Here is a 144,179-nt window from a genome sequence, read left to right as displayed (position 1 = left end):
TCTATGTTGGTTTCTTCAAAGGCATATTTTCCTGGGATTGTGTTGCTACTATGGGAACCAGAAAAAGATGCAGTTTCTTTAAGGGAGGGACCAATAGATGCAGCATGCACAATCAAACCTCCTCAAAAGCACCTCTTTGGCTTTGATTGTAAAGTGCAGCAGATCCTTAGTTCATACATTGCCTTAAAACTAAATTATAAGTCATTGGTTTTGTATCATCACTATGGTTTGTAAATCATGGTTTATGGTATTGCATTAGATATGAACTTGCAGATTTCATTGATTCAGCAAAAATAGCTAAAACAAATCTTAGATTAATGTAGATTAATGTGACCCCAAATTATTATGGTTTAAATGCTTCATAAAGAATATTCAGTTTAAAAAGCTAGTTTTGTCAGCTTTTTGAACAATTACTAGAATTTCTTGTTTTCCCCAAGTGATACTTATCTTCACTTTCCTTTTAATAGTTTTACTTCATGCAAGCCTCATTATTTCATTAAAGAAGTATTAAACCTATTGAATAAAAGTTCCTTTGTTTCACTCTATTTAGAATGCAGGTAATCCTTGACTTACAACCATTTGTTTAGTGACCGTTTGAAGTTACAACGACTTTGAAAAAAGTGATTTATGACCGTTTTTCATACTTATGACCATTGCAGTATCTTGATAGTCAAATTCGGACTCTTCACAACATATTTATGATGATTGCTGTTTCCCAGAGTCACATGATCACCTTTTGTGACCTTCTGACAAGCAAAGTCAATGGGGAAGCCAGATTCACTTAACAACCGTGTTACTAAATAAACAACTGCAGGGATTAATTTAAGGAACTGTGGCAAGAAAAATTGTAAAATGGGGCAAAATTCACTTAACAACTGTCTTTCTTAGCAACAGAAATGTTGTGGTCGTAGGTCAAAGACTATCTGTGCTCACTTTTATATTTTATACCTGATTTCACGTAACTTAAGAGTTGACTTAAGTTGACTCAGTAGCATTGTAGGGAGAACATGATAAGATTAAGAACCGATACTGGGATTTTCATTTGTGGCAGAAGTCTCATTTCCCCCCCTCTTCTACACTACTATTCTACCATTGTGTTTTATTTAGCATTTTTGAGAAGCTTCGTTGGTTCATAAAAAAGATTTATGTAAATAAGCTTTTAAGGAGTGTTGCAATGAACTCTGTTCTAGAGACTTTAAAAGTAGAACAATAATTAGAATCACAAACCCATATGTCCTCAAATAAAGTATGAAAGTTAGTTTGTAGTGTTTAAATAGCAGGAAGAAGTCTTATAATAAATAAACACAAGAGTTTTGAACTGAAGAAAATGAAAGCTAACATAAATCACGAGGCTGGCCAAGAAGGATTTTAAGAAAGACAGGGAAAGAATGATTATAATGGTGTTTTTAAAACATACTAAAACAGAAAATTAGTTTTAAGGCAGCAGTTCTATTCATTAGTAAGATGCAGATGGAGTACTTGAAATTCTAGAAAGAAAAGATTTTAACTTCCTTTCTGTGAATTTGTGGAATAGAATAGAGTCCGCTGCAGCATTCAGTAAACAGCTCAATTCACCTGATTGTGCTGGGCATCTTTTTAAAGTGAGTGATGGACAAATCCAACCACTAAAACTGTGTTCTTCTCGTGTTCCTACACCGGTTTGCTGAGGTTTAGTTTTGAAGTGTTATGCCTGCCAATTGCTCTTCAGGCAAACCAGTGAAATTTAAACACTACTGATTATGATTGATTGGAAAATAGTCAATTCCCTGAATTGATTGGGTTATAAATTTAAATTACTTACAAGTATATAAATTGGATCTGTATATCAAACTGTCTTTTCCATTTTTCTTGGGTAAGGAATATGCAGGAGAAATTCTATTTGCTCAAGTTTAAAAAGAGTATGCTCTGTAAACTCTTAATTTTCTGACATTAGTGTCAATGTCTTGCAGTACTATAATCCCTCGGTATAACTCTCTTTCTAACAGCTCTATTTAGTTCTTGTGTAACTACTGAATATCGACTAATAAAACAAGTAAAGACAACCCTGACATCCGTATTTCTCTATTTCCTGGTAGAAACACCTAGTATTCGTGTACTGTACTGCCTTTGTTTTTCACAGTTGAGAGTTGTCTGTCCAAGAGTTCATTAAAGCAAAAAAGCAGGCAAAGAGTATTTGCAGTGGAATATTTTCAATGAGCCTGAGAAACAGCCTGTCAGAAGGCGGGTAGCCAAGAAAGATCAAAAGTCAGAGAAGATTTTGAAACGTTCTTAAACCCTGTATTCTGTTTGACTTTTCTTTTGTAACAAATACTGATTGCTAGTCAGGAAGCTGTTTAAAACTATTAAAATGTCAACTGTACATGGAGACCTCGTAATTTTACAACTTTTTCTGGGTGAGTAGCATTTTTCTGGAAGGACTTGAATATGCATAAAGAATTTACTTTCAGGGAAAGTGCATTCTTTCCTTTGGCAAGTTATTTTAGCTATTCTTATAGTACTACAATAATATTTTAGCTGCCTTTGAACTAAGTGACATAGCTGGAGTTTTATCTCTGTTCAAAAGAATGATTAAGCATACAGCGTTGCAGGTGTTTAGTTCTGGATTTTTTTGTTTTAAAATAGGATTTTCTCAGTCATCCAGGTCATGGTTGTTCCAAAGGTGCTTTTTCAAAAGGCAAATGGCCTTTCTTTGTTTTGCTTGAAGACGCTTCATTTCTCATCCAATGTGTGATGAACCATTATAATAATTTACTAAAGTTGTATGCTGCCTGTCAATGAATTTAGGTGGCTCATAATAATCAAAGAAAAATCAAGAAAACATGAAATATGATAAAAGACGGTAAGTGTGACAGATCAGACTGAGTGACACCCTGAAGCTAGGGTGACAATCTCCCTCACCAAAGGCTCAGGTGAAGAACATAGTTCTTCATAGTTCTTCTAAACAACAGCAGGATGTGATCCATTTGGATCTTGGGAGGAACCTTATCTGAGAGGGCAAGTGCTGCTATAGAAAATGTGCACTTCCAGGATCCCGATAGATTACATTATTTAATTGAAGGAACCCAAAATGTGCCAATCCGGCAGAATCATAAATGGCCAGGCAAATGCTATGGGAGGCAAGTGTCTCTCAAGTAGTCCCTCAAGTACCCTAGTCTAAGCCCTCAAGTAACCAGACCGTATTTATAGGTAACAACCAGCACCTTGAATTGCACTTGGAAGAAAACTAGCAACCAATACAGCTCAGAAAGCAGAGTTTTTACATGACTTGCGCCACTGCATTCAGGAACAGTTAAAGCTTCCAAGTGGTCTTCAAGGGCAGCTCCCTGTAGATCGCATTGCATGAAGTGGCTAAGGCATGAATGACTGTCTGAAGGGCCCTCAACCTAAGAAAGGGTACACCTGTTGGAGTTGCGTAAAGGCTTTTCTGGCAACAGCTGCCACCAGTTTTTCAAGCAAGAGCTGTGAGTCCAGGAAGACCCTCAGACTAGATACCAACATTGAAAGGGGAAGTACAACATCCAAGGTCAAAGATAGAACATTCCCAGATCTAGATGACCCAAATATCCATAGCTGCTAATTGAAATTAATTGGTTATGACTTCTTTAATGATCCCAACTTTCTAGATATTTTTTTAAAAAGTGGTAATAATAAGAACACAACCAGGTGACATAGCTGAGGCCAATAATGAAGTTTTAATGTGCTAGGCAATGATAGTTGTCATGTTGACAACTTTAGAAAACTGTTTATACTATGTGATTGATTGATTGATTGATTGATTGATTGATTGATTAATTGATTATGACATAAAATCAGTCTTGATTTTAGTGGTGATTTCTCTAGTGGTTGAACCGTACAGGATGATGTATACTTAGCTTGAGCCTTCAGAATATCTAATTGAGGACTGCTTTATTTATTTACACTAAAATTTTGAATGGTTGAATCTGGCTATCTATACAGGTCAATATAATATCTTTTTCTTCCCTTTCATTATCAGTATCTGGGACACGTAGAAGTGGATGAATCCAGAGGAATGCATATATGTGAAGATGCTGTGAAAAGACTAAAAGCTGTATGTATACTAATTTATTTTATATCTTTCCAGCTTCAGATTGACATGTCTTTTTTCCAAAAGCACATTATTTATTAAAGTAATAAAAGTATTGCATATTATTACTGAGGAATTGCAGTATAGCTTAGGAAGATTGTTGAAACAATGGCCCCTGGTTGTGGTAGCTATCTCACACCTTAAATAATACCAAGAAACTTTGATTATCAATGTTGTGTTTGAAGACTTTGAAGTATGATGTATCTATTGTCCTTGAGCTCATTATAGTAAAAGCATCTTAGCTATTTGGAATAATTCTGTATTCTAAGCATAGACCAAAATTACTATGACATATATCTGTTCAGAGGTTTTCAGGTAAACAGCTGACATTTGGTTCATAGAGCAGTTTTAATTCTCAACATCTGTTTTCACTTGTGTATGAAGAAATTGAGGGGGAAAGAATGGGATGAAGATTTGAAGTCCAGATTTCTCACTAATAAAAACAGCACATGCCATAATGGTCTTCCAACTGGTATTGTTAGCTTTTGCTGTTTACTATTACATTCTTCTGGAACAGCAGCCTAGACTCTAAAACTAAGTAGCACAGAAAATTTATTTATAGAAACTACATGCAGGACAATTTAAAATACAATAATTTTAGAAAGACACATTTGTTGGGTGACCTCTAATTCAGACTTCCTGAATAAAACCCAGTTGTAGAAGTTAATGTCATCTGAATTTTTCAGTGTTGTTTCTCTTGACTAAGTTACAAGATGCCATTACTACTCTTAACTTGTTTTATCTAATATTTCCAATATCTCAGAGCAGAAAGGTTTAAAAAAAAAAAAAACCGTTAAATATTTTCTAAGCACGTGACCAGAATTGTGCCCATGCAGCTTTTTAAAAATATTGATCCGTAATGCTAATTTTAATGATCTTTTCCCCTTGAAGTCCTTTTTTTCCAACCATAGTTAACTAATAATTGAAAGAAGCTTCTAATGTTACATGGACATCCAGTAGTATGTCACATAGATTAGTTTGTTAAAAACATATCTGAAATGCAGTTTCATAGAGTAAATTCCCATTTTAACCTGATGTATCTCCTTAGGCCAGTGTTTCTCAACCTTGGAAGCTTGAAGATGGGTGGACTTCAACTCCCAGAATCCCCCAGCCAGCACTGCTGCCTGGGGGATTCTGGGAGTTGAAGTCCACCCATCTTCAAGCTACCAAGGTTGAGAAACACTGCCTTAGGCATTCTAAAGTTCTGAAATGTTCCACGTTGGGGAAGGCAGCAGTAGAACATAATTTTCTCAAAACACTCCTTAAAGCCATTTAGAGGTGGTTGAGTCTAGATTTTCTTTTTAAATGTAGCCATGTTATGTTGACACAATACACCAGCCTGTGAATAGCTGCACCCTTTTTTCTGGACTGTTTTAGACATTTGAATGTCTGTTTCTTGCTTCAGTTGCTGTATTCACTGGATTTGGATAATTACTGTACAACAAAAGATTACACAAAACATTTCCCCAATTCCAAAAGATATATCCTGTTTCCTTTTCCTTTTCCTGGGAATACTCAATCCTCCTTTTCCTTTTACATAGGGGAAAAACATATCCAAGCTCAGTTAAACTACAGAGAATGGGAATCTTTTTGTTATTACCTATTCTGTTATGAGGCATTTCATTAATTCTATTTTCAGTTGTATTTTGAATTGCATGTATTGCTATTCAGAATTGTAAAGTTATAATTAAATGGAATGCTTGCTTGGAAATACAGTTAAATCAGTTTTAACACTGTATTGTGCTAACTGCTTAAACTTTGGTCTATATTGAATTCTGTTGGCACGAAAAACATGTCAGACGTTTTGTCAAAACAGTGAATAAATTTTGGAAGGACATGATGGCATGGTCTTGCAAATAATAACCATTGTTAATAGACAACCTAACGTATAGGAGAGAAACTGGAATGGTTGATTCTGACAGTAGGGGAGGGCTGTGATATTAGAGCTGTTTAGCCATTAAGTGGGAATCTTTTTCCGACTTGGCCTCTCCCAATCTGTTCGTGACTGCAGCTTCCAAAATTCCCAACACATCTTTATATTTCCTTCATACTTTTTAATTTAACTAAAGTTGTCTTTAGTTTTGATGTTCTAACATGTCAGGCTTTTGTTTGCAAGTATGATACATTTGTTAATATATGTTCTTGTTTTAGCAGGTACCAGAAACATAGTTTTATTGTATTTAAAATATTAGTGGTGTTTCTGAATATTAACATCCATAGCTATTCTAAATCCATTTTGCATGCTCTCCACCAATAATACTGTCTCTGGATCATCTCAATTTTTTTCATGTTAACATTTTCTAAAAATGAAACTAATTATAGTCTCCCAAACAAGATAGCTTCTGGTGTACCCTCTGAAAGATGATTATATTGATATTTAATGCTTAACTTGGCAGTGTGACAGTCATTTTTAAAAACTATGTGGCTTTATGTTCTTATTATTCTCAACAATTATTTGGGAATTCTGTAAGATTGTACTGCAATAATAAGCTACCTTGATCACTGAAGCATAGTATCTGTTATATATTTTTTCATTATATATTCTGTCTGTGTCAGCAAGAAAATAACTATGATGATTGAAAGAAATCCATTGTTGATTGTACAAGGGCCTAAACTATAAACATCAGAGAAATCCATAGGCATGTGACAGATATGGGAAAATTTAGAGAAAAAAAATGACAACTTGCAGATTTCTAAGAGGGGAAAAATACTCATTTGCAATTGCACATCATATTGATGGAGAGGTTTTCTCCCAACTATCATGAACCTATGAATTTGGAAGGCTATGATCATACGAATAAAAATATTTCATATGCCATACCAATGAGTATTACACAAGCAAGTTAAACTCTTGTTTCTTCCATACCTTATTAATAATTTTGAGAAAAATACATTGAGGCTTTTATTTGTGATTGAAACAGGTAAATAGCTCTAAAATAAGCTTCATGTAAAATGTATACTAATTCTACCAAATTTAATTGCATATCAAATTGTAACATCCATTTATTTAACTGGGCATGTTAAATATACATTGTATGTTACCTCTGCAAACTGGAATTTGGATAACATTGGATAATAAATATAGTAGAGACAGGAGATAAATTGTGCTGTGTAAATTGTGATGTTGGGTTCCAGCTTTCTAGCTAGTACTGGCAAAAAGTAATAAAGGTTATCATTCAGAACATCTGGAGCAGTGTTTTTCAATCTTTGCACTTTAAGCTACATGGACTTCAACTCCCAGCTGTTCTAGCTAGAGAATTCTGGGAGTTGAACTCCACACGACTTAAAGTTGCAAAAGTTGCTATTCCAGTTTTTAGTAGAATACTCATTTTTCTTGACAGTTTATGAAAGAAAATATACAGAAAGAATAATTTGTGTGATGTTAACAAGAATTTAGTATGAAGCCTTTTAGAGAAAAACATTTAGATTCTACTGAGCAAGCCTTGGCATAAAGGCTTACATTTATGCCAGATCAGCTTTAGAAATATGATTTGAGACTAACCAGATGAGTATATAGGCTTGAACATATAGGCTTGAACATTTTTTTAAAAGCAACCCCTCCCCCAATAGCAATATTCATGCTGTTTGATCTCTGTTAATATTTCCAGTTTTCAAAATGTCATACATTAATCTGTGTGTTCCAACTCATCATCATTTGGAACGAGTCCATGTCTGCTGCCAAGTTTGGCTTGTAACCCTACTAAAAGCTAAGGGAATAAACAAAATGAAGCAAACATTTTGCATGAAATTGGATCTGATTATTCTTTTTTTCTTCTTTCCACTGATTTCAGAGCTATAGCCTGTCCTAATAAAAGTCCATGTAAAGCCTTTTATATGCATTTTCATGGGACTTTTCACATCTGCCTGTCACATCCTCTATGGATAACTCTTTAAGCATTCCCTATTTTCCTTCAATCCCCATTTTTATATGTATATGTTGGTTTGAAACCTTGGGACACTTTAGCTACCTACAGTAATAGCATTCGACTTGTCCCCCCTGTTCCTCCAGGAAAGGAAGTTCTTCAAAGGCTTCTTTGGAAAAGTAAGTTTAATGATTCATTGTGTTTGTGCTGTAAGGAGTTACATCCATAGTATAGCATTGTGATATGTATGAGAGCCTACAAAATGGATGGCAACAAAATCTGTCTCGGGAGCTTGTAAAAGGTTCTCTGCTCACCCCTCCCTCAAAGGTCTCCCATTATCATAGATTCTGATCAAGCTAGAATCTTTTGGGCTATATAATTTAAGGTTATATTTATAATTTACATTCAGTAAAAAGTAATTTCAGAATTAATGAATGAACCACTTACCGTTCAAGAGTGCTGATGTTTCCAGCTCTTCTGAGTGTATGCATTTAAAATTTTCATCCTGTCTTTCATAAGGTGACCATCAAGGTAATTTAAGTGTAGATGTTCATTTGGAAAAAATAAGTATTGGAACAAAGCAAAAAAAAAAAAAAAAGGAATGACAGACACAGTGCAGCAAAATTAACAGTAACAAAGAATGGTGATATTAGTTCTATATTGCATTACATTTAGGGGTGCAATACCACAAATATAATGAGATATAGTCACAAAATTCTCAATTCAGTGCTAAACCATAGAGTGACAGATGTTAAAAGATGAACTCTGTGATGCTCAGTTCAGTAAAATTATTATTATTATTATTATTATTATTAGTAAGCAGATACATTCAGAAGACAGGGTTGAAACCAGTTCATTGGAATTACAAGGAAAAAGTATTGGGCCAAAGATTAAAAAGAATTTTGCATGAATGTGAGTTATTTTAACAAAAGACAAACCGTTTCGGAACTCTTAGCTTTTGAAATTAAGAAATCCAAGTTCAAAAAAGTTTGATTTTGCATACATAAATTCAAATAGATTCTCTGAAATAAAACTGAGTGATGCTCTTCTATGACTAAAAGTGTTTCCTTTATTTCATTGCACCTTATCTGTGGTTATGTAACTTTTCTTAGCATCTATGGTGACTACTATACTCTACTATAAAGTTGTAATCCCTTCTTGGAATAGAAAATTTTACTTTAGCAGTAGGACACTTTTAGATATTCACATAATTATTTTTTAATCCTTAATAACCCTGTCTATACGAAAGTCCAATTTTATCCTTATTTTGCAGATAGAAGCTATGATTGCTTGCTTAATGCTACTTTAATTAAATCATGACAGAGGTGAAGTTTGAAGGGAAGATAGCAGGATTCCTAGTTTAGTATTTTCATAACTGCAAAAAGCAAAGCCATCCAATATTTGAAGATTAAGCTTTGGCATGATTCATGATGAAGACACTTTACTACATAATTAGATGAAAAATCATAGTACAATTATGGCCAGAAAAGCAGAACTTAAATGGAAAAATTAAATATTTTTGATAAATCTGTATGTTATAATGCGTATAACAATCTTTTACCATACATGTTTAGTCTTAGGCTAAATTTTAAAGCTGTAAATAGGTTCACAGTAAGCTCTAAAGATGTACAGTAGGTGAAAAAGCAAACTAAACAACTATTGAATATTCTTTTTTACTGCAGTAAAAAAATACCAAATTAACAATATTTTAGTCACTGATCTGCCAAGTTATATAAGCTGAGAATTTAGCAAAGCGTACCATATAAAAACACGGCTGAAATAACCTTAGCTGTATGTAACGTATTGTTACGTAAGCAAATTAGGTTATACAATACAGGACAGAAGGTGAAAACTGTTACAATCACTAAGCATATTATCTGTGAGAAATATATTTCTCTACAAAGAAGGGTGAATGCAGATAATCAAACTGCTCTTTTCTTTTGGAGCTGTGCTTCCCATTATCATTTCTGGTACGTTCCTTATTATAATTTGTGTTTGTGCTGATTTCTAAAAGGCCAGTTTGGATGATGGATTTATGTATTTATTTCAATTTCTGTAGCTGTCCACCTCACATACATGATTTTGGACAGTTTACAACAACTAAAACAATAGATGACAGCATAAAAACAATTCACCGATGTGTTACATCACTCACAGGAAGCTTCCAGTCAGTAACTCACAGAGTTACTGTGAGAATGCGATGGATTGACTTTAAGGAAAGGCAGGATAAAAATGTACTAATCTGGAAAGACCATTGGTATTTCTGGAAAGATGGTTTAGATGTTTTAAGTAAGTTCATAAAAGGTGGGGTGGGAAAGGTAGGATTTTAGTTTCCATATTTATAGAAATATCTATATATCTGCAAGGATTACCTTCTATTACCAGTTATCTTAAAATAAAAGTTAGGCAGTAGAAGTGCTTATACCTAACATGAGCTCTTGGGGAAGGAGTAGGCTAAATTATGAAAATGTTAAACTTAATGGCAGTGTTATGCATAATTCCTTTGAGAGGAACTTGGGTGGAATGTTGAGATAAAGGAAAAACGAGAACGTTGACTGCTAAAAGTTGGAAGGGGGAAAGCTACTTGTGATGTAACTCCTTAAGCATCAGAGTTAACTGATGGTTTATTTGGTTTTAAATAGGTAAAGAATTTGAGTTTGAATTCTTTGCCTTTATATGAATTTTTTTAACCCACTTGACTCATCCTGTTCTTTCCCCTTCCTTTTGCACTGTGTTTTTAAAAACTGGCTTCAGCTTGGTTCTCTGGAGCTCTTTCTGTTTGATCTGAATATCTGGCTTTGGGCATTCCTGCTGGAGTTGGATATCGTCTCTATGACTTTTGTGCTTCTTGGAAAAAGGAAATCAGAATTCAGTTTGTTTAACAGCCTAGCAATAATCCTTTTTTTCTCTTTTTCCTTCCCCGCAAGAGTGGAAAGAAGGCAGTTAAAGCAGTCCTGTGGGTTTCAGCAGATGGACTCAGAGTTGTGGATGAGAAAACAAAGGTTAGCTGCTGTTTGGATTTGAGTCTGCATTGATTAAACAAAATGTTGTCTGATCCTTTCATATAAGTCAATACAAAATTTTATTTTGTCTTTTAAGGTCTTCAGTGAATAAGTGTATGCCTGAACTCATAAAAGCAATAGGGTAAAAAATCCTGATATTAAAGAAATATTGAACTGTTAAACACTTGGTTTACTGGATCTATGTTTACTGGATATGATAGGAAAAAAAACATACAAAATCCCACAATTGGCTGAATTAACAATCTGCTAATACATAAATCATGATGCAGAAACTACAGTCCTTGTGCTAAGATCTTGAGGTACCTCACTTAATTCTTCACCCTAGTTCTGAAGGACTTGCTGTTAGTACACTTTGTATAGAATATTCAGACTAAATATATATCCACTTAGCCATCCAGCCCCCACTTCGTTAGCTTGTTAAGCAGAACGTCATGAGACATTCTGCTAAAACCAAGGTATTTTATAGCTGTAGTATTCTCTTAAAATACCCAGCCAAAAATTGGAAGCTTAGATTGGCAAGACTTATTCTTGGCAAATCTATGTTGACTGTGAGTGCAGGTAGTCCTCGACTTACAACAGTTCATTTAGTGACTTTTCAAAGTTACAATGGCTCTGAAAAAAATGACTTACAACCGTTTTTCACGCTTACTACCGTTGCAGCATCCCTATGGTCACATGATCAAAATTCAGATGCTTGGCACCTAGTTCATATTTATGATGGCTGCAATATCTTGGGGTCATGTGATCCGCCTTTGCGACCTTCTGACAAGCAAAGTCTATGGGGAATCCAGATTCACTTAAAAAACCATGTTACTGATTTAACAAATGCAGTGATTCACTTAACAATTGTTAAGTGAAAGTCGTAAAATGCAGTAAACTCACTTAACAAATGTTTCACTTAGCAACATAAATTTGGGTCTCAATTGTGGTCGTAACTCAAGGACTACCTGTAGTTCTTATATTGTTTTCAGGCTGCTTACAGATTGATATACCTATAATCTCTAGAATATTCCTGAGTGTGGTTGTTAAAATAACCAATCTATAATTTCCTAGATTTTCATTTTTTTTCTTTTGAAAAAAAGGAGATTTTCCCCCTGCAATCATCTAGCCCTTCTCTTTTTTTCCATAATTTTTCAAATATAATAGAGAAAGGTTTGACCAGACCATGAACACATTACTTCAATTCATTTGGATGTAATAGAGATTTAAACATTCAAAATAAATAGGTATTCTCTGACCATTTTGTATTGGTCCCAAAATTAAATGATTCTTTTCATAATTGTCTTGTAGAACACATACTTTCCTGTTAGCGAAGAATGAGTCAGAATAGGATTCGAGTAGCTCAGCCTTTTCTTTGTTACCTTATTCCCATTTTGCTGCCTTCAGTGAGCAGATGGCATGCTGATCTCTTTTTCTTTTTAATATCCGAAGAAGCTCTTTTTGTTTTTCTTGGCATCACCAATCTCAGCTGATAACTGTGTCCCCCATTGCTACTATTATATGTCTCTTTGAAAGAACTTCCGTTTGCATTTGGAGAGTATCGGCTACATTTTCTCCTTGGCTGGGAGGCAGTAGGAGACATTAACTTTATTTGTTCCTCTGTTTATTTTAAATTTAATTAAATTCATGTTTACGGTGTTGCTAGCTTTGCTCATATAGATTTCTTAGCAAGCTTCTAACACACAGTGAAACTCCGCATCCTTTTCTAATAATGCTTCTGTTCATTTTGAACCAATTATATCCTTAAATTATTGTACTCCCATTGTATAAATCATCCATCCAGGTCCCCATTATTTCTATGAAAACCTATTTGTATTAGAAGTTAAGTTTGATCTTACGTATTTCTTCTATGCTGAGCATTAGTGCAGAGATGTTGAGGTTGTAAGCCAATGTTTTTTTTTTATTGTTGCTTAATAGGTTACTTTCTAGCAACATTGTCAGCTTCTTCTAAAATACATTTGTAGATCTGTAGATTTACAACACATCTGAAGATCTTACTATCTACAATTCCCACAGAACTCATTTTAAAGCCCTTCTGATCAAGCTTGCCAAACTTCAGCTAAATAATATGTTACCGGTCCTTGAGAGATGCAACATATCCTATACCAGAAATCTGTATTGATAAAAACATTTACCTGTATTGGGAAAACATTTTTGTTTTGAAAGACAAGTTGAAAAACATATTGCTGTGGTATTCCAAATTCCTGGAATGAGTTGAAATATATCGTCCTTTTTTTTAAAGGATCTTATAGTTGACCAGACAATAGAGAAGGTCTCCTTCTGTGCTCCAGATAGGAATTTTGACCGAGCGTTTTCTTACATATGTCGAGATGGTACTACAAGACGTTGGATATGTCATTGCTTTATGGCTGTAAAAGACACGGTAGGTTTCCTTTTTACATGATAAAGCGTAGTATGTCATGTACAAATCAATACTGGGTGGGGAATGTTTCCTGGATTTTAATTCAACTTTAGTATATAAATTATACAAAATTAAAAATGCATGATTTTTATTTGCTGGAAGCTTGTATTATGGTCTTGTGTGGTATATCAATTGTGTGTTCACCACCCAGTATCCTAATTTATTGTGGCAGTTTATAAATTCAGTAAATAAAGAAAGCCCATTCATAAATCTTATGGATTTGAATCTAAATATATTAAATTCCTACAGATTGTAACAGTCCAGTGTGTAAGTTGATACGATTGATGGACTTGCTATGTACAAATTATTTAAAATGTGTAAACTTAACACATTTTAACATGATTTTTGTAACAGTATTTTAGTAGGTATTTGGTCAACATATTTTAATATCACAAATAAATAAAAGTATTCAGTCTCCTTTTCTCCAAATGGTTAAAAATCATGTGATTTAAAACTGGTTTCATTTGTTATTCTGAACCTTTTAGGTTGGATTTTACACAAAAAGGTTGATTATATGGAGTGCCAACTATCATTTGGAAGTAGTTGGGTGGTTTCTGGTTTCATTTCTAATTAATGTGAGATCTTTTTCAGGGCGAGAGGTTGAGTCATGCAGTTGGCTGTGCATTTGCAGCGTGTTTGGAGCGAAAGCAAAAGAGAGAGAAAGAATGTGGGGTGACAGCCACCTTTGATGCCAGTAGAACCACTTTCACAAGGGAGGGGTCTTTCAGGGTTACTACGGCAACTGAACAAGCAGAAAGAGAGGAAGTCATGAGACAAATACAAGACATCAAAGGTAATAGAATACAAATCTGGCCATTTGAAGTATAGGTTGGATTCTTTCAAATGTTATAGATATTTGCAGGCCATATGAAGTATCAATGAGATGTTCAACTATAGTGGCAGGTGTAACAGTCATAATGTATTTAACAAGCATTTCTTCGTGTTCTGGAAGACGTAGCAAATTTCATTGTTTTTGTATGTTTTCATTGTGTTTATATGGTTGATGTTTTCTTCATTTCTGCTCTTCATCTTTCTGGAAATTCCTGTGTCTCACCCAGATATGGAGAAATATCTCTATCTTGGTAAAATGGGGGTGTAATGTTTGCCAAAATGGAAGTCAGCTATTACTGTTTTACTGAAAAATGTTGAATATAATCTGATACCTACTGTATCTAACAGTGTGTAATTCAGTCAGTCTTTAATCTCCATATGAAAATAGGACCCAGGATAGATTTTGGATCTCATGTCTTCATAAAGCATTTTTTATCATACCAGTCTGAAAAAGGATTATGTAGAACTCAAAAGTATGTCCATTGTTATGCATTGATTTTGCTAAAAATAGCATCCTATGAGGATTTTAATTGTTTTCCACAAACTAACACTACTTTCTTTTTTGGCTAGTTTTGAGAAAATGAATCATAGTCAAAAGATCAATAGGTTAATGATAATTATTAAATTGGCCTCAAGAATAAAACATAAACATGTTTTATATATTTTGTAAATAAATAGGAGTTTGCTATTTGTCACAAAGAAATAGAATAATTAGAGTTTGCCTTTTGAATATACATTAGAGAGGGAAAAATGTTTTTGACTTTTTTTTTACATCGTTCTGAACATAGTTCTGTGTACCTAATCCCATGTTGTCAAATAATGAAGGAGAATCACCTGTTTTAATGGTTTCCAGTATTTGTGACCTGATGATCTTGACCAATCTGTTTTGCATGACCAAAAATAATCATGACCAATCTGTTTTGTAAAGACCAGAATATTTATTTAAAAAGTTACAAGCAGAGTGGTGGGTTGCTACCATTTTGCCCCGGATCAGGTGAAACGGTAGCGGCGGCGGGAGGCTCCGCCCACCCACCCGGATGCTTCTGCACAGAAGCGTCGCAAGCACGGGCGTGCAAGTGTCCATGAGCAAACTGGTAGCGACGGGTTTTGAAACTCGCCACTGGTTACAAGCCAAGTAAAATTTGAGTGGCTCTCATCGTTCTCACTACAAAATAGTGAGCGTGCAATCTAGTTAGCTGATTCCTCTTTCATCGTGTGTGATATTTCCAGTGCATGCCCAGACAGGAAAGGCAGAGTTAGAGTTGGCATTGGAGCTTGGTATTTTCCAATCCTTATTTAACCTTCTGATATCAACCTCTAAGTGTAAGCTTTATAAATTAAGTAGAAAAACAAGACAGGTTACAGTCGTTATATACCTTTTGATGATCTCCATATACTATGGAACGTATATCATACATTGTTATTTTAAAATAATTAATATGTATGATTACAAAGCGGTATGAAAAATGTAGCTTCATTGAGAGGAAAAAAAGCCTAGACATTGTTGTCCCATGAAAATACAGTATATAAAGCTGAGGGCAACATTTTAATATTTTCCTATTCATGTGCAAAAAATTCAATGGCTCTGTGATATGATGCAGGTCTGACCTCTGGTTTCTAGAACTGTTACATACCCAAATCTGATTTTTATCTCATTTTTACAAATGAAGGACTAAGAGCACATACTCAGCCATATATACTCCTTTCAGATTGGGGCTGCAAACGTAAATACTTAGTAACACATGCCAATTCTTCAATAAAATAAATCCTATGTATGCTTTTTTGCCCCTTGAGATAAGAAAGTTTAATTGATAGTTGAAATGTTAATTAGGTAATATCGTAAATTAAATCATTGAACTGTATTTGCCTTATGTTAAAGATGTAAAGACTAAATAAGCCAGAAGCTATATTTTGCATCAAGAATGTACTTTTTCATGAACTAAAAGAAAAAAATTAAAAAAGATTAGTTTCAAGTATTCATGCTCTTCATTTTTAAAATATTTCATTACAGTTGAAACAGATGTGAAAACAACTACTTCAAGTGTTGTACCTGGCAATACGGCTCCATCTCCAAGTTCGCCCACTTCTCCTACTGCTGAAGTTGCAACTTCTGCTGAAAAAGAATCCAGCAATCCTCATGCCATCCCTCGGCGACATGCTCCTATTGAACAGCTTGCCAGGCAGGGGTCTTTCCGAGGTTTCCCTGCTCTTAGCCAGAAGATGTCTCCGTTTAAACGCCAACTTTCTCTACGAATCAATGAGTTGCCCTCCACAGTGCAAAGAAAGACTGACTTCCCTATAAAAAACTCAGGTAGGATAAAAAATTTCCCAATTCCTGTTTTGAGTATTTGAGAGAGAACGAATGCTGGTTTAATTCTCTTCAGAACTTCCCTTGTTTCTCGTTTGATATGTCACTACAAGGTGCAATTATGTTGCTGGTTTTATGACCTCCGAGTTGTAATATTAGATTAGAAACTAATAGGTTTCTTCTAAATATAATCAGAATTTCTAGATAACATCACATATTGCCAAATATGGGTTTGATATCTGTATTCAAAGTTTATTGACTGCGGTTAATTACCTTTCAACTATAAGGAGTCCACTTAGTCAAAAACATGACTGGCTTCTGTCAGCATATCTTGAGTAATATATATTTGCAATGATTAATGAGTTAAAGGCTTAGCTTTTGCAAGTGAAAGTTGTGCAGCATTGATAATTATTCTGATATTTAATATGGATGTAAGTACTCTGAGAAACTGACATAAAATCAGAATAATTGTAACCTTCATGCTCATTCCCCAAATTTTTCTTTGTTCTTAACTTTTCCTCTTAGGGTTTTCAGAGGACAGATGTAGTTTTTCCTAGTCATGGGGGGGGGGGGGAGAAAGATCAAAGAATGACATTGTGAAAAAGCAGGAAGGTGCCTTTGTATTATGCCGGGCCATATCTGTGCAAACTTTTTTTTTCTGCTTTCAGTTCCTGAGTCTGAAGGAGAAGTCGATAGCATTAGTTCATTATGCTCCCAGATTACAAACGCCTTCAGCATACCATCTGAAGATCCTTTCTCCTCTGCCCCAATGACAAAACCAGTAACAGTGGTTGCGCCACAGTCGCCAGCTTTTCAAGGTGTGTGGCCTCCAAACTTGGATGCATGTGATACTTTTTATACATGCAAATGCTGTTTTCCTTTTGTGTGCTGGCAAAGTAATGTTTTAAACCATCTTGCAGCTTTTTTGTTTGCATCTGGAATCATTCTGTTTTAACTAAGTTATTTGCTTGTAAGCTACTTGTATGTGAAATTCCTAGAAAGTCAAGGACATACTGAGAACAGTCAGTTACATGTTAATAATAGGAAAAAAATTAAAAGGGAAGGCCACATCTTTCAGATTTTACAGATAAAATATTACTATGTAAGAAATTATATGCAATTACCCATTTTCCAGTCTCCTGGATCTTAAAAAACAGATAGATGAATGTAAAATAAATATAAAACCAGTAAATTTGCTACCTGTTGCTTATTTTAAAGAACACAAAGGCTCTAAAGCAGGGGTGAAATCCAGCAGGTTCTGACAGGTTCTAGAGAACCGGTAGCGGAAATTTTGAGCAGTTCGGAGAACTGGCAAATGCCACATCTGGCTGGCCCCAGAATGGGGTGGGAATGGAGATTTTGCAATATCCTTCCCCAGGAGTAGAGAGGGAATGGGAATTTTGCAGTATCCTTCCCCTACCATGCCCACCAAGCCACATCACACCATGCCCACAGAACCGATAGTAAAAAAAATTGGATTTCACCACTGCTCTAAAGTTGAAGAGATGTTCTCAGCTTTGATGTTAGGTAACAATCTTTATGTCTTGCTTTTATATCTTATAAATGAGATGCAACTTGCAGTCAAATCTTTGAGACAGTAACTATCTCACTGCTGGTTTTAAATAATGAAAGGCAGCTGCTGATATTCGAAATAATTTTCTTTCACCAGAATACCGATAAAGCAGGATGTTTCAACCCATTACTTTGTCCTTCTAAACTTACTCTGAGAGCAAGGAATAAAGTCAGAACTTCTAAGTCCACAAAACATCCTTTAAAATATTAGTAAATATCCTAATTATCTTCCAAATGAATTAACAATAAGAGCCTGATAGTACAGTGGACTAAAGCACTGTTATTAACATCTACTGCTTGCAATTACTACAAGTTCAAATCTCACCAGGCTCAAGGTTGACTCAGCCTTCCATCCTTTCAAAGGTAGGTAAAATGAGGACCCAGATTGTGGGGGCAATAAGCTGACTTTGTATAAATGTACAAAAGTATGAAGGCTATTGCTTAACGCATTGTAAGCTGCCCTGAGTCTCTGGAGAAGGGCGGCATATAAATTAAAGCAAAAAAAAAAAATTGTGTCAAATAAAAAAAAAATGCTTGTAGAATATTAGTGGACAAGCATGACTAAGTGCTTGATGTATGTTGCATGCTGGCAAAACCATGTGTTATTTTCAACATTCCAGTCATGTGCATGCCTTGCATGAATTAACAGCATTGATGTTGTCTGCTCCAATTTTAGTCAATGGCATTGCCTCTGCCTTCCATGTGTTTGCTGATAAACCAGCTCAAACTACTATAGCATCTACAGCAATACCACTTCGTGAATCCAATCCCTGGGCTCAGTCCCCTGCTGCTCCAGCTGTTGCTAAAACTGGAGCTGTAGCTTCTCCTTCTGGTAAGACTGGGCACTGATCTTGGCGTGTTGCTTTTAGAAGCTTAACATTTGTGATGCTGGATTTGAAAGACTTTGATCTGATTTAACAAAATGGTTCTTAAGGATTTTTTTAGATATATCCAGAAGTACAGTTAAGGGAAAGTAGAAGAACTGGACATTTAGATGTATGTGGAAATTAAATTAGTAGGTGTATAGGTAGATAATATAATTAAATACATAAACAACATATTAAAGCTTACTAGAAGAAAAGGCTGTTTCAGTAACCAGTAACTTTAATGTAAAAAAATGGCTCTTCACAAAATCAGTGATTTAGTGTTATGAATTAGCACTTGGAGTAATTAACATTCTAATACAAATATACAAGATTCCTAGTAATTTAGAAAACTATTTGAGGATCCAACTGTAAGCCATATTAGATTTTTTTTTTTTAAATCAAAGAGATATATGTTTCTAAAGCCATACAGTTTTCTGCCATGGAAGATTAGTATTTTTCATGTATTTTTATTTATTTAAGCAAAAGGTGCAAGGACTATTTCACATGATTCTATCAGATTCCCACAGAATTTAATTAGCAATCCAGTCCCTGCATATTGGTCTCATATCTCCATTATAATTTCATGTCTTTTTACTTGAGGCCTTGTATCCAAACTGGATTATGCACATTTCTGTCCAAGGGATGAAGGGTATAATTTACCTGTTATTGTAGATCAGTTGACTTGGCTAACAGTCCTCCTTTAAGACATTAGAAAGAGAAGTTGGACATTGAAATTGAAAAGATGGGAGCAAGCCCATAACTTGTTTAATTAAATGCCCAGTTCTAGTTTCAGTTTTAAAATCTTTGTCAACGTAACTTCATACATACACTAGTTAAAGTATGTTAATCATTGTTATGGATTCTTTACTACTGACCGGCAATAGGAAATCAGCTTTCTATACCTGATGGTGGTTAAAAGCTACTTCAATTCCTCATCAAATTGTTCTGAAGAAAGGGAAGAGAGTATCTTGCTGAGGTTACATCCTGTTCTTAATTTCTTTTCACAGGTGCTGACTGGAGTGCCGACTCGGGGGAGGCCTCACCAAATCTGTTTCAGGCAAGCCACAGACGCACTCCCTCGGAGGCAGACCGTTGGTTGGAAGAAGTATCTAAAACTGTCCGGTCACAGCAGCCTCAGGTGCAGTCCCAGCCTCCAGCTCCCCAGCCGCTCCTCCAGCCTCCTGCGGTGGTTTCTCAGGCAGCACCAGCTTTTCCAGGCGGCACTTTCATTGCACCTCCACCAGTGCCTGTTGGGGTGGTGCAGCCCATGCAGCCTACGTTTATCCAGGCTCAGCCCTATGCGGTCGCAAATGGAATGCCCTATTCAGCTCCCAGTGTAACCATGATTGGGATCACCCCGTCCCAGATGGTAGCCAATGTCTTTGGCACTGCAGGTCACAGTCAAGTGTCCCATGCTCATCAGTCACCTAGTCTTATAAAGCAGCAGACATTTCCTCAATATGAAACTAATAGCGCTACTGCCAGCCCTTTCTTTAAACCCCCTGCCCAGCAGCTCAATGGCTCTGCTGCTTTCAATGGTGCGGACCCTGCCAAGTGGCCCACAGAGGACAAACACGCTCTTCCTCCCGGAGCTGGCCAGCAGGTGGATCCATTTGAAGCACAATGGGCAGCACTGGAAAGTAAATCGAAACAACGTACTAATCCATCTCCGACTAACCCTTTCTCCAGCGAATTACAGAAGACATTTGAGATAGAACTTTAAGCGGTCCTGTGGCTTGTACTTCATCTCTGTGTATGTGTGTCTTGGCATTGGATGTAAGAGTATACCGGGGGCAGCATTTTTTAATCGCTCATGTCCCTCTCTTTGGAATTAGGTTGGGGATAAAGAGAGGGGACACTCATGGAAAGAGGCTCCTAAACCCAGCCTTTTGGGGTATAATCCAGGAAACATACCCCTTGCCACCTGTTTGGGAATTTGAATGGCAAAAGGAATCTGAAAAGGGCTGAAGAAGGGAGTTGAACCTGAAGCCTTTTTTCCGCAGAAACTTCAGGAAACCTCACAAGCTGAAAAGCAAATGACTCACCACTATCTTAAGAATGTGTCTACCTTCCTGTGAATGGCCCGTTCCCTTGGGGCGAAAACAGAGGTTAGGGAATCGTGGCACAGTAATGAATGGGCTGGTGGAGAAAACCTGCAAGCTGCTCAGAATATGCTATCAGTGGGAAAAGGATGAGCTTCCATTTCAAGTAATTATATATAGAATAAAGCCAAAATCTTTATTTTTATGCATTTTAGATTATTTTAAATAGTTCTAGTTATTAAAAGTTGAATGAGTTGTAAGTAATCTTGCCAAAGTTATAAAAGGGGGTTGGATGTAAAATTGTACATAAGATTGATTTATCACTGATTCTTACAGTCAGTAATATGGGAATAGGGTAGGGAGCGGAGTTCCTAGCTTGTCCCTCTCTGTATCATTGTAAGTAGCATATTGCAACTACAATCATGAATCATGACCAATTTTTTTTAAAAAAAATCATTGTAGAGTAGTGTAAGAACAGTATTGTCTTGGTTTGAAAACAATTGGTAAATTTTATCTTTTTTTTAAGCAATCAAACTAGATATTAGAGTTCATATAGGTTCTTTCATGTTCTGCTGCAGTTTATTTGTCTTACATCTCTTTTAACACTACTGTGACAACTGTAATTATATTTACAATCAGGTCTACTTATGAACCCATTTTAGGTGCATTAAATAGAGTTTAGATTTTTTTTTAAAAAATGCTTTTCCCATTGTTATATGTGAAAGCTTATAGCTAGACTGCAGCTATTCCATGTTCTTTCCTCTGGCAAATCATGAAGTCCATCTCATTTTTAATTTTACTCTTAAAACTTGGCCTTACAAGCAAATGTAAGTTATATATTTGTACTGATGATTTATAATCTGCTTTAACAGAAATAAATGTTGGTAGTAGATTATGTGTCTTTCTCAACAGGTTTCCTTGTTGTTTTCCTGCAACCGGTTTGATCTCCATTTTATTTGGTGTATAGATCACCAAATTTTAAATGTTTGATCTACTAATAACAGGGCAAGATATATACTCCCATTTGTATCTATTGCTTAAAGCAGGAATTGCAACTTCTGGAATTTTAGCTTGCTTTTATTTTGAAATTTGTATTATATTTCTTATGTCCCCAGAAGAATGTGGTTCCTACAAATTGCCACATTTCCCATTAAGGGATTATCACCGTGTTATTCAGAAATAGCCCTGAAGAACTTTGTATTTGTTCTAGAGCATTGTTCATTATCTAGAGACATAAACTGGTTTTGCTCAGTTTTAGTGTGTCTTAGTACATAATGGAACTTAATGGTATTTGCTGTTTAAAGTTACAGTACTTAAGTGGTTTGTTTCAGTACAAAGCATGCTTACTCTAAAACAAAGCTACCTCAAATGTAAGTGCATGTATGGTGGATGTATGAATTTGGACTATGCCATACTGCACTTGAGTAAAAATCCCTTTCACTCTTTTTGTCCTTGGTCTATTCATACTTTTTGCAAATGTAAATGCATGGAATTCTCATAAAGCTGCCACATAGACAATAATTGAATATTGTCAATGAAACATTTGTGTCGAGCCTAAATAAATTCCTGTTGGGATCAGAGGCAAAAATTTCCATAACCCAGTAATTTTTGTACAGTGAATGGACAGTTACTAACTTACTACATACTGGTCCAAATACTTTTAAGGCCTTACTTCTGTTGTAGAAAAACTTTTATAGAACCAGGGTTTATTTTGGGTCTAGGGAAAATGGCTTCTTGGAATATGCATTCCTTGTGGGTTGTTGTGTGGAATGAATGAACAAATACTGATCAATGGTTGATCATTTGTTATTAAAGACGGCATAATTCTATCTATTCAATTTTATCAACAGACATCAAAAGTGTTCCTCTCATATTCAACATTAATCAACATTAATCTAGCAGCAATAACAAATACAGCAAAAGCTGCTTTGTTATTTTCCATTTCTCTTTAATATTATTAAATAATAATATTTCCCAGTCATGGGGAAAGATACCAATATGACCCAGATTTTGAAAAAGGGGTTGGGAAGTGATGAACTATAGTAGATATAAAAAATCCTGTTAAAATGTCCATTTTTTGAGATATAAAATAATCAGAGTAAGATAAATCACTTCAGAATTTTTTCCACCTTTAATATAATTTATAACCTGCACAAATCAATTGAAAAACAAGTTGAAATCTTTTAGGGGGAAAAATAACAATAAAAATACAATAACGTGGTTGCATAAATGGGCGAACCCTTTAATACTTTGTTGAAGCACCTTTTGATTTTATGACAGCATTCAGTGTTTTGGGACAGGAGCCCATTGGCATAGCATATCTTGCCTTGGCAATCTTTGGCCACTCTTCCTTGCAAATTGTTCCCAGTCTGTCAGATTGTGAGGGCATCTCCTGTACACAGCCCTCTTTAGGCCACCCCACAAATTTTCAAGTGGATTCAGGTCCGGACTATGGCTGGGCTATTCCAAAACTTTGATTGTCTTCTGATTAAGCTATTTTTATGTTGATATGGAGGTATGCTTTGGGTTATTTCCATGCTGAAAGGTGAAATTCCTCTTCAGCATTTTAGCAGAGGCCTGCAGGTTTTGTGCCAAAATTGACTGATACTTGGAATTGATCATAATTCCCTCCACCTTGACTAAAGTCTCAGTTCCTGTGAAGAAAAGCAACCCCAAAGCATAATACTGCCATCACCATGCTTCACTGTACGGTGTACGTTTGTTGATGCACATTGCTGTTTTTGCACCAAACATACTTTTTTTGGATTGTGGCCAAAAATTTCAGTCTTGGTCTCATCAGACCATAACACAATTTCCAACATGCCTTTGTCACATTTGATGTAGGTTTTTGTAAAATGTAGCCGGGCTTGGATGCTTTTCTTTCTAAAAAAAAGGCATCCATTTTGCCACCTTACCCCACACCCCAGACATGAAGAATACAGGAAATTGTTGTTATATGTAATACACAACCAGTATTAGTCAGAAATTCCTGCAGTTTCTTTACTGTTGCTGTAGGCTGTTGCTTAGCAGCCTCTCAGACTAGTTTTTTTCATGAGTTTTAGAGGGACAACCAGTTCTTGGTAATATCATTGTTGTGCCATATTTTCTCCAGTTGTTGATGACTGTCTTCACTGTGTTCCATGGTATATCCAACACCTTGGAAATTTTTTGGTACCCGTCTCCTGATACCTTTCAACAATGAGATCCCTTTGATGCTTTGTAAGCTCTTTGCAATCCATGGCTTTTGCTGTAAGAGGCAACTGAGAAAAATCCTACTAGAACAGCTGAACTTTATATGGGCTTGATCAGAGGCACTTTAATTGATGGCAGGTGTTTATTGACTACCAATTACCATTAATTTGAATGTGATTGGTTAATTCTGAAAACAGGCACAGCCCTACTTATTAAAGCAGAGGTCTTCAAACTTGGCTGCTTTAAGACTTGTGGACTTCTCCACAAGTTGAAGCCAACTCCATAGCTGGCTGGAGAATTCTGGGAGTTGAAGTCCACAAGTCTTAAAGCTGCCAAGCTTGAAGACCTCTGTATTAGAGGGTGTGCATATTTGTGCAACCATGTTATTGTATGTTTTTATTATTATTTTTCACCCTAAAAGATTTCAGTTTGTTTTTCCATTGAATTGTATGGCTTATATGTTATATTAAAGGTGGAAAAAATTCTGAATTTGGTTTATCTTGGTCTGACTTCTTTTACATATCAAAAATCTGGCATTTTAACGGGTGTGTGTAGACTTTTTATAGGCACTGCACCTGATCTTTAATTTCCTTTAACTTCTGCTCCAAGAAAAATAATTGAAAATACCATTTAAATGCATAGAGGAATGGAGCCTTGCTGTAAACTAATCAGCATGGCCTCTGCAAAAGCAATCTTGCCTCACCAAAAATTTTGATGAGATTGTCCACTCAGCTGCCATGGAGATTTTTAGTTGGATTTGCAACAGGGGAAAGATTGAAGGAAAAATAAACTGGCAATTTTCACATTGCTGAGAGGTATATAATGGGATCCTTAGGAATCATCTTGTGACCGATTCTCTTTAACTGATTTGGAGTGTTAAGTACATGTACTTGTTGTGAAATAAGAGCATTGTGTACTGTTCTGGTCACTATACTAGAAGCTTGATATTGTATAATTTAAAAACATACAGAAATGGAGCAGTAATAATGTATAATTTATAATGTAATTCATGGTGTGGATAATGTAGAGAAATGTTTTCCTTTGCTTCAGATCATTCCATTTATATAAAATATAGGGAGATTCAGAACTTTTTCACACAGCACATACACTGTGCACAATTATTAGGCAAGTGAGTATTTTGACCATATCATTTTTATGCATATTTTCCACCTCCAAGCTGTATAAACTTGAATGCATAGTGAATATAAGCATTGATGATAAGATGATGTGTATTTGTGTAATGAGGGAACGTGTGGCCTAAGGAGATCAACACCCTATGTCAAGGTGTGCATAATTACTAGGCAGCTGCTTTTTTCAGGCAAAATGGGCCAAAAAAGAGATTTAACTGTCTCTGAAAAGACAAAAATTGTAAAAAGTCTTTCAGAGGGGTGCAGCACTCTTGAAATTGCCAAGATATTGGGGTGAGATTACAGAACCATCAAAAGTTTTGTTTAAAATAGTCAACAGGTTCGCAAGAAACGTGTTGAGAAAAAAGACGCACCTTAACTGTCAAAGAGTTGAGAAGAATCAAGCATGAAGCTACCAGGAACCCATTATCCTCCAGTGCTGTCATATTCCAGAACTAAAACCTACCTGGAGTGCCCAGAAGTACAAGGTGTTCAGTGCTCAGAGACATGGCCATGGTAAAGAAGGCTGAAACCTGACCACCACTGAACAAGACACATAAGTTGTAAAGGCAAGAATGGGCCAAGAAATATCTCAAGACAGATTTTTCAAAAGTTTTATGGACTGATGAGATGAGAGTGACTAGATGGATGGATCAGTCACAGGCACAGAACTCCACTTGGACTCAGATGCCAGCAAAGTGGAGGTGGGATACTGGAATAGGCTGGTATTATTAAAGATGACCTAGTTGGATCTTTTTGGGTTGAAAAATGGACTCAAAATCAACTCCCAAACCTACTGCCAGTTTCTAGAAGACACTTTTTTCAAGCAGTGGTACAAGAAAATGTCTTCATATTTCAAGAAGACCATGATTTTTATGCTCCAATGCATGCATCTAAGTACTCTACTGCGTGGCTAGCTAGTAAAGGCCTTAAAGATGACAGAATAATAACATGGCCCCCTTCCTCATCTAATTTAAACCCTATTGAGAACCTGTGGGCCCTTCTTAAATGGGAGATATACAGTGAAGGAAAACAGTGCACCTCTCTGAACAGTGTCTGGGAGGCTGTGGTTGCTGCTGCACAAAAAGTTGACTGTCAACAGACCAAGAAACTGACAGACTCCCTGAATGGAAGGCTTATGACTTATTGAAAAGGGTGGCTATATTGGTCACTAATTTTTTGTTTTGAAATGTCAGAAATATTTATTTGTACATTTTGAGTTGTTTTTTTTTTATTATTCTCACTTTAACAGATGCAAATAAACAAAATGGGCAAATTTTCATTTTTAGTTTAGTTGCATAATAATTCTGCACACTAATCATTGCCCAATAACTGTGCACACATAGTCTCCCAAGAAAGCCAAAACCTCACTTTTACTTTCTTAAATATTCAGGTTTGAGGTTTATTAACATTTTGGATCGACTGAGAACACTGTAGTAGTTCCAATAATAAAATTAATCCTCCGAATACAACTTGGCCTAATAATTGTGCACACTGTGTAGTTAAACTGGATTTTATTGTCAGCAGCTGGGCTAAAAGTCACCAGTTAGAATGGTTTAAAAGGGGGTTGACCAGTTCGTGGAAGGTAAGATTTTTAGTTATTGATATCATCTGTTGATGACCTCGATCATAAATACGTAGTATGCTTTAAAGCCTAATCTCTTAGAAGCAACAGGGAAATAAGACATGAGAAAAAGTCCCTGGCCCAATTTATCTAGTGAATTTCCATGGCTAAGGGTGAACATGGACCTGTATTTCCTGGTTCTAATCAAACATCCTAATCACACCATCATACCGAGTTTCACCATTTAAGCTTCTAAGATACCAACATTAAAAGCACCAAAACATATTTGCTTTGATTCTCAAATTTTCTATTCTGAAAAGCTAGCCCTCAAGATGGTCAAGTGCCCTTTTTAACAGAATAACAGAATTGGAAGAGAGCTTGGAGGTCTCCTAGTCCAGGCAGGAAACCCTATGCCATTTCAGACAAATGGTTGTCCAACCTCTTCTTAAAAACTTCCAGTGTTGGAGCATTCATAACATCTGGAAGCAAGTGGTTCCACTGATCAATTGTTCTGTCAGGAAATTTCTCCTTTTTCTATGTTGCTTCTCTCCTTGATTAGTTGGTTTTAAGTTGGTTGCCTGTTGCAAGGTTACCTTCTCAATTCATTAATGGGGAGATAGAGTCAGTGGATTAATGTTTTTGATGAATTCACTCCCTGAGGAAATTGCTTATGTTTATAAATGACAGTTGGAATGATTTATGGTTGGGGGAATGCCGCATGCTTTTTCTCTGGTTTTTATAAGATGATATTTGTACCTTCCATGAAAAATCAATTCTGAATGCAAGAAAATACAAACATGTTTTGTTCTCTCAGTTTGTCTATATGTCTGGATGCTACAGTTAAATTATATTAACACTGAATTAATTTGCATCTTTATTGAAGAAACTGAAAAACTTATTACCTAGTTCATATGGTACTCCGCAGTAGGTAATATGCAGAAGATCGCCTTGTTCCCGTTACTAAACATTCTGCATAATGTGCCGTAAATACTGGTTTGTTCATTTTTTACAGGAGCAATTGATAGGTTTCTCATTTTCAGTGAAGATAGTCCCATTTTACAGTCAGATAATTAATTAAAAAATAGATTTGTTTGGGGGGATTTGTTTTTTATTATCTGGTTATAGCTATTCATTTATCTGAAATCTAAAATGGAGTAGCCCAACTATAAAATCATATTTGCCCTCAGATATTGGAACATTCATGTATTCTGATCGGCGTATCTTAATATAAACCTCATAGATATGGCAGATTCTCATATTTGTTTTTCCAGCAAGCAAATTAAAAAAGTAGTATTATATTACAGATATACTTTGTTTCTAAAAGAAATGAGATCTTGAGCTACCTAAAATCTGGGAAGGTTTCAGATTAATTGAGTCCTTAGTAGTGGACCGAAAGCTATAGCAGGAATCGTGAAGAAAAAACTGCAGATGTGCCAGCAATGTTGGTTGTTCCTCTCTTTTGCATATAAAGGAAATTATAATAGTTTACAGTATTCACACTGTAAGATTGTGAATAAATGACAACCTTATAGTTAACACATACAGGTTTGGGATATGTTTCTAGTCTTGCTCCATAGAATGTGATTATAGTCAGCGATTGAAAATGCATAGATACTGCAGTTAGAACTTCTATAGTGCCAATGGCCATCCTTGTATTAAATAATCTGGCACATGGGATGGGATAATGAAAGAGGTAAGGCATACCTTTCCACAATTCTGAGGCATCGGCAACCAATTAATTCTGTTGTGATGCTGTGTACACTAGTGGGGTGGGCTGCACAGTGCTTTGGAACATATAGGAGTGCAAATTCAGTACTTGTCTATGACTCATTAATGCAGTGGTATCTCTTTGGGGATTGCGTGACTGCAGTCGTGAGATTCTAGAAACAAACACCACTTCTCAAATTGCACAGTCTCTGGTATTCGTTTATGCAGAAGCAATACAACAGACTTTGTTTCCTTTTTCAAAGGCCTTAATACAATTGTATACATGTTTAATTAGAAGAGAGGATCACTGTTTAATGAACTTACTTCAAGAAATACAGCCTTGCTGTTTTAAGAATATTTGAAATACAAAACCCTGCCACGTTGCCATGCATTTTCCTCTTCAGATGCTTCCGAGTTCTACGTATTTCCAACAAATATTAAGTGATATTTGCTGCTGGTAGTTAACTCAGCAATGTTTCCTGTATCTGCTGAAAAAAACAACCATTGTCTGCTTATAACTCTTTAAATTTGAACTGCAGGGACATTTAAAATAACTGCAGGAAACAAATTTCTAGGTCAGTATACTAGATTTCCACAAAAAATATGGTCAGCAGATTTTCTTTGTGGGTTCTGGCACTAATTTAGCTTTTATGTTTGATTTAAAATGTGTCGGCTATCCTTGATTTCTCTTGAAGTAACTTTCCTACTTACTTTTGACTCTTGTCTGTATTATTAAGCTTTGCTAGTGGAACAATTCTCCGTTTCCTTAAATGAAAAGGTCAGCCAGCTGTTAGAGGATTTGATGTTTCTCTTGCAAAACAAAATACAGCTTAGGAAGGTGGAGATAACCATTTCTGCCAACTGTTCTCTCTGTTCTCACATTAGCTGTATTGACTACCCGTGTGTATGCTTGATAAACAGGTTGGAGATGAGTGCTTTTCTTCCGGAGCAGGATTGCAAGAGTGGTAGCAAGCCTGTGATTCAGCCATAGCGGCGAGAACAGCTGGCACAGCAGAAGCTAGAATAATACTCATTGTTGCAGAGCTGAGCCTGTAGAATCAGATCACAGTTAGCAAGGTGTGGCTGATCAACACATTCCCTGCTTGTGTCCACAGGGAGAGATGCTGGCACTAGAAGAGTTAAGGAAGGAAGGAAAGAAAGTCAGATAGAACCAAACAAGGTGTCAATTGAAAGTTCACTTTTTGTTATTTACATTACAGCTATTTAACTGCATGCAGTGGAAAATATTCTCTATCTGCTGCAGCTCGAGCAAAAATACTGTGAATGGAATCTACATCTTGGCAAACATTCAAAGTAGCAAATGGCAACATCAGCATTAATGCATTTTGAGAGAAAATTGATTGGTTTCTGCTGAGAGATTCTTTAAATGGCAAACAGCTGTTTCAGGCTGAAAATAAATGCTCTGCACTATAACAGCAGTTACAGTTTAGTAATTCCTGAAGTCGAACTGGCATAGTTTAAAAGCCTTTGACCTTAAAATTGTCTTCCAAGTAATCTGAATGTAATAGAATTTCTTTGTAAATAACAAGGACTGGATTGTCTCATTAATGATTTCATGTTTCTGATTATATGAAAAAATACCGCTTTGGAGGAAAGCATGCAGAGGCAAGCTGCTGGATTTCAACTCCCTTACCAGCAGTAGCAATTGAAGTGTCAGATTTTAGGCACCAATTAATAATAATTTATTATATTTATATACTGCCCAACACCCAGTAACTCTCAATTCCAGACTCTCATAGCATCTCTAGCCTTGGCTGGGTTTGCCATATGTAACTCAAACCCCACTTTGATGAATAATTTAACTGATTTCATATAGATAACCACAGGAAAGAGGACCAAACCCTGCAATTTGGAGTAATTACAGGTTCAACTGCTTTCCCCTAACAATTACTAGTTGGTACTAATGGCTCAAGTGGAAATGGGGCCACTGCACAACTGCGTCTCCAACCATTGCATGCAATAAATAAAGATGCCATGGTTGATGGTATTGATGCCCATCAAGAAATTAATAGCATCTGGAAGCATCCAAGACACCCATCACAGCTTTTTTCCCTTCATATGACCAGGCATGGATAGTGACTGAAAGATATCTAGAAAATCTGCTTCTTTGGCTTTGTAGCTCAGGCATGTCAAAGTCGATTTCATTGAGAGCCGCATCAGGGTTGTGTTTGACTTTGGTGGGCCCGGGGAGGGGGGGACCTGGCTAGGAGGTGTGTGGCCAGCTCGACGTCACTCCTGTTGGGGGTGCCTGTGGCGGCCTGAGCAATCTGCCAGTATAAACGGGCTCCCGAGCTCTGTTTTCGGCTGCTATGGCCTCCTGCAACCCTCTGCCAGTGAAAACAGAGCTCAGGAATCTGTTTTCGCTGGCAGAAGCACTGTGGGCCGGTCCTTTGCTGTTTCCAGGGTGGCCCCGTGGGCCAGATCTAACTACCCGTGGGCTGGATCCAGCCCCCGGGCCTTGAATTTGACACCCCTGCTGTAGCTGATCCCCCATCACCTTCTCAAGCATATTCCCTAAAAAGCGAAGGTTGGGGACGGCAGAAGTTGCCCAACTTGGATAAATTGAAATATGACCTCTTCAAGAGAGCATACACTACTGCTTCTTTGAAGGCAGGTGTCATCTCGTCTTCAGAGACATTAACCACATCCAGATGCAAATACTTCTCTCTCAACTCTGCCTTCTATACACACATGCTTTCATTAAAGAGTATCAGATATAATATGAGCTTCTAAAATAAAAAAGAATCTCAGAAGTATGCTTCATGTACAGAATCAACCAGGTGTGTTTCTACAGAGGATCTACAACAGAAAACATTTCCAGTCCTGGAAGGAAAAGCACATGCCACACATTTAAGGTTGCAGCTGCTGTGAAATCCAATGCTGGAAATTAGAAGAAATTTAAAAACAACTGCACACCCACCTTCTGGCTGCCTTTTGATGACTTTCACATCTGTACTGGCACTGACCGAATTATTGCCATTATAGGCATTGCACGTATAAGAGCCCTCATCACCAAGCTGAACATTGTTTAGAAGTAAGCTTCCATCTTGAGACACGTGGATACGATGACCATCTGATCTTACTGGAACCCCATTTCTAAGCAGAAGTAAATAATTAGCGGTCTTGCAGTTGCTGTACACTGTCCCCAAACTCCCAGTTACAAGGAAATAAAGGGAGGGTTAGTATTCAGAGTCTTCCAAGGAACACAGAAATAAACTGGGTTATTTCAAATGAGTTTGAAAAACTAAATCCAAATTCATCTTCCAAGTAGATGGTCGTTGCTTGATAATTTCTTGCATGTTTCAGTAGTACTAAAGGGATAAGTAAATACAGCTGATTTTTTTTCTTACCTTGACCATCTTATGTTTACATTGTTGCCTGTCACAACACAATGAAGATGAGCATTCTCCCCTTCAGACACTGAAAGCCTGGGCAGCAGGTCAATAATTCTCAAGGCCCCTAAGCAGGAAAAGAGTGTCATCAATTCCAGGAAGAGTTTGCCCGAGGTCATCAAATTATATTCTGAAAATGCAGCTCTGATTGAATAGCCCTGCTGGTCATGTGAACTTGGTCTTTCTAGCTGAAAGACCATCTACGTGGGAGAAAAATCTCAACATGATGTGCACAATAGAATTCAACACAGAAACATTGTGTAACCAATCAGCTACAGTTAAGTACTTCTCGATGGTTGTCCTACACTGATAAAAGTTTGAACTATTTTCATAGCAGTAACTATACCTCCCTCCTACATTTATTCTCTCTCGGACACACAAAAGTCACTGCAACAGCGTTTTCCAGAGGTCCCCTTTCTTGTTTCTAGAGCAATATTTCCACTAGGAGCCTAAACCAATTTGAATTATCTTAACCATAGCCACCAAACTTTTTTTTTTAAAAAAAAATGTATTGAATAATTTTCTATACTTCTTGAACCTGGCACAATTTATGTGAAACCCTAAATATCTAAATATCGGATTATTTGATGGTACCATTGATGAAAGTAAACTGATCTCATACCTAAAGGGAGTTGTGAAGCCACTGTGTAGAGCAGTGGTATCAAACTCAAGGCCCAGGAATCAGATCCAGCCTACGGGTTACTTAGATCTGACTTGCAGGACCTCCCTGGAAACAGCAAAGGACTGGCCCGTGGTGCCTCTGCCAGTGAAAACGGAGCTTGTGAAGGCTGTGTGCGCCCCTCCCAAGCTCGGTTTTCACTGGCAGAGGGTTGCAGGAGGCTGTTGCAGCCGAAAAAGGAGCTCGTGAGGGCAGCGGGCAGCACTCCCAAGCACTGTTTATGCTGGCAGAAGGTTGCAGGAAGCCATTGCAGCTGAAAATGGAGCTTGGGAGCCTGTTTTCGCTGGCAGAGTGCTCGGGCCACCCCACATGAGTGACATCAAGCTGACCATGCCTGCCTTGGCCATGCCCGCCCCCCTGGCCCCCCGAGGTCAAACACAATGCTAATGCAGCCCTCAATGAAATCGAGTTTGATACCCCTGGTGTAGAGATAGTTCTGTAATCTTAAGCACAACTTTTACTAAATTCCTTCTTGACACCAGGTTTCAATTGCTGGAAATATGCTGAGATAGTTCACACTCTCCAGACTGGATATATTAATCAGCAACTAAAGCTTAATTTAACAACAGTAGCAAAAAAAAAAAGGATCACATTTTTCACCAGCAGCAAATTCATTTCTTATATTTGAGTAACATTGAAGTAAAACTCCCTCGCCACCCCCCACCTCCAAAACAACCACTACCTCTAGGTCTAATTTGAACTTTTTTCTGATCTTGGTCCCGGCCATTAGAAGCAATGCATGTAAAGAAGCCAGCATCTTCAGCTGTCAGATGACTGATTAGCAGGGCACCATCAGGTTGCTGCCTATGCCTGGAAATTAAAATCGCCATGAATTTTAGAAGAGGAAACACATTTAGTCACAGAGTACAGACTCCTTTTTGTGAGAAGCTAATGGCTCAAAACGTACAGTACTCTGAATATAAGTTATGAGCTCCTAAGGTTCAAATATGTTAATCACTCTGGGATCAAGTGTCATTAGTCCTGCTTAATCGCTGCAAACCAATTAAAAGTAGCTGGGTTATATTGCACTAAGCCATGGTTTGCTGAGTAAACCACAGTTGGCTGGGTTCTTAAGGAAATGCAAGCGGTAACGGTATTTGGTTTTAACTTTGCATCTGTGTAAATCAGTCCACTCTTAAAATTAATCTTTTTGAGCAGCTGGTGATAAGTTGGCTGTTTTACTTAAAATATGTAGGAGTCAAAAATACAAAATGCATTGAGCTGGGTATAATTACAATGCAAGGTACCCATCCAGGCAAGACTACTTGCAAGCAGTTTAAGAACAACCAATATCCAGGTTGTCAAATGACAGTCTTTGCCAGATCACTTCAGGCCACAAATATTGAGTCATTAAAATGAATGAGTTTCTACGTGGATGGATGAAGCAGGAATGTATTATAGAGAGATAGCCTTTGGGAGAATTAGGACATCCCTTTGATAGCCTGTCTTCCGGTTCTTCTAACTGATGTACATGGGAGGGGGGTCTCCCTATTTTATCCACACAGTAAGAATTTAATGAGAGAGGATGAACTAAGGATTAGTGGCTGGCCCAAAGTCAATTCAGAATGCCATGATTGAGAGAAGATTTGAAACTGCCTAGTCCTAGATACTGATCATCACATTATGCTGTGTTCCATCCACCCTAATCATGTTTGGGAAAGCTCACTGAAAATAAAGGAGGGACAAGCTGTCTGTTCGGGTTTTCCCAGATTTATTTTGTAAACATGGTGCATTTCAGGCCATCTTACTCAGCCTTCTTTAGCTGGAGCTACTTCATCTGTGTGGATATGTAAAACCTAGGGCAGTACAGGGGGAAAATAAACGGTATGAAAAAGGGGTGGTTGACTGGGTTATAACGGCTTGTTCGGCAATCGTTCAAAGATACTGTATGATAATGCTGAACAAGAGGGAGTTTCGCCTACCACAGCATCCCCATGGTCATGCGATCATGTTGGAGCTCGGTGGTGCCCAATTTGCAATTACAATGTCACAGCGACCTGTGGTCACAATTTCCAACATTCTCTGCCCGCTTTCCATAAGTAAAGCAATAGGGAAGCAGGCAGGAAGTTGGAAATTAATTTTGCTGCTTTTTTTGCCTACTTGTGATGCTTAGCACCTGCCTGTGGCATTCTGCTGTGGCACCCACACATCTACCTATGCTTGATAGAAGTTATCTATGGCATTACTGCCTCCTATGGCACTGACACACAGCACCCACCCTGACCCTCCTATGGCACCCTGCCCCACTTTCCACATGCATCAGGCATGCCCCCCAAACTCATGGCAGAAACCACCAGCTTGATTGTGTAGGACTTCTGCATCTTCTCACTTCCCACTTAATTATCCCCATTGTCCTAAGGTTGTGATGGGCACTGGGGCTACTGGGATTGCTGTCGCTAAGCAATGTGTTCACATGACATGGCACTTTATGTCCACATTGCTTAGCTACAGAAATTCTGGTTCCAAATGCTGTTGTAACTCAGGGGCTACGTGTAACAAAATGGACTCTTATTTGCTCAACTCATTCAGTAACACAAACAAGCCAAGGCTAAGGTAAACTATGCGAATACAGTCAGACTGATTTTGTTAAGCACGTTATATGAACTCAGCTGCTCTACATTAAACAGTTACACAGACTTCTAGCTCAAGAAAAAAAAAATATAGCAGGTTACCACAAAAGGTTATACAGAAATTTATGCGGAAATGATTACTAGAAAAATGTAAGGAAGTAGGAGAAAGAAATGCAGGAAAAGGTGAATAGGAAATGTTAAAAAAAAGGCCTACTGAAATATGAAAGCATAGCTGTAGAATAATACAGAGAAGAAAGTGTCCTAAGCGAAAAACAGAAAGGGAAAATTTACAGACACTTATCCCAAAGGTGCTTTTTAGGAGGCAACTGGAATTTTTTTGTTTTTTCATTGAAGAAAGAAAAAACTTTCACTTCTCATCCAAGAAGCTTTTTCAGCTCGGACTGGATGGTGGGGAATGGAAGGATTTATATTCCTTGCAGACAGCTGGTCATTTGCATTCTTTTAGAGGGTCGTTGAACCACTTGGAGGTTTATCTGTGTCTTCAGGGTCACCTGAGTAGTGTTCCTGGTTCCTGTAGTCTGCAATTTTTTTTCCCTCTGGAAATCCACTCCTATTCCCACACCATTCAAAGGGTGTTCTTCCCAAATTGTATAGCTAAAGAGAGTCTCAGTCATCCAGGTCATGGTTGACCCAAAGGTTCTTTTTCAGGAGGCAACTGGGTTTTCTTATTTTTTTTTCTTTGAAGACATTTTGCTTTTTATCCAAGAAGCTTTTTCAGTTCTGACAGGATAGTAGTCTTTAAAGAAAAAAAAAAACCCAAAGTCCAGTTGCCTCCTGAAAAAGCACCTTTGGGACAACTATGACCTGCATGATTGAGAATCTCTACAGACGTACAGACACTTAATTTGCCTATTTCATTGGAGTCATTGGACTTTTGCACACTTAGTACAAAGACAACAAAATGAGAGAGTAATATTGTCAAAGACACAACTTACCTGGCAGATGAAATAGGATGGCCATCTTTCTGCCATTCAATGGTTAAGGAGGGGGAAGCCTCTACACGACAAGGCAGTCTGACTTGTTCGCCAATGCTACCATCAACTACCGAAGGCTCATTCTTATACATTTTTAATCTGCAAAGTAGATGCATTAAATGTTTTAAAGAAGGATCAGAATTCCTTCTTTCATTTTAATCACTCTTTTCAGCAAGTGCTGAAAAGTTCCTTGTCAATGGCAAGGTTTGCCATTGGCAAAAGATGATATCTTAGGCCCAAGGCAAAATAATTTCAGAGCAGTTTCTCTCTGTCTCTGAGTGGCTTCCTGGTTTTTGAGAAAATAGCTGGAGCATAAAGTGGTAGAAGTAAGGCCTGGAACACAAGTGGAGAACAACAAAGGATCTGCTGAGTATATGTCCAAGGATTTGTGATTCCTACTACCTCAGCAGTTGGCAACCTTGGCTAGATAAGCCTTTGCCCATCTTGGGCTGTGGCACTAGTTACAAACTTATCTGAGACATGAGGACTTTAAGATAAAATAATCTTTATTGTCATTTTTACTGTGATTACACTGCCACGCAATAAAAATGAAATTCTGTTGCCTGCTCTCTAAATAAAGTATATATCTATACACATATATACTGGGATCCTAGTCAAGCGTCGCTTACATGCTATGTCCTGGTAGAAGTAAGTGAACTACCAACAATCTTTTCTGCCATCCTCACCACTCTCTGCATCGCCTTCCTGTCCGAAGCAGTAATGCTTCCAAACCAGACCGTAATGCCATGTGACAGGATGCTCTCGATTGTCCCTCTATAGAAAGTGGTAAGGACAGGGGGAGGAAGATGTACTTTCCTCATGTGACACAGAAAATGCAGGCGCTGCCGTGCCCGCTTCACCAGTGACTCTCTGTTGAGTGACCAAGCTAGCTTTACTGAGGTGAGTCATGCCCCGTCATCATACATCTAGAGTACTGTATCAGGCTCTATATGGATATTTATAAGCTATCCAGAATTTTCAATTGCGTAAAATGCCAGAATGCTCATTAGCAGTTGTAGATGGGAATATATTACATCTTATTCCTGGCTGTACATTGGCTTCACATTAACCTTTAACTGCAATTTAAAGTACTGATTTTAACCTAGAGAGTCATTTATGATTTGGCTCCAAGTTTCTTGTAGATCTGCATTCTCCACTGGAGTCGCCCAGACCAATTCAATTATGAAGAGAAGGAACTGGTTGTTTCCCATTTTCAGGAAGCTTGGGGGAGAGAGATGGCAAAGCTGGAAGTATTGCTTTTCCTTCTATTGGAGGAAACCTGATTAACCCTGACATTATCTCCTTACAGAAGGAGCTGAAAAGGGTGTATAAATTCGATAAATTAAATGCATCTGTATTACATAATTGAACTTTAGCCCTTCTCTCCTTTCATCATGATTTGAACATAAATGGACCATTACAGGGATTCTCCTTCAACAAGTGTGCGGCTCTCTCTTAACACTTTACAAAATGTAGGTTTGTATAAATACATCCCTCTTAACTGTTCCCTTGGCTAAAGGCCCAGATAATGCTGCTAGCCACAAGAATCCCATGTAACAGAATGTTCTCCTTATAATTTATCTGGCCATGTGTGATGCTTTCGGCAAGAATTTCAACAAAATCATGCAGCTGTCTGGGGACCTATGCCAGCCTGTTAATCCAGACACAGTAGGTTAGGAGGTTTGCTGCAAGAAAGAATAAGGAATAAAGTAACTGAATACGTATGGCACATGATTGTAAAACAAATAACTCCCACTCTCTTTGATAATGTTCCATGCATGCACTTTAGTTTTTGAGAGGAGGATTATTTCCAATTATTGAAGCTAGTGACAGTTGCTACAGATGGATGCCTCAGAGATCAATGACTAGAACTGGGAATGGCAGATTACCTATTCCATTTTTACACTTTCTTCTGGGTAGCTTTCGTGACAGAAGGTGGCCTGATAGTTACCCTCGTCACTGAAATGATGTACTCAACCCCACTGCCATACTGAGCCATTTTTTTTAAAAAAAAAGACAAGTTGCTAAAGATAAACCCTTAAATTTCGTCATCTCTCTCACTGCAGCATTTCTTAGTTCTTTTTAGTGTAGCGACATTCTAGAATGTGACTCATGGTACTTAATGAGAGGATACCCACCTACGCAAAAGAAGCAATTTTGAGCTGCTGATGCTTCTGAGCCTGGGATACAAGCAGGCCACCGAGTTTTATTACAAAACTGCCCAGTGATCAGTGAAAATAAACTATTTAAATAATTGCTTGTCTGTATAAGAGACCTTGTTTTGCTAGAATCTCTTTCCTGCAGATATAGTTTTATTTCTACAATGAATATTTATTAAACACAGTAATTAATTTCTTAATGATTGTTTCCTTCTAACAGTAGGTTCCTCAAGGAGCCAAGCAAAATACAGAAAACTGCCTGCCCTAAGGCATAAAATGATTTCATTAAAACACTTTGATATCAATGGTTGCTTAAATTAAGTCCCTTAGGTTCTTTCAGTTGCCTGATCATCAGGTCCAACCAGTAAGAAAGAAAGAAAGAAAAAAAACTTCTTAAAAAAGAACTAGGTTAGAGTTGCTCCTGTGTTGTAGCCATAAAGAAAATGCAGGGCTGATTTCTAAGCATTAAGATTAGATACAATAGCACTATGATTAAATAGCCTGCTCTTGTTTGATCAGCTTCCAAATGCATCTCTAAAGAGCACACAGCACAATATGTGGAACATGAGCTGCTTTGGGAAGTTGAAAGATATACCTGTATGTTATTTGAGGATGCAGAGAAGAAACATGTGACCATCTGTCATTAGTTCCTGTGCCAAAGACTCTGGGCTGGTGATTCTGATCATAAGTAAGTTGATGCCTTCTTCCCTGGGTGAGGGTAGATTGAGGGATTTCTATACAAAGAAACAGAACAAAGAAGCCATCAAGATTTGACTTTCAGAAACCTTTGGGGGCTGACAAAGAGATGGTTCTTTCCAGGGTTTGTTTGGCTAGGACATTTTCCTTATACTAAGTTTCCCATAAGGTGGAGGAGAGCTTTCCAAGCATTGGAACCGCAGAGCAAGAAAGTGGTTCCCTGGATAAAGAGAGCATGGGTTTTATACTCTGATGCAATTTGGAAAGGATATCATTTTCCATTGATGAAAAAAGAATTGTAGAATGACCTGCTGGCTATATCAGGACAAGCAGTTTCTTGCTTTATGGCTGTTTTGAATAACGAAGAATGAAATAACCTTTGATCAGCAACTCGATCTGTCTGCGTTCCACCCTCCCATTTGAAATTATGCACGTGTAGATGCCAGCATCCTCAGTCCTGAGATGGCTAACCACCAGAGAGTTGTCAGACTGGTAGGTATGCCTACGGGGGAAGAAGATTAAAGGATTGTCAAATATGGTAGACTGGAGATCGCAGCAATTCAGTGACAGTCACTGACAGAATCAATTGACATAGAATGACATATTCAGTTGACTGTCAAATGCATATTAATAGTAATTACTTTGGTTGGTTATGGAAATAAGAGCAAGAGAGTGATGCTAAAGATGAATCGCTGGCAGGTTTTTTACTGGTTATGTGACGACAGTGAAATACAGTTAGTCCTCAACTTATGATCACAGTTAAGCCCAAAATTTCTGTTGATAAAGCAAGACATTTATTTAGTGAGTTTTGCCCCATTTTGGGATCTTTCTTGCCACTGTTCTTAAGTCAGTCACTGCAGTTGTTAAGTTAGTGACATGATTGTTAAATGAATCTGACTCCCCATTGACTTTGCTTGTCAGGAGGTCGCAAAAGGGGATCACATGACTCTGGGACACTACAACCAGTTGCCAAGCGTCTAAAGTTTGTGACCATGGAGGTGCTGCAATGGTCGTAAGTGTGAAAAATGGTCATAAGTCACTTTTTTCAGTGCTATTGTAATGTCAAACAGTTACTAAACAAACTGTTGTAAGTTAAGGATTATCTGCAATGCAGCAATGGAAGCATGCATGTAAACCTCACTGAAGTTTATAACATGATCCCAGGTTGTAGGTTTAGATACTGACGAATTTCAAATGTGAAACCTATGATCTTAAAGTTCCATTCAAAGGGTATAAGGGGGTGGATCCAGGGGTCAGACCTACCTATCATAGGAGATTGGCTGTCCGTCTTTCTGCCATTCAACTCTAGAGAAGTGGGAATTGTCCGTCTTACAGAGAAGACGAATGCTTTGTCCTAGGCCTGCCTCCACTGCAGAAGATTCTGGTCCATCCAAGAAGATCCTGAAAGATATGCAGCAGTTTCCCCCAAAATGGATATGCATAGAGGATTAGATGGGAACTTGTATGAAGCATGATTCTAAAAAATTAGCAAGACATCATCAATATTTCTGTGCTAATGCAAATATGTACCTGTTCAGAGAATATTGAAAAGTGGACTCTGGTGGGGTTTGATACCCAAATCTTCTCCATGTTAACCCATCTGCACCTGATTCCCTCCTCCACTCTTCACGCTCACGTTGAGTGGTCTGGCCATTCACAGTCAGCTGCTTCTCTGAGTGTCTGGAAATCACAGTCTCACTCAAACCATGCAAATGATCTACTGTGTCCCTTTTTATTTCATCAAGAGTTTTTGAGTGATGAGAACTTTCTGGCTGGTTTTCTAGCAAGCTAGTTCCTTGCTCAGATTCAGGTAAGGCATCTTGACTGGAGGAAGTCCTATCACTATGACCTCCATTTCCTGTTCTATGAGTTACAGTTCTTCCAAATTGTTGTGGCTTTACTTCTGTGTTCCCTTCTTGCAGTTGAGAACTAGAGTGGATGTTAGGACTTGCAATATGATGGTGAAGACTCACATGGCTTCTTCCCATTGATCCATGGCAGGCTTTCATGCATTCTTCTTCAGTAGCAAAGTTGTTCTTATTCCCATGGCAACTTCCATACCAAAAACGATTGCATTTTCTAACATCGCTTACAAAATACCAACGTATGGTCCAATCTGTGCAGGAACCATGGGCACTGGGTAACAGACACTGGACAGGATAAGCTAGCAACAAAAGCCAGAAGAGAAATGATATTTGTATGTTTTTTATTTATCATGTTATCAAGTTCTTTGGTTTCTTATATTGTACTTTTTCCCATGCCTGCATGAATTTGCTTCCCCTAAAGCAGTAATTCCTAATTTGGCAATCCCAAGATTTGTGGACTTCAGATCCCAGAATTCCACAGCTAGCATCACCATTGATGAGAATTCTAGGAGTTGAAGTTCTCACACCGGGAAGTTTCCAAAGTTGGAAAACACTACACAAAAGGGAATTGTGTGATATGTATGAATACAAGTGATTTCATCCGGGAGCCTGAACAAGTTTTACTTCAAAACAGAAATGTATTGGTGAGTCTTTCTTATGAAGAGCATAGAATGTACAAATTCTTCAAAACCTTATTACAAAAGCACAAAATGTTTTTCTATGCAAGAAATATAAACAATAGAATTTAGATATAAATATATTTATATATTTCAGGTTGAACTCTGACAGGTCTTTTTAAATCAGATTTTTGATTTTATAGTACATAAGTAGTCCACATTCAGTGACCACTTTTTTATCAAACTATTGATGAACTATGAGGGGACTTACAACTGTTCCTTATAGTTGTGGCTGTTGCAGTGCTTATGTGACTGACATTCTCTGCCATCTTCTGGCAAGCAAATTCAACAGGGAAGTTAGCAGGAAGTTGCACATGGTGATCACATGACTAGAGTATGCTGTGACTACACAAGATTCGCATGACAATGGCAACTGGAACTACAGCAACTGCCATCACAAGTCAACAGAATCATGTGATGTGCTTTATGACTGTGTTGTTTAATGACAGAACTGGAGACCACAATTACCATCATTAAGCAAGATTACCTGTACATATAAAATACCACTAAAACGATTCCATTGGTTGCTGCCATTTTGCTAGAAAGTACTAAATGTGAAACTACATTTCAAAAACCAAATGTCACTTACATTGGCTGAGTCTTGTGGGACATCCTTCCCCTTGAGGCCCTAAAGCAGAGGCAATGTTGTCATAGCAACAACCATACATAGAACCTCGGCATTCCTCTGTCGGCAGCTGCTGGGCAAGAACTTGGCTTGTCTTAGAGAAAACCAGGTGTTACTCAGATTATACCATTCAACAGTGTTTATGAAGTAGCACATTCAACTGACTCAATCCCAGAAACAATTCATAATTCAGTTACATTTTTCTTATAGAATAAAATATCAAAAAGCTACACTGCTAACTTTAATGTGATGAATGGAAATAGCCATTATACCCTGTGAAAGACAACAAAGCACTTTATAATATTTTACTCTATCTTAGCGAGAACTTGGAGGAATTGTCTGTAGAAATAGAAAAATCGTAGAATTGTGGAGTTGGAAGGAACCTTCTCTAGCTTTTCATCTGGAGGATCAGAAGAGCTGGTGAACTTTTGAACCTAATTCAGTTTGCAGGTGTCTATGGAAAAATCAGATTAATCAAGAGGACACCGGGAAACAGCACTGATTTTGGATAAACGCAGCCGTTGTATAGGGCATAGCTAAGGGGAAATAACTATATTCCAACATGTCTTCTAGAACGCGTAGAAGTTTGCCTCACTTACTGTTGGAGTGGGAGTAACAGGATTTCTGCTTATGTAAACATCACTGTAGTATTGTGTGCACCCTTCTTGGTTAGGTCCCTGGGAACGTGATATTCCATCGGGGCAGCACCCATATCTGGGGGGGGGGGGAAACAGTAACGTTGAAAGCAACCCAATATATCAGTTTTACCTGCAAATTGCTCATTCAGTGAGCTAGTCCTACCTGCTCAGATGGCAAGAATCAAGTGGGCAACCTTGGCCAAAGGGACCTGCTGCAGCAGTGCGACCATCTGAACAACAGCCATGAGGAGTATGGTTGCAGTCTTGATCATTACCACCACCATTTGGATAAGAATGGGACCGACGGGACACAGAAGAGTCTGAGTCAGTATCCCATCCAAGAGGTAAGAAATTGGAGCGAGGACTCTCATTTAGCTGGACCTGGTGATGAGTAGAGCCAGTTTGGATTATTCTTTCATGTCTAGAAACTGAAAAATATAGGAGATAAAGTGTACCCATCAAGAAAACATAATATACAATGTTATATAGCTTATAATCATATTTCATTGGGGCAAACTCTTATTAGGTGGTGAACAGGGGTGGGTTCTAAAGTTCTTTATTGCCGGTTCTGTGGGCACGGCTTATTTTGTGGGCGTGGCTTGATGGTCATGTGACAATTCTTTAGGATTAAGCAGAGGTACTGGTCTACCAGGCTTTTAACTGTTTGCAAAGCCATACCAGTCTACCCATTTGTTTTTGAAGCACACCGATCTACCTATTTGTTTTTGGAGCGCACTAGTCTACCACCACACTGCCTTTTACCACTGATCAGCTGTAGGACAGACCTTTGAAGTGCCGCAGCAAGAGTTTAAACAGTTTTTTTCCTTCTAGCCAATCAGCTGGGACTCGGGAGGCAGCGAATAGATTGGGGGCGGGGCCAGGCAGAGGTAGTATTTATCGGTTCTCCGAACTACTCAAAATTTCCGCTACCAGTTCGCAAGAACAGGGGAGAACTGGTAGCAACCCACCACTGGTGGTGAGATACTAAAGGTGGTGAGGTAGAGGTAGTGGTGAGATCTACACACAGGTTTCTCTATTTTCTTTTACCCAAATATCTCTGCACCTTCCCTCAACCCACCGCATTCTTGCTCACCTGACATAGATCACCTGTACAAATACAAGGCTTATCACTTGGTGTAGCACTCAGTCATAATGCAGAAAGTCTGAACATTCCCATGTTAGAGTAATGACCTCTACTATCAATTGTTAGAAATGAGGAGGAGTCTGGTACCACTTTATTAGGCTAACAAATGTTATTATAAGGCATACATTTTGGTGGTCACTCCATACCTCTAATAAAGTGAGTTAGTCTTTCTCAATTTGTTATTCTGATAAGGTGCTACTAGACTTCTCCTGATTTTGGCTACCAAAGACCAACATGGCTCTCCTAGAATATCAATTGCAAGACTGAGTCTATTAATTTGACAACAAAATAAAACTACCCTACTTAAAATAGTGATTTTTGTTTGTTTGTTTGTTTGTTTGTTTACAATGTCATTAGGATCATAGCTGAGGCTCCGTAATTGTATATGCATATAACCTAGAAAAATCCTCAGGGAAATAGAAATGGTCCAAAGACTTAGCTAGCAGCTACCCAGGCAAGTTGATTAATATTGAGCAAACTCCTTGCTTCATTCACAGAACCAGGGAGAGGACAAAAGATAATACCTTCCAGTTCTTATGATCTTCCTCTTATGTTTTTCTCATGATTTTTCCCTTTCACACAGATCAAATCTTTGGGGAGCAAAAATGGGAATAAACACTCAAAGGATTTGTTGGATGGACAGGTTGCCTGGAAGTAAACAGTTTCTCTAGATTTACTTTCTAGGAGCCCAGGAAGATTATTTTGCAGCTGTAGCTATAGTTATCAGACAGAAAGGTAATAATAAAGGGGGAGCAGGAGGAGTTAGGAGCTTGATGGGAAGATTAGGATCAAGAGAATAAAGAAGTGTGCTATTAATTTTTTATACTTACATACTCTCCTGCCTATAATATGGATGGAAAACTTAACAGGCATGGGGAAATGATAGAGAGGTTTAGGAGCTCGACTTTATATTACTACATAGTAAGGTCTGGCATACAGATTTGAAACCTGAACACATTGTGGGAGGAGCAAGAAAAGTTTTCTTCTTCTTTTTTTTCACCTGAAACTTATCCTTCTTCTTTTTCCAGAAATCAGAAAGAGTATTGCAACTCTTGAAAAGTAGTACTGGACTCTTTTTTTTTTTTTAATTGAAAAAGTTTTCAAATACAAATTTTTCCCCCTTTTTTCCTTCCCCCCCTCCTCCCTAACCCCCCCTCGCCACCCATACCCCCCCTGTGACTTCTTCACACCAAAAACCTAATTCATAACAGATTACATAATATTTTACCATCTCCTTACTCCCTCCTCTATATACTGACCCTTTCTTACTAAAAATATTATTGATATTGTTACTTTCCCCTTTTACCATACATTTAAAAAAAAAAGCAGTCTACTATAACATTGTATAACTTCTAATTTAGCATAATATTATTATAACTCCCAATTTAGCAATAATCTGCCCTTTTTCTCCTCCCCAAAACTTATATCTATATATTATTACAACATTTCAAAGCAACCTTCCACTTTAAGACTATATAATAAATCCTACTTTAACATTTATTCTTTGTGTATATTAATATAACATTTCAAAGCAGCCTTCCCCATAAATCCTAATTTAACATTTATTCAACTCTATCCATTTCCTCCACTGCCCTAAATATATCACTTAAACATCCCTTTTCTTAAACTAATCAATCAGTAAACTAACATATTTCCACCCACTTTCCTACAAAATTACCATGCACAACAATTCTTAATATCTTTAATCCACTACCCACTCTGCTAATATATATATATATATATATATATATATATATATATATATATATATATATATATATATATATATATATATATGTATGTATGTATGTATGTATACCGTTATTTAAAAAAAAAGACAATAACTTTAAATTTATAATCCATATAATATCTTCTTTGATGTCTTTCCACTGGATTGTTGAGTCCCTCATCCATAATTGGGTAACGTAGCATCCTGGTGCAACAGTTTGTTCAAAGTCTTCAGTCATCATCTGCCCCCATCAGTAATGAATATCCTCATATATATATAAAAGTAAAAACAACCACCCGAGTGACATTATGATTATATTCCATATAGTTGTAATTGTGGCTTTCATCAGGATTATTAATTCCCATCATCCTAATGGGTAACAACCAGATCTTCTGCATGCCCCAACGTAGCTCTCTTGCCTTGTAGCTCAGAATAGTTATAATATATTTATCAATACAAGAAAGAAATCCAAAATAGATAATTCAAATCCAACAGTTTAAGGCTCTTTTCACATCCCAAAATTACGGCATTGCAGAGGTCTGTCACTGTCCTCAGGATGATATTAACCAATACTTCGCCTCCACTATCTTTTCACATATTCATTCATTTTTTTAAAATCACTGGCTTCACCGTTGCTTAATTTAGAAATTTCTGTTTTTGTGAGACCTATTTCTTTTTTTCTTTTCTTTTTGTGGGTTTAATTTCCATCCTGTTTTCCTTTCTACAAGTTGTATATCAACTGATCGGTTTTCATTCTGCTTTATAAGTTGATCTTGTTGGTTTTGTTTTTGTATCTCATATTTCTTTTTTGCCAATTGTATGTCAGCTAATTGATTTCCATACTTGTCTTTGACTTGGTGAATCATCACGTTGAAATCAGATGCCGCTTCTCTCATATTTGTAGATAATCCAGCTGGGGTATCGAGAGAATCCAAAGGCAATTTGTCTACCGCAACCTCTGTAATTTGATGTTTTCCCTTTATTTCCAACTCCTTCTGCTTATCCTGTATTGTGCCTATAGATGTTAAGTTCATTTTCAAAATTTTTTGATAAAATTCTTCCGCTTTTTCAACAGTATCTAATTGGTATCTTTCTCCTTGATATCTCAATATTATGCCAACTGGGGCATCCCACCTAAATGAAATATTTCTGTTTTTTAACTCAGTCACCAGAAAACCAAATTTCTTCCTTTCCGTTAACATCTTGGGGGGGAGCTCTTTGTAGATCCATATCTTTCTTCCATACAATTGCAAAGTAGAATTGAAGGAATTTTGCACAATATTATTCCTAATTTCTTTATCTGTAAAATAAATCACCACATCTCTAGGCAATTGCCTTTGCTTTGCAATCCAGGAGTTTATTCTGTAAACTCTGTCAATCCTACAAAACACTTCCTCAGGTTGAACCTTTAAAATCCCAGCCAGAATTTGAGAAGATATTTTCCTTAAATCATCTCTGTTATTTTCCTGCAAACCTCTCAGTCTGATCGCATATTCTGTAAAATTGTAATGCACCATTAGAACCTCTCTTTCAATCCGTTGTTGTAAATTTTCTGCATTACAAAACTTTTGTTCAACCTCCATTTTAGGTTTTTCTTCTGAGCTATTGTCTTGAATGTTTGTCAAATCATTTTCAATTTTTTGTATTTTATTGTCCAAATTGTCCTCAATTTCTTCCACTTTAGACTCTAATAAGTTAGTATTTTCATCCAACTTAATCATAAATTCTGCAAAGCCATTAGCCATTTTTATAATCTTTCGATCCAGAATATCAAACTTTAATTGCACTAATTCTTTAATTTCCTGCTTAAATTTTTCAAAGTTCTGATTCACAATCTCATCCCTTCTTACAATCTCCTCCAAAAGAAATTCAATTATATTAAAATCAGTTTTCTGAGACTGGAGCTTTAAAACTTGATCACGTAATTTGTTAATGGGGGAATCCCCCCCATTGCTTGTTTGTCCGGCTTTAATGCCATATTTCAACACAGACAAACTATTTTAAAAAAAAAAAGAAAAGAGAGGCAGCAGAGAAAAAAAACTTCTTTCCAACCAAGATCAATATCAGATCTCCAGGAAGAGAAAAAACACAAAAGTAGAGCTTTATTTTCAAGTGTAGCCAAAAGTATTTATTCAGCTACTTTGTATCTCAATAGGAAACGGAAGGACTCTCCCTTTCAGCCCCTTCTCAAGCCTCGGCAATCACCCTTTTTAAAGATACTTTTTTCCTTTTCCTTTTCCTTCTTCAATAATTGTTATAAAATAAGTGAGATACTTGCGATTCAGGGTCACAGGTCCAGCTCATATCCCTTCAAATGTAGCCAGGAGCATTTATTCTGCTACTTTGTGGCTTAATAAGAAACGGAAGGACTTTCTCTTTTCAGCTTCCCTGCTCCAGTTTCGGCAATCGCCATTTTAAAAGGTCTTTTTTACTTTGTTGAATATCCTTTGCGAAATAAGTATTAATACTTGCAATTTAGGGTCACAGGTCCAGATCCAAATCTCATCATCTTTAGTTAATCTGTTAAATATCTTAAAAAGCTTGTCTTCGTAGCCTTGCTCTGCAAAAAGGCAGAGGTCTCCCAATGCCCGGAGCGGGCGGCGAGTGCTATAGGGAGCTTCCTCCGCCCGCCCCCAAGAGTAAAAAAAAAAACCCTGGGGGCTACGGAGAGCTCTACCTACACTCACCTGCTCTATCCCACATTTCCTCCTGGAAATGGGGTTTTTCGAGCCGCCTTTGCGCTGTACAGGCAGCTCTTTACAGGCGAAGGGGCTGGCGGTCCCGAGGGACCGTCTGGTGGCTACGAAGAGCAAACCGGAAGCCCCCCTGGACTCTTGAAAAGGCCATTTATACTAGAATGGCACAACTCACTGCAGCCAATTCACCATAAGACAATTTGCTGTGGGACAATTCAACAATTCAACTTAATTATTTAAAATAGTTAAAAAATTATTTTAATTTTTGACATTCACATTTCATTTTGCCCCTCCTTTGGCATCCTTTCTTTAACGATTCTATACCACTATTTCTTTGCTATTAGTGTAACTCCTGTCCTGCGGCGAGTTGCTGTGTGGTGAATTGTCCCATGACGAGTTGCGTATGGTGAGTTGGCTATGACAAATTGGCTGTGGTGAGTTGTCGTAGACCCCACTGGGGCTAAATGGCATATTGGACAACATATTGTGGAGAGTCTTCATTTGAATGCAGTATGCACAGGATATAGAATGAATACCATTTCATTTCATATTTTATACTCATTTAAGATTCAAGAGCACTGAGCATGATCAGATTTCAGAATTCTGTATTCCCTTTGCCTCTTATTTATAGTTTCTTATTGACTATCCCTATGAGGAAACATGAAGCATGGAACTGAAGCAAAAAGTATAAGCTTGGGTGAAAGTCAAGGAAAAAGCACCTTGGTCATCTTGGCTGATCCCTCTCTCCTCAAAGCTAAACAGGGATTGCACTTAGTTAATATAGCCAACCACCAAGAAATCCAGAAATGTGGTAGTCCAAGAAATACTAATACTATCCCAGAAGAAGATAATTCACTTACAAGAAAGCCATTTAGTCAAGAAGCGGTAAGTGTCTACTGCCTTAGGAGTCAAGGCTAGCTCAATATAATCTTTAGGTAAAATGGACACATTCAATCAAAGGACAGCATGATTTCCCACTTTTCAGGAAACTTGTAAAGTACCAGAAGACACATGATTTAAGAATTGCCTGAGAAAATTCTGGTATCTTTAAGTTAGAAATTAGAAATACTGTCAGGCAAGGGTTGCCCTATGCCTTCTGCATAGCCATAAATTATTCTTAGGATCTACTCCGGAAACACTAGTTGTGTCATTCAAATTCATTGAAGACTTGAGACAAGGCATAAGGTGGATCTGCAGTGAGGTATTAGAACTGGGACTCCCAGTGTGTTATCGATAAGCAGCAACCTCTAGCATATTCTAGGCTCTAGGTGATTTGTTGCATGTATGTGATTGGCAGGTCATCATGGCCACTATTTTGTGTATAGGGAGCTCCTTTCTCTCACATAGCTATAACATGCTCTACAACTTCCAAATGTGTACACTGGTTCCCACTACATTAGTGACTAGGGGTGGAAGCAGATATCAATTTATCTCCCCATCTTCATAGTCATGTCACCTTTGCCAGTATCACCATCACTAAGAAAAGCTGGAAAATGAAGGCAGGACTAAGGGAGCCCAAAGCTTTTTCCTTAAAAAACTATAGCCTCTAAAACTTCCATTTCCTTAAAAATGGGAAAGGGGAAAATGTCAAAAAGCTACTCAGAGAAAAGCGAAATAACACTAGTTGAAGGAAGGCCAACTTGGCATTTCCGAACCTTCAGTGCCTTGGTCAGGACGGTAGCGGGTCAGTAATGTCCGACGACTGATATTGTACCCTGTGATGTCTTGCATACTGGGAACCTCTGCAGGAATACAAATAAATATACTGTATTATTCTGTGTAAAAAAACAAAAACAAATAACTCTACTCCCACAACCATCAATTAAAGGGAACCTACACAATACTTTGCTGTGTAGTGTTAAAATGGCACCATAAAATAGAAGGAAATAAAGCTCCATTAGAAAACAGACTTTAATACCCAGACAGAGTATACAGTGGAAAACATGAATATTCCTTAAGAAAGAGGCAAAATTTCAAGAAAAGGAGAGTAAGTTAAAATGTAATACAAAAGTGCAATGAATTCCCATTTGGCTCTCCAGTACCCTAATAATATCCCCTCCAAAACTCCCAAAGTGTGTGGAGCAGGGGTGGGTTCTACTTACCCTTACTACCGGTTCGCAACGGGGCCGTGCACACACGCTCTTCTGCGCAAGCGAAGAAGCGTTTTCATGACATCAGAGTCAATGGGTGGAGCCTCCCACTGGTTTTACTACCAGTTCTATAGAACCAGTGCAAACCGGGGGGCAACCCATCACTGGTGTGGAGCCAAAAACTTGGGATCCTTTGTTTTCCCTGTTCTTTTTATTGTTTTAGGGAAAATTTAAAGGATGAAATGAGTTCCTTAGTTTTTCTAGACTTTCCTGGTCTTACTTGACTTCAATGGCTTTTGATACTATTGATTGTGGTATTTTGGGGGAACATTTCAAAGGGTTGGGAGTAGGAGGCAGTAGTACTGATGCTCTTTTCCCTTGAGTAGACTCCAGATAGCATTGGTGGGGTGGAGAATTCAGCCTAAGATTGTTGACCAGGAATACTGGCAAAACAAGATGTCTGATTTGTATAGTTCCCCAGGGTTTGACACTTTGTGCTCTTCTTTAATATCTACATGAACTAGCTGGGTGAAATTATCTAATGGTATGGGGTCAGATATCACTAATATGTGGATGTTACTCAGTTGAGTATCTCTACTCTGGCCAATCAAATGATATTGCTGAGGTTCTTCTCTGGTTATTAGGATCTGGATGGGGAAGTACAAATTTAAGCACAACTTTAGAAAGATCCGGTAGCTATGGATTCAAGGACCCTATGTTTTCAGGGATTTTCCACTTCTAATTCTTGATGAGAGAATTATTTAATTTGTTGTAGTGGTTAAGACATCTGTCAGGTTTCGATATCGTCTTCAAATTTTACTCTAGTGCTGACAACATCAGGCTATAAACTGGGAGACCATGAATACTAATTCTATCTTAGGCACAAAGCCAGCTTGATGATATTGAGCCAGTCCCTCTTTCTCAGCCCTAGGAAGACGACAATGGCCCGTGACCTCTGTTTTCTATTTTGATTGCAATGCTTTTTATTTATAGCAGTAGTGAGCTTTTATGCTGATACTATTATTACTTATTTTCTTTTTTCTATTCTTGTTTTTCAAGGTATTCTCCTAGAGTTGACACAATAATTGAGGGATTTATAAATCAAATATATGTACATTAAAGTGGATAACCATAATATCTTCCAAACTGGGCTGATTTTTATTGGAGTGGTTTTAAAGCATCAAATGGGTGCCTTAAATTTTAGTAAGTCTCCAAGCATTTCTTTTAGCCTTAAATTTTCCCCAAACTTAAGGGGAAAAAACTGAGTAGAGAAACCTAGCTCCACCAACTCCAATAATATCACAGGGTCATGGTGCTTGGTCATGTCAAGCCCCTTTCAGCTCCCACCCAACCAGGGCACCAACAGAAAGCGTGGATCACAGGACAAAGTAAGTTGTCAGAGGTTCCTTTAGAAATCAGCAGCACTGACTTTTTAAAAAAAAATTGATTCTGACTGGCTTGATAGTCACCAATTCAATTTGATACTAGTTTCTGTGGAATAATAATATTGGGAAGCGAGAAGACAATGAACTTTCTCCCCCAAAACCACCTTTAATAGTAACACAACAACAAACCAATTATTTTTTTCAGTGCTTTCTAGATTTTCTAGAAATCACAGATTTCTGATGTGACCTAAGAAAATCATAATTCGGTACTAGAGAACAAATGTTTGGATATTAAAAAGTCTAAGGTTTAAGCTTAGCATTTTTATTTGGAAGAACAAAATATAAATCAAGTCACATGTGATCTGAATGAGCCTCCTGCGTTTAATCCCCACAAAACACAAATCATAAAAATATTTTTTCTCTTACTGCACTCCTGAAATTAATTCACTGACTTCAATGTTTGACTGGTAAGGTCCAACTTACTAAGGCAGGAGTTCACTCGTTTTTTGCTAACCTCATTTATTCCAACATGTATCACATCACCCCATTTTTTAAAATAAGTCAGCAATCAAACATAGGACATGAAGAATACTGAGTCATCAGCTCAACATTTCTGTAAAGGATGTTTCATAAGAGGTATAATTTAACATGTATAAAATGGAAAGGCCTAGCAGTTAAACTGTATGACGGTGGCATTCCTATCTATTCTAACATCCCTGCTGTCTTGGAAGTAGATGCTGAGATACCAGCACTTTGTACTTACGCTGGGGCAGGTGACAAGGTTGTGTATTGCAGCTCCCAAGCATGGTTGGTATCTGTGGCTGTATCTCTTGGCAAATCTCATGACTATAGAATTTGGAATCACCATCAGCACAGATGACTTGGCGGGTTCGGATACCAGAACTGCAGCTTTTTGAGCACTTAATCAAAAAATGGTAAGAATTAAAACAATGGACAACCAGATGAGAAGCAAAGAATCATCAGATGAGGAGCAAAGAATCACCAAGGGGCCAGAGACCTTGTGGGTGAAATGTCAAGGAACAAGTCTGCAAATACTACTTGGAGGTTTTCCAATCTGGAACCCTCCAGTCTTCCTCCAGCCATTCTAACTTGGAATTCTGAAAATTACCATCCCAAAACATTAAAATCATGGCACATCAGGGAAAGAAACTGATAAAGAAGAAAGACCTGGTAGGATTAGTTATTTCCAGATCAGTTACCATAGTAGGACTAATAAATAAGGCCCAGGAATAGCCTAAAGCAGGGGTCTGCAACCTTAAACACTCAAAGAGCCATTTGGACCTATTTCCCACAGAAAAGAAAACACCGGGAGCCACAAAACCCTTCCCGTGCCTGACTATTTCTTGAACGGCCATAAAACTAGCATAAGTAGTTGAATTAAACGTTCTGTTTTGTTCTGAAACTTTTCTTGTATTTATCCATGGTTGGCCTACCGGGGTTGAAAAGCTCAATAAATCATGTGCCAGTGGGTGTCGCACATTGGCGGTTGTGATGCATATTTTGAGTGACAGGGAGCCACAGCAGAGGGGTGAAAGAACCACATGCGGCTCCAGAGCTGCAGGTTGCTGACCCCTGGCCCAAAGGTTCTGCAGGCAATTGTTCTTACAGGCAATTACAACTAAGACACTTTATAGTTTCATTTCCAGAAGATAAGATCATGTGAATATCACCATCCTGCCCCAAAAAGCCATTGATTAAATATCTATGCTGTGACCATGCTCTAACTTTGTCCTACAGGCTATTCAGGTTGGTGACATCCTTCTTGTGGTTATTTTCATTATCCCAGGAGATCAACAAATATTGTATGGATGCAGATGGGTCTTTGCAACAATGTGAAAAAGGGAGCAGCGAAGGGACAAAAATTGGACTATTCCTCTAGGGAAATATGTGTCATACTCACCAATCCCCAGTCTCCGATATGCCAGCCAATCTCCTGTATACAATTCTCCCCGATACAGGGCTGGGTATGCTGAGGTTTTGGTTCTCTCAAGCAAGCAATATCTAGAATCTGAGAGCCCTGTTCAACCTGGCAGCTTACAGTCCTGGTTTGAATACCTTCACCACAGCTTACTGAACACTGTATAATAATAATAATAATAATAATAATAATAATAATAATAATAATAATAATAATAATAATAATAATAAGTTGATACCTAGGACGCTGGCTGCAACCCGTATCAACCATTAGCACCAGTCAATGGTATTTGTGATGCATTTTTGAATGTTCAGTTGACTGAGTTTCATGTTTAATGAATAAAGTAAATAATAATAATCTGCATTTCATGACACACTTTTCTATTTCTGATGTTAATTTGTTCTGCATAGTCTACAAGTCTGAATAAAGATCTCTTTTTCAGTATTCAGGTTTTCAACATTTCATTGAAATGCTATGGCATCAGAAGAACATTCAGGCATATTCAGAACATTCAAGAACATATGGGCAGTTCGAGAGATTTTGTCATGGAGTTTGATTTCTTTTGGTGGAGAAGTACAATTGTGGCTTGTTATTTATAAGTGAAGAACCAATGATTAAGGAAGTAAATAAAGGAGGCCTTTTAAAGACAAGTAAAACAAAAGCAGAATATAAGAAAGAAGTAATTGAGCAGCGAGCTGAAAATTGGAAACACAAAGCTCTGCATGGCCAATACTTGAAAAGTATTGAAGGCAAAGCTGACCAGAAACTAACTTGGAACTGGTTAAGATCAGGAGTACTGAAAAAAGAAACAGAAAGCTTTATTTTGGCAGCTCAAGAACAAGCCCTAGCCACAAACTGTATGAAGGCAAAAATTCAACATGTTACCACCAACAGCAAATGCCGCCTCTGCAATGAAAAAGATGAGACAGTCGACCACCTGATCAGTGGGTGCAGCAAAATTTCACAAACTGACTACCTACAATGCCATGACCGTGTTGCTAAAATCATTCACTGGAAATTGTGCCAGAAGTTTGGATTTGAGTACAGCAAAAACCACTGGGAACATCAGGTTGAGAAAGTTTTAGAGAATGAGAAACTCAAGATCTTGTGGGACTTTAGGATTCAGACTGACAGGCACTTGATCCACAACACACCTGACATAACAATAGTTGAAAAGAAAAAAGTATGGTTCATTGACATTGCAATACCTGGTGATGCACGAATTGAAGATAAGCAGCAAGAAAAAATCACAAAATACCGGGACTTACAAATTGAAGTTGAGCGACTGTGGAAAAAGAAATCGTGTGTTGTCCCGATTGTAATTGGAGCCCTCGGAGCAACACCCAAAGGGCTACCCCGCTATTTAGAAATTCTAAATTTGCCAGACTTGAACATTTTGACTCTACAAAAAACCACCTTACTCGGAACAGCTTACATCCTCCGACAATACCTTAACAGTTCCTAGGTCCTTGGTTAGGACTCGAGCTGCTGAGCTATTAACCAGCCTCAAAGGCTGTGAATCTCACTAAAGATTAACCAATAAATAATAATAATAATAATAATAATAATAATAATAATAATAATAATAATAATAATAATAAGTTGATACCTAGGACGCTGGCTGCAACCCGTATCAACCATTAGCACCAGTCAATGGTATTTGTGATGCATTTTTGAATGTTCAGTTGACTGAGTTTCATGTTTAATGAATAAAGTAAATAATAATAATCTGCATTTCATGACACACTTTTCTATTTCTGATGTTAATTTGTTCTGCATAGTCTACAAGTCTGAATAAAGATCTCTTTTTCAGTATTCAGGTTTTCAACATTTCATTGAAATGCTATGGCATCAGAAGAACATTCAGGCATATTCAGAACATTCAAGAACATATGGGGAGTTCGAGAGATTTTGTCATGGAGTTTGATTTCTTTTGGTGGAGAAGTACAATTGTGGCTTGTTATTTTACTTTATAAACTTTAAGATACATCTTTTTTTTTTTAGAATTGGTTTGGGCTTTTTCTCTTCTGTTTTTTCTGACTTTCATCTTTTTAAAATAATTGTTCTATTTTTGTGTGTATATTTTGTAATTTTTCTAATTTTAAATACATGTTTTAAAGTTACAACCAGTTAAATGATATTTGAGCATTTATGTATTTTATTTATACATTTTTATTTATTTGTTAGATTTATATCCTATTTTTCCTCTAAGATGCTTCCTTTGCTTTCCCACAAAAACAATCTTGCAAGGTAAATTATATAGTAATTTATAAGATGAGATGGGGGAACATATACATTTAATCAATCAGTCAGTCAAATTGGGCTGAGAGGAAATGGCCCGCCTAAGATTACACTGAGCTTCCATATCTATGGTAGATTCCAATTTATCCCCCTCCCCCATGGTCCTAGATGAACTTCCACTCTACATCAGGGGTGGTATTCACTTACCTTCGCTACTGGTTTGCAAATGGGAGCGCATGTGCAGAGCGTCAAAAACAGGATGTGATGATGTCTGGGTGGGTGGGCGGAGCCTCCTGAAGCTGCCGCTACCATTTCGCCCAAATCGGATAGAACCGGCTGAATAGCACCACTGCTGTACATCTTGTATTTAATCTCACTCTGTACTTGTAGCACAGGCGCACACAGAATTATAATAAGCCCCAATATTACAGAATTCTATTGTGTTACAGGTAGTCCTTGTTTAGCAACTGCTTAGTTACAAAAGCAATGAAAAAATAACTTGATGGCCAATCCTTGCTTTTATACCTTTTGCAAGTCTATAAAGCAAAGGAAATTGAAGTAAGATCTTTAGCACAGTTGCAGTTTCACTCTGTGACCTCTTCATTTAATGTCTGAGCTGCCGATCCCAAATGTGGTCACTAAATGAGGACTACCTGTACTTCCAACGCTTTAAGGTAAAGGTAAAGGTTCCCCTGCACATGCGTGCTAATCGTTTCTGGCTCTAGGGGGCGGTGCTCTTCCCCGTTTCTAAGCCGAAGAGCCAGAGCTGTCCGAAGACATCTCCGTGGTCATGTGGCATGACTAAACGCCAAAGGCACATGGAACGCTGTTACCTTCCAACCAATGGTGGTCCCTACTTGCATTTTTTACGTGCTTTTGAACTGCTAGGTTGGCAGAAGCTGGGACAAGTAACGGGAGCTCATCCCGTTACGCGGCACTAGGGATTCGAACTGCTGAACTGTCGACCTTCTGATCGACAAACTCGGAGTACTAGGCAAATCAGGGTGCCTCAAGGGTGCCCTGGGGCTAGATTATCTTCTTCTCCCCAAAGTGCAGAAGAAGCTGGACCAATCCTGTCTCAGTACAGATATTGCACATAGAAGAAAAAACTCACCTCAGACCAAGGACTTGAGACCCATGTTGCACAGCGCTGCAGGTTGCAAGGCTGTGTGCTGCGTGGCTTCTCTGTTAAGGAAGCACATTCAGTATCATCCACAGCATCCTGAAAATGATGTCCATTGTACGAGGCACAGTAAACTGAACGGCTTTGAATGCCTCCTCCGCAGGTGGCAGAGCACTGGCTCCAGCCCCCAGTTTTCCAGCTAAAAACAAATGTTTAAAAAATAACTCTCAAGGAACCGAGGAGTCACTGGTGTCACAAGAGAGCTTCCCAGAACAAAAATTTCTCGTGATTAGTTCTTGGGATGAGCTTTCTGGATCACAGGCTTTATCCAGCTAGTAAGCAAGGGTTAGGAAAAAGACGCCTGAAATACAGGAATTTACACGGTCCTATTCAAAGCCAGAAATTCCAATCAGGGGCACAATGGAAATTCCTAGTAGCATTAAAAATAACGGGGGTGCCAAATCATGGAAAGGAAGTGAATGAAAGGAATCAAAAAGACCATTTGAGATGAAGTATTAATAAAGGCCTCAGGAAAGATTTAGAAAGGGAGGGGATCTTTCTCTGGGAGAGAGTAGTAGAATGCCACTACTTTTAAGGGGTTGCAACACCAAGAGCTATATTAACACAAACCCCAGATTCTGCATGAGGAATATGATTATTGTACGATCTACCTATATTATGCAGATGCTATGCATGTTTAAAATAAATATACTGCTCAAAAAAATAAAGGGAACACAAGCAGAAGACATCCGAGATCTGAATGAATGAAATAGCCTTATTAAATACTTTGTTCCTTACATACAGTAGTTTTAGTTGTTTGAGCAGTGTATAAACTACTGTATGTAAAGAACAAAGTATTTAATAAGGCTATTTCATTCATTCAGATCTCGGATGTCTTCTGCTTGTGTTCCCTTTATTTTTTTGAGCAGTGTATATTAGATGGGTTTTGTACCTGCAGGGTCCCAATATCTTTCCCACTATATCTAAAAGTAGCTGGAGAATTTTTTTATTTTCAGGTAAAAATGTGCCTGTGAAATTTTTTTTTTTGCACATTTATACCTAGCACTACTCGCTATCAATGTGGTCCAGGGCATTTGGGATGGAGGGCTGATCTTTGGGAGATCTCCAGGGTCTAGCCTGGGGCTACACTTTGAATAAAATATGAATTAATCAGATTTCGATACTCTTGATACTCTTGAAACATGCTTCTCTCTGTATATGCATTGACATAAAACTCTTCTTTTAACTTGACTTTTCTAAATTTGGGAGAAACCCAATGCTGCAAATAGGAGTAGCAAGGACCACAGTTGGAAGGCTGGGCTTTAATCAAAATTCCAGGCAGTCAAACAGCCAACTCAAGCTGTCGTTTCCAACAGAAACTGCACAAATAACCTCAACTATCTTGGCACAGCCTACAGACCAATAGGAGGCTCAGTGAAGAGTGACTGTAGGATTGGAGCATGGCATCTCAGAGGAAGTCCTATTCTAAAAATAACTTAGCTGGCAGGAGGCGAATCTACACAGCTCCTTCAATAGGAATAGAGAAGGAAACAGACTGTGAATAAGGATCAGTGCCTAAAAAATAATTTCAGCCTTATATTCCAAGAGGAATTTTACCACTTACTTCCTTTATAGTTAAATATTACTTTAGGTTGCCATGGAACTATATTCAGTAATAAAATAAACTTGCAAGAAATGTTTCAAACGGCAATGGGATCTCTATCCTATAGACTTGCAGTGCTAGCTGAGTTCATATAATGGCTAAATCAAAATGCAGCCGGTTAGATTGTGGTTTAATATGTTGTTTTAGTCCAGCTCATCAATCATGGTTAAGATGTAATGTATTATGTGAACCCACACAATTATGATTTAATCAATGCACCATGGTTAAACACATCCTGATTTAGCATGTCATGGGAACAGTTACAGCAGCGATAACCAATCTTTCTAGCTTGGTAGCTCAGTCTGGCTGGGGGGCATATGAGTGGCAGGTGCACGCGTGTGCACATAGCATCATTGGAGCTTTGCACATGAGCAGAGGGTGCTTGCACTCGTGCTAGCATATGAAGCTCCATTCACACTAATGGAGTTTTGCGTGCAAGTGCAAACAGCCTCTGCTCATGCAAGTGGAAATGCGCATGCTTGCCCATCTCTCCCATGGCCCAGTTTCGAACAGACAGCAAAGTGGTAATGGGCCATGGCCGTGAGTTGGGGACCCCTGAGTTACAGTTAAAGAACATAGCAAAAGATTTTTGTTTCAGGAGTGACCACTGCAAGCTATATAGCACTGTAGCTACCTTTACTTCTCTGCTAATTTAGCCGCATATTCCATATTCTATCATGGGGGGACATAGGGGGGATATATGACCCTACATGGGAGATTCTTTTTTGTTGTTGTCTGATTTGAATTATAAAGCATAATAAAGATTTGGGAACTGTATAACAATTGTGCAGATATTCAACTTGAAAGCTCAAAACCCTTTTTGGTATCTTCTTCTGTAGGACCAGTGGTGGGATTCAGCCAGTTTGCACCACTTCGGGAGAACCGGTTGTTAACTTTCTGAGCAGTTTAGCAAACTGGTTGTTGGGAAAAATTATTAGGGCAGAGAACCGGTTTTTAAATTACTTGAATCCCATCACTGTGTAGGACCTAGGAGCTCCACTGGATCAGACTGGGTATCCCATTAGGTTAAGACATAACTAAGTCATATCTTCACTTCCCCAAACAGTATTTGTAATTATTCTAATTCCCCATACCCCAACCCTCTGAGGGGTCCTTCAGTTTGGTTTAGCTTGATGTATGAGCCGTCTATTGTGGTTTATGGTTTAAAGTTAGGCCTGATTATGTCATGTTTAGCAAACCACAATGAAAACAAGCCATGGTTCACAATGTTATAGGAATCCAACTCAAAAATCCTTCACTATAGCATTCTGCTTATTAATCAATTAGTTGCCACCAAGAAATCAACAAGCTAAACTTGAAAGATGGACTCTTCCATTCGCTTATATGAAAGGGCTACCATGCCTAAAGCCACGTATCCAGCACAGTAAATAACCATTGAAAGACTATTTTGTTTTTATATATCCAGCCCCTTGTTGAAGTTATCAAAGCAAATGGCATCATCATGCTTGTAGTAGTGAATTTCATTATGTGAAATATGACTTTTAATATAGTTGTACTACTGGTTGGTAATTCATCATTATGGAGGGACCTCTGATCTTGAGGACATATAACTGAATATGTATAATTATCATCCAGACTAATGGGTATGGGAAAAATATAGAAAAATAGAAAAGAAAGGTTAGATAAAATAATGCAGCAATCTCCAGCAATATTCATTTTTAATTTACTAAACTTCTCAGCAGAAGCTACTGGGGATATGGTATCTAAACTCTTGGGCTACAAAGAAAAATAAGAAACTATCTTCTCTCACCCTTCTTCACATAGGATACGAAGGCCAAAAGCACTGACTGCCCAACACCATTATTTAGGGAGAAAAGCCAAAGCTTTAAGAACAAAGTCCATCACCTAGAAGAAAAGCCTTCAAAGGTTCATGGAACCAGAGATGTTCAACTTTTGGAAGATTTAGAGCCTCACCAGCCTTTGAGTAGTGTGCTAGGAGCCACACTCCAACCAGGATGTAGAGCCAAGATAAAAGTATATTTTTATCTAAATTAAATTTAACCTTAATTGAATGTAAATGAAAATGTTTGAACATACTCAGTATGATTGCTTGCTACGAATTTAATAATCCCTTCTGTCACACTGCAAATTACAACTTTTCAGCAGCAATTTGGAGAGAGGCTATGTAGTCACACTGCTTGGATGAACAGGACGAACTACTAAGTTTTAAACTACTATATTAGTATAGATAGTCCTTGACTTATAACAGTGACCTTTCACAGTTACAGTAGCATGGAAAAAGGTGATTTATGACCGTTTTTCACAATTACAACCATTGCAGCATCTCCATGGTCACGCGATCAAAATTTGGATGCTTGGCAACTAACTCATATTTATGACGGTTGCAGTGTCCTGGGGTCAGGTGATCACTTTTAGTGACCTTCTGACAAGCAAAGTTAATAGGGAAGCCAGATTCACTTAACAACTATGTTACTAACTTAATAACTGCAAATGCACTTAACAAATGCATCAAGAAAGGTTGTAAAATGGGGCAAAATTCACTTAACAAATGTTTCATTTATCAACAGAAATTTTGGGCTCAGTTGTGGTCGTAAGTCAAGGACTACCTGTATAAGTCTCACCAGGCATGGAGGCTCTCCGAAGTCTCTTCCAACCTTTCTATTTTGTATGATTTTATGAATCTAGGTCTGTGGCTTTCAACAAGCGTTTCTCAGGAATTTGTGGTTTGTTTTTTTAGCAAATTCCTGCTTAATGAGCAGCTAACAATGCAAGGGGAGGGGGAATACAAGCTGTTTACTAAGGTTAGGAAGCTTGAAAACCACTATTGGAGGTGAGGCGAAGGAAGAAAAGAGCTGAACCACTTTCTCCTAGTTACCTCTTTGTTTGCAAGTTCCATGCTCTGTTGCGGCTCCATGCTCCCGGCAGATAGAGGTAAGATACCCTTTGTATATAGAACAAAGATTTTAAAGCCCATAATAAATATATAGACATCTGGATCTGTCTTTTACAGTATGATTTCTATCCTTTTAGAGCCAAATTAAAAGGGATTTTGATGACGGATCGAAAACCTCCGCTGCCATTTTTTAAAGCTTTAGCACAGTGTTTCTCAACTTTGGCAATTTGAAGACGTTTGGATTTCAATTCTGAGGATTGCCCAGCCAGCATGGCCCTTCCTCAGCTAGCATGGCTGACTTGGAATTCTGGGAATTGAAGTCCACACATCTTCAAGTTGCCAAGGTCGAAAAACACTGCCAAAGGATGTTGGGATAGGGTCCAATTTGGATCAGGGTCATGGGCAGGCAATAGCCTTCCCCCCTGTTTGCAGCTATGCCAATTTCCTGCACCAAAATAGACCACCCACCATAGCTACTATTATGCAGAAAACATACAGGCATTTTATTACCCACAAGAAGAAGAGCCAATTCAAATCAAGGCCAAATATGTGGGTGGTGGGGAGAATTCAGTTTCCCCTGCCCTTCATCATGTCTTCAAATCACTCCCTCCAAGAGTTGCATATAACAAAAAAAAAAAATGCTTTCATGGTTTGATCTCTTCATTTGAGTTGCCCCGATTTTTTAAATTCATTGTAGCCACAAGAACCCACTAAGTACTTGGAAATTAGCAAGAGGTCATAGTGAACAAGGGAAGGGCGGGGGGGGGGGGAATTGTGGTCTAACTCTGTGAAAGTTCAAATTGTGACACATCTTTTGGAGATCTGAACGTGGATGCTAGCTTTGTATTCTGTTCATATTACAAGCAGAAACCTAATTATGCTCAGAAAAATCCTAGTGCTAAAACAGAGGAAACAACTTCATATTTCTAAAACTTTCTAAATAATAGTGTGAAGGGATTCTCAGTCATCCAGATCATGGTTGTCCCAAAAGTGCTTTTTTTCAGGAGGCAACTGGACTTTCTTGTGGGTTTTTTTTTCTTTTGAAGACGTTTTGCTTCTCATCCAAGAAGCTTCTTCAGCTCTGACAGGATAGTGGGGAATGGAAGGATTTATATTCCTTGCAGACAGTTGGTAATTAGCATCCTTTCTAAATAATAATAAAGTCTTCTGATAAAATGAAAAGGAATTCCTGGCACTCACCACTTGCATTTCACGCAAGGAGGGTCTCTCCAATACAGTTTCCCACTAATCAGGAAATATGCTATGATCTTCCAACAGAAAGCTTTTATTTGCCCTTCCTAGTTCATTTAGCAATATTGACCCCTTCTCCTAAGAGAGGAATCAGATGCTTTTAATTTAATTAACTGGGTTGATGGGAAAGCAAAGCACCAGCTTCTAGCATCATTTTCATTTCCAAAAGTTTTCCTGGACCTCACACAGATTGCATTGACTTGCTTAGAAAACAAAAACAGTAGATTTTGTAGCTACTTTTTTCTTTGTTCATCGTGTCTAGAAAGATGGTGCACATCTTGGAGAGTAACAATTTGCCAATTAAAAAAATGAAAGAAAGATAATAACATACATTTGATTAATAAATCAATAAAAATTACGTGTTGTGTGATTAGCTACACCCAACCTGGAAAACATTTTGTGAATAGGTAAAGTCCCAAAGAAAAGAGATCGTCTATTCCCACCCAATTATCTTACCAATTGTAACATTTTTTTCCTCAGATAACATTTTATTCTAGCTTGTATGGTAGGTGGGCCTCGACTTACAACCACAACTGAGCCCAAAATTTCTGTTGCTAAGTTAGGCAACTGTTAAGTGAGTTTACCCTGTTTAATGACCTTTTTTGCCATAATTACTAAGCAAATCCCTGCAGTTATTAAATGAATTGCATGGTCATTAAGTAAATCTGGCTTCCCTCATTGACTTTGCTTGTTGGAAGCTGGCTGGGAAGGTTACAAATGGCAATCACATGACCCCAGAAAAGCGCATCTGTCATAAATAGATGCTAGTTGTCAATCTCCCAAATTTAGATCACATGACCATGGGGAAGCTGCAACGGTCGTAAGTGTGAAAACCAACCATAAGTCAGTTTCTTCAATGCCACTGTAACTTCGAACAGTCACTAAACAAATGGTTGTAAGTTGAGGGCTACCTGTGCTTTTGGAGGGCTCAGGTTTCTCTGCACTCATTTCATATGAGAGTAGCAAGGGCCCCGAACAGAGACCACCAAGTTATTTCTGACTTTGACTGATACTTGGATTTCAAGGTATCTCACAGAAGAAACAAACCGAATCAAAGCTCACCGTTTTGTCTGGGGACAGGGCTGGAGGCCGCAGCTACGGTTATTTCCTGGCCATGGTTTATCTCTGCACATATAATCCGGATAGGCTTCATTATCAATGGTGCAAAAGACCAGACGAGACTGATAACCTGCGGAGCAGAGAAAAACAACAGGAGCCAAAGATGGCACACGGTAATGGATAATTGCCAAGGAGATTGGTTGCATAATATCCCTAAAGCAACCAAGTATTATCTAAGAGATAAGCATTAGGCAGAGGCCAGCTTCCAATGAATTGTCTTTTCATATTCCCACACAAATGATGTGATTGAAATCAAGGTAACAGGGCCAGCACTTATCTGAAGGTGGGAGTGGGGGTGGGGAATCAATTAAGTTACATAATTAATTGAATGTAATAATGGGTTCGATGTGCACATCCTTGGAAAAGAAGGCTGAAAATCCCTCAGTTTCATCAACTTTTAGGGGTGGGAGGTAATATTTTCCTACCACGGCCCTGGACTTTTGTCCAGCTTTCCCTCAGAGGTCAGACTTGCTCTGACATTGATTGCTTGCAGAAGCTGGTTGAGATGGAGACACACACCCCCGGCCCCCCCATGTTAGCTTAGCTAAATGTGAATAGATTGTTATATGTTTCTTCAGGTTCTTTTGAGTAATGAAAGAAAGAAAGAATGTTGCTGATTGAATCTTTACTACAGATTCATTATTTATTTATTTATTTATTTATTTATTTATTTATTTATTTATTTATTTATTTATTTATTAAATTTTTATACCGCCCCCTCTCCCGAAGGACTCGGGGCGGTGAACAGCCAAAATTAAAAACACACAATACAAATATTAAAATACATTAAAACGAAATTAAATTATCTTTGGCTTCTCCAATTTAAAACCCCTTGCCCATAAAATTCCCCAATTAAAAGATTTTTAACTCAGCCCGGCTTGCTGAAATAAAAAAGTCTTCAGGGCCCGGCAGAAGGTCCGGAGGTCCGGGGTCAGTCGTATCCCTGGGGGTAGCTCATTCCAGAGGACGGGTTATTTATTCCACTGAGGATGTTTTATGTTTGTAGATTATGCTATATAGTACAGATAGTCCTCGATTTACGACCACAAAATTTCTGTTAGTGAGACATTTGTTAAGTGAGTTTTGCCCCATTTTACAATCTTTCTTGCCACAGTTGTTAAGTGAATAATTGAAATTGTTAAAGAAGAATAAGCAGATGGACAGGCTTTAACGCTGAATGAATCAAAATATGTCTGCCACTCATTACAAAATTGTATCTCCTAGAATGGCTAATAGCAGATCTCTTTATAATCCCATAAACAAAGATTACAAGATGATTTCTGCACAAACCACTGCAAGCTTTTTTAAATATATATATATATATGTCAAATTTTCAAAACAAGCTTTATCAAAAAAAACATTATTTTGTTCATGATATAATAATCCTGCTGCAACTCAATCAGAGTTTACTTCCAATCTATGCCTTTTCTCACAGCCTTCCAGGCAATACTAGAATATGCCCTTATTTTCTCTATGTAAGAACAGGAAGGCTGAGTATTTAGGTTAGTATATTTTATAAGATTCCTTCTGGCTCCAGGATTCAGTGATAACCTGATGAGGGTCTAAGAGGAAAAATTTCAAGAATAATGGTCAGCTATTGTGTCCCACTGACCCACCCAAAAGCCAAAAATAAAAACTTGGCTATAGCAATAGCAGTTAGATTTATATAGTTTATAGCCCTCTCTAAGCAGTTTACAGAGTCAACATATTGCCCCCAACAATCTGGGTCCTAATTTTACCAATCTCAGAAAGATGGAAGGTTTAGTCAAAGTTGAGCCAGTGAGAATTGAACTACCAAATTGCTGGCAGTCGGCAGAATTAGCCTGCAATACTGCATTCTAACCACTGTGCCAGCATGCCTCTTTTATCTATTATAATCTAATGTATCTAATCACTTGTCTCTCTGTCTCTCTGTTCAAACCTGGTTTTCCCATTACATTAAAATAACACACTAGAAAAATGGCAACAAGAACAGAAAGTCACTTTGGGAAAGCAGCAGCTACAATCATTATGATATCAGCTCTAAAAATTAGTAAGGTGCCCATGGGGGGGCATAAGGAATTGCAGAAGTAATATTGCTACACTTCTCATGCTTAACAGATGTTCAGAGCCTGAGACACACGTAGCTTCCTAAAACTCACAGATGTTCACCGGATGCAAGTGCCTTTGTGCAAATGACCAAAGCAGCATCATGCTGTGGTGATACAAGGCCTTCTCCTTTGTATAGGTGTGTGAGATCATAACAAAAGGGATGGGGCTTGCATCATGATGGCCCAACATTGTTTTGTCATTTGCTCCCCTTGATCTTCCCCACACAGGTCAATGCTTCTGCAAGCATCCCTTTTGCAGCTCCCAGAGTGATCACGGCCAAATTTTCAGGGCATTTTTATGTATTTTGTGTGGGAGAATCGAAGGGGAATATTACTCCTAGGTCTTAAACAAAAATGGGTGGTTTAAAACCCAGCAATTCTCTCCTGAATTAGGGCAATTTTTATTTATTTTGGCAAGCCCTGAAAAGCAAGATCATACTTAATACTTTTCTGGCTTAAATCATTTGTTTCATTCCTTATAATACTTTACTCAAAGCAAGCCAAATGCCTCGGACCTGTCCACATTATTATCCATCCTATCTTTTGCAATCCTTAGGCAGGGCACAACATTGAAGACTAAGTCTCTGGTCAGGGTGACCAACTCAGATAGGATCCTGCAAAGCTGAAATGGTATCTGAGGCAGAAGAAGATTGCTTTCACCCATTCTATGCTGTGATACTCCCAAGCTAGCAGATTTCTGCTTAGGATCATCTTGATAATGCATTTATTTTATTTAAAAATGGCTTTAAATGCTTTAAGAGGTGAAAGGTATAAAATAGAGGTCATTACACAATCTGCTACCATAGTTCAGTATAGCAATTAATTTAATGATTGAAATCTAGCATGTCTACCAATTCTCATATATAACTAATATTCTTGTCTAAAAGTTTCTGAGATTTTGAGTGAGTTTGCCAACATTTTGTGTGATTTGCTAATTATCTGAGATTTTGACCAATTAAATAAACAGTCAATCTTGGAGACTAATACTCACACATCACCCATTCAGCTTTCCGCTTCCCCATCTGCTACAGGTCTGTGTTTGTAGCATATACACCAAGACCACAAACTATCCAAAATATCCTCAGAGATCAATATGTGATCTGTACACATACATTGGGAAGCATTACTTAGGCAAATCAATAATATTAAATGTGAGGTGCTGGCATATACCTCCACCGCATTCAGCGCTGCAGTCATTCCAGGAGCCATAGCCCCAGCTGTAGCTTGATGTTTGCCTTTGGAATGGCAAATAGTATTCATAATGTACTCCTTGGTTTCGTTCCTGGCTGATAAGCTGAAAAAGAAAGAAGATAAGCAGGTGTCAGGAAATGCACTGTTTTTGCTACTCTTGTAGCAAGGTATTATCTAGTTCATGTAGTGGCCAATCCTGGACTTTTGCACATAAATGTTTAGATGACAGGAATATCCCTCTTTCAAACAAACAAACCAAAAATCTGCTCTACCTGTTGAAAACTAAGATCAGCTTAGTTTCTTTTCCCTGATACGTTAATTACTTAATTAATTAAAAATCGAATAAATCGAATAAAAATCGAATGTTTGTGTCAGTCCAAGTTCCAAACTCCCTCTGTGAGGGAGATGGGTGGTTTTGAAATTTCATAAATAAATAAACAAACTTTGTCTGCTATTTGTGAAAACTGTGTATCACTCAGAGCCAATTTGGTTAAGTCGTAAGGCTAGAAACTAGGAGATTGTGAGTTCTAGTCTTTGCTTGGGCACAAGCCATCTGGGTCACCTTAGGCCAGGGGTGTCTAACTCAAGGTCCACGGGCCAGATCCGGCCTGTGGGGTGCTTAGATCTGGCCCATGGGGCCACCTTGGAAACAATGAAGGACTGGCCCGCGGTGCCTCTGCCAGAGAAAATGGAGGTCAGGAGGGATGCGTGTGGCCCTCCCAGGCTCCATTTTTGGCTGTGACAGCCTCCTGCAGCCCTCTGCCAGCGAAAACGGAGCTCAGGGAGGCCGCACATGGCCCACCTGGGCTCCGTTTTTGCTGGCAGAGGGCTGCAGGAGACTGTCACAGCCAAAAACAGACTCGATAAGTGATGTTGAGCTGGCCACGCCCACCCGGCTGCCTGAGGTCAAACACAACCCTGATGCAGCCCTCAATCAAATCGAGTTTGGCACCTCTGCCTTAGGCCAATCACTCTGTCTCATCCCTAGAAAGCAGTCAAAGGCAGACCATTTTTCAAAAACCTTGCCAAGCAAATGCAGGGACTTGTTCAGACAGTTGCTCGGAGTCAAAAACAGACTCAAAGTCTTACACACACACAAACATCCATCACTCAGATCCTTGCCAAAGTTATTCCTTTCCTGCCTGCTATTCATCTCCTGCTGTATGTCTTTCCTGACTCTGATAGATCAACATTTGAATATTTTGCCTACAATACAAAGGATAAAGTGGGTTCTTGCTAGAATGAAGAAAGATTATATTTCCTCTTTATTCATCAAGAAACAATTGTTAAACTACTGTAGTCTTCGTAACCTTATACCCTCCAGATGTGACAAAACTCATTTCATCTAAGCACACTGTTGGGCTTAAGGAATGAGGAACTAAGGTGATCTTAATGCCATGACAAATAAATTAGCCATTTACTGTTTGACCTCTGCATGAAATAGAGGTAGCCTCAAGGCCAGTTCTCCTCTACTCTTTTTCTAATAGTTGTTAGTCAAAAAGATGGAAGTTCCCCCATCAATCTATTTTATTTATTTATGAACCTGTGGAATCCCTCTGTTTGGATTATTCTGGAGAATTATCCAGAACACCTATGCACACTCAGGGATTAAACCTCCAAGAAAACAGGAAAGCAATTGCAGCTACTTGCCTCAATTATCAAAGGCTCGGTAATGGGACCCCGGGCATGTAGAAGCTCTGGAGCCAGATCCCCCTCTGAACCTCTGTCATAATGCACCACTGTGCTAGCAATAGGCAAAGCCCGGCTGTACTCAATCGTCCACTGCCCATTCAGATAGTATGTTCCTTGTACGTTCTTGATGGCTGAGAAGAGGGTGAAAAAAGAGGAATGGGAAAAAAATGTAAAGACAGTGATGTAGAATTCTGAGACTCTGATGTTACAAAAGATTGCCCAGATAGGAAGTAGTTATTATGTACTAAACAAAATGACATATCAATATAATCTTTCTGGGGGAGTGGGGAGTAGAGGTATGATGTTTTGCTGAAAATCTACAAGTGGTAATTGTATTTAGCCAACCATGACTGATTCCTCCCACAAAACCCCCCAGAGATTTAGTAAATACAGGTACAGTAGTTCTTGATTTACAACATTTTATTTAGTGACTGTTCAAAGTTATAATGGCACTGAAAAAAAGTGACATGACCATTTTTCACCCTTAGGATTGTTGCAGCATCCCCATGGTCATGTGATCAAAATTTGGATGCTTGGCAACTGGCTCATATTTATGAGGGTTGCAGTGTCTCGGGTTCTTGAGATCACCTTTTGCAACCGTCTGACAAGCAAAATCCATGGGGTTAAAAACCATGTGGCTAAGTGAACAACTGCAGTGATTTACTTAACAACAGTGGGCAAGAAAAGTCATAAAATGGGGCAAAATTCACTTAACAACTGTCCTGCCTAGCAAGAAATTTTGGGCTCAATTGTAGTCATAAATGGAGGACTACCTATATTCATATGGCAGATTATAAGGAAATCCCTAAACTGGGGGCTGCCCTGGGAAACTGACAAAAATATAATGGAAGAAGGCATGTCCATTTCCATGTTACTGCCACAAAAACCACTCAGATGTGTAAACAGTTACTAGGATGCTAGTTTGACATGAAAGAACACTTGGTCATTTTTATACAGAGCAGTGAGTAACATTCAACCCATATTGTTAAATCAAAGCATTATAAGGAAGCTTGAGATGATTTATTAATCATCTCATCCTGCGATGATTTATGTTGATTGCGCTCATGCTGAGGTATAAAAATGCCTCATTCTTTTATGTTTTTGCTGATAAGGGGATAGTTCCTTTCGCCTTGCCCTTTATGGACCCTGTGCAGTTTCATCATTTGTTCCAGAGGATTCCTCCAAACCAGGAGACCGGGAGTTCTAGTCTCGCCTTAGGCATGAAAGCCGGCTGGTTGACCTTGGGCCTGGCACTCTCTCTCAGTCCAACTCACCTCACAGGGTGGTTGTTATGGGAAAAATAGGAGGAAAGAGTATTAAGTATGTTCATTGCCTTGAGTGATTTATAAAAATAATAAAGGTGGGATTAAAAATATAATAAAATAAATAAATAAACAAAGGTGGATGGATGGCATACATGGGACTTTGATGGAGAAGTCATGAAGACTCTTGCTTCATGTAAAATGCACATACAATATTATTGCAGGCATATTGTTGCAAACAGAACCTTGTTTCATAGCATACACCAATTGCATTCTATTAAGTAAGCAGTTCTCCCATCTCTGTTATTAATGATACAATACCCAGATAATGGTACCATGTAATATTTCTGAATATGCAGATCCATATTGTCTTGTATTAAGTTATAACTAAATGAGGTGGTGGAAGTCATATACCAAGAGCAGTAACAACTTCTTACCCAGGAAGTTCCTGGTAGGGATTGCTTCCTTGATCCGGATACTTGTGGCTCCCATTGGAATGACAAAGATTTGATTGTAGCCTATAGGAGCAGAATAAATCAGCCAGAATAAATTCATTTTCTGAGACAGAATATAATAGAGAAGGAAGCCAGGGTAAAGTCACTCTTTCGTGCAGAGAAGCTACATGGGAAAAGATATAAATTTTGCTGTAACTACTTCACTGATTTCGAACTGTCTCCATCCGTATTCATATTAGCCATAAAGTTACCCTTGCATGTAATTGATGTAATATGGCACAAGGCAGTGACATCAATGCATCACACTGCAGACATGCTACAGTAAAAACCTTCCTGAGTTACAGTTATTGACTTTAGCTTTAAAGATATAAAGAGATTAATAAGAACAATCAATCACATCTCTACCCCAGCCCCAGTCTAAAGTCTCCTACACCGGTAGTCTTCGACTTACATCAGTTCATTTAATGACTGTTCAAAGTTACACTGGCACTGCAAAAAGTGACTTATGATCGTTTTTCACAGTTACGCCTTTTGAAGCCTCCCCACGATCATGCGATCAAAATTCAGATGCTTGGCAACTGATTCATACTTATGACCGTTGCTGTGTCCCCTTTTGCGACTTTCTGACCAGCAAAGTCACTGGGGAAGCCAGATTCATTTAACAACCATGTTACTAACTGACCAACTGCAGTGATTCACTTAACAACTGTGGCAAGGAAGGTCGTAAAATGGGGCAAAACTCACTTAACAAATGTCTCACTTAACAACAGAAATTTTGGACTCAATTGTGGTCGTAAGTCGAGGACTACCTGTATTAATCTATGGTACCAAAAAAGCGCTGCGGTACCTTTAGGGAGGTTGGGCACATCAAAAAGTCCCTTGACTTCAAAACAAGCTCTTCCATTCCCACCGCATTGCAAGCACTTGTCTTCCTTTTGAGAAGAATCCAGCATTTTATCACAGCCAACAGCCTGTAAAATAACAAAGTTCAAACAATCCACAGGTAAGATGGAGAAGTCCAGCTATCAGAAAATAGGAAGACAAGACACTTCACAATAAGGTTGACGACATATTTTTGAAGCAGTGGTTCTCAAAGTTGGCAACCTTACGATGTGTAGATTTCAACTCCCAGAATGCCTGGGGTTGAAGTCCACACAACTCAGTGTTTCCAAGTTTGAGAATCACTGCTTTAAAGCAGGGGTCTCCAACCTTGGCAACCTTGGCAACTTTAAGCCTGGCGGACTTCAACTCCCAGAATTCCCCAGCCAGCAAAGCTTAAAGTTGCCAAGGTTGGAGACCTCTGCTTTAAAGGCTTCTAAAAAATGGGGGAAAGTATTGCTTGCAATTGTGAGCATCCATTTTTTTCTTTAAATTACTATTATTTGGATCAGATGGAACAGATTTTTAAAAGAAATAATAATAATAAACTGTTATGAAACTGATTTAAACTAACAGATGAGCACATATATAAATAGTGATTCTTCTTTCAAATCCTCTTAAAAAAAAAAAAGAAGAATACTGATTTTCCCACTCAGAACATCTCTGGGGATATCAAGGCCAGGGCAACAGCAGCCATATATTTCATAACTTTTCTCAGAATATCTTTCAAAAACAGCCTTGGTACCTACCAGCCCCATGGGAGTTCAACATCAATACTTTCCAGACATTCGGCAGTGAATGTGTGTACTTAGACTTTTAAGCAAGTTTGCCCAAAGTCCACACAAATCCCAGAGTTATTTCCAGCACTGATATTTCAAAGGAGGTTGCTTTCAAATACACTGTGATATAATAATTGTAGGAAAGTCAACCCCATGGGGATATAACATGAGAGATTTAACTCAGCTAATGTTTGTGCAACCACTATTGACTCGCTAATAAAAATTAAAACATTGGGTTTTTTTTAAGCTAACTATTGATGTGGTTGCTTTAATGAAACTGCCGATTAGTCTCTGTAATTTGGTACTTCCAGAGCCCTCCTCCCACACCAGCTGCCCAAGCAAATAGCTTCTTCCTACATAAACATGTTCTTAGCAGAGAATCCAACAGATGCCTGGTGGGCAGAAAAGAGGGAGGGGAATTCAGAGGGACCAGTGCAAGTAATCCTTGGCTTATGACCATTTATTTAACAACAATTCAAAATTACGATGGCCTAAAAAAAAGGAGAGATTTGCAACCCATCCGCAAAGTTATGACCATTGCACCAACCCCATGGTCACATGATCACAATCTGGGCATTTAGTTACTGGCTCATATTTACAACTGTTACAGTATGTCTATGCAAGAGAGTGTAAGAGCAGATTTCCACATTTTGGAGAGAAAAGGAATGTAAAGCATCACAAAATATAGTTTTTAAACTGGAAAACAAGTCACTTCAATCCCTCTAGTTAAAGAGGGGCTGCTGGCAGGATTTCCACATAGGAACCAAACTATTGTTTTTTCTTAGTTTTGACATAGTAGTGAATCCAGCCATTATGGTTTTAACTAATGCATCATATTTGTTCCCAGTCTTTGTGGCTACTCAACAGCTTTATCTCCACTTGTACCTAACCACAGCAGAAAAATGGCTGGCAGCATCCTTTTTCATTGTGTCCCCAAGATGTTGTCTTTTTCTCAACTCCTCCAGCCCATGAACGTGACAGGGTTAAGTCATCCTTCTCTGTGCTATCATTAAAGCACTCTTTCCTTCCTCAAATCTGCAAAGTGCGCAATACAAGGTCCGTGAAAGACATTATGTTTGGTCAGTCATTAGGCTAGAGGGGAAGTTTGAAGACTAAGAATTGTTTGATTATTGAATGCTGCCTAGAGTTGTGTTTGACGAGACGGGCGGCTATACAGATTTGATCAATAAATGAAAAATAATAAAATAGATGAGAACAGAGAAATATTTATTTAAGTGGATATGGGCTTGCCCCTTCCTCTTCCAACTCAGTCTTGTCTGCTATTGCCTTCCTAAAGAGTATTCCAGGTGTCCAAACTTTATGGGCACGAGCTTGATGCGTTCTTCCATCCTTCCAAGGCTGGTAAAATGAGGACCCAGATTGTTGGGGGCGATATGCTGACTCTGTAAACCGCTTAGAGAGGGCTGTAAAGCACTGTGGACTAGTATACTGTATAAAGTAAGTCTCAGTGCTATTGCTAAAGAGTTAGATAGGAACAGTGCTGGGCTAGAAGGTTTTGGTCTCTCTCCCTCTCTCTCTCTCCCTCTCTTTCCCTCCCCCCTCTCCTCCCCCTTTGTATAATCATTTTGTTTATCGAAGAAGACAGGAATGCAGTAGAGTTGTACATTTTAAGCACTGGTTTCTTTTTGCATTTCTCCAGCAATCCTCTTTCTAGGTACCTGAAGTGTTTCCTGCCACAACCAGTGCCCACCTCCACAACGTGAGGATGCTACCATTTTCCTTGCTTTATGGGAGAGTGTAAAAAATGGTGGCTGGTTAACTGAAATGATTTATTTATTTATTTATTTATTTATTTATTTATTTATTTATTTATCAAATTTCTATACCGCCCTACTCCCGAAGGACTCAGGGCGGTGAACAGCCAAGATAAAATACAGATAATACAAACATTAAAGATCCATTAAAATTATTAAATTTTTTGGCCAAAACAAATTTAAAACACCCAATTTATAAACAAATTAAACGATTTAAAAATTTAAAAGGGAGAGTTAGGCCAGGCCAGCCTACTGAAATAAAAATGTTTTGAGAGCACGACGAAACGTGCGCAGATCCGGGATCCTCCGTATCTCCGGGGGGAGCTTGTTCCAGATGGTAGGTGCCCCCATCCTGATGATCGTTCAGGATGGTGCAACAGTGTCAAAGCTCTCTCACAGTGCTATAAATGCTACTCTGTTGTGTTTTTCACTCGCTTTGTGCAAGGCTGAAATAACATTTCAGGGGGCCAGGAGGATCTGCTCTTTGTCATTGCTTCCCAAACAAAATACAGAGGACTGCGTAAGTTGGCATTTGTGACCCATAAAAAGGAAGAGAGAGATATCCTGAAAAGGCACCCTTTGTGACATCAATTTATTGTTGTTGTTGTTTTTTAAAAAAACTTCATTCAGTGCTTGTTACAACCACATGGAGTGGAGAGGAAGAAGCTGAGCAATAGTGGGATCCTGTGTTACACCCTTCCTGCCACAGTGCTTTGATTAGGAAATGTTTTTCCTTCTGGTTGGTTTCAGGCTTAAATGGGAAGGAAGAAGAACCCAAAAGCTGTACCAATAGCTTTGCCGTCAAGCCTGTGCACAAATAATTGAGACACTGTTTTGCAAAGGCAGGGGAAGCAAGAGAAGGGCCAGCAAAGGGGATAGCAAAATTCATGTTGGTTAAAATATGGGCTAACTCATGGATGGTGATTTCCCCCAGCAGTCAGGTCTGTTGATTATTTTCTGGTCCTTGAAAACCCTCTGGTGGCCAAGGGTGGAAGTTCAGGAGCTAAAAGTTTAAAATCAAGGCGCATCTGAGCTTTCTCCCAGGGGAAAAGAATGTATTCTTCATTTCTCCTTTGGCTTTGTTGTTATAAGATGGAGATCCACTGACACGAACTGTTTCCAGAAAGGCCTCTTAACATGCAAAGGGTCCAGACATCCTTTTCTTGCTGGCTGGGAGTTGAAATCCACACATATTAAAGCTGACAAATTTGAAAAACACTGTCCTACAGCATCTGGTACCACTTTGGTGGCAAGTAACAGCGCTCCATGACGTCATGCTGCCCACATGACCACAGAAATGTCTTCGGACAGTGCTGGCTCAATGGTCTTGTAGCAGAGATGAGCACCATCCCTTAAAGTTAGCAATGTCTAGGAGAATAAAATCCTCAGGGACTCCTTTACCTTACAACATCTGAACTATAACACCTCCCTTCCCCTCTCTGTTATCTCCCAGTCCCATTATGAGGATTTTAGATGCATACAACTCAATGAACACAAATACACTGTAATCCTTGCTCCTTGGGTCCTGTGAAATAATCTGTTAGGTCTGAATTTCCCTCAGAAGGCTACTTCTTTTTAATTTTATCCTGGTTTCTGACCATCCCTTGATTATTCTGGGAACTTCCAAGAGGCCAGGCCCTCAACCTGAATTATACAATGACTGAAAAAAAACCCCACTCTGGATAGTCTAATGGTGTACCTGATCATAATCAACAAAGTGCTGGAAGAGATGGGCAGGGGAATGAGGAAAGACTGAATTGGGGAAAGAAATATGGACTTCCTGTCATTTATAGTCATCTGTTGAACAGATATAAAGGGCATCTTTGCAATAAAACCCAGAATAGAATTGAATTCTGTGAACAATATGCTGATATTCAGTAAACCACCAAAAAACAAAACAAAACCCCAACAGAAGACTCACTATTAGCTTTAGCTCTAGGGAGGGCAAATGTTGAAGCTTGCCGAATCTTGCAACCCCTCCTTTAACATGTGATGCCCCACCTGCTTAAAAGCAGCCTACACCATCCCCCAACTTAAAGGCAGTTCTTGGCCAACAAAGCTCTCCTCACTCCTGATTTTGTCTGGCTTGAGATATTATGTGGACTCAGACTGCATGATTTATAGAATGTGTTTTAACGCTGAGCAGGTGGAGCGAATGCCATCAATTATGGCTTGGTCAACACAACTATTGTTCAAACAAAACAGAAAGCTAGTCATGGTATGTGAATTTGGGGATCTCAGCTTAGTTTACCGAACAAATCTGTGGTAGGATAAAATGAGATAATTCCATATATGGTCTGAGGAAGTTCAGAGTTCATCTATGAGGCAAAAAAGGCAGGAAACATGGCATTCTTTCTGAAAGCGAGTGAAGACAAATACATACGTGGCAGGTCCCTTGCACACAAACATCGTTCGTCCCTGGTTCACAAGGAGTTCCATCAATGACGGCTTCTTTCTGCCTATAGTAGAAATTTTCTCCTTTTGGGATGCAGTTTAATTCACATTTATTGGGAGCTGTGAGCAAAATTAAAAAGCCACACTGTTATTTTGCTGTTTGAGTTTTATGTGTTGGTTTACTTTGATTCTTCTACAAATGGAGAAAAGCAAAACTTTATTAAGGTTCTTATACAGGTCAGGGTTTAAGAATGCTAATCCTGGAATAAGAGGTTAATTCAGGCTTGAATCAGACCTACCTTTAATTTGGACATGGACTGGAACAAGAATTGTTCGAAACATTAGCAGGTTTCATTGTATTCACACTCTAAGCCAGGGGTGAAATGCTACCGGTTTAGTCCGGTTTGCCTGAACCAGTAATAAAAAAGGCTACTGGTTCGCTGAACTGGTAGTAAAAAATGTAAAAAAAAAAAAGTTCTGATGATCAGCTAAGTGACGCACGATCATTGGAACTTCTTTTTCTTACTTTTTAAGCAATTTTTTACTACTGGTTCTCTAGAACCGGTAGTTAAAAATGCTTTAAAAAAGTAAAAAAAAAGGCTCTGACAATCCCACGCCACAGATGATCACCCCCCTGCACGCTGTTCTACTTATCTTCCCAAGCCTCCTTTTAGTGTGTACTGCATGCGCGTGTGCCCGCACTTTGCATTTGGTGCGTGGTGCGCAGCGCACATGCTCAGCCAGCGAACCGGTAGTAAACCGGTTCAGATTTCACCACTGCTCTAAGCCATAATTCTTTTGGTTTGATTTTGGTATCGTGTATTGTGCAAATGCAGCCAATTGTGTTTTGTTCAATAAACAGGATTCAGTAAATAGTGACAAGATGGACATAGTTCATTTAACTTATGGTTAATCAAATCACAAACTTACCTGTCATATTGTTATCTTTTGGACTAAGCAATTTTAAGCAAAGCTGAGAAAGTAAGGTAAAAAAAGTAAGCAAGATATAGCAATTGAAGAAATAAGATGAGGTAAGAAAAAGAAAAGTAAATGCAGCTAAATTAGGATAAAGTACATCAACCCCATTTCTCTAAACTTATCTTTGAGAACCACTCTTACAGAACCAGGCCAGTGGTGAAATCCAAATTTTTTTATTACCGGTTCTATGGGCGTGGCTTGGTGGGTGTGGCGTGGTGTGGCGTGGCGTGGCATGGCTTGGTGGGCATGGCAGGGGAAGGATACTGCAAAACCACCATTTCCCCCCCCCCACTCTGGGGCCAGCCAGAGGTGGTATTTGCCAGTTCTCTGAACTGCTCAAAATTTCCGCTACCAGTTCTCCAGAACCTGTCAGAACCTGCTGGATTTCACCCCTGAACCAGGTCTATAGATCAATTTACATACTGCCTTTTGTTTTTTTAAAACTCATCTCTCCTTTTGGGGGGATCTCATTTCAGCCACAACTTTTTCAGTGCCCTGCTTTCCTCCTGATACATTCATTCTTCATTCATACATTTTTCAGTTCATTCAGTCTCTCTAAATATTGACTGGCTTGCCTTATTTACTCTTATGATTCTCCTAAACTCCACTTAGCATCAATTTTAATGCTTTGCATAAACAAACTCAACATGGTTCTGTAGCATCATTCATACATCATTTATTTCACTCTATTCCAAGCACTTTCACTATCTCCTTTTCTTATGGTCACTTTTATCAATTCTATTGGGAGATTAATCTGTCTTCATATTTTTTTTTAATATAGGATTTGAACTTTCTCTTCATGCAGCCATTCTTCCATTCTACTTCTTTCATTTCTTTCCTTTCCTCTGTGCCTATTTACCCGTTATCCATTCTTGACACTATCAATGTGCCATATTCAGAATCTGTCATCATTGTATCCTTCACTGTTCTCTCATTCCTCATCGTAAGTGGAAGGGCCATTGCAATCAGATTGCACAAAGGCACTATGATGGGGTGGGGAATGGCACCAAATTAAGTTTTCAAAATCTATCCTCCATTCCAACTGCATCAGCTAACTCACATCAGATTTAACTTCCTCCAAAACAAATGCTATATATCGTTTCAGAAAAACTATAGGTATTGCACAATCTGAAACTATGAGTGCCCCTAACATCTTTCAATATGCATATTGTCACAGTTCTGGGAAGCTCAGCCTAACAAATATGAGCTGTGGCAAGTCTTGCAGCAACAAAACAACACCCTTCCACCATCAAAGTTTATTCCAAACTTCCTGTCTAGTCTTAACCGCTATCCTTAACCGTTTCTCAAAAATAGCAAGTAAAATGATTATGCGGAAGGGGTGGCAAAATACATTTTGTGCAAAGGTGCCTTACAGATCGGTGGTGGTCCTGATAAATGAACCTATCAGTCATCCTTTGGAATGCATAGAATTCTGTTCCATGAATAGACATATCATTAAAGTGCACACTGAAACAGACTTTTTTCTAAGCAGAAATTAACCAATCAATCATCATTCCCGTTCATTCTTGAGTCTTTGAAAAGCCCAATCACTTTTTCTGTACTCACATGTCTTATCCCACCCAGCCATTTATGTCAGCTAGCAGAACAAATCTTTCTCTTGGATTGCATTCATTCCAAGCGTGGCACATTTCCCACCCCCCACCCCCAACGCATCTCTGGTTTTTTCATTATCACCATTCACTAGAGCATAACATGCAATTATCAGCAAAGTATCTCCTTTTTGTGTAGACATCCACAAGAATCAAAATGAGACCAATTCATATTTTCTGACATACATTTAGCCCTTTCATTCATAATTAAAACTCCCCGTTCATTTCCCTGCATGTATTAATGAACTCTACTCCACAAGATCACACCATTTCTACTTAAATATTTTATATCCTTTCCCTTTCTCTTATTTCACAAGCATACAAAAAAACCCCCCTATTATTATATCTCCCAATTTAACGATTTCCGCTCATGATCTATCCTTTTACTACCCCCCATACGATATAACATTTCAGAACATACTTCCACTATAAGACTATACAATAAATCCTAATTTAACATTTATTCAGTTCAGCTACCCATTTCCTCCCCCCCCTCATTATGTCTCTTAGCTCAAATCTTTTACATATATTCACATCTAAACATAATATTATTATGTTAAATTAGGAGTTATTAGACAATGTTATAATAGAATGTCACTTTGAAATGTATATTATAGTATAGTATAAGGGGGATATGATAATTTTATTAGAAAGAAAGGGTCAGCATATGGAGATGGAGTAAGTGGATGGTAAAGTATGATATAATCTGTTATGAATTTGGGTTTTACTATGAAGAAGTCAAAGGGGAAGGGGAGGGGGAGGGGGGTTAGGGAGGAGGGGGGGAAAAACGGGGGGAAAATTTGTATTTGAAAAACTTTTTCAATAAAAAAAACAACAACCCTATTTTCCTTTCTTTCCATTTGTTGATACCTGTTCTTTATCATTTATTCTTCTTCCATTCCATGTTGTAAACTTCCATTTCATTTCATTCCATTCCATTTCATTTATTATTATAGTTATCAATATAATGGGCCCATGCATACTGATCCCTGCCACTCATCATGGCTTTGGTTAGTTGAGGCTTCAATGTAGCATTTTTTATGTAAGACTACTGGTGTGTGCCAACCTTCCTCATTTATCAGCCAGAAGACTCAAAGCCAGGAAACCCCTACTGGCACCTACACAACATCTACCCAACAACTTTAAGCATCCAATGGAAAGCCAAATGGGTCACTGAACGCCCAAACATAGGAAGACATCAATGACCCCACAAAAAAGGCTTTGAACTACCATGTCAGCAATGGACAATCCTGAATAGGATTCACATCTCACAAAGCATCTAGTGGGACACTCTGTATAAATGGGGCATAGTATCCTTCCCTCATTTTGACTGCAGGTCCCACGTCAAACTGTAGATCACACCATGACTGGCTGCAAGCTGACGGCATATACTGATCCAGTATCTGATGCTTTTTTTTTTTTTTTAATATAAATGATGCTGTGCTTCAATGGTTAAATGGCCTAGACATTGATATTTGAACATAGATCTTTTCAACATTTATATTTTATTGTATTTTACTAGTCTAGGTGAAATATGAATATATATTACTCATCCATGTAGGATATGCCATATACTGAATGAATGAATGAATGAATGAATGAATGAATAAATGAATGAATATGTAGGACTTTTCATATTGTTTTATTTGAGTATAACATCACGATGAATGATTCTTAAGGTTGCCAACCTGATCTTAAGGTGGACCAGGTTGGCAGTCTATGCAAATTGCAGGATGCCTTAGCAATAGTGAGGACAGAAGCAGTCAGTTTTGAGACATTGTGGTCTGTATGGTTGCAAGTCCAGTCCCGTCTCTAACAGGCTTGTGATATTCTGTGCATGATAGGATCTCAATTATAGAAACTCCCTTGCAAGTTTAGTAGTTTGGAATGTGCAGGGGGATATAAAATCAATGGAATGGCATATATAGTGGAAAGTAGTATATAGTGCTTAGTGGCAGATAAGGATGACCATGAAGATTTTCTAGCCAACCCACAACTTTAACCCATTTTTCTGCAACATGAGAAAGGAATATTGAAGGACCATGTGCTGTATTTGTCTTTGATTGGCATGGGAGAAAAGCAATGTATTAAAAAAATTACATTCAGCATTTCTCCCCTAATGATCATGTTCTATTACATTGGCCATGAAGAGAACTTTTTCTTCCAACTCATAATTAGTCTGCTGTCCCTCTTGATCACAGAGCTAAATATTTTTATCTACTATGAACTTTGTCAGAGGAGAACAGACTTTATTTGCAAAGGGAACCAGCCAAACAATTCACAATCAGATGCAAACAAACCCTTAGAATTCAGATTATTGTCAGGTTACCATATTAAAAATTTCTAAAGTATGATGAAATTTAGAGGAAAAACTGCTATGGAAAGTTCAGTGTCTTCATTGGCTTTTGTTGTCTGAGTCAGTGAATATACAGCTAGGTTGTGATTAAAGTGGGTTTGAGTAATGCAATATCAGAATTAGTGCAATCGTAAAGTGATACCTAATATTGAGCCAGCATTTAGTTATGCAAAGTACAGTTGTGGTTACTGGATTTTAGATACTGCTACTTGTTTATCTCTGGTGCTCAAAATGGACAAAATAAAGATTCCTTTCAATGAAAACACTCCAAGCTCAAAAAAGTGGCTCATTATTACGTTACATCAAAAACTGGGTGCGACTCAGGAGTGAAATGCTCCTGGTTCGGACCGGATCGCCTGATCCGGTAGTGATGGCGGCAGGTGGTTCAGAGAACCGGTAGCAAAAATCCCTGTCCCCCCCCCATGCCCAGCTGAGTCGCACGATCATCAGAGGTTTTTTCTTTTTTTTACTTTTAAAAGCATTTTTTCTACAACCTCTTCCGACGAAAAAATGCTTTTAAAAGTTAAAAAAAAAAGCCTCTTATGATCGTGCGACTCAGCTGGGATCGTCAGAGGCTTTTCAAAGCATTTTTTTCTGCAACCTCTTGGTCGAAGAGGTGGTAAAAAAATGCTTTGAAAAGTCTCTGACCATCCCAGCTGAGTTGCCTGCTTAGCAGAGAGGTATTTTTTAAAAAGCCTCTCTGACGATCCCAGCTGAGTTGCCTAATCGTCAGAGAGGCGTTTCAAAGCATTAGAAAAAATGCTTTGAAAAGTTAAAAAAAAAAGTTGGCCACGCCCACCCAGTCACATTACCCACCCCGTCACATTACCCACCCCCACCAAGCCACGCCCACAGAACCGGTAGTAACAAATTTTACATTTCACCCCTGGTGCGACTGAATATAGTCATAGCAACTCTAAAATAGGATGAGATTTTGGAATGCCTGAATTAATGGTATGGAGGGGAAATAAAAATGTAAAGTTGCATCATTTTTTGTGTGGTTTGTAAACAGCTACCTGGAGTAGAAGTATTTCAGTGATAGAAACAGAACATCTATAAAGACTGAGGATTGCAATCAAGAGCAACAGTCCTCCTAGTAGAGCAGACACTGAGACAAAAGCTTTACATTTAAGAAAGCGAAAGAAATAAGCAATGAAATAGAAGAATCATTTAATGCAAGTCTTGGTTGGTTTGATCAATTTAAAAATTGAGTATTCTTACCTTTAAGAATGGTATTTAGAATTTTTTCTTTTTATGTTTCTTTCTATAGCTATTCTGTGATTTTGCTAACCATAAATTGCAACTAATGTTTATCCTTTACTGTAATATTACATCAATACACAAATACAAACATATGATTAAATATTTTCATTGCATATTTCCATAAAGCCAGAACCGTTTACCTTGATCTCTATAGTATATATAATAAAATACAATAAATATACAATAATACTATATATATGATATATTATCCTAGAACAGTAATGGCTATCCTTTTTGCCATCGCGTGCCAAAAGCGGGGGTAGTGGGGGGGGAATTGCATGCGCGCATGCCCACACCCATAATTCAATGCGCCCCATCCCCCCACGCATGCACGCATGACCCCCTCACTCTCCCCCCGCTTTTGGCACGTGATGGCACAGTGGGCCCGGTAGGCTCATTTTTTGCCCTCCCCAGGCTCCAGAGCCTTTCTAGGAGCCTGGGGAAGGTGAAAACAGCCTTCCCCCCCCACCAGAGACCCTCCGGAGGCCTGGAAACAGCTCGTTTCCCGACTTCCAGGGGGCCCGGAAGGCCCAAAAATCAGCTGGCCAGCACACACATGCGTGCTAGACTGAGGTAGGGCAATGCTCGCATGCCCACAGATATGGCTCTGTGTGCTACCTGTGGCACCCATGCCATAGGTTCGCCATCACGGCCCTAGAATATTAATAAAATATAAATTCTCCTATTTGAACAGTGGGTTGGAATAGAAGGCCACCAAGGTTCCTTCCAACCTTGTTATTCTATGTTCTACGTTCTAAATATTACTTGCAACAGTGCAAATTTGAATAATGCAGCTATTTTGTGGGATTCATTATCTGCCCTAATTGAAACCAGCTGTATTCCAAATGAGTGAAGCCAAATTGAGTGATTCCTTTACTTTTCCAAATTTCTTCGCTGATCAGTTTTATCCCAGGAATTTTAAGAATTAGAATACAACCATGCTTTTCTCTTCGCCATTTCTCTACTCTGTTCCCCCTTTCTGTGAACGTATCTTTTATTCTAACAGCAATTTTTTTAAAAAAATTAATTTTTTACAATTTTACAATGATATTTGTAAACATTGTTGGAAGAAATATCCTTCTGGGTTCAGCTCCAAGTGGGGAAAAAGACACTGTAAACATGGAGACTGCTTGGAAAGATGGTTTAATGGTGGACAGGATCACATGGCTTGAGTTCCTGAAAGGGGCAAGATACAGCAAGTCCCCGGGTTTTATGCTCGCTCTGGCTTTGAACTTCCTGGGCCCCCGAAAGAGTATCCTGATCGGTTGTCAGATTCCCAGGGTGTGGGGGTCTTAGCTAGCCTTGCGGGCTGATGTTATCTTCCCAGGTGCCATGTGGTGAGTTTCTGTCCTAGATGGGTCCTATTGTGTTGCAGATTATGGCCCATTAACACAGGTGTGTGTGGGGGGGGGGGGGAGGCAGGAAGCTGCTTGTCTTTTAAAACATGTTTCTCCATTTCTCATCCAGGGAAATATAATATTCTGCCTTTTTAATATTTCCTAAAATATTTCATCCTTCTAGGAAAGGGGTGGGTGCTAACTTCCTACAACATTAAATTACTGATATTTGTTAAAATCTGTTGCTTATTAAACTGAAGGACAGGTTAAATAATAATTTAAATAACTGTTCCCAGATAAGAAATCTCAGCAAATATTTTCCCCCTTTCTCCCCCAAATTTTCTGTCACCTTCTACAAAGAGTCGGCAATAGGAATCAATAAACTACCTCCATAGTAAGGGAGCCACTTGTACTTCTTCCCTTGAAATTCTGTCCCATCAAACTCGGCACACTGTTCTGCTCGAAAATCTCTGGAGCCCTCAGGACAGTCCTATAGAAAAGAAGAGGAAAAACTAAAATAGAGGACATGTTGAAGCAAAAAAGCCACTGATTTCTAAGAATACTCCAGAGTTTAGTTTCTGTATTTTCCTCCAAGTGAGGATCTGCTGCTTATATGCTGCCTTCTCTTATCTTTTTGTTGATTTATTGTAATTTAGCCTTGATACTATTGGCTATTTCTTAAACCATTGTTTTTTTCAGCAGGCTTAGGGATCCCTTAGAAACGGGGAGCTGCAAAAAGATACATTGGGTGGGTGTTGGTATATTCTCTCATTGTCTTATTTATATTATTTTAATGGTTGTTCTGGATTTGTTTTCAACTGTTTATTTTAATACACACCACCCAGAGTCATGTTTAAGTGAAATGGGCAGCTTTGATAATTTGATAAATAAATTGCTTTGATTGTTATGAGCTGTTGTTGTGTGTCAAGCAGTATACTAACAAATAAATAATAATAAAAAAACCCCAGAATATCTCCAGCATGCCACTAAAACTAGTAGGGAGTAGTGAATGCATTTTTGGATCAAAGATAGTTGGGTTCATATTTATTTTCCATTATTAAACTGTCTGGATGATTTTGGCCCAATCATCTAGTTCCATAAAATGACTGAAATTATTCAGATTTCCAACTCCCATCCATTACATGCTTATGATAAATGGATAGTTATATAAATCTTAAGAAACAAACCAATATATTACCTGAATGTTGCATGAGCGATAACTTTGGGCTGGTCCTATGCAACTGGATCCACCATCTGTCCTGAAATACACAATAACAATCAGCAAAAGCTTGTAAATAATTAGTGATGCCCAAACCATACTTTGCCAGATCATTTTTAATATTTCTAACAAGGAAGTAGTTGCCAAGAAACTTTCTTCTGCTCCATGTCTATGGAAATTCTCAGTCATCCAGGTCATAATTGTCCCAAAGGTGCTTTTTTCAAGAGGCAACTGGACGTTCTGGTTTTTCTTTGAAGACATTACACTTCTCATCCAAGAAGTTTCTTCAGCTCTTTGGTCATTTGCATTCTTTTAGCAAGTCGTTAAGGTCACCTGGAGATTTATCAGGGTCATCAGGGTCACCTGAGTGGTGCAAATGGGTGTGGAGCCTTCTTGGAACTATTGAAAGGACTGTGTTGTAGTTTCTTCTGCTCCCTATTTCTCCAAGTGGTAGGAGTTAGTTACAGTTGAAAGAAATGACAAATTCATATCCTTCTTTCTTTTCTCAAATATTCACTTAAAAAATTAAACTGAATTCAAATTCTCCCTTCATTAAAATAATTGTCTATGTTTTCTGAACTGACAATTCTAATTGGAGCACTGTTTGTCAATTTGTAATGCAGGATTGAACCAGGAGAATTGTGAAACTCTTGGATAGTTGATGCTGTTTTGAAGTAGAACCAGTTCTGTCAACTCCCTCAAGATACTGTATATCTTATGAATTAGTTCAACATTCAGGCTTAATGTCTATGGAGACGCTCAGTCATCCAGGTCATGGTTGTCCCAACGGTGCTTTTTCAAAAGGCACCTTCTGGTTTTTCTTTGAAGATGTTTCGCTTCTCATCCAAGAAGCTTCTTCAGTCTTTGGGACAACATTCAGGCTTCTTTCTCTTTATCTATAGACTATGCAACAGAGACAATCAACCAGCCTGAAAGAGAACAAAAAGACTCCAGCACTTCTTCACCAGTAATCAGCACCCAGATCAGCATAACTCTAAGGTTAACTTCAGACCAACGATCAAGTAGCTTCTTCAGCCCAATCAAGAAACTGCCAAAGAGCCATCAAAGTAAGCAGACCAACGGAAGAACTTCTAAGACCTCCCCAACCCACACAGACAGGCAAATCACCAGAATATAAACTGACAGCAAACAGCACTCCTTCGAGCACTGATGATGTTACCTAGTTAGGGTAACTTAACTTCTGCAAGAAAACAAGCAAGGTTAGAGAGCATCAAGGACCCCTTATTTCTGTTTTTCGGGAAGAGTAGTAACTCCTTCTCAGTGCACCAAACTGACAGATAAAGTGTGATTTAATTGTCAAACTTTTTACATTGTGACTTTAGTCACACAAGAACTTTATTCTGGAAGCCTTGGGTAACAGTTAAATAACCCAAAACAGTGGTAGAATGATCTCACTAATATATTAACCATAAAGAAATGCTGCATAATTCATTCCCACCCATAAAATCTGAGCAATTTAATCTCCAGCCCAGCCATTTGGGAATGGCTTGTGAAATTGCACTCCTATTCAACTTTAAGCAGAAGATGCTGCCAAGTAAGGTTTTCAATCTGCAAGTACCTTGACTCATGACAGAAGCTTAAAAGATATCAGGACTGTAAATCTCTATAGGTGGCAGACTGGGGTAGAGTTCCTATTTTTTTTTCCTGACAAAATTCATTAGTGAACAAACCACTAGGCCCAATAGGATATGGATCACAATAGAATCCTGCTGCATAAAAGCATGTTGTGCAAAGTGAACAATTTCTAAATGTTGCCATCAGGTAAATTCACTGCAGTGGGAAGTACACAATTCGCTTCAGGGAAGGGATGGTGTAATTTCCTCTGATGCCAATTTTGGCTGAAAAGGCAGGTGAACACATTGGAAAGAATTCAGGTTTGTATGATTCCTGCACGTGCAAATCCTACTGAAGTCAGTGACACTTACGGCAAGAAAAGAGAATTTAGAGCCACACCTTTGGAAAATACTCTCTCAAATCTATGGACTTTTCTTGATACCATGAGCCTTTCTTTCTTTGGCCACACAATTGGGAATTCTGGATTTGCTGTTCCGACATATTTGTAATCCTTTCCCCAATCTGGGGAAGGCTGATCCATGTTTTATTATAATAAGGTCATAGTGATTACTTATTGGACAGGATCCAAAGGACTTTCCTGAAGGCATCACTTGTGCTATGGAAAAAATGATTTTTTTCACTTAACAGATTGCCTACAGTATTGGTGGATGTAATGGCATCACTCAAATATTGGTCCAATAATAATAATAAGAGGATCAGAAAAATAATACTCTTCCATGGACTAAACAATGATTATAAATATTTTTCTGAGTTGGAAGGTCAAAGTTAGGCAAACATCTGGTACATGTTTGCTTGCTGAAAGACTGGGAAAAAAATGACCCAGCATTCCTCTATATTTTCTAAAAAGTTCATTTTTAGGGTTAATTTTAAAATCGTTTTTCTAAATGTATTTAGGAATTTACTGTTCAATTATCAGAATAGGGAAATGCTCGTAATCTCTTTAGTATTTCACGCAAGAGCCTCTTCTCACAGCAATATCCTTTATGTATGTGTGTGTGGTGTGTGTGGCACACTTTTCACAGACCTGATTAAACCAAATTTATTACTTTGATTGCCGCCACCAGATGGAATTGCAGTTGACTGACTAACCAAACTCAGAGTGTGGTCCTCAATGGAACTACATCTACATTCAAGGAAGTATTCAGTGGGGTATTTCAACATTCTGTCTTGAACCCAATGTTCTATAGCAGTTTCATGTAGACCTACATGAAGGGATTGAAGAGGCACTCATCAATTTTTTTATTTTTATTTCTCATAAACATATTTACATGTACAGTCATTTATCCACCATTTTTCATTCATCTTATCTTTTAACTTTCATTTTTAATTTTTACTTATTCGGGGCTGCTCTTTTACCATTTACCCTTCTTTATTTTGCTACAACCTTTCTTCTCCTCCCCTTCTCTTTCTTCCTCTATCTCCTCCTACTTTCTTCGTTCTTCCTCTCCTTCTCTTTCTTACTTCCCTTTCCCTTCCCCCACTCCTCTCTTCTTCCCCCCTTCTAACCTTCTCTCCTATTCCTCTTTCCCCTCCCTTTTCTTCCTCTCCTTTTCCCTTTCTTCTCTCTCTCTCTCCTCTCTCTCCTCTCTTCTCCCTTCCTCTCTCTCTACCCCTTCCCCTCTCTCTTGTTGTTTCCCTTTTCAGTTCAATCTAGAATGATATTCGAGCAGCCCCGATTTTCTATTTATCTCTATTCTCATTTCAATTTCTTATTTGATTAATATTTATATCTATTTCATCATTTGTGTACATTTTTATAATAATATCGGGGCGGGGGGTTAAAAGAAGCACTCATCAAATTTGAAGATGGTACACCAAGCTGGATGGAATTGCCAACATTTTGGAAGATAGACTCAAGAGTCAAAAGAATCTCGATAATCTTGAGCATTGGACCCTATCCAACAAGATGCAATTCAGTGGTGAGAAAAGTAAGGTTCTGCACTTAGGGAGGAAAGCCAAATGCACAGGTATAGAATAGGCAACACCTGGCTCAACAGTAATACCTGTGACAGAGTTTTAGTTGTACTGGTGGACTACTGCTTAAGTAGGAGTCAGCAGTATGTGTAGCTGACAAAAGAGACAATGAATATCCTAGGCTGTATCAACAGAGGGATAGCATCAAGAACATGAGAAGAGATAGTATTGGTCTACATTGCACTAGTAAGGCCACACTTGGAATACTGTGTCCAGTTCTGATCACAATACAAAAAAGATGCTGAGGTCCTAGAAAGAGCGCAGAGAAGAACAAATATAATAAGAGGTTTAGAGGCTAAATCATATGATAAATGGCTAAGGGAACTAGCTATGTTTAGCCTAATAAAGAGAAGGCTTAGGGCAGTGATGGCTAACCTTTTTGCCATCGCGTGCCAAAAATGGGGAGTGCGGTGGGGTCGCACGCGTGTGTGCCTACACCCATAATTCAATGCGCCCCCCGTATGCATATGTGACCCCCCCAGGCTCCACCCACTTTAGGCACGCAATGGCACGGTGTGCCTGGTAGGCCCGTTTTTTGCCCTCCCCAGGCTCCAGAGGCTTTCTTGGGGGTTCCCCACCCCCCCAGAGGCCCTCTGGAGGCCAGAAATGGCCCATTTGCCAACTTCTGGTGGGAACAGAAGGCCCGTTTTTCGCACTCCCCAGGCTCCAGAGCCTTTCTAGGATCTTGGGGAGGGTGAAAACGGCCTTCTCCACTCCCCTGGAAGCCCTCCAGAGGTCAGAAATGGCTTATTTGCCAACTTCTGGTAGGCCCGGAAGGCCCAAAATTCAGCTGGCAGAGTTGAGCTCGCATGCCCACTGATACGGTTCCATGTGCCACCTGTGGTACACGTGCCATAGGTTCGCCATCACGGGCTTAGCGGGTGACACAATAGACATCTTCAAATACTTGAAGGACTGTCGCAGGAAAGAGGGGGTTGGTTTGTTCTTTAAAGCACCTGAAGGCAGGACAAGAAGCAATGGGTGGAAGCTGGTTAGAGAAAGAGCTGACCTGACACTAAAGAGAAACTTCCTGACACTGAGAACAGTCAGTCAATGAAACAGCTTTCCTCCCAAAGTTGTGGGTGCTCCGTTGACAGTGGTTTTTAACAAAAGATTGGACAACAATTTGTCCTGGATGGAATAAGAACTCCTGCCTTGGGCAGGGGGTTGGACTAGAAGACCTCCAAGGTCCCTTCCAATCCTATGATTCTATGATTGCAATGGAAGCAATTTAAGCTCTGAAACACGTCTTTTTCTTTCTATAGGTAAGCAAACATATGTCTCCCTGATTTCAAATAAATGAAAAGAAAGGGACGCTCCGTGGTTAAAGAAAAAATAGCAACAACCCCCCCCACCCCAAACCAGATCTTTCTAGCAATGTTTACAAAAATAAAGCAAGGAGATCTTCAGACATGTTATTATTGAGGGACTTGGTTTTAAATTCTCTGCGTGTGCAAATTTAAAAGGTTAAAAAAAAAGGAGAGAGAGTTGATGGCAGAGAGACCTTCATCTAGAAGGCATATCTAGTAATTTCGCAATACCTTAGGACAAACTGATTTTTAAAAAGCATTTGTTATGTTAGCATTCAACACTTTTAATGTCTGGCCTTGTTTATACAAGACTAGTACATATCCTCCAGAACATTGCAACTAATGGGTGTAGCTCTGCCTGCCCTAGCACGCGAGGCTCAGGCATTTTTATTACTACATAGATGTAACATTGAGGCTTTTGTTAGTGTCTGCAAAATGCCATGCTTACAATGTCTCTCCTATGTCTACAAACAAAGCAGCACTAACCCAGAATTTCAGTTTGTTAGCCGTCAGGAGACTCTTTTAGAGTTTAGATCTGGTGATGATAAAGATATTTATATCTGGAAGAGCCATAAACAATTTCCAAATTAATTTTCCACAATGAGACTGCAAGGCAAATTAAAAATGTATAATTACAGTGATGGCTAACTTTTTCCGGATTGAGTGCCCAAAGCATGCGCCTGAATTCCCAAAATGCAATGTGTGCACAGCCCCTGTGCATGTGCCCTGCCCCCGCACACGGTCCCCCGCATGCGCCCTGCCTCCCCGTATGCGCTGTCCCCACATGGGCCCCTGCATGCACCCCACCCCCGCGCATGCACGACAGAGACCGGATGACCAGCTGGCCGGTGGGAGGCGTGCATACATGCGTGGCAGAGCTGAACTGGGGCAACGGCTCGTGTGCCCACAGAGAGGGCGCTGCGTGCCACCTGTGGCACGTGTGCCATGGGTTCGCCATCACAGGTATAAACAATTTAAAAATAAATTTTAACTATTTAAATTAGAATTTTTAGGCAATGATGACAATCATGCTCATTCTTGGAAAGTTTGGTGTGGAATAAATCAGAGAAGGAAAACATGAAAAAGTCTAGCATCATGATTGTGAGCAGGAAGCTATTTCAAACCTCACATGGGCATTGACTTGGGAAGCCATCAAATCCAAATTGCTGAGGAAAAAAATTAATGTTTTTCTGCTATCTTCCCAAATAATCAGTTTTCCTCCTCCATCTCTACCTTTCTCCTTTTAACAGAAAGGTAACATCTGCACAAAACCGTTGATCCTTCCAGGATATTGCTGATCTCAAAATTGCCAATCTTGAGCAAAATTCAGAGGAACTTTCCAACCTAAAACTGTGGAAATATAGTTTATCTCAAGTCCATTTCTGCCTCTTGTGGCCAGAATCAAAATAAAAGATTGCATCCCATTATAAATTTTGCTGCTATTAACTTTGAGTAATGTCGATTGTTCAGAGCATTGTAACTGTAATCCTTTCAACAAAACCAATATTGATGTTAATACCTTGTTCCTTTTCAAACTACTGATGGGAGGAGAAAGACAACAGCTTACCTAAAGATGTCTAATGGCTTAGAGCAGAGGCTAAATCAAGTTACAGATTGATTGATTTATCCAAAAAGTTATTGATCAAGAAAACATAGCCAGTATGCCATGTGATGGTCATTACTGACCTTATTAATACCAAGATATTAATTTTTTAATATTAAGTTGATGCTTACATCCCCCAGTTCATGTATTTCATTCCCATGTCACTTCTTGCAGTCACCCAGATATTGGGTTAAATATAACCCAAGCAAGCACCATTAGGAACTCAACAAGACAAAAGCATCTCCCATCAAATAAATAGGCAACTTTTGGCCACAGAAATCTGCCTAATGTTCATAAGACTCTTCTTAATTTTCCATACAAGATCTGTTCTATCCTTTCTTGTAAACGATACAGCTTAAGGAGTAGAAAACTGAATTGTAAAGGAAGAGTTATTACCTCCGTGAGTAGCAGTGCCTTTGCCGAAGACTGATGCCTCCACCACAACTCCGACTGCATTCACTCCATTCTCCCCAACTTCCCCAGAAGTCATTTTGCCTCTTTGCTTTTCGAGCCTGTAAGAACAATTCATTAAACAGCAAGAGGGTCAACATTTTGGAATCTTAAAGATACTTTCCAACAATGCGATATGGTTGAAGGACAATGACAACACCATTTGTCTCATCCCTATTTTTGTCTCTCAGTGGTATGGCAAAGAGCAAACCTCTTGTGACAATGGCATTTGCGCGCACTTGAAATGGTTCATCTAGGTCTAAGTGCTTCTATCCATGGTCAGGAAATAATATGCGGCAACTCACAATCTATCCCTCTTACAAGTGAGAATCAATTTGTCCTGTAGACTTTTCCATATGCACACATACACATAGGACAGAGAGGAGGGGAAATATTTATCATGTTTCAGTTCAAAAAAGAGTCATCTATCTACCAATGGATAGTTGAAGAAAGGCACAGAATTCAGAGAATCATCTATTCTTGATTACTTTTGCAAGATGTATGGGCCTTTCTGGGAATCTGAAAAACAATTAAAACAGTGAGCTGGAATGTCTATACCAGATTATCTACTAAAGTTCTTTTTGACATTCTTTTTGTCAGCCTTCCAAGGTAAACAAACTTGGAAACCAAAGATATGCAAGCTGATATTACTTTTAGTATAAGCTTATAGCAACAGAATCTTGCAAGTCTGAATGTGCTTCCCTCCATTCCCCCTTTTTCTTCATGAGAACTAGGGAGGAACATGTCTGAGACATTTTCTCAAATTACATTTCTGGCCTGGACTCCGATTTTTTTATCTGATCCTTGTGTTGGTTGCAACTTTTCCTCTTGTTCCTTAAGGTTATTTCTGCTGCTCATTACATTTACGAAGTATTTATGTGGCAACTTAAAGAGGATTGAAAATTACATTTGAAGTCCAGCCATTCTTTAAAGAATCTGGTTTATTCCACTAGCATTCATAAGTAAATTCTGTTATTTTCATTTTATGAAGTCCACAGTGGACATTTCCTCCCTTGACATGTCCAAGGATACTCAAGTCAAGGAGAGTAATAATCGATGAAAGATTGAGCACATTCTTCTAGAAAGAGATTTTCAACTCATGGTGTCATCTGGCGACTCCTAGGGAACGGGCTTTCTCTGTGGGCATACCTACCTTATGGAATCAACTCCCCCTGGAGCTCCGGGTGGCCCCTGACCTGCGCTCTTTCCACCGTGACCTTAAGACATGGTTATTTCGCCAGGCCGGATTGGATTGAAGGGGTTTTTAAGGGGAGTTTTAATGGTTTTTAACACTTAATATTGATTTTATCTGTTTTTATTGCTGTGAGCTGCCCTGAGTCTTATATTTATATTAAATATAAATATTTATATTTAAGCTTATATGCTTGATAAATAAATAAATAAATAATATAATATAATATAATATAATATAATATAATATAATATAATATAATATAATATAATATAATATAATATAATATAATATAATATAATAACTGTAAGGGGGTGCGATGGCTCAGCGGTTAAAGATGCTGAGCTTGTCAGCTGGAAAGTCGACAGCCCAGGTTTGAAACCTGAATGCCGTGCAACAGGGTGAGTCGCTGTTACATGCCCCAGTTCCTGCTAACCTAGCAGTTCAAAAGCATGCAAATGAGAGTAGATAAATAGGTACCACTTTGGTAGGAATGTAACAGTGTTCTGTGTGCCTCAGCATATAGTCATGCTGGCCACATGATCATGGGAATGTCTTAGACAATGCTGGCTCCCTCTGCTAAGAAACAGAGATGAGCACCACCCTGCCCCCTAGAGTTGGACACAACTGGACAAGGGAAACCTTTATCTTTACATTTATAATAACTGTAATAATAATAATAATAATAATGATAATAATAATAATAATAATAATAATAATGAGCCATGTTTCCTCTTTATTTTGAGAAATCCCAGAAAAACACTGGGTCCTGTCCAAACAACTTCATGGTTATAATTAAGATCAACTCAGAAGGGTCTATGGGGGGAGGAGGACAAGTGGGGGTATATGTGAAAGGTCCAAGAATCAAGAATGATACATGAAATTACTTCTGAATAGTTCTTTATGGTTCTCCTATAGATAGAAATCTTGCCAGCCTAAAGCAACTATCTGCATATTAGATGCATCCTGTGAATAGCCTTTTCCTGCACACCACAGACTCCAAGCTCCAATGTTTTTCTTTACTTTCTGGAAAAAGCCCCCTCCTTCCTATGATTCCTCACTGCATTCCACCACATCTAATGAAATAAGCTTTACAATGTTGTGATGTAAGCTCCACCCATTTTGTATGTGTGTTTTGATGTTGCAAGTAAGGAGTTCGCATTGCAACATAACAGCCATCATATTCTATAGGTGTCTCTGAACCAACCACCATATATCTCTGGCCTTTCATTTGTTTCATATAATCCTACACATTTCAAACTGTATATGAATAAGACTTAATTTAAGAACTCCAAATATCAAACAGAGAAAAGGTGTAAAAATTCCATTCCAAAATACTGTCTACGTGTGCATACTGAAACTGAAATGAGATTTAATTTAACAAATCAAAACCCCAAGTCTGGATTTAAAAAAAAAATCTTACTATAAAATAAGATTTCTTTATGAAAAAAAAAATCTTTTATAAAAGATCTTTTATCTATCCATAAAATAGATAGAAAGTGGGTATAAGAAGTGGAAAAAGGAGAATGTTTGTAAGAGAATGAAAAATATTAAATTACAGGAATCACAGGAGGGTTTGCAATTACACCAATGGGAAATATGAAAAGTATATTTGGAGGAATGAAGAAATGAAAGAGTCTGTTCATGAGAAAAGCATGCAGCTATAGGAGTGACAGTTATAAAAATGAGGAAATACCTGGTATGGTGCATATAAATACAGAAAACATTTGCAAAAATATGTTCAAAGAGCAAGGACTGGATAAGATTGAAACAAGCAGAGAAAATACAGAACAGGTTTAACAATAGTAAAAAGCTGGTCTGGAAACAGGTAATAAGGAATGAATGGCTTAAAAATAACAAATTGACCCTGAAGGGACGATGGCAGCCTAGTGTCCAAGAAACAATGGATGAAAAGAAAGCTGTAAGCGCTGTCAGGTTAATGAAAAATGGTAAAACTACAGGTGCGGATGATGTAACTGGAAAAACATGAAAACCTGCTTATGGGATTTTTATGGAGTGGCTGCACTCTTTGCTTAATTGTTTGGGTGAAGACTGTACTTGTGCCCGACAATTGGAAGAAGGCTGCTGTGGTATCCTTAGCCAGAAGGAATGCAAAAAGCAGAGAGGGATTAATTTTTCAAGCGTGCCTGCGAAGGTGTCTGGTAGAATTCTGATTGCAAAGAAGGTAAGAATGAATAACTTATAGAAAACCCAGTGCGGCTTTAGCAAGGATACCTGGTTGCAGAACAAATTTTTGTTCTTCAAGAGATCGTTGAGAAATGAATGAAGGTGGAAGCAGGAAGAGTTTGCAAGGACAGAAAAGTATTGAGAGGAGTAGCGAAAAATGTTGATATAAACTAAATGTGGCCAGATTTCCATTTTTCCCTTACCAAATTTAATTTCTTCAGTTTACTGTTTCTTTCATAAGCCTTCCATAGTATATCTTACTCTGGAAAGGAATATTGTGATAATGGGTATATGTGCATTGCTCTCTTTTAATCCTTTTAAGAAAAAGTTATAGAATAGAATAGAATAGAATAGAATAGAATAGAATAGAATAGAATAGAATAGAATAGAATAGAATAGAATAGAATTCTTTATCGGCCAAGTGTGATTGGACACACAAGGTATTTGCCTTGGTGCATACGCTCTCAGAGTACATAAAAGAAAAGATACATTCGGTACATCATAAGGTACAACACTTAATGATAGTCATAGGGAAACAGTCAATATAAATCTTAAGGATACCAGCAACAAGGTTACAGTCATACAGTCATAAGTGGGAGGAGATGGGTGATAGGAACAACGAGAAGATTAATAGTAATGCAGACTTAGTAACTAGTTTGAAAGTGTTAAGGGAATTATTTGTTTAGCAGAGTGATGGCGTTTGGGAAAAAACTCTTTTTATGTCTAGTTGTTCTGGTGTGCAGTGCTCTATAGCGTTGTTTTGAGGGTAGGAGTTGAAACAGTTTATGTCCAGGATGCGAGGGATCTGTAAATATTTTCACAGCCCTCTTTTTGACTCGTGCAGTATACAGGTCCTCAATGGAAGGCAGGTTGGTAGCAATTGTTTTTTCTGCAGTTCTAATTATCCTCTGAAGTCTGTGTCTGTCTTGTTGGGTTGCAGAACCAAACCAGACAGTTATAGAGGTTCAGATGACAGACTCAATAATTCCTCTGTAGACCTATATCAGCAGCTCTTTGTGCAGTTTGAGCTTTCTGAATTGGAACAGAAAGAACATTCTTTGTTGTGCTTTTTTGATGACGTTTTTTATGTTGGGTGTCCATTTTAGGTCATGAGATATGGTAGAACCTAGAAAAAGTTTGGTTTTTTTTTAAAGAAAAAGTTATTTCTGTTTATCTATAAAGAATTCGTTCCTTTTTGGTTCTCACTATAAACCCATATTAGGTAATTTTTATGAAGGGTGATCTTCTATGTTATATAGGAAAGGCACCGTTTACTGGACTGTTAACCATGATTTCATTCAAGGTTTTGAAACGTTGTGTCAGAAGAACGAGCAGTTCTGCAGTGACCAAACATGCCTATTTTGTTCTGGTACAAGCTGAACAGCTGGTAAAAGATTATGAAGCCTGGCTTGAATCTTAATCTGCAGACCCAGGTGCAGGATCCTAAAAACTGCCAAGAAGCTGTAGATTTCAATACAATGTAATTCCCTTTGGCTTGACTGGTGAGTATTCTAATCCTACAGTTTTAGAAGTTTTAATCCAATTCACAAGTAGGAGCCAAATTTAACCTTAAAACCAACAATAGCAAAGATGATGTCATCTAGGATCCTGACCCAATGCAGGGGGAAGGGAGAAACCATGTTTTTAAAGCTTTCCTAAAGTCTAACAAATGAATTTTGGGATTTGGGGAAAGATTGTTCCAAACAGCAGGTGCTACAACACAAAAAGATTATAAAGTTCAAAGAAATCCCTCACTGGCACCAGCGTGACCTTCCCTTGAAATACAAATAACATATTTCAAGAGGCATTCTGTTGTTGTTGAAACTTTGGCAGAGAAAGAAAAAACTAAACTTTCTCAAGGCCCTGAATCTGTTCACACTTCCTCATGGCTGCTACATGGAAAATAAAAGTAGTATTCAGTGCTAATGGCCAACACCTTGTTTGGTGATTATTTTTAGGATATCAGACCTGGATAAAATCATAATAAATAATATTGTTTCTACCTCACTCCTGAGTAGGTTTAAACTCACAGGGAAATATTCATTCTTGAGAACATAATAAGTTAACACCAGAAGGGCTACATACAGTATATTTATGTCCCAAAGCCCATTGCCAACAGTGGTGAGAGGATGCCTGTCAAACTGCTATAAATAGGATACAAATGTAAAAGCCTACCTCATTATTTGATATCATTTTTTGGTATTCAGAGGTACTGATTTCTGAGTGTAACTTGAACTTCTAGTTAGCAAGTATGGCTAATGGGCAGTGGTGAAATCCTCCGTGGGTTTGTCAACGGTTTGCTGCCTGCGCATGTGTGGTGCGTGCCAGGCGCATACTGTGCGCATGCATACACAGTCCATGCCAAACGCATGCTGCCCGCACATACACAGTGCATGCCAAACACATGCTGCCCACGCATGCACAGTGCGTGCTAAACGCACCTTTCGTGCGGAAAAAGGAGCCGTTTGAAGGTAAGTAGAACAGCGAGGGGGGAAACAGCTGTGCTGCATGATTTAGATTCACTAGAAAACAGGATTTCCTGCTGATAGTTGGAAATACCGGTTTTTCCGAACCGGTAGCTTTTATTACTACCGGTTTGCCTGAACTGGTGTGAACCGGTAGCATTTCACCCCTGCTAATGGGGCAATCTTCTATTTATTTCTTTTAAAAGCTATTTTAAGATGCAGCTACCATTACATTATAGGGAGCACTGAAAAGAACTTTAGATTATTTTCCAAACATGGACATCCATGGTAGAATTTTGGAGTGTAAAATGTCAAATATATTTCATTAGCTGAGAAAAAAAACGCAGAAATTTGAATTTTGTAAAAGGTTTCATTAGGTGCCGAACAGATCTAGATTACATTTTGACTATGATTTGGACTAAGGCCCTAAAAGTCTTGCCACAAAGAGATTTTGGAGTTTATGTAAAAAAAGGTTGATTAGGTACCCAGTAAAGCATCATATCCAATCTTTATATAAAGTTATGAAACTCACTCATTTGCCATGAGCTTAAAATGGAGTTAATAAATGTAAATGCTCAAAGCATTTCAATTGTAAAGAAATCCATCATTTTTTATAGTCATTTTCTGTAACACTGACAGCAGCTGGTTTGTTAAAAGCTTTCAAGATGAAAGACATTTGTAAAATGCATAATAACTCCATGAGTTATCAAGTAGTTATGGAAATGCACTTGCACAAAACAGGAATCTGCTGGGCAAGGGAAGGTCAATAAAATGATAAAAGTGAAGGATGAAACAGAAGATGCTTAAAATGGAGTCAATAAATGTATATAGACAATGCTCAAAGCATTTCAATCGTAAAGAAAGCCATCATTTCTGCAACTACTGATTCACTGACAGCAGCTGGTTTGTTAAAAGCTTTCAAGATGAAAGGCAGTAAGCATATGTAAAATGCATAATAACTCCATGAGTTATCAAATGGTTATGGAAAGGTACTTGTATAAAACAGAAATCTGCTGGGCAAGGAAAGGTCAATAAAATGAAAGTGAAGGATGAAACAGATGACGGGGCAGGAAGGAGCAGCATACTAAATAACAATATATTAATTTTCATAGGTCAAGTGCAGACTAGCTAGTGCCTAGAAAGTTACAATAATCCAAAGTAGTCCATCAGTCCCAGGACTGCATGTAGCAAATTCGCTAACAGGTTTTGCCTGCCCTATACACAGAGCCCTATAGAGAAGCCAGGAAGTTTAGTTCAGATCACTGATTGTCTTCAGGGACAATCCACCCATTCTCATAATTGAATTTTCTATAAATGGATGCCAAAATAAAGTTGATGCTTTATTCTGCTTGAATAAAGGAAAAAGAAAGTTGAAATTGGGAAGAACCTCTTTTGTTGGGAGTAAAACTTTTTTTAAAAATGGAGGAACATTAAAATCATGTGACCTTATTCCTACCAGCATCGTTCTATCATTACTGTTTCTACTTTCAATTATTCCACAGGAAGCTTTTCTGCTATTGGCCTAAGTTCTGCGTAACCTCAAAACACAGAGAACATGGAGAGATCAGCATGATCAATAGCTCTTCCAATCTTGTATGTGTGTGAGCAAAACAATTCGATCCGCTAAGGAAGAAAAATAAAAATAATCCAATCCTTGTTACATGTACATTTCTTCTGCGAGTTATGATGAGCAAATGGTAGGATACTGTCTGTTTCACACATGTGTGCTGCACTGGAAAAGAAGCGACACAAATAAGACCCTCTAAGGTAATTGGAGCGATAAGAAATCCAGGACTTGGAGACGAGTTAAGTGTTTCACCTGTGGAGAAAGACAGGCTACCCGCAAATTCCAAACAATCACAACCATAATCATCTTCATTTAGCAACCCCATAATCCCTTGCGGGGTAGAGTCTGGGCAACTGAATGGAGCTAGCAGAGTGTTTTAATGACCGGATGCCCTTCCTGACACCAATGTGGAGTTTTGTTCAGCAGATATACTCGGAGAGAGAAATATCTGCCCCTACCTAGGATCAAACTCACAGCCTCCTGATTGTGAGGCAAGAGCTCCACCTCTAGGCCACCACATCATTCCTCCAAAGAATCACAATATTGTCATCAAAATAAAACAGTCCTGGCCTCCAGACAATAAGCTTTGGTCCTGCAGAGCATAAGGAAGATGACCTTGACTAGGCTAGGTCTGTTATTTATTTATTTATTTTATTATTTTGTCAACAAGTCCAAGGAAACAAGTATCAGTATAGACATAGACATGGACACATGAAAAAAAATGGCACAAATAAGTGGATATAAATAAGGAAAACATAGCCATAAACACATAAAATGAGTACATATAAATGGGGACAGTATGACAGGGACGGTAGGCATGCTGGTGCGCTTATGCATGCCCCCTTATGTTACCAAGGTGATGAGAAAAACAAGGCTTAATTTCAAAATAATAATAAAAAAATAGGTGAAAGCAGCTCAGATAGACACCCAATTCACATGGGTGTAATAAATTAGGAAAGGAGGTAGCACAGCACAATCAGACTTGCAAGAGTCTGTTATTATACCAATCTCAATAAAGATAGCCATAGCTTTCCTGTGGAGTTCATTCTTGGCCTGGTCTTTCTGGTGAGCCAGTCAGACCCAATCAGTTTTTAATCAATTGCAGCAGAGCCAAATTGCCAAACCAGCCAGCATCATGCGAATGATGCAGATCTGGAGTGGTTTTGAACCAGTACAAAGCCCTTGTGTGGAAGTGCTCAGGAACTGTTCATTCTAAACTCGAGATTTTCCATTTCAGCTCCATGTTAGAATTATCCCTTATTTAAGACTAATATGGTAAATAAATACATACCAAGGAGCAATTGTTTGGGTATTCAATATTTGGCTTGGTTCTGTCAAGGATGCAGCAAAGCATGATTTACTTTAGAAAGAGATGTTATGCCATTTTGTAATTCCTGCTTTTTGTTTTTAAAGGCAGTTAAGCACAACTGAAGGCACACAATTCCTATGTCAGCGCCTCAGCGCTGACATAGAGAGGAGAGAGATAAGCTCTGAACTTTTGCCTGCTAAATCCCTTTGAAGCCAGGTTGTCGTGGAAACGAGGAGGGGGGAGACATTCCTGGGAAATGACGAGACAAGAAGTCTGGAGAATGACTTGGAAGATAGCCAATGAGAAGCAGAGATTTGGGGATCGGAAAGGGAGGGATTGGGGGGCAAAAGGTCAGTCTTGTCCGCATCGAGTCATGATCCGGTTGCTGTGCTCAATTAAAGAAAAGATTTCCTTAAAGATTGGCAGTTTGGAAATTCATTTATTTTGAGATAGCATCGAAGTCTGACATCCTAACCATTCCAAACATATAGTCTCAAGTGAAATCTTAAGAAGAGCGAGCCAGACTGATTCATAACTATGCTAAATCATTGCTTATTTAATCCATAAAGAGTGGAACAATGAGCTGGTTCAGACAAAATGCTAAATCATAGACAATAGTTTGTAACTCACAGTAGTAGGATTCATACACTGTGCTAAGCCAAAACCAAGCAAAGCATGATGGCATAATGGGGTGAGTGATCCCAGCTTTATCTTACCAGAAAGCCAAAGTCTGTGTCTTAGAGAAGCACTTAGAGAAGTTTTTCATTGATATCTACCTTGTCTTCTCCTTCTGTCTGGAGGATAAAATAAGAATGAGTCATCTAATCCTAACCTTCTTAATTTACCTGTAGTTTCACAACAAAGAAGTGTCTGCTAATTATGCCACGTTCACTGAGAGTGCATTCCCACTTGCACTTAGCTATTCCATCACTCTTTCTTGAAAACAACAATTTCTTCCCTTCTTTACACAACGTTGTTTCCATCTCATTCATAGCTCATTGGTAGGAAAGCTTAAGGCCTTCTCCTTATGCCTTTCCAACTATGACAGTACAAACATGCCCCACAAGCTGATATGAGATATCCTTATGAGTGTGCCTTCATAACTTACAAAGTTACAAGGCATGCGCAGAGGGTAAAAAACAGATTACTTCCTGGTTAAAACCAGGAAGTAACAACAACTGGGCAGGTGGGCAGAGCCTCCCGCTACCATCACTACCGGTTCTCCGAACCACCCGCCGCCATCACTACCGGTTCAGCTGAACCAGTCTGAACAGGTAGCATTTCACCCCTGCTCAGAGCCTAAGCTAGAACTGGTCAGTGACTGGTGCTTTGTAACTCACTACATTATTCCTTATGGGAAAAAATTATTTGGTACTCTTCAGTTTTGGAACTCATCACACCTCCTAGAACCAATTAACGATGAATACCGGTGCAATCCTTTCCTATACAGGGAAATTTCCTAAATCTATATAGTATTTTTTCTTGTATAACATGTAAATTAAGGTCAATTGACACTCTTGTTATAGAAGAGTACTTTCCCACTGTCTAGATAAAATAGGAATATCTAATTCTTTATTCTACTTTTTCTCGTTTTGCATATTAAATTATTTATTAATAACAAATATCTATAAAATAAAGAAATAGCAGTTTTTTAAACATTCATATTCATCATCTATTAATTTGTCCAAAGTCAATGTCCCGGCTTTCATTCAATTTATCCATATTATTTTCTCATTTTTTAAAAATGTTGGATTTTCCCATAAAGTCACTTTAGCATGGGAATGCAGATCAAATTTGTTTTTATTAGACATTATATAGCTTTCTAACCAATATAATTGTTTTCAGACATACTATAGTTTTATTAGTCCATCTAATCAAAGGTGCCATATATGTATATTACAAAGTTACAAATCGGAAAATTAACACCGTTCATTGGCTTTCCATATTCGATACTTGGCAATATATAAGTTTGATAATATAGCTCCATGTCACAGGTTCTTTTATATATACCCAGGTCAGTGAGCTCCAAAATTCCAGAGAACCAAAACAAACTCCCTGGCCTCTAGGCAATATCCACAAGGACTCAAAGCAGGGGTGAAATCTAGCAGGTTCTGGAGAACCGGTAGCGGAAATTTTGAGTAGTTCGGAGAACCGGTAGCGGAAATTTTGAGTAGTTTGGAGAACCGACAAATACCACCTCTGGTTAGCCCCAGAGTGGGGTGGGAATGGAGATTTTGCAGTATCCTTCCCCCAGGAGTGGGGTGGGAATGGAGATTTTGCAGTATCCTTCACCTGCCATGTCCACCAAGCCACACCCACTAAGCCACACCACGCCCACCACGCCACGCCTACAGAACCGATAGTAAAAAAAATTGGATTTCACCACTGACTCAAAGGCTAATACACCCTGTTTACTATATCACTCTTCCCAGTTCTGCTACAACTCCACTATTCCTCCACTATTTCTCTTTGTGAGTCCTACTTCTGAAAAACAGTAACTCTTTTATTTGCCTTGGACTGCTTCAGGTCGGTTTAGTTCCCCCCCAAAACACAAATGACCTTCTCTCTCACTCCAACACAACCACCACCAACTAGTTGCTAGTCTGCTCAGCTTTTACAGCCACCAGTTGCTGGATTGGCTAGGGGAGTTCTTAAAGTGACAGGACACCAGCAGGGCACTAGCCACCCAGGTGCTGACCATTTTGCAGGCAGCCTGCAAATATCACACTTGATATTCAGAAAACTGAATACTCCCTCATTAACTAACAATTGCATTTTCTGTAAAGATATTCTTGGAATTGAAGAGCCCCATAAAACAATTTCTAAACAAACAATTTATTAATTTATATTCTGAGAGGAATTCCTCCCAGAATATAAATTAAACTGGGAATAACACTCAAATTAAATTGGGAATAATACTCATTTTGAGTATTGTACATTCACCTTCCCCCAAAATTTAGATTTAATGATTCTCATCTATCCATATGTGAAGAAACCTCATTTTATTTATATTACATATTGCTAACTGAGTTATGGTTCTCAGTATCCATATATTTCAGGAATTTGGTACAAATATGGAATTGATATTTCTTAAATGGATGAGTTACCAGATTTTCCATGAGAAACCAAAAACTAACTTCCATAAAGGAATCTGTCTAAAGTTCTTGTCAGGTCTTACATGACGTAATTGTGGGAAGCCCCCCTCCCCCCCCCCCCGAGAATGAAATATTTTGGGGAATATTAAAAGGGGCAGAATATTATATTTTCCCAAAGGAGAAATGGAGAAAAATCTTTAAAAAGGGAGAAAACAGCCCCATAGCCTCAAGCAGACGCCTCAAATCTTTAGAGATGGATATGTTGTGCCTATTAAGAAATCCAGGCCATCTTATTCATAAACAAAAGGCCTTCAGCCCAGCTCCCCCCAAAATTGGTGGGATTAAGAATTTACATTCCCCCAAGGACAGGACATGACCTTTTGGACATAATAAGATTTACCCACCACCATTAGAATAGCAAAAGACACAAACCTCACTACATTGCACAACTTCCTGGAACATCTCAAACACAAAATCCCCCCCAAATGTATAAAAGCCCAGCTATCCCAACCCCATTTTGTCAGCTGTCCCAGAACCAGTGGTGGGTTGCTACAGGTTCGCCCCGGTTCGGGCAAACCAGTAGTGGCGTTGGCGGGAGGCTCCGCCTACCCAGCCGGACATTATCATGGACGCTCTGCGCATCTACAGAAGTGCTGCACACTAGTGAAGTGAGCGCGCACACACGCATGCTCCCAATAGCAAAGTGGTAGCGAAGATAAGTGAAACCCACTACTGCCCAGAACTATATACTGTGCTCATCAATAAACCTTCTTTCTTAAGCAGCCTCCATTTTATTCCCAGCTTGGAAGCGGACCTGATTTTTCTTCCCACATTACCCACAAAAGAACTGTATTCTTTTGAAAGAGCACGAGACTTGTTTTTTTAAGCTCGGATTTAGTATTCCTTTGAGAAAAACAGTATATCCATATCTTAACAACAAGACTAATGTTCACTTCAGAGAGCACTAGTCCTGTGCTCCTGGGAAAATACAGCCAGCTGTGCATTATTGGTACTGTCGCCTATGAGGATTATGGGGATTTTAGTTCTCCTGCAAGAAGAGATTTTGCATGGTCACACTTTTTAATGTTTTAATGTTTTTAATGTTGCTATCTATAAACCATATGGTACTTCTGGGTGCTGCTAGCTATGGCCCTTCCCTGTCTGTACTCCCACTTTTTTGCCACCCATGTTTAAAAAAGAGCATGTAAAATCCAGTGGTGGGTTTCAAATTTTTTTACTACCGATTCTGTGGGTGTGGCTTGGTGGGCGTGGCATGGCTTGGTGGGTGTGGCTTGATGAGCATGGCAGGGAAAGGATACTGTAAAATCTCCATTCCCACCCCACTCCAGGGGAAGGTTACTGCAAAATCCCCATTTCCTCCCTATCAGCTGGGACTCAGGAGGCAGAGAATAGATGGGGGCGGGGCCAGTCAGAGGTGGCCGAACTACTCAAAATTTCCACTACTGGTTCTCCAGAACTGGTCAGAACCTGTTGAAACCCACCTCTGGTACAATCTAAGGATTGGTCAGAAACATCTTCCCCAACTTAACATTCTCTAGAAGTGTTGAACTATAACATCAAATAACCCTGGAATGGACAGGGATTAAACCCATATAGAAGGCACCTTGCTGGAAAGGATCTGTATTTGATAATTGGTCCCACTGGTCACATTTTAGACCAAGCTAAGTACTTCAGCATTTAAATGGAAATTCTAAATTGACAGGTCAAACTTTAACAAGGTCATGTCTACTGCTTCCTGAAAAATGATAAAGAACCGTACTTTATAAAACATGTGTACATTATAAAACCAACTACTTCTTGCTTATAATTATAAAATGTATATAAAAAAAACCATGCCACTGCCAAAACTAACACAGTCTATCATTTGCTGATTTAAAAAGTAGTCTGGAAACAGAACAGGGAGACTTCCACAGACTTTTGAAGGATGGTAGATACAAATATCAACTAAATGCATATTTTTTTAATGAACATGCAAGTTTAAACATGCTGGTGCATAAGGCACACCCATTTTTATTTCTAATATTACATTACAATTACATGCTTTACAATTTTCAAGTCAGCCTGCTCCTAACTTGGAAATGAAAGTGCCACTTTGAATATATCAGCTCAAGCAGCATAGGCAAACACTGTAGCAAATTCACTTCAGGGCATATTTCTGCATATTTCTATATTTTTCTTCCTTCAGTCCCATAATGTAGCCACCAATCAACATCATTTAATATTCATACAAATTTACAGCGGATCATAGTTTATAAAAGCAATAATTACCATCAGTTTTTACAATGCAATCAATCAGACTCTAATCCTAAACACAAACCAAGTGGGAAATCAAACAAGGGAATTTGCTATGAACCCAAACTTTAAAGTCATTGAAAGGTTACATTAACCGGCAGACTTTATGGTATTTATCCCCATTCCCCAGCCTAAAACTCCCTTCCTCACATACAAGCATTACATTGTGGAAAGAGTTAATTTTTAAAAGTAAAAGAACAGTCCTGCTAGGCCATATCAAGATCTATTAAGGGGACATCTTGTTTCCCACACTGACCAAAAATATATACCTTTGGAATCAATGCAAGGAAGAGATGAGTTTTCATATTCAGATGTGTGTTGCTTCTTATCTTGATAGGCAGTATGGGAAAACTTGGGCCTCTAAGCCAAGCTCATAGAGTTTGCAGCAAAGTGTTAACTCGCAAAGCATCCCTGACCTGCTCTCGAATTGCCATAGGCAAAGGGGATGGGAAAAGGAATGTTGCAGCTGCAGAGAGTGAGCACTTCAGTCGAAATAAAATGCACATTCCAGCCTTCTCTCTGTCAAGGCCATCTCCACAGTTACCCATAGTGGCTGGAGGGGAGTGATCTCTACAACCCACGAAATTGCTTCATTGGAGAATGTGACTGATGACACACCTTGGGGGGAGGGGGAAAACAGGGTCAGAGCCGGGACATAAATTAAGTGGGATCAGAGTTGGCTTCACTTGTAACGTGCTGACATGAAGCTCCTAATAAATAACTGGATTTCTTTTGAAGCTTAGCTCAAGGCTCATGATTTAATTAGGGCATCGGTCAGAACCCTGACACAAAGTTCCTTTTCCAGAATTTCATCCTTTCCTGACTCTTTGGTTCTTCTCCTGCAGTGAGAGCTGCTTTCTCCAAATGGCCAAAGACACCACTACCACTGCTTCTCTTGGCATGTGGGATTCTATTTTGCATGATACTGCTTTGGCTGGCATGCACTTTCTCTAATAGTAAAAGATACCAGGCAACCTGAGTAGGTCTCCTAAGAGCCCTGCCTTAGAAGAAACTCCACATGAAATGCAGGATAATTGAAACCAACTATATAGGGCAAAGGAGGCAAGGAGGCAAGGACTCCCAGATTTTCCCTACCTAAACTGCCTTCATCTAAACATCTAAAGCTACAACATGTAGCTTTCTTTTATTACTCTACATCCTTTGCAAACATCTGGCCTATATTTTTATATTTGATTCTAGTTCTTAAAGTTGGGCCTTAAAACTTACCGCCAATGTAGATGGAGACATCGCTGCCAGTGCAACCAGTAGGATTAATAATACCATTATGTCCTGCAGATGATAAAAAGAAAATAATCTCAAAATGAGAAACTTTTTTAAAAAAACAAAGGAAGCTTCCCTCTCCCATCTCTTTGTCATGGATCAATGACAGAGAGGTTGATGGATCGAAACCATCCTCTGCTACCATTCTGTGGAATTGGGATCGTAGAAACACCCAGGAGCATAGAAGGAGCATAGATGAGTTCAGAGGCAGATGCATAAATAAATGTCTTAAACGTATTTATTCATATGATAAATCATATTAACTATGTACAACAGAGATCAAGTCTCATGAGGAACAAACATGAAAAGAGAGAGATGGAGAGAGCAAGAGCGAGAGAGAGTGAGGTGGAAAAGGTTGGAGGGGGTTTTATACTCAGGGTAAGCCCCTCCATTCCACATAGGGGTGGAGACACTCTCTGCCTCCACTGGTGTTTATATGACACATGAGCCAATGGCTTGCAATACTTGACAGTTTCCCTCATTGCGAGCCAATGGCATGCAAACACACTAATGCAATGCACAACAGATTTTATCCTGTGAGACATAACTTTTTACACAGATCTTTGTGCCTATCTGCTGGTAGAGGTTGATCTCTGTCATAGGTCAGTTTACTTCTTTCTCTGTTTCTGTTTTCTCTGTCTCTCTCTCTGTCATCTGCTTTCCCCTCTTTAAGATGTACTTTAGTTAGAGTGATTTTCAATACTGATCTTCTTTAGTAATAAAAATCTTCATGTATTACTAGGACTATCTTTACTTCAGAGAGAATGAATGTCTGCTAACATTCATTGGTAGTTGGACTAAGTCAACACTGTATTCTAATAATTTCATATTATAAGTAATTCATTATTCATAGTAAGTCATCATATGAATAATTGCTATGAATGCATTTTCCATATAATGAGACATTTTGTAAATTCAGTATTTTTTGACACTCTGCTTATGTTCAAGAGCATATCCTCTAACAAGTGTTGCTTTTGAATTCAACAATAGTAGCAAGGATTATTTACAAACAATCTGAATTGTATTTTAAAAAAATAGAAAAAATATATATAAATGAATAAAGACAAAGACCATAAAAGGGATAAAAGAGTAAAATAGAAATGAATAAGCAATAGTTTTATAAATGTCATAAAGGTTATACTTTTCCAGAAGGTCATTACTTTATTGTAAATCACTATTAAGCTCCATACAAAATATAAATATCAGGAATCATGGTCAGTACAGTACAAACCACAGAATGAAATTATGAACTACAATAAATTCTGGCAAATTAAATTACAATATCTCTTTTCATAAGTGAATTGGAGTAGAAAAATGTCTGCTGGTTTGAAGTTAAATGCCCCTTTATCCCTCCTTCAACCCTGCTCACTCTTTCTGTCCAAAGGAATTTTTCATTTGAAAACTGTTCTTTTCACACTATGGGTAATTCTTGACTTACAACCACAATTGAGCTCAGAATATTGGTTATAAATCACTGTAATTCACCATGTGTTCAGATTCAATTTTGTTAGATGTGGGGTCAGAGCGAGGAGGCAGGACGCAGCATGGTGCAGTAAAATAGTTTATTCCTGTAGTTTAAAAAGCACAACAGACATGCCGGCAGCTCCTTTTAAACCCCTGGAGCTGACCAGCGCTTCAGCCACTCACGTCGGTCCACTCTTCTGCCTTGGAACCTGGGCCAATGAGGGGGAAGTCGTACGTCACGACTTCTCCCTCATTAATATTCAATAAATTTCATGACCATTTTATGACAGTCATTAACTGAATCACCATGATTATTAAGCAAAATACTTGAGTGTTAAGCAAATCCCATGATTATAAATTTGAATCCAGCTTATCCAGTGGGTGTTTTTTCACCAGAAAACGATCATCTAGTCATGGAATACTGCAACCAGTTACAAATGCAAGCCAGTAGGCCAAGCACCTGAAACGTGATCACATGACTGCATGGTGCAGCAGTCATAACATTGAGGGTGGGTCATAAGTAACTTTTTGTTAGTCCAGCATAACTTCACATGGTGATTAACTGGCCAGTATCAATCAAGGACTACTTTTAGTGATTGCATATAACACTTACTTAGGCCTTCAGGATGTTTTGTTACATTTATTTTGCATTGTTCCCTGCTTCCAAGATCCATTGTTGGATCTTGAATAACTATTTTTGTTCCTTTGAAAGCATTGTCAAGTATTGTAAAGCCACAGGTTGAGAAGCGAAGGAAAATTTCACTGAATAATCCAGATCTGATCCCCATGTTTCTGTCAGTCAGGTGACAGCTTTCAATTAATTAGTTTCCCTTTGTTGCACTAAATGGGGCACATGTGCTTTCGTTAAGGGAGCTCCAGGAAACAAGCTTTCCAGCTCTAGTTTTCCTGCCTTAGAAGTACCTTGGTTTTTATTGGGCAAAAGAGCCAGGTGCAGCCACATTCACATAGCAGCATCAATGGCTTTGGAGGGCACAGGTGCAACCACAGGAAATGGTACCAGCTTACTTATTTTGCTTTTATTTCTTCAAAGCTAATTAAAAAAAATATTCCTGACGCAGATCTGGGGAGGCTGGGATCAGAGTCACTTTTGTGGGCTCTAGCTAATTTTGCTTTCATAGGCCCCACCCTCTATAAAAAGAATAGTATTAAAAAGTATACCTCATATAATTTTCAATATTTTCTTTGAATTTGATAGAGATGGAAAATAGTATATCATATAATCATCATCATCATCAAAGTTAACTAAATTTCAGTAGCCGCCCTATGCCTCTAGGTTACAAATAAGATTATTGGATAGATGTTCACATTTTGTGCATTTCTCATGTGTTTTTTTTTATTAAAAGAGTGAAAATAAATGAACATTTATTAGAAGGCATACAATAAATAACTTCTACTTCATTTTTATGCCTTCTCATTAAAACAAAATTTTAGAAAGTCACTTTGGACGGTGAGATGGGCAGCATATAACAAACAAACATTTTCATGGGCCTTAGGCACTTTATCTATAATATCTAATTGATAAATCAGTCCTGAGTGAGAGAGAGTGCTGTTAATAAGTAGCTGGGAGCCAAACAATGATTGGTTGACAATTCTTTGTATTTTATTATTGGGTAAAAAAGAGAGGTGTTGATTGGTTGATTGGTTCTCGAATCTTCACATGCTTTTCCTTGTAGGAAAAATATTGAGGTAACCCTGAAAGGAATTTTCTAATTCATTCATCAGTGTCCATATTTAGTACAGGATATTTGTATGAATAGAGCCAAGCCCATTAAAAGTATCTCAAGACAGATGCTTACATTCCAAAAGGACTAATAAAGATTATTAAGGAAGTTCTGACAGAAATCTTGCTTCTTTTAGTTTTCTCTCCTTGTTGTGGGGAAAGGAGAAGGAGAATGTGTCTGCTCTTTCTCTTACCTGAAGCCCCTTGTGAGGAGTGGGATAAAAGACCCAAAATGTTATTTCCTTCCTCAGCAGTCTTATCTATACATCAGATCTGTAAGATCTGAATTATCTCTAGAATAAAATGAAATAAACTTTGTATTGAAATCAGAAAGGTGTTGGCATGGGATAATGGGTCATCTGGACAATCCCAGAACCCAAAATATCTCTTCAGGACCATGGATATTTATTTGGGGTGTAACATAAAAGTGTTTTCAAATATTGGATGCCTCAGGGAACCAATAAAGCTTGGTTGCAATAGTCTTGTTGCTAAAGATAAAAATCAGGAATTTGCAGTATTCAAGTACTACCACATTTGGGTGTGTGTGTGTAGCTCAATAAAATTATCACTCTATAGTGTATGTTAAAATGTATAATTTGTTTTTGGCTTATATTTGAAAATCTCAAGTATTTGAAAATTAACACGAGATCAGTTTCAGTGGTTGGCTAAAATGGTTATTATACTGTACTGAAAAGGGATGTTATTATCAAGCCAGATAGTAAACTGAAGGGGGAACTATAAACTAGGATTCTCTAGTCCAGAATCTGTATTTGGGATAGTGCCAGTCTCTCTCCAAGTCCGGATTGTACAGCTGTTGCGATATGTCCCTGGTTATTTGGTATTAAGCCATTGCTTGCATCTGGGAAGGATTTATGCAGAATAGAGAAAAATATTCTGATTTCTACTTGTGCATTGATGGTGTACACTAGATCATAACTTGCATAGGATTTTATAATCTGCAAATGACTGTGTGGTGCTTTATGCCTGAATTAATGCAAAAATATTTTGTTGACATTTATTTTCATGTGTAAAAAAGCTTTAAGTCTTCTCTACTTTCTGCCAAATTTTTAGTCTGAAAGATTCGCAGGAAATATTCACTTTTCATTCCTTCACAGTGAGTTTTTACCCCAGCCAATAGTACCAGTAATTAACTTCACCTCCTTTCTAACCTTTGTCCTTTAACATCTGGTTCAGCACAAGGGACTAATGTAAAATCTACCCCAAAGAAGAATATAGCAAACATTCCACCATTCTGAAATATCAGACTTTAGAATAGGACAAAGAAAGGGTTAGTAAGAGATCTCAGTTCTGTTTTCACTAAGGGAATGATAATCCTAAAGAAAATTAAGATTGGTTCATTTCTAAATATTAAAATCTCCTATTTTAAACTTTAATTCAATATTAAAATAGAATCATCATGCAATAACTAATAGCTACCATCAGTATAATATAATTTATGAATAATAAGTCAAGATTAAAAAATGCCATAGTTTCTCTCTAATCCCATGAGATATTTTGTTAATCCATATGGAATTCGACTCCCAGAATTCCCCAGCCAGGATGCTGGCTGGGAAATTCTGGGAGCTGAAATTCATTAATCTTAACATTGGCAAGGTTGAGAAACGCTGGTCTAATCTGAAAATTGATCTTTATTGAACACATCATAAAAATTTAAAATTTAATCATTTCATTGGAGAAGCCCAAAGAAATCTTCAAGTTTAGACATTGCTCCTTAGATGCTAATGCATACAATCTGGGGAGTGTGCATTTGCTTATTTTTTGGCTCTGGAATCTGGTGCAAACAAAAACTATGTGAGAGACGAGTTGACTGACTGACAAAATCTAACTCTGCTGTAATAAATAAAGCCTGCTTGTTCTATGAAGAATCATCACAAAACATTCAAAACAGGATTAAACTATTTTAAGAAGACAGGCAGACTAAGAAGACCACTGTCTAAACAATGCAGTGGTATGGCAACATTTTCCCATGCAGGATAAGTCAAATTTGAATGGGAGGAAAATGATCCGGCATAGGGTTGCCAAGCATGTATTATGGTGGTTATGTTTATAAAGTTAAATAAAAACTTTAAATTTTTATATAAAAATATGTGCACTGGCATAGCACAGTACTAGTTTTGCAGTATTTGTGGTCTGCCTTATTGTTTGGTTTTCTGAAGTTTCTCTCTCTTAACAGTCCTAATTCTATAATATAGCATGGCATAATTCCATTTCTGATTTTTAGAGTCATTATTGTATTTATTCACAAGTTTCTTTTCCCCTTCAAAAATAAAGCATTGCTCTTCCCTTATAATCAAGTCATTAAACAAGGAACTACAAACAGGGTAGAATTAAGCAATTAAATACTATACAACTTTCTCAACCTGATGCCCTAGAGCTACATTGGAATACTATTCCCATTATCCATTGCCAGCTGGGAATAATGAAATTTATGATCCAAATTATCTGGAGGGCATTCTAATGATGAAGTACTATGATATATTCCACCAAAGGCTGGCAATGATAGGATACGCTTGATCAAGTAAATACTTGAGAAATATACTTGGTAGCATTATAGAATCCTGATAGAAAAGAATAAACTATTGGAATATGTTAAATATGCATACCTGTGTAACTAGATATGTATACTAGATATGTTTATCTCCGTACAAGATGGCTTTTAGAATAATAGATAGTTTCCATGTGAACTAATAAGCTAATAGTATTTTTGTGGAAAGGTACAAGGAGATACGAGAAAAGTAGGACTGACCAAGCTTGTTGAAAGTTATAACAAATATGAGAACTATAATCTTTGGTAGCCATTACATAGAATAAAGTATTATGCATGATGGATATTCTGGCTCAGTTCTTCTGGAATGCAAATCTGGCCTGGTCAGCTAGACTGAGTTGTAAAAGAATGAATGAATGAATGAATGAATGAATGAATGAATGAATGAATGAATGAATGAATGGATGAATGGGTGGATGGATGAATCTTTTAGTTCAAAAAGTGAACTATAATAAAAGGAACATACTTCTTTTCCTACATATGTAAGAAAAAGAACAAGAGACATTGAAGGTGCCTTATGGCCCACAGTCTTCAATTGGAGCAGTTGGCAGAAGACACGTCTAGGTTTTGTTAAATTCAGAAAAGAGAATGGCAACATCTGATATAAGCCCTCAAAAATTACATAAGGTTCCTTTCGGATCTGGCACTGAGTAAAACACACCTCTTTTTTATCATTTATCTATTTCTAATAAGGTAACTTTATCTGTTTCTAAACTAGAACTTGACCAGATGAATCCCTGTCCAAATGTCAATATATGAGAAACACAAATTAATTGAGAGGGTCTGTTCAGTAACCAAATGACGGAGGCCACACAAAGTTGGATTTACATTTTGATAACACTATCATGTAAATTGCGTATAAATCTTCTAAAGTGGTGGCCTTTCTGTTCCAGTGAAGTTTTTGGAAACATAAGTACAGTAAATAATTTTGTACATTGAGTTCTATGTGTAGGATGTATACATAAAACTCAATGTATAGGATGTCTTGAATGGTGAAATGGCACAGAGCAGTCTATGTTTATTTCCAGAGTCTGTTAACTATTGGGATTTGCCTGTGTGAATTCAACCAGTAAATGCAGGAAAAGCATCCCAAAAGAGTTAATTTGTTAAATGAAAAAGATGTTCACATTTTAGAAGTGCAGGCCACCATGAAATTATTTGCTGTGAATTAAAGTTTTGTCATTACCTTGTGCCTTTTTGTATGCTAAATGTAATCATAATATACCAAATGATTTTTAAAAAGTGATCAAAGGTCATTTTCAGTGTAATGATGACTTATTGGTAGACCACTGTTCTTATGGATTATCATTAAGAACCACATGCCAAGGAGGTAGTGACACAGTAAGTGTTGATTTCTCCCCAAGGTATTTGTTTCCCCAATCTGAATTAAAAGAAATCAGGGTCAGAGGAAAATATTTATTCTTTGCTCCATTTACTGTGTTTCACACTGGACAGATCACTGATGTAATGAATGCATTGCCACCTATGCACAATAAAGAAGCACATCCTTACACTCATAAAAATTCTAGATTAGCAATCAGTTTAACTATAATATCTTAAACATTATAACGTGGGCTGTAATTGAACTTCATTATTTTGTGCTAAACAGAGGAAGTTGCCTTGTACTCAGACAGACAGCTAGTCCATTATGAAGGCAACCAGCAGGCTCCAACCTTGCAGGTAAGACCATTTGAGTCAGGAACTTTATAATTTCCATGAAAAACGCACTCTTTTCCTGCTGTTGTGCCTATACAGATGAAATCTTGCCTCTAGTGACACAGATCTCCATACAAAAAGGATGGTGAGCTGGTTTATATCAAGTTAATTGCGAAGCCATCTATGCAGCACCTACCACATATAGGTATCACTGTCACAATGTGTGTGTGTTTGTATACATTTTCACATTTGTTCATGTTGTAATGAATTGATTGCACTGAGTTGGGGACTGCGTACATTCAAGCAAGCAAATGTCTAGGTAACAATGATTTTCAACACAGCATACAGACATCATGGAAGAGGTGACTGACACTATTCTGATCCTGATTGGATTCATGAAATTGTGCTGTTATTAAGCCACTTTTATAACTGACAATCATATCAGATACCAGTTCTACATTCTCACTTACACAAATGTTTTCATAGGAATTGGGGATCTGATCCAAGTCCAAATTTAAGAGGAAATATTAGCTAAATTCACATGTTGTACTACATTTGTCTTTATTGGTTTTAATATGATATGTGTGAAACTAGCCATTATTGTCTATAGATCAATTTGTGGTTTAGAATTCAGTGTGACCCAACTCACTATTAATCATGTAGTGACTGATAAAAGTTCTTAGTGCATCCTGTTTGGTAAAATGTCTTTAAAAGCAGATTACGTTTTGCATGGGAGACTCAGCTGCTTATATGACCAAATATGTCTCTTTGAGTCAGATAACAAGAAGAGATTGTAAGCACGAGCACAAAGAGAGCTTCTGAACTTCCTAAGAAATTCTCCCTCTTCTTGGTAGCTAGTTAAGTGCTAGCTACCCATTCCTATCATCTATTTCCTTAAATGCATCATTTTTTTTCTATCATAGATATAAAATCTGCTTAACTAACCAGGCTGGTAGGACAGGAATTATTAAGGGGGCATCAAATTCTATGTTGGCCTAGTTATATCGATTTAATGACTGGTGGATAGCGCTTAACATGGGATAAGGGCAGGGAGGAATTTTGACAGATAGCCAGTCCATGGCTTTTAGCCATCTGTCAAAATTTGGTCCAGGTTTTGTTTGATTTCCAAATGACAGGTGTGTGTGTGTGTGGCGGGGTGGGGGCCTGCATGGTGAAGTGCCAATAATTAAGTCAGGCTATTTTGAAATACAGGTTTGACATTAATGCTTTTCAAACAACATTGAACATGACTCCCCTTTTAAAAGCAACCCAACTATAGCTTTGCACAATGCAGGGGAGTGCTTTCCATTTCTCTGCTCATCTCTCATAGTACCTGTCAGCTTAGTTTTAAACACTGGTTTAGCCCTCTTTTCGGCAGAACTAAATCTCTGTTTAAGAATGCTATGAGCATGGACATTGTGCATGATGTGAGAGAGGGAGCCAGTGTATATGCCTGCTCTGCACTTGTGAGCTGTTATTAAGCAGTAGTGTTCAAAAATTCATTGTATAGAATTCCTGGGGAGTTGCACCATGAAAACCACCACTCTCCTGTTTCATGGTACAAACCTATCATCCTCTCCTTTGATCTGCTGCTATTCAGGTTGATTTAGGTCTCTGGGATTAAACTGGCTTGGAATCCTGGTGGGAAAAGTTTGAGTACCCACATAGAAAGAACCAGGCTCTTTTGTGGTCCAAATCAACATGGTTTTGAAGGATAATGTTCACACCATCAAAACCTACTGTGTTTCCCTGAAAATAAGACCCTGTCTTATATTTTTTGGAACCCAGAAATAAACAGTTGGCCTTATTTTCGGGGAGGTCTTATTATTTTGGGGCACGTGGAGCAAGACGGGACTCCTCTTGCTGTCTTACCTGATTTCCAGCTCTGTCTCCCTAACCCTAACCAGAGGAAATGGCGGGGACCAGCTGTGCATGCATTTAAATATTTTCGGAGAGGGCTTATTTTTGGGGGGAGGGCTTATTTTAGCACATGTGCTCAAAGGCCTGATTGGGCTTATTATCAGTGGATGTCTTATTTTGGGGGAAACAGGGTACCTCTAGGAATTATGCTGATCATCATCTTGATTGTTACGTTATCTTAACATACACACTTCCATTCATGATAACTCATTCTGCTTAACAAATCCTGAGTTTTGTTGCTATCTTGTGCCCTTATTTCTCCCAACCTTTGGTTCAGGAAGGAAGGATAAAGCAACAGGGTGACCTTATTTCTCTGAACAATCCATTGCAGGCTGCTGCTTTGCTAAGGAGAGTGGAAAAGATTTCCGATGACTTCCAGGTCTGCCCGCAGGCTGAAGATTGTTGCATTAACTTGCTGCAGCTTTAAATATCAAGCTTCTGCTCTTTGCTATATTTTTGTTTATATTACAATGTTTGGTCTAGCTTATCATACCCGTGGCAGCGTTTGGCTGAACAAGGCAACTTTACAATATAACTTTAATGAACATAGCTGGAATGCTTGACATTTCATGGAACCGTTAGAAGCAGGCTTGTGCTTGGTAAAATTATCATCCCATTTACCTCAGTTAGTGAATCAGCTTTTAATGCTCTTTAGATACCAGGTTTGGAACTCCTATCACAGCCTGGTAGCATGCAAATTGTGAAAGTTAAGGTCCAATGTATTTGGAGAATATCAGTTTTAAAAGGCTGCTCTCTACAAGTCCTTGAGATAGAAAGTAACATATACCTCTTTCCCTGCTTTGCTATACCAGTAGTCCTTGATTTACGACCACAATTAAGCCCAAAATTTCTGCTGCTAAGCGAGACATTTGTTAAGTGAATTCTGCCCATTTTATGACCTTTCTTGCCACAGTTGTTAAGTGAATCACTGCAGTTGTTAAATTAGTAACAGTAATTAGTAAATTAGTAACAGTAAAAAACAGTAACAGTAAAGTAAAATTAGTCAATGAATCTGGCTTCCCATTGAGTTTGTGTGTCAGGAGATCGCAAAAGTTGATCACATGACCCTGGGACACTGCAACCGTCATAAATACATGCCAGTTGCCAAGCATCTGAATTTTGATCACATGACCATGGGGATGCTGCAGCGGTCGTAAGTGTGAAAAACGGTCATAAGTCACTTTTTTCAATGCCATTGTAACTTCAAACATCACTAAAAAGAACTGTTGTAATTTGAGGACTACCTGCATAAAGAATTCAAGTATGTAAATCCTGATCGTGGAAAGCCTGCCAGCACTTTTAATTTTCTTCTCCCATTCAAATAAATAAATAAATGAGAAAGAGAAAAAACAAAACAAAAACAAAATTCCAAATCTGTTTTCAGGATCAAGCACACACGTACAACTGCTCCAGTCCAGATAATCTGTGGAATTGTTCCCAAAACGACATGAGCCTGTAGCAACACGATTCTTTCATCAGCCGATGGCAACCACCGCAATTTGTGTCCCCCTCAGCTGCTTGCCTTGCTGCGAACCAAGTTGGCTTGGCTTCTGGCATTCACGGGAATGTCTGGTTATTCCTGTGGCTGCTTCTCTCTTCCAAAATACACAGAATGGAGACAAAGCAGGTGCAGGGGGAAAAAAACCAAGTAACCCACTTATAAACAAGTGCTCTCAGTCTTAACTAGCACATGCAAACTCTACTAAATGTATGAACTGAATGTACAAGGTTGGAAGGAGGACATCTCATACGAAACAAGCAAGGCTACCTGCTCCCCATTGAAGTATCACAGCTTCATGTTAGGTTAGAAAAAAAGGGGCTCTGAACGAGTTAACTGTAAGTTAATTTCACATGTAAACATTCCTTCTTCTTCGCCTGCCAAAAATCACGATATTTATCCCTAAATGTTCTCCCTTTTGCATGACACTCTTTCGCGTCTAACTTTTGAAACTTGGTCAAGCTGATTAAACCAGGACTGGACAGCGAGAGGCACCACGATTTAGTCTGTAATGCAAAACCCACCCTCCTTACCTGATGCTGGATCTGCTTGTCAATCAGGGCAAAGTGCTCACTGATGCCACTTCTGGAGGGTGAGGAGACCAAGTCCACAGCTTCTCTCAGATTGGAGCTCCGTCAGTGGCTCTGACACTCTGTCTTGCCTTCAGCTTCTGTTTGATTACTAATTCTTTACAGCACAGGAAAAGGAGAGTTGGGTTTCATTTAACCCTTTCAGCTGCAAAAGCTCCTCCATGGTTATCCTGTGTTTAAAAGCTGGAGTTGCAACTCTATAGAGACATGAGAGAACTCAGATCGGGATGATTTGCTTCTCTTTCAGATAAACATTGTTTTATTCAAAAAGACTGTGTTGTTACAGAAGTTACTGCCAAGGTGTGGCCTCTCTGAATTAAATTTTATTTTAGCTAGAGGCTAAACAATCATCAAAAGACAAGGTAGAGGCACGAAAGAATCTCTAACTGGAGCCATAGTTTCTTCATCTATTAAAGCTCCATGTGTAAGCAATGAGAAATTTAAATAATATTGCAGCTAGAAAACAGGCATACTCTGGAATTTATATCTAAAGAATTCCAACTGTTGTCCAGGACTGTCTCCATCTATGCAATTTGGTAAGTTACTTCTTGGGACAGAAGTCTGGAGAATATACATAGACAAATTAGAATTGTAAGATATGAAAGTACTTGATCCTTCATTTTCCACTAAACATACAATTAACTCCAGGATTTTTATTCATACAACACACTGAACTATAAATTAAGTGGATATGGATGATACAACATACAGGGAGTCCTCTACTTACAGCAGTTTGTTTAGTGACTGTTCAAAGTTACAACAGCACTGAAAAAAAATGACTTATGACCATTTTTCACACTTATGACCATTGCAGCATCCCGATGATCACGTAATTTACAACCAGATGCTTGACAAATGTTTCATATTTATGATGGTTATGGTGTCCTGGGGTCGTGTGATCATCTTTTGAGACTTTCTGACAAGCAAAGTCAATGGGGAAGCCAAATTCACTTCATAACAGGGGTGAAATGCTATCAATTCGCTCCGGTTCGGGCGAACCAGTAGTGATAAAAACTATCAGTTCATCCGAACCGGTATTTCCGACAATCAGCTGTGCCGAGCAGTTTAGTTTCGCTAAAAAGCAGGAAATCCTGCTTTCTAGCAAAGCTAAATCACGCAGCACAGCTGTTCCCCCCCTCGCTGTTCTACTTACCTAGTGAAGTTTTTTTCCCCCGTGCGAAGTGCACGTTTGGTGTGGACTGTGCATGCATGCGCAGCGTGCTTTTGGCATGTGCTACACGTGCGCAGTGTGCTTTTGGTGCACACTGCACATGCGTGGGCAGCGAACTGGTGGTGATCCAAGGAAGATTTCACCACTGCTTAACAACCATGTTACTCATTTAACAACTGCAGTGATTCACTTCACAAATGTGGCAAGAAAAATCATAAAATGAGGCATAACTCACTTAACAAATTTTTCACTTAGCAAGATAAATTCTGGGCTCAGATAAATTGTGGTCGTAAATCGAGGACTACCTGTATTAGATTACAATGTGGATGGCTAATTTGTGCATGAATATGTTACACAAGCCTTGAGTTTGCAGCCATTCAGAAAACACAGGGCATGTGGAGTCAAGCACTCTGCTACTTATTTTCTTGTTATCCAAGTTTCTCAGTGTCTGGGTTTAACAACCAAACTAGTTGCTGTATTAACCCATCCTGCAGATGGAAAAGACAATTTAAACCTTACTTGCTATGTTGTCCAGATCCAAACTAGGATTCTGCATGCTATTTATAATTTATCAAAGTGATGCTCAGACTTTAAGTCTTTTACATACTTTTCTAGTATATATTTGGTCCTAATGACATTGCATTATGTAGTTATGGTATCTCAGCTTAATCCACCTCCTAAATATTTGTGAGGATCATATAAGGAAAGTTGAATTAGGACAATATACTAGAAAAATGTATCTGCACAATATCCTTATCCAATAATATCTTTATTTTTTATATAAAGTTTATTGTCATTGTTCATATATACACAGTATACCCATACAACAAAATTCACATAACACCCAGAGACCAAGCCCAACACACATGGCAATCACCAGACACACCCTCACCCACCAAAAATTCCCCACCCCTAAACCACCCACACAGCAGACCAAGTAAAGCTGTCCAACAGCTCACTGATGGTGGCCCTTTAGTTCATTGTTGAGTGCAATTATAGCTCTGGGATAAAAACTATTCAGAAAACATGTGATCCGAGTTTTAATTGTTCTGTATCTTCTGCCAGAAGGCAAGAGTCCAAAAAGATTGTAAGCAGGATGGGAAGAGTCTCTGAGAATGTTGTGCAACTTCCTCAAACAGCAAGATTCAAAGATGTCATCCAGGGCTGGTAGCTGGAGCCCGATGATATTCTGGGAAGTTTTAATAATTCTCTGTAGAGTTTTTATGTCCGCTGCAGAGCTGCTCCCATACCATGCAAGAATGCCGTATGTCAGGACACTCTCAATGGTGCTGCGATAGTAGGACAGAAGCAGATGCTGAGATAGATCTATCTTCCTGAGCATTCTCAGGAAGTACAGCCTCTTCTGTGCCTTCTTCACAAGCATGTCAGCATTCATAGTCCATGAGAGGTCCTCCGAGATATAAATGCCCAGAAATTTAAAACTATTATTACTATCTTAATTAATTTTGGTTTGTCGAACACAATAAAGAAGATTATTTGTAGCTAAGGGTTGAATTTAAGGGTCCTGATGCTCTCTGAATTTGGTTGTCTTCTTGCGGACATTTCAACTAGGTAACTAGGTAACATTATCCATGCATTGAAGATGTTACCAAGTTTGGGTAATGAAACATCTGTAGGAAAACAACCAAGCTTAGAGAGCATTAAGGACCCCTCACACTAAATAAACTAATTAGTTTAGCCAGATTTCACAAGATTCTAGGCAAAAAAAAAATTAATAATGGCTGGTTAAACTTATGGTTCAATGTGTTGTAGAAACCCTGACCTCAATTTATTAATACAATTCAACATTGTTTTGGGGAATTAAAAGCTCTATTTGGACTTATAGAAGTGTCTCTGTCTAGTTGATGTCACTTGAAAAATATTCCTGAAGAGCATGGGGTTGGGAGAAAGGAAAGTCCCAGAACTAAGGAAAAGAATGTGGCTGTCTTGAAGCTTTTTGTATATTTCTCATTCTCCAGCTAATTTTAAGGAATCAGTGACAGCTGTCTGATATGTGTTAGGTGCTTTGTAGAGATCTGTGAATTATGCTTTCATATCCAAGTAAGAATAAATAACGCACAAAGAATTCTTACAGAAAACATTTAATACGCCTTCGATTAGTTGATTGACTATTCAAATTCTAATGACTAATTTAGGAATATTGCAGAAGAATTAGAGACTGTCTCTAGTCATGGGGAGTTGTAATTCCTTAACACACACACACACACACACACACACACACACACACACCATTTTATTTATGCTTTGTGGAATCCATAACTTCATTTTGGTTTACTTAGTTTTAAAAGTGTGAATTAAGTTCATGTTTCAGCCCACATCAAAGCTATTTCTCCATCATCCCTAATCTTTGGTTTATATCTGTTTATTACATCCTTCCAGGGGTGAAATGCTCCCAGTTTGGACCGGATCGCCCGATCCGGTAGCGATGGCGGCGGGTGGTTCAGAGAACCGGTAGCAAAAATCCCTGCGCCCTCCCCCATGCCCAGCTGAGCCGCGCGATCATCAGAGGTTGATCAGAGGCCGAAAAAATGCTTTTAAAAGTTAAAAAAAAAAGCCTCTGATGATCGCGTGGTTGAGCTGGGATCGTCAGAGGCTTTTAAAAGCATTTTTTTCTACAACCTCTTCGGCCGAAGAGGTTGTAGAAAAAAAAAATGCTCTGACGATCTCAGCTGAGTTGCCTGATCGTCAGAGGATTTTAAAAGCCTTTTTTTCTGCAACCTCTTTGGCTGAAGAGGTTGTAGAAAAAATGCTTTTAAAAGTAAAAAAAAAAAAAAACTAGTTGGCCATGCCCACCCAGTCACATTACCCCCCCAACAAGCCACGCCCACAGAACTGTTAGTAACAAATTTTACATTTCACCACTGCATCCTTCCCTGTATTTTCTTTTGATGGTGGTCTCTTTAGCAAGACTAGGTGAGTTAGGAAGTTGGAAGAATATGAATATTAATGCTGAAATCTAACTAGCAATCAAATAATCAAACAATATTGCGCTCCTTCTATATTAGGCACTACTGAAAGCCATCGGGGAACATCTTCAGTTGGAAAGTACTAATAAGAAGTGACAAAAAAAGAATAGGCCAGATCTGAAGCTTTGAACTTCTATATATTTTATCAAAGGTTTTGTAATTATGTTACCAGATGGTGTGCCCTGATAGGGAAACTGATTGCTTCTGGGACTTTGGTCTAGTCTTGGCTCAGTGTCAGGAACAAGTTCAGTAGGATTCTACAAAATAATCAACTGCAAGGTTAGAGATAAAATAAGCAAACAATTAATATGGAGTTCCCCTTCAAAATGTAATCATCAGATTTAAAAATAACATTTTTTAAAAATCCATTTCTTAGATTTTAAAATACCTCAGGGTCCCTTTGTCCCTAAGCCATAATTCTAGAATTGTCCTAAATTCTAGTACAATGTACTAATTGTAGTAAATTGTACTAAATGAATACTGTTCGTCCATAAATTCTCAGGTTTAAATTAAGTTGTAAATATGGTGTCCATTAATAATACAGAATATCTTTAATGTCTTCCAGAAGGCTTTGAATTAATACACAACTCATAAAGGCTGGCAATTAACTGGGGGGTTGTGAGTGAGGGTGAATGAGAGGCTGAGACAGTGGAGATATTCTTAGTTCAACAAGCTTACAGCAGAAGGGAAATTCAAATCAAGGACTTTCTTGGTTTTAAAACAGATTTTCTCGTAATATTCTATAGCTGGCAGTGTTGACAGCTGGCAGTGATGGCTAACCTTTTCCGTATTGAGTGCCCAAAGCACCCACGCAGGCTCTAACCTGCGTGTGTCCCCCACGCATGCACCCCAGGGTTGGGTTCTACTTACCTTTACTACCTGGATTCTACTTACCTTTACTACCGGTTCGCAATGGGGCCGCGCTCTTCTGAGCATGCACAGAAGGTTCTGTGTATGCGCAGAAGCATTTTGGTGACGTTGAGGTCGGTGGGTGGGGCATCCTGCTGGTTTTACTACTGGTTCTATAGAACCGTGCAAACTGGGGGCAACCCACCACTCCCGGTTCTATAGAACCGGTGCAAACTGGGAGAAACTCCCTGCATGTGCCCCGGACCCCGCACATGCACGTGCCCCCCCTTACTTGCCCTGCCCCCCCACGCAAGTGTGCATGCCCCCTAAACATTCCCCACCCCCACGCTTGCATGGCAGAGACCCGAAGACCAGCTGGCCAGCAGGAGGCGCACATGCATGCGCAGTGGAGCTGAACTGGGACAGCAGCTCACGTGCCATCTGCGAGGGTGCTGCATTTGCCATCACGGGACTATGGCATGTAATAAAGAGTGATAGTACATTGCATATTTCATGACAGTCAGCTCGGATTTGCCATTGATGTGCATTTAAGACATCAGAAACTGGCAGAGTGGGCAGGTGCTGGAATCTACAGCTTTCTAAAGTCCCATCTTATTTCATGACAACTATTGGTTGAAATTATGGATAAGGAAACCAGGGGAAATTTGCAACACAGACTTTGTCTTCACTAAGATGAGATAGGCAACTTTTTTTTGAAGGTGGTCCTTCATCTTAGGCATCAGGCCAAATGTCAGACTCAAGAACTGGTGTATCCAAATGGATGTAGGTGTGGTTAATGCAAAAATAATTGGCAGGCAGAAACAGAGAACAGTATAGTATATAAATACCCACTGCCAGAGACTTGCTTATCTATTATGAAAGAGACAGTTTTCCCAGACTGAAATGTGCTCCCTCCGGAGTTGTCTTTGGCTTCTACTCTCTCTTGTTAGAGGGAGTGTAAAAGTTCTCCAGGCTTTCAACTGCTCTTTCATTTTAGTATTTGGTTTAATCATGTATGGTTTAAATAAGTTAGAAACCATACTGGTTTGTCTAATTTATTATTATCAATAGTTGCCTTGTGTTTGCATTTGAATGGAGAGATGGGTTATAAGTTGGGTAAAACAGAATAAAAATGAAACAAATGCTATATTAACTGCATAAGTTGTAGTGAGTATCCTGATAGGACCTTGTTTAGAGACCCAGATTGTCAGGCTAAGTCCAAGAATATATTTATATTTATATTTATATTTTATTTGATTTTTATACCGCCCTTCTCCAGCAGGACTCAGGGTGGTGAACAGCCAAGGTAAAACATAGCATACAAAATTTAAAACAATTTAAAAAGATATTAAATAATTTCGGCCCACAATTTAAAAACACCCCAATAAAATCAATTACAAATTAAAACCGAAAGATGGGATCATGCATGTTGCATGTCGCAAAAAGGGGACTGAAGGGTTTTCTAGGGAAGAATAAGAACAATTCTGCCAGAGTCCAGTTCTTCGTTTGCTTGTACACAATAGATAGAATCTTGCCAGACTAACCTACTATTTGTACCCTAACCAATATATCCTGTGAGATTTTAGGGAGTGGCTATCTTCACCCTCCTCTTCTATCTCCTATCTGACTCCAGGCTGTGCTGCCTCTTCTCTCCCCTCCCCCCATGTACTGTCTGGAATGTGGTCCCTTCTTCCTGGGAAACTGTATTTTCATTGTAGTCCATCACACCAGTTCCCCCTCCATGAACACCATCTCTCACATAGATGTAAGGCACTATTGCTCATTCTTCCCTCTCTCAATTGATTACAAACTGTTCTAAACTCGCTATGTTAAACACACAAATCTGTTGCGAGTTTCTCATCTCATCTGAGGTCTTTGAAAATGGAAAATAAAAATCCCCTATCCATCATTTTCAGCTTAATTTAGCACCACGTTGCACAATGCTTATTCTGTAGATCTCTGCCAATGAAAGGGGAAATCCAGGGGTCAAATTATATCCTTTGTCTTCTTGTAGTTGGAATCCTATTTCTGAACATTGTAGAGAGTTAAGAAACTAGAGAAGGACATTCAGAAATACAAAGAATTTACACCAAATATGGTAAGGTATAGAATTTCATGAAAAAAACCAGAATATTTCAATTGTAACACTTTCCTTTGCAGAAGTATGAGCTTGGTATGATGGATGCAGTTTGAAATAAAACATATTTTTATCCATGAGTGAATGAATGTTACAAATTTTGGAGACAATTATCTAGCAGGAATGAAGGTGACTATACTGGATAAGAGCCCTGGTGGTGCAGCAGACTAAAGTACTGTTAAGTACTGTTAAGTAACACCAGCTGCCTGCAATTACTGCAAGTTCAAATCTCACCAGGCTCAAGGTTGATTCAGCCTTCCATCCTTTCAAGGTAGGTAAAATGAGGACCCGGATTGTGGGGGCAATAAGTTGACTTTGTATAAAAAAGAACACCGCTTGTGGTGGTGGGGGGGGCGAAAGCCGTACTAAGCAGGTATATACAAAAGTATGAAGGCTATTGCTTAATGGATTGTAAGCCGCCCTGAGTCTCTGGAAAAGGGTGGCATATAAATTGAACCAATAAATAAATAAATAAATAATCTTGCAGGATCCAATCTGGGTCAGTCACCAGAACCAGAGTTTTGTCTTCTCAGCTTTTAGATTCATGCTGGAGCCCATCTCTCTGCTAGAGAGAAGTTCCCTGAAGATGGGCTCCAGCATGAATCTGAAAGCTCGGAAGACAAAACCTCTGGTCCCGGTGACTGACCCAGATTGGATCCTGCAACAAATATCAATACATAATTTGCTGCCATACTGGGCATGGGAACGATGTAGAGCGTATATTAAAGTGTTTCATACTCATCCCCCTAACCATCCCAGATATCTCCTATCACATTTTGTTGTCTTCTCTGTCAAAGCATTTTGCCCTTTCAACATCATATTATTTTTATTGTGCCTATTATGTGTTCACTTGTATATTGCAAAACTGAAGGTGAATTGTAACAGGAATATTATTATGGGTAAGGAAAAAGCAGTAAGAAACAGCCTGAAGTCTGTTGAGCAGAAATAAAAGCAAGACAGGGATAACAACAGGAAACAGATGGAGCAAGCTATACATTGCTGAGTAGATAAGGGCATAGTTGCACTGCCAGATTGCTCCATCATGAATACCAGCCACCCACCATTTCTGGAAGGTAGGAACAGAAGATTCCGTCTTCAACTCACTCCAATCCATCTGCAAACACAAGTTTTCACATGTGTTTTCCTACTCCTCATCAAAATTTGTGTCTGGCTTGCACCAATTATTATTATTATTATTATTATTATTATTATTATTATTATTATTATTATTATTATTATTTCAATTTATATGCCGTCTTTCTCCGAAGACTCAACTGTTGCTTTCTGATTTGCCTTCTGTGCTGTACTTCCTTCTAGCGAAGTCCCTACACTTCATCTGAATCTTATGTAGGAAAAACCCCTCCATTAGAGTCAATGGTCATTGCCCTCTTTAACCATTTTTTTCTTGGATAACTAAACTGAATCCTCCACTCTGTAGGAACTTTCCCACTGAACTACTGTACCATTAGCTTCCCCAAAGGGGACAAGTTCACATAATTCACTAGATTTCAACTGACCCGTTTACTTATGTATCATAAATATAGCTTATCTGTGTTTGTAATAACATATTGCCAAAATAGCCCTTCACTTTTATTACACACACACACACACACACACACACACACACACACACACACACACACTTTCTCAAAAGTGTAGTGCAATTCACAGATTAAAAAGATGAAAATGCCTACACATGCACAGCACACACAGGAACCAGGTTTAAAATACAAGTTCTGTTCTTTCAGTGTCACAGCTTTTGCTCCATAATCTTGGCTGAAGCTACTGCTATACTAATGCTGCAGTACCGTAGCACTGTGTTTACATGTTTGCTTCATGTTCTAAAGGTCTCTGGCCTGAATCTTGGGGAAAAAACCATCATTTTTATACAGCTATTATTATTTTTTTCTCTGACCTATTCATTTATTGCTGGGCTTTTTAAAAATTAAATTAATCCACCATTGTGTGGTTGAATTGTTGGACCTTCCTTTCTTTTTTAAACCCCCAAGTAAAGGTAGTAATAAATCTTTTGCAAAAATTATTCTGAACAAAATTAAAATTTCTAATAAGAAATTTATATATATTTAGATGTTTTTGGTCATAAGTAACAAGGATTGTCTATAGACAACAACTATTATATATGAGTAACTAATGCTATCTTAGTTCTTATATTATGTGGTTTATAAGCCATGTGTTTTATTGCAATACACTGCTGTATGCAAATTAGGTTTTATTCCTACAACATATTGGACCCCAAACTAGCCACCATGTTTTAGGCTGTTCTGTGAATCCAGCCAAGTGTGCGCGTTGTTTAGCAGACTTCAGATACAACAGACAAAATCCAAATTTGATCTAACTTTGGCCAGACATAGGACATTTTGTTTGCAAATCTGCCTGGATAATGTTTTATTTAATGTTATGTAAATTCATACATTTTCATACTTTTATATATTTCGTGTAAATTACATTACCACATTATGTAAATCCAGTTTTAACCGAAATTCCATTTAAGTAGACAGTCCTTTGTCAAATTGCTTATACAATGAAGATTTTGCTCAATTTATAAGAAACACCATTTAAAAGCACCAACTTTTCTTTATTCATTTCAGACTCTGAGTCTGTTATCATTTACACTTTTATAACATTTGTTTAAAATGGTTCCATACTTGATTAAGTGGGAATTGTACAACATGTCCAAAATTTGATAGTTTGAGCCTAGTCTTTTGCGCTTAATTTATAATTCTAATTTCATGTGTTCTATGATACATTGGTTTGTTTTCCTGCTCATGAGTCTTTTCCAACAACAAAATGTAAATGCATCAATATTTTCTCTATCCTGCTTTTCAAAGTCTAACTTTCAGGTCCATAGAACGTCCTGGAGAAAGTCATTGTCAACTTGATTGTATTTTTTTGTAGACATACATATCTGAATATCTTTCCAATGGTTTCATTCCTAAGCCATTGTATATTTCTTGAATCCTAGCTCCTCTAATAAAGTAGGACATAAAGTGAGATTTAGACATAAAAGTGAAATGATACAGCATTGGATTGGATGACCTCTGAAGGTCCCTTCGACTTAGATATTGTAAGACATTTTCTGAGTTAACTGTGTCAAACCACAGAGTTAGCTAGCTTTCTCACTTCAAAGTGTCAAAGTGCAGAAGCTAAAACCACATCAGTCAATATGAAACTAGTATTTCCTGCATGATACCTGTGTCTCAGACGCAAGATATGATCAGCTTTTCTGCTCAGCAATAGGGGGCCTAGGCCTAGCCAATAGGAATGATCTAACATATTTCCGTGTTTTTACTGCTTTTGAAGACTATAAGAATGCGTGTCTTAATCAGAACGTTGTTCAGATGTTAGATGGTTATCTTTTCTGTCTGAACCTTTGGCCAAAATAAAGCTTCTCTTGACCTCGAAGTCCGAGTCCTTTGATTTTCTGCAACACTAATGTCATAGGGATTCTAAAAGGCAGAAGCTATCCAGTATCTGAATGTCTTCATTTTTAATTTCAAGTCTGATGATCGCTATGCCTGCTGTCATTATTTTAATGTTTTTATATTTAAACGTCCCATTTCTTCATTGTGGTACTTGATTTTCACTACTAGAACTTGCAGATTGTAACAGTACAATCAGAGTATTAACATCAACATGGCAAAGTTTCTTAATGTATTGTCCTCCAGTTTTCATGCTCATGTCCTTCCAGCTTCCCTGAGTATATTTTCAGCCTATAGGTTTAATATCTAAAGAGATAGTATACTGTTGTGGTTCACCAGGCTGCAGCTCCGCAGGCCGCAGAGTTGGACAGTGAGGAGGTTGGGGAGGAACATGGGCCAGTCCTGGAGTCTGGGGAAGGCTCAGACGAGATCTCTGCATCAGAGGCAGACAGGGGACCAGGGCCATCTGGGAGTTATCTGCTGCGTCCGGAGCCTCCAGTCAGACATCAGCGAGGCAGAGGAACAGGGGGAACCTGTTCCCAGTGTGTGCATGCACAGAGCTGCCAGAAGGCAATAACAGTTAAGACAAAAGGGATGACTCAGGAGTAGGGCTTGGAGATGATTGGCCCCTCCCATAAGACATAAAGGAGGAGCCAAGGCACATGAGCCTTTGCAGGAAGCAACTTTGTTCGTTCTGGTCAGTTTAAATTCTGAAGCTCCATTTTGTCTCTGTACTCCATGTGGCCTTGCAAAGCTAATTGCCAATTAGATCTTTGGCAGCATGTCAAGGGAGATAAAGGTGGGTGCTTATCAGCCTTATCCCGAAGAACTGTGACAGTCTTCTGTCGGACTCTTTACAAACTATTTGTGACACATTATGGGCTGTGAATGAACAGAATTCACAGCCGTTGAAATAAAAAGAGGGTTTTGGGGACTAATCCAGTGGTGGGTTGCTCCTGGTTAGCACTGGTTCGCAAGAACCAGTAGTAAAAATTTGTAGTAGTTCGGAGAACTGGTAATAACATTGGCTGGCCACGCCCCTGAACCGGTTCCAGCCTGGTCGCCACTCGCTTACCTCACCCACCTCATCAGAGGATTTTTTTTTTTACTTTTAAAAGCATTTATTCTACAACCTCTTTGGCCGAAAAAATGCTTTTAAAGTTAAAAAAAAAGCCTCTGATGATCGTGTGCTTTTTATTGTCTCAGGAAGCCTAGGTCAGAACATATACAACCTTGTCTTACTCACTTGCCAGTTCTGTCTGGTTTCTCATCTAGTGTATAGATTTTATATGGAGACAATAGGATGTTCTGTGATTCCTATTTTCATAAGGAGATTCCATAGCTTGCTTTCTTCTGTTTATCATTGTTAATAGTCTTTTTGCATTCATCCTTTTTTTTTTTTTGGAAAAGTTTTTCAGTTTTATTTCTTATACACATAATATAAAATGTACATTTTCTTATACATAATTAATCCTACATATACATGTTTTCCTTAAAGAAAGCATTAAAATAAGGCATTTTAATTACATTCGGAGTTGCTCTTCTACCCTTTCTTCCCTCATTTTGCAACAACCCTTCTTCTTCTTCTCCTCTTTCCCTTCCCTCCCTCCTCTCCTCTCCTACTTTCTCTTCTCTCCTCTACTACCTCATCCTACTTCCCGTTCCTTTCCCCCACTCCTCTCTTCTTTTCCCCCTACTCACCTTCTCTCCTACTCCTATCCTCTACCCTTCCTTCCTCTCCTTTTCCCTCTCTTCCATTCCTCTCCCTCCCTCTCCTCTTCCTACCCTCTACTCCTCTCTCCTTTCTATCTTCTTTGCTGTGGAATATTCTCCTTGTTTGGTATCCGAACAACTCCTGTATTCTAATAGTATATACTTCCTTTCAATTTCTTTTCAGATTTATTCTATCAGTATTATCATCATAATTGTACACTTATTCTTATTATCTTCTTTCTTTCCCCCCCATCCCCCTTTTTCATTTACTCTGGTGTCATCTGGGTTTCTATTTCTTTTTTATCCTCTCCCTCGTTTAACTTTCTATTATCTAAATCATTTATCTACCCTCTTACCTTCATATTTCTTTTCTAACCATATATGCATTCATCCTTAACAACTTTTTTATTTCATTTCATGGTTCCTCTGCTTCCCTGCCAAAGAAGTTAAGGGTTTCATGTGCGCTCACATTTGCGAACCGGTAGCGAAGGTACCCCTGATTGAATTGCACATTTCAGCTGTTTAAACGGGCATAAATTATTTATAATACATATTGTCTATTTTTAATTTGGTAAAGCTTCCCAGAATCATTTTTGAAGTTGGGTGGCCTAAAAATGGGATGAATCAACAAACAATTTTCCATCTTGTGAATGGTCCTCCTAAACCATAACGAAGCCTCCTGTTGTAACGAAGCATCTCTTGAGGAAAAAGGCCCTTCAGGCTGCTGGCACATTTTGTATTTCTCAGTTGTCCTTAGGTCCTGAATTTTGGCTCACTCCTCAATCCCTCCTCTGTGTTTTGATCGTGACAAGTAGCTTAACTCTCCACAGCAGCTGCTTCCGGGCAAGCTTCAGACTAGCTTGGCCCCGTCCTGACACACATGAAGTGCAGGTAGCCATAAATAAACCAGCTGCCCCATTGCTTTCTGAGACAAAGGGCTTTTCTGCACTGCTGAGTTTCAATACTCTCCGCCCATCCTTGAGTCAGCAGGAAAAAAAGATTGCTGTCCCCATTGCTGATCCCCATCCTGCCTCAGCTGTGCGTGCCTGTTTATTCTTTGAGCTATTTAAATATTTGTATAATACTTTTTTTTAAAAAAAAAACTTGAAACAGTTCCCAGTCATGGCCAGTCAAGCCATTCCCTATCAGATTGACACACCTTGAGGACATTTGCTTTTGGACAGTATTGGAAAAGGGAAGGGGGAATGCTATTTTAACATGGGAACAGCTAAGGACAGCCAATCCCGTCTCATTCCTGAGCTGGAGGCAAGATGAAAGTGACAGTGAGGGGATGTGGCAGAGAAAAACATAGTGCCAGGGTATGTGCCATGGGATGCAAGGAAGCAAACTGCCAAAGGCTAAGAAAACTAATCTCAAGAGCAGTGGAAACTCTTTAAACAATGGGTATCTTGTTGTTTGTATCCTTACGATTTATATTGACTGTTTCCTAATAGGATTTGATTGCTTATTTGTTCCCTATGATTATCATTAAGTGTTGTACCTTATGATTCTTGATGAATGTATCTTTTCTTTTATGTACACTGAGACGTATGCACCAAGACAAATTCCTTGTGTGTCCAATCACACCTTGGCCAATAAAAAATTCTATTCTATTCTATTCTATTCTATCTTCCATCCATTTTCTATTTTCTTTTCACATGTATTTATGGCTTTCCTTTTTTACTCTTTCATGGAGGATAAACAACAGATGCCCAGTAAGTTCTGAGTCATCATGTCATAAACCAAATTTTTGCAACAGTTCATAGAGAAAATATCCCCTTCTTGCATTTTATTGGGAGAATAATGCAATTACAAACCCAACATTTTACACAGACTGACATTTGCAATGCTAACTAGCATCATGTTTAAAGAACAGATCACAACTCCTCTAAAGCCACACGTAAAAAAAAATGACTGAGATTCACACAATAAGGATTGAATGAAAGCAATGCCTCCACTTCCATAGCTTTTGGTTAAATAGGGATATTTTAATAAACAAAGCAGGAAATAATCCTTGAAATGAGCTCTTTTGTTATGTTTACAGGTAGTCCACGACTTACAACAATTCATTTAGTGACTGTTCAAAGTTATAATGGTACTGAAAAAAGTGACTTATGACCATTTTTCACACTTATGACCATTGTAGCATCTCCATGGTTATGTGATCAAAATTCAGAAGCTTGGCAACCGGTTCATATTTATGACAATTGCAGCGTCCCGGGATCATCTGATCGCCTTTTGTGACCTTCTGGCAAGCAAAACCAATGGAAAAGCCAGATTCACTTAACAACCATGTTATTAACTGAACAACTGCAATGATTCACTTAACAATTGTGGCAAGAAAGGTTGTAAAATAGGGCAAAACTCACTTAACAAATGTCTCACTTTGCAAAATAAATTTTGGGCTCAGTTGCGGCTGTAACTCAAGGACTATCTGTATTTACTTTTCTTCCTAATCACCACCATTCGCTACATGTCTCATGAATGAAGGCAAATAAAACGTTTCCAGGAAAATGTTGCAGGATCTGATCTGGGTTGATCACCGGGACAAGAGGTTTTGTATTCCAAACTTTCAAACTCGTGATGGAGCCCAAATGAATCAAACAAAATGTTAAAAAGTTATGGTATTTATGTAGCTACTTACCAAGCACATCTAAATTATATTAAAATAACCAAAATATCTTTACAATCCCCAAAGCATGTCACAACTTTTGAGCACTCCTAATGTTTGGAAATTGAAAGTTGAAAAATTTGACCCTAAGATTCAGGGAACTTCTCTCTAGCAGAGGGTATTAGAGAGAAGTTCTCTGAAGATGGGCTCCAGCACGGAGCTGGCATGTAGGTATGGAAGTTGCATGGCACCAAGTCTGGACTCTGTGGCAATTGGAGTAGAATGCTAATAGCCAACTACACAATTGCTTCTTGGCTTGAGAGGCATGAGGCCTAATATTGTTGGGTTGTAGAAAAATGTCCTTCTTGTGCTTCACAGTTTTGCTCAGTTGTTTCGAAGCCAGTGTCTCAATGCAGTCTTTGAGTTGTTAGTGGTACCACGTTCAAGGAAATTCATGTGAATAATACTATCTGCATGAAAATGATAAATATGAAGTATGCTGAATCCTGGATTTTGATTTTTGTAAAAAAAGTTGAATCTTTGTGATGATATTCCATGGACCACTCCTTCGTTTCTGGAAAATAAAATGATCCCCATACTTCGTCAGTTGTCATGATGCTGTGAAGGAATTTTCATTTTTATATCATGATAATTGCTGTCAAATTTCAACTCTTGAACCTTTGATCCCTGCTGTCAGTAAGTGAAAACCTAATTTTACACAGTCCTTCCCATATAGAAGGACATACACAATGTGGCCCACAGGCTTCTGTGGAATGCCAGTCTTGATGACAATTTCCCCTTTGAGTGATCTGCCAATTGTCCTTCATCAGTTCCTCAATTTATCCCATGTGAAACTCATCAGCTGTTGTCACAGGGAGTCTGCTTCTTTCTTCATCACACAAATCAGCTCTTCCCAGTTATCTTCTTAATATTTTCTGGATTAGTGACACATAATACTCACATTAGCACAGTCCCTACCAAAGACAACCTGAATTTAGTGACAAATTTCACTTTGAAGCTCTCCTTCAGCAATCAAAAATTCAATTTCAGAATGCTGCTTAAAGTGCACTAATGACTACTCTCAGCAAATTTCCATTTCATAAACAATGGTGACACAACTTTTTCCTCTAGCAACCTTCTGCCAACTGAAGTGAAAGAATAGATTCTAAAGAGCATGGCAGAGTTTCTAGCACATCAGTACTGTCATCTGTTGGCGACTTATAGGTGGCATTAGTTTTGATTTAAAAAAAAATACAAAAAATGATTCTCCATAAAATCTAGCTAACACGATCTGTTTGGAAAGCATCCAAGAACTTTCAATTTAAGTGCAAACTCACTAAAATATCTATGCGAATTTGATTTTCTTTGGTTTGCTAATGAACATAATGCTTGGTTGCTGTTTTATATTTTGCATTTATATATTGTATATGTATAATGTTATACAGGAATGTGTACGTTGGTTTATTATTTGTTTTTTATGCTATACGTCGCCCAGTTGGACTGTCTTACAAATGTTGAAAATAAAGAAAGTTGCTTTTAGTTGTTATGGAAAAAGTAATATGATAGGAAATTACTTTCAGCAAAGGCTTTATATAATCCAAGACCACATTTTTGTCAAGGATAGATCAAATTTAGTATTGTCTGAATTCACATATTGTCCAGAATATGATATGTTTAAGTATATAGTTAACCATAATTGGCTGGGTTCATTCAACATGCTAAACTATGAACTATAATTACACCCTTGGGTTTATAAAGTAATTAAACCAGAAAACCTAATAAACATATTGTAATGGATGCCTAAATCACCCTTCGTGATTTATTTAACACATTGCTGTTGAGTAAACTATGGTTTAATATAATTTGTGAACCATACAATTGACAAATGTGTGAGAATTAAATCTCCACTGAATAAAACTAAAATGCTTTGGTCACTCCACTAAATAAAAATGAGCTTTTGAGGGAAGCTTGAATCTGAGTGACCTTAGAGGCTTATCCATGCCATTTTCCTCAAAGCAGGAGTTAAGAATTTTGTGTTTTACATTACCAACATTGAAATTAAAGCAAGATAAATGTTATAAACACCATCCATTTGTCTCCTGTGCTGATGGCTAGCCATTTATTATTTTTGCCTTGTACAGGTATATAATACTGTAAATCAGGGATAAATAAAAATGTCACATCCAGCCTAAGCATCTGGCTGTGTGACCAGCCATAATAATAATAATGTAATCAAAATAATTATTTTTTAAAGTGTGCAGTCTGGATATTTGTAATTAATTTCTTCTCTAAGTGAATTATACTCCGATCTAAGTCAGAAGTAACCAGACCAAGCTGGGCAGCTAGAGTTCAAATTACTTCCTCTTTTTGATTTGGGAAGGGATATCAGCTGCCACTGTTTATTAACCAATCATCCATCCAATTAATCAATCAACCAACCAAATTATATTCTCTAAATTGAAGCAGGATGCTAAAATGATATTGCATAAAGAGAGGATTGGTCTAAAAGGGGTTTGATTAGATATTTCAGTTTGGTGTAATGCTTTTAAGATTTAAATTTCTTTCCAGATGCTTCAGTATTTGATTTGGACCATATGCTGAAGAGGGTTTATTCCTCCCCCCCCCATTTTTGTCAGATTAAGTACTTCAGATATGGAAAGGAATCTATTGGTTAAAAAGTGGGAAATTTGACGTGGCAATGGTGGTGACAAAGTTGTCAATGCCATCCGATGATAGCTAAGAACATAAAAGAAAAAGAATAAAGAGGTTCTGAGATTATCCAGATTATCTCATTCGTTTGAGGTTTCAAAATATGTAGAACTACTCAGGATTAATGTTCTAAATACATGCACCACAGAGCATTTAGCACATTCCCAATTCTCAGAATGGAATCATAAAATGAAATCGTTCTTTAGTAAGAGTGGGAGGAGAGACTTCAGGGCTGTTCTCTGGAAAATTATGCAATAATAAACCAGCTCCAAGACCTTTTGCTTTTATAGCCATGCAACACGACCCTGCCACAAATGTCAAGGTTACCTATGCAAAAGCAATTTTGTCAAAAGCACCCAGCTATAATGGAGGGGTAAGAGACTGGTTGGCCAGCTTTGCTAAATGCACCTGGCTATGTAATGGAGATGCAGTGGCAGAAATCTGAACCATGCTATTAAGTTCCGCTTCAAGAGGGATAGGATGGATAAATGAAGACAAATAACTGTAATTCAATTAGCATAGCAGCAATGTTATCCACCGAAATTATTAAAACACCAGACCTGCATCACCAATCAAGATGTTTTCAGCCTTAGTTTGTAGCACTCACCCTCTGTCCTAACATGCCTTTTCTTAGGTTGCCTAGGTTCACACATTGTCCTGAGTCCATGTTGTTGGGTCCACATAACACGCTAACCAAAAAGTAAACAAGCCTTATTGTTGCTTAATATCAACTCAGTTATTACTGCATCTCTCCCTTTGAGTCATTTTTTTTCTGAACAACTAAAGGATTTGCAGGATAATATGTTTCTTCTAAAATCTCCAAAAAGATTTTAACCAACAATCTCACTGGAAGGAATGGCCAATCAGTAGTACTTCACAATAGTGTATCTTCTCTAATGCCTGCCCAGTCTCTCCTACAGATATTACTAACAGGTTCAGGTCTTATGACTTGTTGCTGTTTGCTATATTTTCACCTATTCTTCAAGAAGTTTAGGTCAACATGCCTGATTATTTCTCCTCCTTCAACCCATTTTTATTCTTCATGTTGTGAAAAAAGGAAACGTCCCAAAGTCACCCAGTGATCTTGATCACAAAGTGAGGAATTTGATCAACTCCACCCTTAATCTGACACTTACCAGTGATCATTCATAATGGCTCTGATTTGAACATCTTTGGTCCCCAGCGGGGGCTTCAGGTTTCCATAATAAAAAGGCTCTTAATTTCCTTCATTTTAAAATTATAGTTCCTTTTCATCCCTTAGAGGCATTAAAGGCAGAGCTAAACTGGGTACATGGCAAATGAATTGCAACGTTGCCATTTAGTTTGGTCCAGTTTTTAGGCATGCATGGAAGCTGTATATAGAAAGTTTGGACACGTCTGTAGAAGATACTTTGGCCAGTCTTCTGTCAGGAATTCTTCAGCTTCACATAATCAGGGCTTAAAGTACTGTAATCACTTGCAACTCAGAACAAGCAGTCACATCTTAATACATTTTTACTAAAACCGCCAGATTAATTTAAAATACTAATAACCAGAGTTGTAACCCAGTTCTGTGTAGTTGGCTTTACAAGTGTGTTTAGCATAAAAAGCCCTCTTCAAGGGCTATGTTTGCATGAACCACAAATTAATCAATCACACCTTAGGTTAAGTTTAGGTTTAGGTTATGTTATAGGTTAAGTTTATGATTGGGTTATGATTGTCAGCCCAGAAAATTGGATTAAGAAAATTATGGTTCACGCAAACATGTTGCATGAACACAGCCTGACAATAACTATATCAAACATTTTTGTTATGATGCAAAAAGAGAAATAATAAAAGGAAACATTGCACATGGTTGGCCTTCACATTCTACTACAAGCAGTCCCCATATACCAATTGCTGCACACCTTCCTAAATGTGCAACATTGCTGATCACATAGCCAACTTCTAGATGTGGCCTGAGAACTTGTGAAATAACAATCTTTCTTGTTAAATTTGTCCAGGTTCTCCAAGCAATAAGAAATTGAAAAGATGGAGGAATCATCCAAGTTTGGTTTCCCTTATCATGTTTGAGTTAATTTACAAATTCAGAGGCAGTTCCCAGTAAGACACCAGTTTAAGCATTTGGCTAAATTAAACAGGCAAAATCCATGGGTCCCAAGGCAGATGTAAGGGAAGATTATGAGGATGATAAGGATCCAGGAGCTAAACAGGTGCTTGGAAGCTCATCCAATACCTGTGAAAAGACCTACCTCCTGGTTAGTTCCCAAAAATGGATTGTGGGTAAAGAATTGGTGGATTTTTATTGAATTTCTTCAGAGACGGGAAACATTGTTACAAGAGGTAGTGAGGAATGAGCTCCTTTACTACTGGCAATAGAGAAGCTTTCTTTCCTTTTTGGTAAAATTTGGTTTTTATGGGTTGACAACCCAACAGCCATTTATTTTGTATGTTTATGGCAAGGGGTAGAATGGGATCAAAATGTCCTGCTTGAAGGCTGAAACATTTCCCGTATCTCTGAATCTGATACTGCCTCCTCCTGAAATGAACCCTGCATTCAGTCCATTAACGCCTAGATTTTTTGAATTGCATATCTCATAATCTAGTTATCTGGCCTAATTTAAGTATTTTAAAACAATCTTCCAAATCCCATTTTATATAATGCCATGCCTGATAAGAGTCTTGCAGAACCTGAATACTTTATGTGTCATTTTGGTTGATTCTAATTCAAATAACACTCAGACATTTCCCTCATATCATAAGGTAAAGATAAAGGTTCTCCTTGCAGAAATGTGCTAGTCGTTCCTGACTCTAGGGGGCGGTGCTCAGCTCCGTTTCAAAGCCAAAGAGCCAGCGCTGTCTGAAGACATCTCCTTGGTCATGTGGCCGGCATGACTAAACGCCAAAGACGCACGGAACGCTGTTACCTTCCCACCAAAGGTGGTCCCTATTTTCTACTTGCATTTTTTATGTGCTTTCGAACTGCTAGGTTGTCAGAAGCTGGGACAAGTAATGGGAGCTCACCCCATTATGCAGCACTAGGGATTCGAACCACTGAACTGCCAACCTTTTGATTGACAAGCTAAGTGTCTTAGCCACTGAGCCACCGCATCCCTTCCGTTTCCCTCATAGAACAATATGATTATAATTGCCTTTTATTTTTCTAGGACAGGGAGAAAATAAATGTCTCAGCAATGTTCTAAGCAAAAGTCATTTCAGTTCCGCTCTGGTTTTGCTTTGCTGAGACCCAGGGACTTCCCAAGCAGAGTTGGGTGTAAAGCAGTTGCTTGCAGAGAATAATGAAGCCAGAAGCAAAAATATGGCTCCAGGGACCAAGCCAATTATGTACAACACCCTGTGAGTCATATGCCAGAATGATTAAACTTGCACTCCTGCAAGTACACATAAAAATATATATTCCCTACTGGTTTTCCTCCTAATCTCTCTCCATTTTAGCTGTCAGGGAGACATGAAGGAAGCCTTTCAGATGTTTCTATGGTTAACCCACTGAGAGTGAAAATTCCTTCCTGGCTTGCAATTTATATATCATTTTATAGAGCCCCTGATCTTCCTGCCCACCTCTGCATTTGCTTACGCAGAATAGTAATGTATTTCTAGTCTTAATATATTACTATTCTTCTATTAGGTGAAGAGATGAGGTCTCTCATCAGACAGCTGACTTGCTTTTCACTTAGCCGACCAGTGCCCACATGACGCCAAAGTGTGTTATCCAAGATGGTACTGCAGGAAGTGAGATGAAAAGGATTGGCTGTTGCTATGACAACAGTCCAGTTTTGCTCTTAAAATAGTTTAGATAATTGGTGACTGTATGCTTACGTAGCTCATAGGATCTGGGAATTCAGTACCTGAGAATTACAGCTTTGTAGTTCACGTCAAACAAGGCATCATATATTCTCCACTGGTTTTTATTTGATGTTCCTTGTGAATTTTTTAGTCTGCAATTACCTTAGGTTCAGAAAGAAATGCTGAGAAGAGCAGAAATAAAAACACTAGAAGAGCAGAGCATATGTTTTAATGTTTCCTGGGATTTTCTAACTAGTGATTGGTTCATTTGATTACTGAATAGTGTTTTACAGAGATTGTTAGCTCTATGAATGTTCCCTTGTAGGATAAGAAGGAATTTAAATTACCTCAATCAACATTAAAAATAGATAAGTTGAATGTGCAATGCTTAGCATATGGTAGAACAGCAGAAAAAGCATGTATGGATTCAGTTTCAATAAAAGTGTTCTGGCAGAGGCTATTGGGGTTATTTTAACTGGAATCCCACAACTAGGCAAGAGTTAAATTTAAGGCCTAACGATACTTCCAACTCTATGATTCTGTCAGAGAAAGATTCCTGATTCGCTGACTTGATGCCTTTTACTTAGTAAGCAACCTTTTCCAGCTGCTTCTTAAGCAGATGAAAACTAGCTAAAAGTGGGTTTAGGGAGTTCCTTCTCCCTAAAGAGGATATTTATATGGTGGAAGTTAAGCTTATTTACAGTTAAGCATAATTTAGATCATGTAAAAGTGCAGTTATTGGTTTTCCTTGCCAAGAATTACTACATAGTAAGATGATGTATTTATGGAGTCATAGCATTATTTTTGCACTGAAATCAGAAAATGCATCACGTTTTTTCTATAGCACTCCAGCAAATGAAAATACTTTACAACTTCTGATCTGATTTATTAATTAAATATGTAAATTGTATTGTCTACCTATCAGGTGCCTGTAATAATGTGCAGAAAAATATCAATTAAAATTTTTATACACACACACACACACACACACACACACACACACACACTTAAAAACAGTATAATTTGAAAATGCTAAACTTAGAGCTACAAAACATATGACTATATAAGAAAAAAAAATGCTAAAAAATTTCATCTGTCTTGTCCAGACAGAATCAGACGCATAGAAATAATATTTATCATCACAAAAGATACAATTTCAATCAATTTATGTATATTCTTTGGCAACACAAACTGAAATATCACAACAGAAAAGTTACTTTCGTCAACCAACCAATATACAGTATGTTTCCGGTACCACTTTACAAAGCCTTAGTTAAGACCACTCTTGGAATGCTACATCCAATTCTGGTCACAATATAAAAAAGGTGTTGAAATTCTGGACAGATTGCAGGGAAGAGCAACAAGAATGATTAAAGGACTAGAGGCTAAAACATACAAGGAACGGTTACAGGAATTATGTCTAGTCCAGGGGTGGGTTCTACTTACCTTTACTACCGGTTCGCAGTGGGGCCGCGCGTGCGGGGCCCTTTGCTCGTGTGCACGCTCTTCTGCGCATGCAGAACGTTTTGAGGACGTCGGGGTCGGTGGGCAGAGCCTCCCACCGGTTTTATTACCGGTTCTATAGAACTGGTGAGAACCGGGGGCAACCCACCACTGGTCTAGTCTAATGAAAAGAAGAATTAGGGGAGACTTGATAGCAGTGTTCCAATCAGAGATGGGTTTCAGCAGGTTCTAACCAGTTCTGGAGAACCGGTAGCGGAAATTTTGAGTAGTTCGGAGAACCAGTAGTAAAAATTCTGACTGGCCCTGCCCCCATCTATTCTCTGCCTCCCAAGTCCCAGCTGATCAGGAGGAAATGGGGATTTTGCAGTAACCTTCCCCTGGAGTGGGGAGGGAATGGAGATTTTACAGTATCCTTCCCCTGCCCATCAAGCCACACCCACAGAACCGGTAGTAAAAAAATTTGAAGCCCACCACTGGTTCCAATATTTGAGGGGCTCAAACTATTTTTCAAAGCACCAAAAGGCAAGACAAGAAATAATGGATGGAAACTAACCAAGAAGAGACACAACCTAGAAGTAAGAAGAAAATTCCTAATGGTTAGAGCAATCAACCTAATGGAATAGCTTGCCTTCAGAAATCGTGGGTGCTCCATCACTAGAGACTTTCAAAAAGAGACTGGACAATATTTGCCTGAAATGGTATAGGGTCTCCTGCTTGGAGCAGGGGATTGGATGAGAAAACCTCCAAGGCCCCTTCCAACTCTTAATATTCTATGTTCTGTGTTCTGTATGGTATCCAACTGTGTGGATACCAAGAAACCAAATTAGCAAAAAAACTTTCCAAATATATGTCAAGTATATACAGCACTGACAATTTTGGTCAGTACTATATGTCAACTGAAAAATCAGGGTATAATGTAGCTCCAAAAGAGCTTGGCTGGATGTTCAAACTCATTATTGGTAGAGAAGACACACTACACTGCTGTCCTAATACCCTGTAACATTCTACCCTGCAGGATGAGTTCTAAGTGTATACTGAAGAAATAGTATTTGACTATCATTTTCTTGTACAGGTCATAAACAATTTTGTGGGCATCTATATGGTACATACAATTCTACCTACAACAAAAAGCTTGCTTTGTGCTACTACACACTTATGTAAGTCACACAAAACTTCCAAAGGTCTATTTTTGGGTCAACATGGATAGGGTTGCACTGCTGAACAGTGTTAATCCCATTAGTTCCTTAGAAGCAATTTTCTTGGGCTCAATGGGGAAGACTATGTCCTGAAGTTGTTTGGATTCTATCCTCTTGTGGTATTGAATATGGAGAGGATAAATTTGCCCCCGTCTGAAACCACTCCATATTATATAAATAACAAATTACTTTTATTGGCACTTTGTTTATATATTAGGAGGGGAAAATATAAACAGTTTTTTGATATTTAAATGCCTATATTAAGCATTTCTTATCATGACCTATATGTTTTGTCCTAATAAAACTTTTTTCCTTGTTCAATGCAAATAGCTTTTCAGTCTTAATTATGTCTCCTGTGGTTTCAGAATAACGGATTAAATCAGGATCTCTAAAGAAGCAGTTTTCATACATGGATTTTGTAAAAAGCGTTGAAAATAATTCCTTGGGGATAAGTTACAATAAACACATCTGTAGTTGGATTCTTAGCTGCAGATTTTAAAGTCAGATTCTACATATGTGCTGTTTTAAATTCAGTTCTAGAGTGATTGATGTTATGATTAGTATTTCAAACTTTCAATTCATTTTTATGCTTGTTTATTTACATAATCACAATAATTACAGTGCAGGTGGGACTAACATGCAAAATAGTTTAATAAAGAACTTCCAAGTTTTGGCTTTGGGCAGTAAAATTCTGTGCTGGCAACACAATACAGATAGTCCTCGACTTTTGACCATAATGGAGCCCAAAATTTCTGTTGCTAAGCAAGACAGTTGTTAAATGAGTTTTGCCCCATATTATGACCTTTCTTGCCACAGTTGATAATGAACCACTGCAGTTGGTAACTTAGCAAGGTTTTATGACTTTAAT

The 144,179-nt window shown here is 38.3% G+C and overlaps 2 protein-coding genes across 5 annotated transcripts in view; one reads left to right on the top strand and one right to left on the bottom strand.

The window, feature by feature from the left end:
• The window catches only part of NUMB (NUMB endocytic adaptor protein), a 68,627-nt gene extending 46,599 nt beyond the window's left edge, over positions 1-22,028 (top strand). Inside the window, exons 3-11 of one of the 4 annotated variants that reach the window (XM_070939746.1) lie at positions 3,995-4,069; positions 8,115-8,147; positions 10,896-10,970; positions 13,234-13,374; positions 14,005-14,206; positions 16,256-16,555; positions 17,221-17,370; positions 18,801-18,956; positions 19,998-22,028. In XM_070939746.1, coding sequence (XP_070795847.1) covers positions 3,995-4,069; positions 8,115-8,147; positions 10,896-10,970; positions 13,234-13,374; positions 14,005-14,206; positions 16,256-16,555; positions 17,221-17,370; positions 18,801-18,956; positions 19,998-20,713 — 1,848 coding nt within the window. In that variant the 3' untranslated portion in view covers positions 20,714-22,028. The remainder of the gene's footprint in view (positions 1-3,994; positions 4,070-8,114; positions 8,148-10,895; positions 10,971-13,233; positions 13,375-14,004; positions 14,207-16,255; positions 16,556-17,220; positions 17,371-18,800; positions 18,957-19,997) is intronic. The other 3 variants (XM_070939754.1, XM_070939762.1, XM_070939770.1) reach the window with 3 other exon arrangements.
• Positions 22,029-28,828: 6,800 nt separating this feature from the next.
• Positions 28,829-119,241, bottom strand: PAPLN (papilin, proteoglycan like sulfated glycoprotein). Its single transcript, XM_070939733.1, has 28 exons — positions 119,195-119,241; positions 107,763-107,825; positions 92,354-92,469; positions 85,454-85,514; positions 84,643-84,745; positions 76,701-76,831; positions 71,732-71,855; positions 70,867-70,947; positions 69,126-69,298; positions 67,455-67,578; positions 64,138-64,264; positions 61,807-61,872; positions 57,278-57,485; positions 53,905-54,081; positions 52,747-52,903; positions 50,164-50,250; positions 43,103-43,367; positions 42,901-43,015; positions 42,266-42,395; positions 40,665-41,298; positions 40,398-40,535; positions 39,512-39,636; positions 39,034-39,172; positions 36,241-36,378; positions 33,397-33,524; positions 31,994-32,102; positions 31,564-31,739; positions 28,829-29,752 (listed from the first exon to the last, which is right to left on the bottom strand). The coding sequence occupies exons 2-28, from the start codon at positions 107,817-107,819 to the stop codon at positions 29,604-29,606; spliced, it is 4,038 nt and encodes a 1,345-aa protein (XP_070795834.1). The 5' UTR covers positions 107,820-107,825; positions 119,195-119,241; the 3' UTR covers positions 28,829-29,603.
• Positions 119,242-144,179: the final 24,938 nt, after the last annotated feature.

This window comes from Pituophis catenifer, unplaced genomic scaffold (assembly GCF_029215685.1).
Source record: "Pituophis catenifer annectens isolate HBS135680 unplaced genomic scaffold, rPitCat1.0.hap2 SCAF_1, whole genome shotgun sequence".
NCBI classification, from domain to species: domain Eukaryota; kingdom Metazoa; phylum Chordata; class Lepidosauria; order Squamata; family Colubridae; genus Pituophis; species Pituophis catenifer.
Note: the sequence above shows the minus strand (reverse complement) of the source record. Positions and strands in the feature narration are given on the sequence as shown.

Excerpts from the sequence above, each read along its gene's own strand:
- PAPLN (XM_070939733.1), bottom strand. The coding sequence starts at position 107,819 with ATGGTATTATTAATCCTACTGGTTGCACTGGCAGCGATGTCTCCATCT. Across the intron at positions 50,251-52,746 it reads ACCTTGTCACCTGCCCCAGC|AGGTTCCCAGTATGCAAGAC; the intron begins GTAAGTACAAAG and ends GTATTCCTGCAG. Across the intron at positions 43,368-50,163 it reads TCCTGACCAAGGCACTGAAG|TTTCTAGACATGAAAGAATA; the intron begins GTTCGGAAATGC and ends TATATTTTTCAG.